The sequence below is a fragment of the Oncorhynchus mykiss genome, chromosome 23, assembly GCF_013265735.2.
Source record: "Oncorhynchus mykiss isolate Arlee chromosome 23, USDA_OmykA_1.1, whole genome shotgun sequence".
Lineage (NCBI taxonomy): Eukaryota > Metazoa > Chordata > Actinopteri > Salmoniformes > Salmonidae > Oncorhynchus > Oncorhynchus mykiss.
The window spans coordinates 25,077,566-25,221,744 of NC_048587.1; the positions used below are offsets into that span (position 1 = coordinate 25,077,566).

The window sequence follows — 144,179 nt, forward strand, 5'->3', positions numbered from 1 at the left end:
TCCAACCCTGGTCCTTGAGTACCCCCTGGAAAAACACACCTCATTCAGCTCATCGAGGGATTGATGATTAGTTGACAAGTTGAATCAGGTGTGCTTGTCCGAGGTACTCGACGACCAGAGTTGGGAAACTCTGAACTAATGGGTTATAGCAACATAGGTTGTAATATGGCTTATTTTACAGGCTTGGCTTGGCTTCCTCATTGATTTTGAAGTAAAACAAATATAAACTACTTTTTATACTCTGGGGTTCTATGGGAAAAACAATCAAAGACAGAATGTTTATTCTCAGTGATGCAACACAGCACTAAGAAAGAGCATCCATGCCAAGGGATTTCAGTTATTCACGAAAAGTGTGCAACACAACCATTATTCACAAAACTTGTGAGACTGCTTTTATGAAAAGAGGAATCAAATTGAGCGGGGAAGTACATGTTATCTCTTCTTGCCTTTCTTTGCTTAGTGAGGAGGATTCAAAATAATCCCTTAAGTAAAGACACATTTTATGCATTTATTTAAAAAATGTTGTTAACTAAGTTAGTCACCTGAAGATACCTAATAAAATGTAAAAATATCTCAATTAGATAATATCCATGTTGTTATTTCAATATATTGGTCAGCAAATTAGGTCATTTTTGGACAAATTAGATGATGAAACAATTAGAACACTGGAATCAGGCAAAACTGTTGGAATGATACAATTCTGTAAGGAGAATTGATTTACAATATACTATAACAATAGAATGGCCCTAGCGGGGATGAGAATGTTCTTCCATTTTTAATAAGGCCTTATTTCCCATGGGGCACCGGGGATTTGGGGTTCAGGAGTGTCCAAGAGGCCACAGATTGTTCACCACAATTTATACCCTCTAATTGCTTGAGGTTCTGTGTGTTACTTTATGAATTTGTCATGGCGGGGAGGGACTTAATTGTCCCATTCTCAAAACCAAAAAACATTTGCATTACCTTAGTTACTTATCTATGGAGCATGTTTTGCGTTGACTATCTGCCATCCAATGTATTTGCCAATTTGTGGAATTTGAAATAGGACTAATGATGTATTTCAGACTTGTTATGAATTCTTGTTCTCATTTTATCCTGGGGTGTCCCCCTCCTTTTTTCCATAGTGGTAATGTTACAGATGTAACATTCATATTTGCAGTGATCCCCTGAGTGCGTGGTCTAACTCCATCGTAATAACCCAAGGCAGTGTCTGTCTGACTCTCACCCATTCTCATTCCTGATTGCAGCTGATGCTCTAACCGCAGCTCCTTTCCTGGAGGCAGTGCTGACGGCTAGCTCAGAGCAGGCACGTGCACACACACACACACACACACACACACACACACACACACACACACACACACACGCACGCATGCACACACACACACACACACACGCACACACACACACACACACACACACACACACACACACACACACACACACACACACACACACACACACACACACACACACACACACACACACACACACACACACACACACACACCACACCACACCCAAGGGATGGTGAGGCCTCTGTTACAGTTCTTCTCACATGAATCAAGAGGAGCAGATAAAAGTGTTCCACAGTGGCCAGTAGCCACTCTCAACCATGGAGCAAGTGATGATGTCCAGGTGTGTGTGTGTGTGTGTGTGTGTGTGTGTGTGTGTGTGTGTGTGTGTGTGTGCGTGTTCACACAATCTTTCATTCTCTACCTTTCTCTATGTTTTCAATAATGTTACTGTTACTCACTAAAGAAACACAGGAATTACTCACCGGATGAATACAAGAGGCACTTTTCAGAGGTTTTGTGAGTTTAAAAAGGTGCTTACTGAAAGTAGCAAAGTTGTTGTTGTGGCGAAGTTGCGTGGAGAGCCCACTTCAGCTCTATAAAACCAAGTGGCTTTCATTGAACTCCAAAGAGTTCTTACTTGCAGGCAAACATGTTATCTCTTTGAAACACCTCACAGTACAGCGTTGTAATGTCATAAGGGGATTTGATCACTTTTACCTGCTCTAAAAGTTTCCTATTTCTGCACAAAGGGAGAGAGCACATCATTGATCAATATAAACGTGGGTGTTTGAAGAGAAGCCGTGAGTTGATCAGTAATCGTTCCTCACACTGGAAAAAGAAAAATCACAGGAATTAAAGTGAAAAGTTAAGTAGGACACTGTCAGGCACTCCCTGGGCTCGAGTCTCAGAAAAACTGCACAGCACAAATGGAAAAAGAACATAGGGAGCTGGTTGGGGAATTTAAAAAAGAATAATTAAAAGCTCAAATCTCTGGATCTTAACTGTGAGAAGAATGGGTTTTTACATCCACCAACAAGATACACTGGGACTGAGGAGTGTGTCTGCCGTAGGCTATTAAAATATTAACCACCGCTGTCTGTCCGAGCTGAGCCTTTTCCTCCTGGTACAGTGCAGTATCCTCGGTGGCACAGGGCTGGGGAGAGAGTGGGTTTGCTCCTGCTCGCTACTGCCCTGTGGGAGCCTGGTTTCCATGAGAAAGTGTTTTAATGTTTTTCAGATGCTTGGCTCACTCAGCTATCCACTGACTGATTCAAAGGTATGCACACAGGGAGCTAGCTAGGTTCTATAGCGATAGCTGTGGGTTTGTTACAGTACTGGGCTTGTGTCACAAGGACAGGAATTCTGAGGAAGTGAACTTATTCCACACCTCTGTTTTGGAAATCTAGCTAAAATAAATTACACATCATTGTTCTGACTTAAGTTCCAACACTGTGTGTTTAGAGCCATTAAAATACATGTACAAGATAGCTAATAGTTATATGTAGTCCTTGGTTTTAATTATTTTACCAAAATAGCCTGCATGATCAAGAGCTTACTACCAACACATCTAATGTAATATAATTGGGATTTTCTAAAGCATTTGGCAGAATGTCACACATGGTGGACTGCATGTCATTTTATTTCAAATGGCTATGTTTTAGAGGCTTTTATTAGCTTTAACAGATAACAGCAATTATTTTCAGTGAGTGTGTGTTTTAGACTCTGCCAAATGCAAGTTGGCAGTTTACAAAAAGACAAATGATTCTCTTTGATACAGACAAAATGCAAGGGAGTATTTTTAGAATAATAGGTTGCCAGCTTTGTTCAGGTTGATGTTTCAATAAAAGCTGAATACACAGAGAGTACTGTATATCGAGCGATAAACTGTAAATGAAACGGTAAACAATAACCGTTCTTTGCCATTAACTGTATGGAATTAAATATATATATATTTGTGTTGGCTACTTAGTGGAAGTTAAAACCAATAATAAAATAGTAATTGGAGCAAAGAATCACCATACAGCAAACTGCCAATCAATAAACGTGCTGAGTATAGGCCTGGTTACAGACTAACATGTGTTTTAGTTGTGCGAATGACCCAGGCCGATAAAATAGCCAGTTGGTCTGACACCATAATCACTTTCTCTGCATGCAGTCACATACATTAGACTGACCCACCTACTTGACCCAACTCCCTTACTTCTCATCTTCTCCTTGTGCTTGTATGGGTAGCCTAGCAGGATGATGTGGCAGTTGAGGATAACAGGGATTGGCTAATCCCTATTCTGGTCTCTCCTTGCCACTCTGGACCACTGAAAGAGAGAGGTAGAGAGAGAGAGAGAGAGATGGAAAGATGGAGATAGGAGATAGAGGAGATGGAGCCAGCTGTCAGATGGAGGAGAGGAGAGTCTTTCATGGTCCTGCGCACACAACAGCTGCCGACGACTCGCCTGCCCAGCTCTGCATTATTAAGCATCTTTTTAGTTGGTTCCAGATGCAGGCCTAGCTGTGTTTACCCAGCCTTTGTGCATTTCTCATTGCCCCCCCCTCCCCTTCTTTTCCTTCGTTCACTCGTCCTCACTTTTTTGGGTTGCTGTGCTGCTTGGCGTAGTCATCCTCATATGGTCATCCTCAAATGGAAAAGCCAAATACATTATCATTCACCTCAGCTCTCTGGACATGAGGGGATTCAGTGCTAAATGGGAGTTGTTGTGGTGGTCCAATGTTGGGCAGGGTGGGGCAGCATATAAAATATGATGACATGAATGTATGTCCATTTTAGGCCTGTAGTTCCCCATAAATGTTCTAGCCTGGGTATAGGCAGTGTTGCGTTTTCCAAGTTAGGTTATTGGATGATTGTCAAAGGGTGTAACTACCTGTGATTACATATCCTTGAATTGCGTAGACAATTCCGACTCACTTGGACACAGTCACACACACAGGCATGCGTGCATGCACAGACACACACACTAACCTTTTGTGAAATCTGGGCTTTGAAGGGCTAATCTGAGCTCCAGCCTCGTCTCCTGTCAAGTTCAAGAGGGTTAACACATCTTTACCTCCAGAACAGCCCTCCTCTTCCCCCTTTCATGTCCACATTTGTTCGCTGGATGTCCAAAAATCTACAGAGGCTCGTCCCGACTCAGTTGGGATTGGTTAGCTGGAGCGCTGGAGGCTTTTCAGTGGCTGGCATCTGTTGTTCCTCATCCCAGAGCTGAGCTGCTGGCAGTGAGTTAATGGCCAAAGCTTGGGACGCAGAGAGAGAACAGTGGCTGATTTCCCTAAAGCCAGCGCACCAATCCCAGCTCACCACCATCTCCAGATGAGCCACCAGCAGCTAGACCATTCCAGCTAATGCTCTGCTTCTCAGAGGAGCTGAGGGCAGATGTTGCTCACTACATTGTTGTCTTCTCCATGGCTTCTCCAAATGTTCAGCTCTGTCTTTTGGTGTTTGTGTTGTTTGAATGGTTTGATTTAAGACGTTCCCCCATGAGAAAAATGAAGTTATTCTAATCTAAATTGCCAGAAAATGCGTACTAATATGGATGAAAAAAGTCATTTTTTAACGAGTACCCGATTGTGTCCATTTCTTTTCAGTGGTGTGTTGATGATACTTCCATGGGTTGTTATTGCTGCCACTGCTGTACACTCCTCCCCATCTCCATAATAGTGAAGGAGGTTGCTACAGTTTATTCAGTATCTTGTGACCCTAGAGAGTAAGGCTAGATATGTTATCACAGAGGAAGAAGTTCATATGAAGCCCAATAAATCAATTCATGCCTTGATGATTAGCTGTCACATAAGCAATTACATTGAGTAAAACATATTCATTTTCGGGAAAGGTACAGCAAAAAGGAGAGTAGAATTGCTTCTAAATGTCTTAAACTTAAGGTGAAAATGTTATGTACTTGTTATTTTCAGTATTCAAATTCATATTGTATTACTGTTCATTCATAATATTTTAGACACGTCTCTCCTGAACTTCAATAGTTTAGTAATAGACTTTTATGAATACAATTGACAGTCACAAAAATATTGCTAACACAACTATGGAAATTACACACTGTTTTTTCTTGTCTTCTTTGGAATTGTATTCTGGTCCTCAGATGAACATAGTCATTACTCATCATTGGTGTGGGGCTTAACTGCTCTGTGCTTTGGTCAAAGAAACATCAAAACTATATTTAGGGCTCAATCTTAATTTCTGAACAAGTTTTTAGTTGTGACCGGCATAGTCAAATCATTCTTACAACATTTTCCTTTCTGACAGCCACAGCATCACACACTTGACAGCTCAGGACCTCGAATCCCAGAATGAATAGCTCCCTGACACATCCTTAATGACAGTCATCTTGATGATAATAAATATATTAGCATATCAGATCACGTCTGTGTCGCAATCATCACCTCCATTTCCTTTTAATTAAACTGCAAAGCTGACGCCACATCTGTTAAAAGGAATGTGAGACTTTTTGAAATCGGTGTGTACCTCAACTTCCCTTGCTTCTTCACTCCTCTCTTACCATGAACAATAGTGGAGAAAATGGCTTTGAAAGTTGCAAGCTTTCTCAATGCTTCTCTGTCTCCTGTCGAGGTCTTTCTTTCTTTTCTCTCTCTCTCCTACTTGAAAGTCAGTGTAATGAGACAGCTGAGTGAGGAGGAAGTCTGACTGTCCAACAGAGCACCAGTTCTCTGCGGAAGAAGTGAAGATTTACTGCAAACGAGACGACGCCATTAAATACATTTTTAGTTAGATTACTGTCATCATACATTACCGCCTTCCTTGTATACATTTGGCCTCGGCCTTTGTGGCGAGGTGCCATTATTTGCCAGATTAGGTTATTAAGCTATTAACACGTCAAGTACAGAAGCAAACAATGAGGGGCCACACTTAAACAAACAGAGGAGAATGGAGGACGTGTCACTGACTTGACATATGAAGGCAGTTAATAGCTACAGCGCCGAGGACTGTGGAGTGAAATTAAACAGACAGCTTTCAAAGGGAAAGAGAGCAAGTACTCTGCAGTGACAGAGCTGCTCCGTTTTCCTGGGGGGTTATTTCCTGCATCGACATGTTTTCTTCACCAAGACAATAAGAAACATATTTCATCTTTGCCTGTATGTTTATTGCAGCATGTATTAAGATTTTATTGGCATCATTATTAAAGTGGGGACAGGTCTCATTTTTAATATGTTGCCAACAGAGCAGTCTATATTTAACCGAACACTAAAATAGGCATTGAAGACACAGACCATAGCGTTCTAACTGGTAAAAAAGGACATTATAGACATCCATGCCATGGGTTTATTTTGATATTACTTGAAGTAAGCACCTGAACTTTTTGTTGTTGGTCTGTTTTCTTTCTTTCTTTTTTCTTTTTTTTATGAAAACATCATGAAATAGACAGAAGTCCCTATGGTCACATGAAGAGACAGTATACATGGACAGCCAAGTCAGCGATTTCCAGTGGAAAATCCTTGGTAACCTATTGAAGCGGTTCAACTTCAGCCAAAATCAGGAACAACAACAGCTACTTGAGCCAGCAACCTAGTTCAGCCAACCCAACAGCTTAGCAGTCTTAACATACAATCCACCACTTATCATCATCGGTATCCAACAGCATGCAGCACACTCGTCCATGAAGAGGCTTGAGTTAAGCTGGTTAAAATAACACAAGACAACACAAGCACAACAGCTTCTGCTCTCCCTTTTGATTCCTGCTTAATTTGAATGGCACAATGGGCTGAATCCTGTTCTGATGCTCGACCAGAGGACCACGGAGCTCTGTCCATCTCCCCTCCACATCATGAGTTGTTGGAGGAGACCGGGGCCCCCTGGTACTGTGTGAGCTTGGCTGATAAAGGCTTATTGCAAGGCCTTCTAGTCAGGCCGGATCCCACTCCCCACAAGGGACATCGGACAGACATTAAGACAGGCTGTCACTAGAAACTGGAGAAAGGGAAGAGAGGGGGGGTCAGAGAGAGAGTTTGCAATGCATATCACACCTTGGATTGATTTACTTTTCTTCTTGTTTTGGAGGGGTATGTTGTTAGATTTTTCTTTTAGGTTCTGACACATGATTGAGGTCCTATTACTGCCACCCTGTTAGTTATTGCGGCAACTGATACTCACAGACTGGTTCTGCCCCTGTGAAACATTTTACCTTGGGCTCATCGAGGATCTGACATGAACTTTGAACCAGAGGAGCACAGCTGTCAAATTGGTCCCCCCGTCTTTCCTTTCACTGATCCCTCACAGGCACTGAGCCCAACCCCCCCCCCCCCACACACACACACACACACACACTGTCTCCAAACTATATGACAAAACACAGAATTTATAGCAATTACTAATTTTTGTGGTTTGTTAACATGCATGTTACGTAGGAGACATACATTGATCCACTTTGGTAGAGAACAGTGGATGTAGTTTCATGAATAACCCCACAACCTGTAAAGTTGGAGGAAGAGAACAAAGGGAGGAGGCGTTACAGATAGCGAGCAAAACATTTTAAGAAAATGTCCTATTTAGCCGACATCTGCAGCTTTTACCATGAATGCAGTCTCTGCTAATGAGGGAACTTTGCCTTTAAATTTCAATCACGCTGTAAAGCAGATTATTCGCTACATGCATTGAATAGAGCCATAACATAAAAGCCCTGTGTTGGTGATGTCAACACATATTCTTTGTAATGATTGTAAATGTTTTGAGAGAGAAAATATTGATCCTTCACATTCAAATCTAAACGTGCATGGTTACTCCACATTTTGTCAGGCCAGTTTGCTACAGCCAAGCTTCCACTGATTCTGAGCACACAACACAGGCAATCATTGTAACTGCAGCACCACCAACTGGCCAAATTACGTCTCTCCATTACGAGCTGACTTTTTCTTCTTATGAGATTCACTAAAAGATTACTCACATGTATCCCATTGTCATTTCTACATTTAAACAGTCTTGATATATGATTTGTGTGATCCTAGAAACAAAAAGAAGGAAAAAAACAAGCAAGGTTTTTTCCCACCTCCAACCATCTCCGTGTGCTTGACTTCATTGCATCCATCATCATGCATCTTTAATGACGTCAGGCCAGGAGCACAGGGTAAAATCACAGTAGTGCCCCGGGGCTAAAACCAGCAAAAATGAGGTTCCTCTTCCCCATCCCACGTGGAGGGAGGCACACACACATACACACACACGGGCCAAGAGGGAGCGAACATCACACCCATCGATCGCTGGGGCTGTAGCCGGCTGGCGGCCACTCGCTGGTTTTGATGGATAAGTTTGGACCCAAAAAACTCTGGGTTGGATCGTGGTTGGCCTCAGCTGAGAAACGGAGGGAGGGAGGGGGGTGACAAACGATAGACGCCTTGATTTATGTGTCCTTCTGCCTGACTGGGGAGAGGACAAGCTCCCACCCAATTTGGTTTCATTGTAAAAGGCCTATAGAGAATTATCCAACAGCCCTGAAAAAGTAAAGAAACTTTACTTTACTCCACCCCCATTCAAAACACAGAGCAAGAGAGTAACATAACGTGCTTTTGTCTATCTAATTACCTACTGCAAGGTATAGTTTGCCTTACAGTTTCTTTTGACATTGTCTCTGTCTTTTCAAAGTTTGCATGATCAGGTATTGCAGTATTTCTATTAGTGAATGGATAGAAGTGCAATTAACTATAATGCAATTTGAAGGACATTCAATACACAGTTAAATTAAATACAGCTCTGATGCTTAACACGTTCTGATAACACAGAGCAAAACAAAAGAAACAAGCAATAAAAGATCTCCCACATTTCCCAGCAAATTCCCAGCCTCTCTCCAGTGAAACTATACGATAGTTAGTGTGGCTTGGAAACATCTTTCATTTGCTGAACCCCCAGCCTTGACCCCAGGGGTCAAAGTCAGTCAGCCCCTTCCTGTCTGTGGCTTTTCCCAGGATCCCCTGCCTGTCGGCGTGTCAGCACCTCTCCTGTCTCCTCACCAACTCAGGATGTTGCTTTTGCCTTCCAAGAGTTTCCTGAAACCCGAGAAAAATAGATCTGTTTCCATGCAGGGGTCAGCTAATGTAAAAAAACAACACCATAAAATTGTACTTTTTGTATTTGTTTTACTTACGTTACAAATGTACGCTGTACTGTACTATGCTCTGACTCGTTCCTATTTGTAGATACAAGGATGCAGAAACCTTTAGGGACCATAGCTGCACAAAAATAACTATTCCTTCATTGGGCGTTTAGAATATCCACCCACCTCCTTTTCAATACAATTCAGAAATAATCTTTGGCATATTTCAGTCGACATTCAAATCAACTGTGGCTCACTATTTTACCTCCAGCTTCATATCTAGACATTATACAATAAGTGCTAATGCTGAAGGCGTTGAACGACTACAGTGAGCATATTCCTACGTACTTTCACCCAACTTTAACTTACTGTACCATACAGTAAACTCGACAGGAATTGCACGAAATCTTGCTGAAATCCATTGCAGATTTTCCATTACTCGCCAGCCAGATAATTAAGCGGAACATTAAAATGAGGTCATGTTCCTAATGATCAGATTAGAGGACAGGATGGACCATTAAGGATGACGCTGCTAAAATAGCATAGAGGGTTTATACAGAGGTGAGTGGAAATGGGGCACATCATTAAACTATGCAGGTGCATCTCCAGGTAGAATGAATGGCGATAACAAGGTCGCATTCGCGGCTATCCGCGTCCTGATTAATTTGTCTCACAATCACTTCAGTACCCTAAACAATGCTCTTCATACCTTCCTAATATAAGTATGCCTCATTCTGGCGATCCCCTCAAATTCATTTAGGGCATAATTCAATTCACAGTAATAAATAAACAATTACTCGCCAAAACATAATGTAGTTTCTCATAACTGTTCTTTTGAAAATCTTTTTTACCCTGGCCTCTATTCCCTTTTTGGAAGAGTGTGAGTATAAATGGAAGGCCTGTCATTTCACATTCATTAAAAGTGAAGCTCCAAAATTAATAATGTAAAAATATGGGTTTAATTAGTCTTTTATTCTGCCCAATGTACTTAAATTAGATAATTCACCCCCTAATGCCCTTTCACGAAATAAAGAATTAGCCTGTGACGTTGGGAGCTTGACAGGTGGGATAAAGTGGAGGAAATTGCTGCGGTTAAACTAAGGATATATCCATTTATAAGTCCTTTGCAGCTTAGTACATTTGACAGGGGGGAGGGGCTCAGGTTTGGATTCCGTGCATGGTATCCTATTTAATGCGTTTCTATCATGTGATGCCATCCCCATGCCATTGCTTTGCGTAGCTCATTTCTACTATGAATTAGACTAATCCAATTTGACTGGATGTTTGGTCCACTGTAAACACTATATTCTGTGAGCATAGCGGATTCATGATGAGTGCACATTGGATAAGTGCTGTTAAAGTGATGTTCAGTTCACGTAACATATTACTTTCTAAAATCAATTTGCAGTTTATTGGTCACGTGCACAGGTTTGCAGATGATATCACAGGTAAAGCAAAAATGTTTGTGTTTCTAGCTCCAACAATTCAGAAATACCTCGCTATACACATGAAAAAAACACACACATAATCCATTTCTTTTTACAAAAAAGTAAATAAATATCAAAAAGAGCAATGCCAGAGACCTGCGTATATACAGTGCATTCGGAAAAGTAGTCCGACCCCTTGACTTTTCCACATTTTGTTACATTCCAGTCTTATTCTAAAATGTATTAAATAAAAAACATTCCTCAACAATCTACACACGTTACCCCATAATGACAAAGCAAAAGCAGGTTTAAAGACATTTTTGTAATAAAAAAAAAAAAAACGGATTTACATAAGTATTCAGACCATTTGCTATGAGACTTGAAACTGAGCTCAGGGGCATCCTGTTTACATTGATCAAATCAAATCACATTGTATTAGTCACATGCGCCAAATACACCAGGTGTAGACTTTACAGTGAAATGCTTACTGACAAGCCTCTAACCAACAATGCAGTTGAAACAAATACGGATGAGAACAAGCGATAAAAGAAACAAATAATTAAAGAGCAGCAGTAAAATAACAATAGTGAGACTATATACAGGGGGGTACAGGTACAGAGTCAATGTGAGGGGGCACCGGTAAGTTGAGGTAATATGTACATGAAGGTAGAGTTATTAAAGTGACTATGCATAGATGATAAAAACAGAGAGATGCAGCGATGTAAAAGATAGGTGGTGTTGGGGGGAGGGGTAATGCAAATAGTCTGGGTAGCCATTTGATTAGTTGAACAACTAATCAACAACTAACTAACAACTTTTGGCTTGGGGGTAGAAGCTGTTTAGAAGCCTCTTGGACCTAGACTTGGCACTCCGGTACCGCTTGACGAGCGGTAGTATATAAAGAACAGTCTATGACTAGGGTGGCTGGAGTCTTTGACAATTTTTTGGGGCCATCCTCTGACACCGACTGGTATAGAGGTCCTGGATGGCAGGAAGCTTGAACCCAGTGATGTACTGGGCCGTTAGCACTACCCTTTGTAGTGCCTTGCGGTCGGAGGCCGAGCAGTTGCCATACCTTGGTGTGCTTGGACTATGTTAGTTTGTTGATGATGTGGACGCCAAGGAACTGCTCCACTGCAGCCCCGTCGATGAGAATGGGGTCGTGCTCGGTCCTCTTTTTCCTGTAGTCCACAACCATCTATTTTGTCTGGATCACACTGAGGGAGAGTTTGTTGTCCTGGCACCACAAGGCCAGGTCTCTGACCTCCTCCCGTTAGGCTGTCTCATCATTGTCGTGATCAGGCCTACCACTGTTGTGTCATCTGCAGACTTAATGATGGTGTTGGAGTCGTGCCTGGCCGTGCAGTCATGTGTGAACAGGGAGTACAGGAGGGGACTGAGCACGCACCCCTGAGGGGACCCTCTGTTGAGGTTCAACATGGAGGATGTGTTGTTACACTTGCCAGTTGGTCAGCGCATGCTCGCAGCACACGTTCTGGTAATCCGTCTGGCCCTGCGGCCTTGTGAATGTTAACCTGTTTCAAGGTCTTACATCGGCTGCGGAGAGCGTGATCACACAGTCTTCCAGAGCAGCTGGTGGTCTCATGCATGTTTCAGTGTTATTTGCCTCGAAGCGAGCATAGTAGTAGTTTAGCTCGTCTGGTAGGCTTGTGTCACTGGACAGCTCTCGACTGATGTGACTGTGACTGATGTGGTGTCCTCCTCCATGCCATCGGAAGAATCCAGTCTGTACTAGCAAAACTTTTTTAGTGATCTAGTCACTGGTGCTTCCTGCTTTCATTTTAGCTTGTAAGCAGGAATCAGGAAGATAGAATTATGGTCAGATTTGCCAAATGGCGGGCGATGGAGAGCTTTGTATGCATCTCTGTGTGTGGAGTAAAGGTGGTCCATAGATTTTTTCCCCCTCTGGTTGCACATTTAACACGCTGATAGAAATTTGGTAAAATGGATTTAAGTTCCCCTTAACTTAAAGTCCCCGGCAACTAGGAGCGTCGCCTCTGGGTGAGCGTTTTCTTGTTTGCTTATGGTGGAATACAGCTCATTCAATGCTGTCTTATTGCCAGCCTTTGACTGTGGTGGTAGGTAGATAGTGTGGTCTACAGATAATCATGAGATACTCTACCTCAGGCGAGCAATAGCTCGAGACTTCCTTAGATATCGTGAACGAGCCATTATTTACAAAAATCCATAGCCCGCCGCCCCTTGTCTTACCAGACGCCGCTGTTCTATCCTGCCAGTGCAGCGTATAACCAGCAAGCTGTATGTTGATAGTGTCGTCGTTCAGCCACGACACTATGAAGCATAAGATATTACACTTCTGAATGACCCGTTGGTAGTTTAATCTTCAACGTAGGTCAGAATGGAAGGAAGTGGGAGTTTATTCGATCACCAACGAATTCATCAGAAGGCCCGCCTCCGGACCCTTTTTCTCCGCCTGTTCCTGAGAAAGCAGTATATCGTTCAAGTTGGGCCACTCAGACCTGCTAAAGGAAAAAAAGGATTCTGTCAGCAACATTATGTACAAAATAAGTTAACAAATCAGTTACAAACAACGCAAATAAACAAACAAAAAAACACAATCGTTTGCCTTCTACTACGGCACAATTTTCATCCTTGAGATGTTTCTTCAATTTGATTGGAGTTCACCTGTGGTACATTCAAATGATTGGACATGATTTAGAAAGGCACACACCTGTCTATGTAAGGTCCCACAGTTGACAATGCATATCAGAGCCAAAACCAAGCCATGTGGTCAAAGGAATTGTCCGTAGAGCTCCGAAACAGGATTGTGTCGAGGCACAGATTCTGGAGAAGGGTACCAAAACATTTCTGCAGCATTGAAGGTCCCCAAGAACACAGTGGCCTCCATCATTATTAAATGGAAGAAGTTTGGAACCACCAAGACTAATCTAGAGCTGGCCCCCCAGCCAAACTGAGCACTCGGGGGAGATGGGCCTTGGTCAGGGAGGTGACCAAGAACCTGATGGTCACTCTGACAGAGCTCCAGAGTTCCTCTGTGGAGATGGGAAAACCTTCCAGAAGGCAACTATCTCTGCAGCAGTCCACCAAACAGGCATTTATGGTAGAGTGGCCAGGCTGAAGCCAATCTTCAGTAAAAGACACATGACAACCCACTTGGAGTTTGCCAAAAGGCACCCAAAGACTCTCAGACCATGAGAAACAAAATTCTCTGGTCTGATGAAACCAAGATTGAAATCTTTGGCCTGAATGCCAAGCATCACATCAGGAGGAAACCTGGCACCATCCCTATGGTGAAGCATGATTGTTGCATCATGCTGTGGGGATGCTTTTCAGGTGCAGGGACTGGGAGACTAGTCACGATCGAGGGAAAGATGAACGGAACAAAGTTCAGAGAGATCCTTGATGAAAACCTGGTCCAGAGCTCTCAGGACCTCCGACTGGGGCGAAGGTTCACCTTCCAAAAGGACAATGACATTTGGCACACAGCCAAGACAACGCAGGAGTGGCTTTGGGACAAGTCTCTGAATGTCCTTGAGTGGCCCAGCCAGAGCCCGGACTTGAACCCGATGGAACATCTCTGAAGAGACCTGAAAATAGCTGTGCAGCAACACTCCCCATCCAACCTGACAGAGCTTGAGTGGATCTGCAGAGATGAATGGGAGAAACTCCCCAAATACAGGTGTGCCGAGGTTGTAGCGTAATACACAAGAAGACTCAATTCTGTAATTGCTGCCAAAGGTGCTTCAACAAAGTACTGAGTAAAGTCTCTGAATTCTTACGTAAACGTGATTTTTCCGTTTTTCATTTTTAATCTAGCCTTAGCCCATATAATATTCTTTAATGAAATCTTTCAGACAATCCATATATGAACCATGGGTTAGATCTATATTTTATCCTTCATCTCTAATATGGGGCATGCTTATCTGCAAGAGAATTAAACAGAGGTAAAACATTTAAGGTCCTGGTTCAAATCAGAGATTGAGGACACATCCTCCCAATCATACAATCCCAGGTCATACAGCAAATGTTGCTCATTGAATGTTCTGAAATGTCTTTATTTGTGATAATGCATTTATCCGATTTTGATAGCTTGGTATCTCTAATGCGGACAATGGGACAATCGTCACTGAGCTCGTAAGCAAAGATTCTATTGGCTGTATACTTTTGAGGTGTGTTTGTCAGAATTATATCCAAAATTGTAGATTTTTCAGGGTGTTTTAAGTTGGGGCGGGTTGGTTTAGTTCTCGGTTGAGTTTTCTCACTATAAGTATCTTTCAGTCTATCTGATTCTGGCATCAACCAATCCAGGTTAAGATCACCCAAAATTAATGTTTAAAATTTAACATAGTTAGACAGCAAGTCAGACAATATGCTAAGAACATTTGGGAGGGGCGAGGGAGGGCGATAAACCCCCACTAACGTTAGTTGGGCATTATTACCAAGGCCCAAATTTAGGACAAGACATTCAAATTGCTTGTGGACATCGGTGGTAATACACACAGCAACATTCAAGTTGTTCTTTATGAATATGGCGACACCCTCACCTCTGCCAGATCTGTCAGATCTAAAAAAATAAAATAATCTAATCTATTTAGAGACACATCAGATTCTGGCACAAACTTTTTTTAATCAAGTCTCAGTAATTATCAAAATGGCCAGAATTACATTAAGATCCATTTTCGAAATCAAACTTCTGACATTTACATGAATCAGTCCAAGGCTCTAAAACAAACATGCTATGTTCAGTAGGTAACCCTCTATATGAAATAGCCATTGGGTTGGCTTGAAATGCAATTGATACAAGACTTCTTAGAACTGTGCCATTTGGCCAATGCCTCGAACAAGGACGTAGATTAATACAACACTCAATGAGGGTTACCGGTTTCGGGTGAGGACTGATATTGTTTCACTTTTTTAGTACCTTTTCAATGTTAGCACTCAGCATCCAAACTCCTCTCCTGTTTGGGTGTAGGCCGCCCCTTTTTATGAACTGTGGTCACTCCCAAAATGGATTGAAATTGTCAATAAAATCCCAGGCTTTTTCAGAGCAGAGTCCTTGACCCTCTCCACTGTGGACCCATCGATATGGACGGGGGCGTGCTCTCTCTGCTGTCTCCTGTAGTCCACGATCAACTCAATCGTTTTGTTGACGTTGTGGGAGAGGTTATCTATCTGGCACCACTCCACCAGGGCTCTCACCTCCTCCCTGTAAGTTGTATCATCATCGTTGGTAATCAGGCCTACCACTGTTGTGTTGTCAGCAATCTTGATGATTGAGTTAGAGACGTGCGTGGCCATGCAGTCATGGGTGAACAGGGAGTACAGGAGGGGGCTGAGCATGCACCATGGTGGGTCCCCCTGTTGAGGATCAGCCTGGAGGAGGTGTTGTTGCCTACTTTCACCACTTGGTGTCGACTTGCCAGGAAGTCCTGGAACCAGTTGCACAGGGAAGGGTTCAAACCCAGGGCCCTGAGCTTAGTGATGAGCTTGGAGGGCACTGTGGTGTTGAAGGCTGAGCTGGAGTCAACGAACTGCATTCTTACATACTGTGGGTATTTCTCTTGTCCAGGTGGGATAGGTCAGTGTGCAGTGCACACATTTACCGCAGTCACAAAATTGTGCATACTGTTTGTCTGGAGAAAGCATAAATGTATGTTTGGATTAACATAGCGTGATTGCAACCTTTACTTTACATTAAGCTATGGGCACAGGTCCTGCCTACATGTTAGACAAATGTTTGAGTTGATAGCATATGATATGGCACCTATGAATGATCTTTTACACTAAGACCATGGCGTTGTTTGTGTGTGGTTGAGCGCGTGACAACGTTGTGCAGAGGAGCAAAGAGCCCAGACAGCCCCTTGCCTTCACTCTCTCTCCCCTCGCATGGGACAGGCACAGCTGTCAGATCAAAATCAATCGCATTAAAGCACGTGCAAGCTAAATATTTCATTCTTGCCTTGGGAACCAATTAAGTGCTACACATGAAGTCGGAGGGACTGGTTGAGCCGGAGTCGTACTGGTGCATACCAGCTGCTCTACAGCCTACAACCCCATGCAAATGTGTCAGTCGGAGCGTTCGGCTTCAATTACCTAGTGATGTTTTAAAAATGCACCAAAGCCAGACTGGCAGGCCGGAATTGGAGGAGATCCACCCCAGGTATGTTGTTTATTTTGTTGTTGTCTGTTCCGCTGGCTGTAACGCATTTGCCCTTATTGCAGATGTGAGACTTTGTCATGAGGAGGGGCCCGGGGCCTTCGAGAAAACACTACAACAGACTGGCAGAGGGAGAGAGAGTAATGTTTACTGTTCATTTTTATTGTTTATTTTACTTTTGTATATTATCTACCTCACATGCATTGGCAATGTTAATACATGTTTCCCATGCCAATAAATCCCCTTGAATTGAGAGAGAGAGAGAGAGAGAGAGAGAGAGAGAGAGAGAGAGACAGAGACAGAGAGAGAGAGAGAGAGAGAGAGAGAGAGTGAAAGTGAGCGAGAGCATTATAGTGACAGAGAGAAAGCAAGAAAGAGAGAGAGAAACAGAGAAGGACAATGAGAAAGTGAGCGAGTGAAAGCAAGAGAAGGAGAGAGGGTATGATTGATAATGGTGCTGACAGAGCCCCTCTGGCCATGCTCTCTGTGGCAGAATGGGGAGACATGGCCTCCCTGCATGAGACTGAGACGTCCCTCTACTCCGTCCCAGCACACACTCCACATCTGGTGGGATCGCCCACGCTAGGTCAGGGGTCAAGGCACCATGGGGCTACCCCAGGACTCACATCCAAGGACTCACACCTCAGGATGCTCAGAAAACACAAGAGCTGCTGGATCTATGCAATAATCTAGATCCACTGTGTTCAGGCCCAATTGTCCTCAATATATTACTCTTTGTACAGACCTCATGCATTCAGAAATCAAGTTATATTTTAGCAGATTAAACACGATGACAAATTTGTGATAAAATCATGCTAAAAGAAAACTAATGGAAACAAATTGTAATAGTCACATGCGCCGAATACAACAGGTATTCACCTTACAGTGAAATCCTTACTTACGGGCCCCTAACCAACAGTGCAGTTTAAAAAATACAGATAAGAATAAGAGAAAAGCAACAAGTAATTAAAGAGCAGCAGTAAAACATAACAATATATACAGGTGGGTGCCGGTCCAGAGTCAATGTTCGGGGGCATCAGTAAATTGAGGTAGTATGTATATGTAGGTAGAGTTAATTAAAGTGACTATGCATAGATGACAACAGAGAGTGGCAGTGGTGTGGAGAGGGGAGGGGGGGACAATGCAAATAGTCTAGGTAGCCATTTGACTAGATGTTCAGGAGTCTTATGGCTTGGGGGTAGAAGCTGTTTAGAAGCCTCTTGGACCTAGATTTGGCTCTCCGGTACTGCTTGCTGTGTGGTAGCAGGGAGAACAGTCTATGACTAGGGTGGCTGGAGTCTGACATTTTTTGGGGGCCTTCCTCTGACACCACCTGGCATAGAGGTCCTGGATGGCAGGAAGATTGCATTACATATAAACAAAGGCTAAGATGTAGATTGCAGGGGTGCTTGCTTGTGGTGCGTTGGTGGGTGGGTGTGCATGTGGCTGTGTGTACATGTGTTAGTTACTGCGTGTGTGCAAGTAGACAGCACTGATGAATTAGACATAAATTATGAAGTAGCTCAGGGACTGATTTGTGATAGCAAGAGCGCTCATCAACAGGGAACACTAATACTTTTGAATGCTATGCTGTTTGATGTTGATCAAGTTCAACTTGCTTGACAGGGCTGAGAAGACTTTGGGGACCATACCAGAGAGCACACTCAGACAGGTGAAAGAAGAGAGGGACAATAACACACACGCGCGCGCACGCACACACACACACACACACACACACACACACACACACACACACACACACACACACACACACACACACACACACACACACACACACACATTCCCTAATGCAAGACAATTTTCAGGTAAACCAGAGAAACAGGTTATTTAACATTGGATCTTGGTTTCTTAATAGTACCTTCTAATAACAGCATGTTATGCTCCATAGACATTTTTTCCGAAAACTTCCTTGAATAATTGCTTAGATGGGAACAACTCTAACTGACTGGTGCCTGTAAGGCTTTGTAACCATGCATAATAGTATTCATGGCATTCTATTCTAATTTAGTTGCAAGGAGGCAGGTCATTTGATGCTGTCACCATTTAACCGGAGAGAGGGTTGGCCTGTCCACACCTCCTTCCTTAGCCCGTCTGGGCTGAGTTAGGGTGGGTTTGTGGAGACTGGAGAGCATGGCCTCATTATGAAGGAGATAAAGACTGTTAAGGCTGTTTGGTCTTGGGCTGGGTCCAGCCCCTATGGTGAAACACACCTGCTCCCCTCTTTAAAGAGCCCTGCTCCAGTTTAGCTCTTGGCCACGGTTGGGTAATGACCTATCCAGGGGGCAGTAGCGCCCGCTTCGTTTAGCCTGTCGTTAAGACCCAGAGTCACCAACATACTGAGGCACAGGGCCAACAAGGCAGCACACCGCATCTCTGCCAAACATCTAACATCCAAACCTATTCTGTTACACTGTAAAACCATGAAACATGTGTACAACTGTAATGTCAACATTTAAAACATAAACATTAGGCATTTAGATTAGCCAATAAGTGTTCTCATCTTAATCACAGGCATTTGGAATGTACAATTACTTGTATTTGTATACAAACTGCACTTACATTACATAAAAAAAACAAATATAGAAAAGTACATCATATAAAATTAGTACACCACTACTACAATACAAAATGTATAATACCACCATACAACAATATTACAATGTACGTGTGTGTGCTAGCACTTGTGTGCGTATGCGTGTTTCTGTATCTTTGTGTGTGTCTCTTCACAGTCCCCGCTGTTCCATAAGATGTGTTTGTATCTGCTTCTTAAATCTGATTCTACTGCTTGCATCAGTTACCTGATGTGGAATAGAGTTCCATGTAGTCATGATAGTCATGTAAACATGATAGTCAGCTTTTTTCCAGTCCATTTCCAATCAGGAGAACACCTATATCTCCTAAGTGTTCAAATGTTAAACACTAGTGTTTACTTTCCCATCATCCTGTTTAGAGTGCATTTAGTCATTAAAAATGGATGTGACTTTCCATTTATTTTATTCAGATCAGTGTTAGGCAGCGGCAGAACTAGGGTTTTCTACGTGGGGTGGCCAGGGGGTGGCCAAGGACACTTCAGGGGGTCCATAGACCATGACAGAAAATTAGTGTGTAACCCTAACCTGGCATCTAAGGAGCATGAATGAATCCTATGATTGCTGAATAGAGGTAGAAGTGATAATTCACTTAACCGGAGTTCTTCAATGTGGCAGATAGTGTGGTCCAAAAGGGTTACTTCACTAGAATACTTTAATTCTCTATCTCTCTCTCTCTCTCTCTCTCTCTCTCTCTCTCTCTCTCTCTCTCTCTCTCAATTCACGGGGATTTATTGGCATGGGAAATTTTGGCATGTATTAACATTGCCAATGCATGTGAGGTAGATAATATACAAAAGTAAAATAAACAATAAAAATGAACAGTAAACATTACTCTCTCTCCCTCTCCCTCTCTCCCTCTCTCCCTGTCTCTCTCTGTCTCTCTCTGTCTCTCTCTGTCTCTCTCTCTCTCTCTCTCTCTCTCTCATACCAGGTATCAAGCAGAAATGGACTTGAAAAATAAAAATCATTTTGGTGCCCATCAATGTTACAAACTTACAGTATGATATTTATGCTCATATATATTATGTTAACTAATAGCAAAGTAAAGTTTGGGAATTGACCTAATCAAGACCAAATCTGTGTGACATGATACCCTTTGGATTTATCATTTTAGAATGTATTAGCTAGTACACAGTGCAGGTTTTTAATCATGACCAGAGGGACCGCCTAAGTGACAAATTATCCTAGGTAGATTTACAACAGCATAATTCTGCGGTTCCGGTGAGAACTGGCAAAATGTTTTACAAAGTCATCTATGTTGAGGGAGCGTGCCCTCCTTGAGTCAACACTGAGAATTCCGAGGTGACTTAACCTGTCATCAACCACTGTTGTCCTAAGGTGGGATTTAATCAGTTTTAAAGCTGAGAAGCTTCTCTCGCAAGAAGCACTGCTGACTGGAACCAAGCTTCCTGCCATCTAGGACCTCTATACCAGGCGGTGTCAGAGGAAGGCCTTAAAAATTGTCAAAGACTCCAGCCTCCCTAGTCATAGACTGTTCTCCCTGCTACCACACGGCTAGCGGTACCGGAGCACCAAGTCTAGGTCCAAGAGGCTTCTAAACAGCTTCGACCCCCAAGCCATAAGACTCCTGAACATCTAGTCAAATGACTATCCAGACTATTCACTTTGCCCCCCTCTCCCCTCTCCCCTCTCCACACCACTGCCACTCTCTGTTATCATCTATGCATAGTCACTTAATTAACTCTACCTACATCTACATACTACCACAAATAACCGCTGCCCCCGCACATTGTCTCTGTACTGGCACCCTCCAGTATATATTGTTATTTTTTTACTGCTGCTCTTTAATTACTTTTATCTCTTATTCTTATCAGTATTTTTTGAAACTGCGTTGTCTCTTAGGGGCTCGTAAGTAAGCATTTTACTGTAACCTGTTGTATTCGGCACATGTGACTAATAACATTTGATTTGATTAGAATTTGACTGTTGTAACAACGTAAATCTTACAAAGTGGAAATAGCTCATGGAATACTTTTTTATAAGGTTCAAGAAACACAACAAAGTCAGGGAGAGTAGACGGTCTGTCCCTTCCACTTTTCTCTCTCCTATCAAGAAGCCGCTTGGTTTGGTGAACCTCATGTTTGAGGTCCTCTAAATCTGACTCAAAGGTCTGGGCAAAGGCAAACAGAGGCTCCTCATTCAAGAATGTTGTACTCTTTGGGTTGAGAGACTGGACCCCTTGCATTATCTCACAATTCTTCTTTGAATAATGCCTCTGCAGCTCAGCTATGAGACTGTCAAGCACAAAGCACTTGGTAAAAGATAGCTCTTTGGAAGCTCTCACCATCACTTTGGTCACAATTTTTCTGTCCTACAGTGTGCATCAACAATGAGTTGTGAAATCTTACACACTGTTTGTACACTTATTTTGCAGTGCTTTGCAATCTCTTAAACCTCTTTCCATAGTTCTCCAAAGTAACCCTCACTTCTGTAGACCAGTAATGTGTCTGTAAGGGCACCTTCTAGATCCACAGCCCTTGCTAGGTCAAGAGAGCTTGATTGAAGCATGTCAGAAAGAAATTTGGCATCACCAAACACTTTACAAAAGGTAACCAAAAGCCCTATGAAATGTAAATCTATCAGAGAAAGAAGGCCCCTTGCCTCCACTGATCTATCACCACTATTTTCAAGCGTGAAATCCTGTAGCAGTCTCAGAACTGCTGGAAGCCTGTCCCTCAGATTACGGCATGCCATGTATCTGCATGCCCGCCGTACATCCGTAAGTCTCTGTTGTTCCCTGGGCTACTGCTGGGGACACAGCTCTTTCTGAACTGCAAGCCACTTTTGATGAACGTACGAGCCAGATACAAAGTTATAACGCTTCTTCTGCAGGAGAGCAAAAAAGTCAACTGACTCAGGCACCGATTTTACAGCATCGACAAGAACCAAAGTCAAACAATGTGCATTACAATGCACATAAAATGCAAATCTTGTGTCACGGTGTGCACTACTGGTTGAAGGTAAGTCAGGTGCAGGAGAGCAGAGATGGGTGATAATAGGCGCACTTTATTCATATCCAATGAAAATAGCAACATACGCCCAAAGTACACGAAATGGTACAAAAACCAACACACGCTGGCCAAACACAGACCCGGTGCTAACCAGCCAAATACGGGCTACACGTAACAAACAAACAATTTCACACAAAGACATGAGGGGGAACAGAGGAATAAATACATGATGTGTGATTGGGAATGAAAACCAGGTGTGCAGGGAACAAGACAAAACAAATGGATAAATGAAAAATGGAGAGGCGATGGCTAGAAAGCCGGTGACATCGACCGCCGAACGCTGCCCGAACAAGGAGAGGAGCCGACATCTTGCACTGTTTTTAATCCGTTTAGACACACCAGAATGCTTTGCGCTCATGACGGATGCAGCATCATAGCCTTGTCCCAGAAAATTATTTCTGTAGTCCAGACCATGTTTTTCAAGGCAATCAATTGCCTGCTGCATCTAATCTTTCAGCTGACTGAAAGTGTAAAACACTTTTGTGGATGGCCCCATATGCAATGGTACCTCACAACTGAAGACATTTGTTCTTTTTCTTTAAATGTTTGGTTTCATCTGCAATTACACTACAAACTTCATTTTCTTTTACTTCTCTTATTATTTCACTTTGTACCATCTCAGCTAAGCCCTGAAGAACTTCGTTCTGGATTTGGTGGCTTGTGTACTTAGCATTGTCACATGCATGCATCCTTTTCTCTATGAGAGGGTCATGCTTTGCTATTTCTTCTAAGATTGTCAAAACATTACCCTTGTTGTGAGAGTCATCAGACTCTCGCTGACATCTCTGCGCTATATTTTGAGTGGCAGTTAATATGAGCACATCTGCAATTGTTTTAAATGTAAGTACAGTTTTCCTCCACTTTCTTGTTCCGGTCTTCATTTATGACATCTAACATTGATGAGTTGCTGTCAATAGCCCTTTTATGCTGATTCCAAACATACATAGCATTGATATGATGCTCTGCCTTCAAATGGAACTAAAACCCAGGATCTTTAAACAGCACCATTTTCCAGTTATAAAAACCTGACTGTGATGTGAAGGCAGATTAAGGTGTATTGAGCAGAGAAAAATGCCTACAGGCGAAACAATAAGTTGAATCTTGATTTACAGAATATTCAAGCAGCCAAGAATTGTCCTTATACTAGGAGCTGTTAAAAGCCCTTTTCCTAGTACCATGCTGAGTTCTGGAAGATGTTTTCAAACACGACTGTACAGGAGGGACCCTCTTCTCTGAATCTTCAAATGTCTGAAATACACTTTATAATAATGTGTCATATCTCTATGTAAATGTATAATTCATTAAGGGATCCACAATATTAGATACTAACAGCAGCTAACTAAAATGTGTAGTTTAAAGTATAGGCCTGGCCTACCATCGGGTCCTTTTGGAACAGCACATCTGGTGCTTGATGCAGTTGGGAGGGGCTCGATGACACCTCCTGGCAGCTCTGGCTCACTGTCCTACTCAGAGTCAGGGGTCTTTGTGTCATCTCTTGATACATCTATTACATCAAAATAACACAATAATCATTAGTGGATAATCACAGTAAAAATGCCACAGCCATCAAAACACGAACACACATGAATCAACAACCAACATTTTAAAGTGGGGCTTAATCTGACAAAATCATCTATTACAAGCTGAAGCAAAACTTAAATTCTGAACTGGGCATGTGACTGACTGCCTGGTAGATGCTCTGACCTGGTGTTGGTAGACTGGGTCGTTGTGAAGTCTGACCACGCTGACTCTGACTAGCCTCAGGTAGGGAGCTGCTCTGGGGTCTGTTTGCACCTGATCTGCCTGTTTGTGCTTCCTTAAAAATAAGTCTGATATCTCTCCCTTTCTTTTCATGTTTATTTGACCCTATGCAAAAATAAGACTGTCTATGGTTACATCTAGGCACCCACATTTTAGACCAATCTCAATCTTAATTACAAATCCCCATTATCATATCTGTAGCTTAAAATCATCTCCCAGCCTACATTACTAGTTAGATCATGGCTAGCCCTACTCTGCAGTAAGTAACTTAGCTAACTATAATTTCTTACACATGTACGATAGGAAACAGGCATTCTTCAAATTGTGGTAATCGTTTGAGTAACGTTAACAGATTGATAATAACAATTGTTTTGTTAATGGATTTGAAGTTAATGGATTTTAAATTGCTGAATGTTAACTTGCTGAACACTGACAGCTGTAGCCTACTAGTTACCCCACATTAGCTAAACATTCGTATACTGTAACTTAAGACACCGCACGGCATATTCGTTTATTACTAGCACAGATGTAAACATAATGTTAGGTTAAATTGGAACCAATCTCTCTTATCTGAGTAACTGTCTGTTAATGGAGCCAAAGGTCTAACGTTAACTTACACAGCGACTCTACTGTTGTAAAAGTTGTTCAGGAAACCTAAACCCGATGCTAAACCTGAAAAAGTACTTCAAATATGATGCTTCGCCGATCATGAAAAGAGTTTGTGGAGCTGTGGAAATATTCTCTCTTCTTCTTCTGTATGTTCTTCTCAATCCTATTCTTCTGTATCTTGCAACCAACGTTAATCTTCTCTCTTCCTCGTCCTCAATTGGAAAAATGTGCCGCCAAACATCAAAATGAATTCTTCTTTCAACAAGAGGTGAAATGAGGTGTCAATCAGCATCAAACTGCCAGTAACAAATTAAATTTTGGGATGGCCAAACAGATGTCAGGGGTGTCCAGTGCCACACCGGACACCCCTCTGGCTCTGCCCCTGGTGTTAGGAATGTCTGTCAACTTACTTACGTTTAAGCACAACTGAACATGACATTTGATTCAAGAAATATTTTCAATCTCAGTGTTGTTATTACTCAACTGTGTTGAGTTAACTCTCTGAGTGAAAAATATGTGCGATGGGCCTCATTATCATTTCTTATCATATCATTTCAGCATACTTTGTTGCTGGTTGACTTTTAGAATAGTTTGTTTTAAAATCTATGTTTCCTCATGCACATTGATTGGTTATTTGATCGTATACTAAACTCGGCAAAAAAAGAAACGTCCTCTCACTGTCAACTGCGTTTATTTTCAGCAAACTTAACATGTGTAAATATTTGTATGAACATAACAAGATTCAACAACTGAGAAATAAACTGAACAAGTTCCACAGACATGTGACTAACAGAAATGGAATAACGTGTCCCTGAACAAAGGGGGGGGGGGGGGGGGGGGGGTGGGGGGTCAAAATCAAAAGTAACAGTCAGTACCTGGTGAGGTCACCAGCTGCATTAGGTGCTGCAGTGCATCTCCTCCTCATGGACTGTACCAGATTTGCCAGATGTTTCTGTGAGATGTTACCCTACTCATCCACCAAGGCACTTGCAAGTTCCCAGACATTTCTGGGGGGGAATGGCCCTAGCCTTCACCCTCAGATCCAACACAGCGCAGACATTCTCAATGGGATTGAGATCCGGGCTCTTCGCTGGCCATGGCAGAACACTTACATTCCTGTCTTGCAAGAAATCATGCACAGAACGAGCAGTATGGCTGGTGGCATTGTCTTACTGGAGGGTCATGTCCACCTCCAAATCGATCCCGCTCCAGAGTACAGGCCTCGGTGTAGTGCTCATTCCTTCGACGATAAACGCGAATCCGACCATCACCCCTGGTGAGACAAAACCGTGACTCGTCAGTGAAGAGCACGGTTGGCTTGTACCCATAGGCGACGATGTTGCCGGTGATGTCTGGTGAGGACCTGCCTTACAACAAGCCTACAAGCTCTCAGTCCAGCCTCTCTCAGCCTATTGTGGACAGTCTGAGCACTGATGGAGGGATTGTGCATTCCTGGTGTAACTCGGGCAGTTGTTGTTGCCATACTGTACCTGTCCCACAGGTGGGATGTTCAGATGTACCGATCCTGTGCAGGTGTTGTTACACATGGTCTGCCACTGCGAGGACGATCAGCTGTCGGTCCTGTCTCCCAGTACCGCTGTCTTAGGTGTCTCACAGTATGAACATTGCAATTTATTGCCCTGGCCACATCTGCAGTCTTCATGCCTCCTTGCAGCATACCTAAGGCATGTTCACGCAGATGAGCAGGGACCATGGGCATCTTTCTTTTGGTGTTTCAGAGTCAGTAGAAAGGCCTCTTTAGTGTCCTAAGTTTTCATAACTGTGACCTTAATTGCCTACCGTCTGTAAGCTGTTTTAGTGTCTTAATGAACGTTCCACAGGTGCATGTTCATTAATTGTTTTGGTTCATTGAACAAGCATGGGAAACAGTGTTTAAACCCTTTACAATGAAGATCTGTGAAGTTATTTAGATTTGAATGAATTATCTTTGAAAGACAGGGTCCTGAAAAGGGAAGTTTATTTTTTTGCTGAGTTTATACAAAAATAAATAACTTACATGTTTTTAACTAATCCAATATGTAAGGGGTTGGACTTTTTCCAATATGTAAGGGGTTGGATATATTGCACCTGATACTGAGATGGTTGTTCCAGTTTCTTATTTATTTAGTATTTTACCATAGCACTCATTCTGAGTGCAGGTTGTGGGTGATAAGATATTCCAGTTGTTGGATATCCTCCCTCTGGCTGGATTCCGATGGGAATTACTAATCAATTCACAAACCAATGTATTGTGACTTGCAGGTCTGATGTGGCCCATGAGCCAGGAATTTCAGACCACAATGTTGAGGACAACTAGGCCATAACTAAATGTCATATGAATGTTTTAATATGTGGTCATGAAGGGTTTAGTTTTAATTGAACCACATTCACTCAAGCAGTCACTTGGTGAAGGCTTCAGGAATACAAGTTATTGAAAGCAACAATTAAGTCACTAACAAACACAGTCATGTGTAGGTGTCTCTCATCTTCACCCGAAAGGCATGCTGGGAAATATGCAAATATGGCTTTACACCCTATAATGTTAAAACAACACCTCCAGTGTTTAGTGTTTAAAACATATTCATGTGTTTAGAAAGTGTTACAGCGAATAAACATGTTCTGGTGTTTGCAATCTAAACACTGTGACAGGTTTCCGTTGAAATTCTAAATTAACACCTTTAAAAATTGTTACAAAAAAGTGTTTAGTTATGAGTTCAGGTCCTAGTCACTTGGTTTTATAGTGTACAGTAGACAGAATATAGGATCTAACTACATTGTATCATGGTGTTTAATATCTGTCTCCTTTTGGAACTAAATCGCTGATTTAGAGATGGCTTGTTAGGTGTGTCTACTCCGATGGTAATTCAAAGAGAAAGACATTGCTAAACGGTATACTATGTGGGTGAGTGCAAGACTAGGAGAACATTCAAGTGCATATCGACACTGTAATTAAAGAACAGAAAGCTGCAGCTTGACACTGCTTGGTTTTCCATTTTCGTTTGGTCTTTGTTGTTCGATGGAAGAAAAAAATATTTCCCAGTTTCCCAGTTATGTTTTCATCAAAGCTTTTCTTTGGCACTTCAGAGCAGAGTCAGTATGGAAATGTGTTGTGCTGCCTGGAAAGCTGTCAAAAAGCTCCCACCTTGGATGAGAGACCGTGGTAATTCAACTGGGCTCCTGTCTTCTGTGTGTTCAGGTCTCCTCATTATTCAGCTTTGCAGGGTAATGGCGTCTTGCTCTGTTTTATCTGTCAGCTCACAGGAAACTATAGTTTTTTAGCCCTGTATATTAGATGCCAACATCAAAGGCAGCTGTCTTGACACAAGAGGGGGAAAAAAAATTATAACAAAAAAAAAGAGGAAACCCTCCCGGTAGGCGAAAATTGAATCTCTTTATGTCTAGGGTGATGTGTGTATTGAGAATAGATTTGTTGGTTGGCATCTATGTGTTTGTTCTGAAGTAAACAGCATGGCTTGTTTGGGTGTAACTGTCAGGTATCTGTGTGTGTCCCGTGTGAAAATGGGTTTGTTCGCAAAGTGGGAAATTCACACTCGCTGTCTGATCAATGGGGATTTAAGTTACCAGTGACAAATGCATAAGTGGAGTCAGGAAAGATGCACCCCTGGAATAACAGCAACAGCAGCCACAAATTCCATGAGCAAGTTTTGGGATCTTTTTTTCTTAGTTTTTACCAACTGAATGCCACAAAAAGTATTTTACAAACAAGAACATGGATTTGGGCCAGTAACTTTGTTTTGAGTTTGATTCATCTTAGAATGGTAAGTTGTTCTCTGAGCCCCCTCACAACTTTTCCCTAGCTATCCCATCCGATCCCTTCCGCTATATGTGTTCATATGGAACCACTGCGCCCTTGGGTGGCCACTGCTACAGCTGCAGTGGTATTAGCAAGGTGTATGCGAGCGTGTGTGTGTGTGTGTGTGTGTGTGTGTGTGTGTGTGTGTGTGTGTGTGTGTGTGTGTGTGTGTGTGTGTGTGTGTGTGTGTGTGTGTGTGCGTGTGTGTGTGTGTGAGGGAGGGAGGGCTCTTCAGAAGATGGGTAGAGCAAATTAAAACTCACCGCAGGAAACGTGCGCTCTTGGCACTCTTCATCCCTAGCAGCTGCACACACCCCAACCATCATCTGCCATTTTGACACATCCACAGGGCGTAGCAGGGGTGCCAACTTGACACCCCACAGCTCCTAGAGTCTCCAGGCCCCTGCCTCCAGCCAAACAGGTGTGTGACATCATGCCACTGGTTCCTCTTTGGGGCCAGGGGAACAGGCACAGTGACTGGAGAAGAAAGGTGGGAGGTGGAGGGAACAAAAGGAGGTTAGGCCTTTACCTGACAAGCTCATTGATAACGTTTGGGTGCAGAGCCCTTAAGTTGGTGGCAAATTGCCTATGAATTCCCATGCAGATTGCTGGCCAGAGTCCGGTGCTGGGCGCTAAATGGACTCATTAGTTATGATTTTTTTTAGTTAGTAGAGAGTTTCACACTCCATAACAGAGCATGTTACTGTAAATCCAGAGACGTTATCAATCTGTGAAGGGTTATTGACGTCCAACTGTTGTTTCAAATCTGAACATTACAACATTGTAAATTTATTCAATTGGAGATAGTGATATAATTCAAACACAAAAAAAAATATTTGTCTCTCTTAAATGATTGAATCAAGAACTTATGCAAAAGAAAATAAGTCAAAAAATTTGGACACACCTACTCATTCAAGGGTTTTTCTTTATTTCTTTACTTATTTGAGCTGTTCCTGCCATAATATGGACTTGGTCTTTTACCAACAAGGGCAATCTTCTGTATACTACCCCTACCTTGTCACAACACAACTGCTTCTCTCAAATTCCACAATCTTACTTTTAACAAGGCACACCTGTTAATTGAAATGCATTCCAGGTGACTACCTTATGAAGCTGGTTGAGAGATTGCCAAGAGTGTGCAAAGCTGTCATAAAGGCAAAGGGTGGCTACTTGGAAGAATCACAAATATAAAATATCAAATATAAAAATGTTTTTATTTTTTAAACACTTTTTGGGTTATACATGGTTCCATATGTGTTATTTTATAGTTTTGATATCTTCTCTATTATTATAAAATGTAGAAAATAGTCTAAATAAATAAAATAATTATTTGAATGAGTAGGTATGTCCAAACTTTTGACTGGCACTGTACATATTTAGAATGTATCTTCCAGATACACTTCTCTGCTTTCCATACTTCAGTAAAATCCCAAGTGACAGATAGCGTAGCAGAGGATAGGGAGGCTGTGAGTAGCCTGGGGGGTTCCTGAAGGCACCCGTCTGGGACCTGTTCATAATCACTGGACAGACATAGTGACGCACAGACAAACACAGTCAGGGTTGTGCTACAGTGGTTCAGCCTCTCTCCCCCGGCTTCCCCAGCCCGAGTCAGCACCCCAAGGCTACCTGTTATGGTGATCCCCTGGTCTGGTCTCTCATCCTGGTCAAGAATCTCACATGTTGTCAGTTGTCTCCAGCGCATGTTGAATAAGACCAGGATGTTGATGAGATGAAGGGGACAGAGGAAAGGGTTGGAGGGGAGAAGGCAGTGGCATAGGGTGTGAGGTTGGGGAGGGCTCTCTCATCACACTGAGAGGGAAGAGTTTGTTGTCAAGAATCCACAAGAACCAAACTATGAAGGTAGAATATAACTCACATAGACCTACCGTTGGACCAAATGGAAAGATACAGTATATTGAAGCTAACAATGATGATTACATTCACAGATTCTATACTCTATCTGTTAATGTCTCATATTGATGATTCAATTGTATTAAAAAACATTATAAGGAAATACAAATGGTTGGATTTAGAAATGTGACAACATTGATGCCTTTATCAAGACTTTAATATGAATGTGTTTATAATAAAGTATGGCACATCAGTGACTGATTTCTGTTTGTTGGTCTAAGCATGTACAGTAGCATCCATTTTTGTGTTTCTGTGAGTCCACAGACAGCTTTTCTCTTGGCTTCACCTAAGGGTTTTTCTCCTCTTGTTGCTGTTCAACAACACTTTCCATCCTGATGAGCTGCTACTGGAGATGCAGTAACCTTTTTTTAAATGTTTTATTTATTTAACTAGGCAAGCCAGTTAAGAACTAATTCGGCCTAGGAACAGTGGGTTAACTGCCTTGTTCAGGGGCAGAATGACAGATTTGTACCTTGTCAGCTCGGGCATTAGATCTTGCAACCTTTCGGTTGCTAGTTCAATGCTCTAACCACTAAGCTACGCTGCCGCCCCCAACCTATGGGCAAGGAAGTATATTATGTCTATCTGGATATTCATATATAGCTGGCTAGCTGTGAAAGCTGAAGACAAACACTGGCTATTTCCAAATCTGCTATTTGTTCAGTGGTCCGTGGTTCACTAAGATATCTGGAAGCGGGGAGCAGGTGAGTCCCATGCTGTCACCAGTGGTGTAAAGTACTTAAGTAAAAATACTTTAAAGTACTACTTAAGTCGATTTTTGTGGTGTCTGTACTTTATTTTACTATTTATAATTTTGTCTACTTTTACTTTTACCTCACTACATTCCTAAATAAAGTAATGTACTTTTTACTCCATCAATTTTCCCTGACACCCAAAAGCACTCTTTACATTTTGAGTGCTTTGCAAGACAGGAAAATGGTCCAATTCTCTCACTTATCAATAGAACGTCCCTGGTTAACCCTATTGCTTCTGATCTGGCGGACTCATAGCACACATGCTTTGTTTGTTAATTATGTTTGAATGTTGGAGAGTGCCCCTGGCTATCCATAAATAAAAAAAACAAGAAAATGGTGCTGTCTGGTTGACTTAATATAAGGAATGTTAAATGATTTATATTTAAATGTACTTTTGATACTTAAGAATATTTCAAATCAAATACTTTTAGACTTTTACTCAAGTAGAATTTTACTGGTGTCTTTTAACTTTTACTTGAGTCATTTTCTATTAAAATATATTTACTTTTACTCAAGTATGACGATTGGGTACTTTTTCTACTACTGGCTGTCACCAGTTTGGTTTGGTTAAGGTTCTGAGCCAGCTGGCCTGATCAGATCATGGGAACCAATGCAGCCTTGAGATATGCTGCATGCCTATGTGTGTGTAAACAAATGTGAATCGAAGTAATGCATGTCCATGAAAGAAGTTTGAGTTACTCATGCAAGGAGTTGTACATCCTTGTCTCTGTGAATTCATTTGTTTATATTCTGTCTTACTTGCTTTATCTGAGAGAGCTTACCTGGGGAAAAAGAGGTGTGGGGGGTGTGGAATATTATGTGGGGTGGGCTTACCACCAGAGACGTCCACTGACCTACAGTCTTAGGGCTGTTGGACTGGAACCAGGGCCTTGTTCTGACAAAGCAAGCTTTGCGTGAGCTGTGACGGATGGCGCCGGTCCATTTGAGAGCCCCTAAGCAGGTGTGTCTCGTTCACATCTGCAGGGGAGCACAGTGAACCGAGACAAAATGGCAGACGCACTGGGCCCCATCCGCTACCTGTGCACTGAGACACACTAATGATTATGGATGCAAGCATATTAACGGTCACATCTGTAAGGGAGCACAACATCCAGCACACTGGGACTGAGTCAGCACTTTCAACTCCCCACTGGAAAATAGGCATACTGGTGTCAATGTGGAAAATGGTGCCTCTGTCTCCCTCGTAGGGCATAAGATAACTTGACCATTGTTCTAGCTTTCAGTATGTGTCGACAGGAGATATTCTTCCTCTATGCTATAGAGTTCAGAAGTTTGCCAGTTTAACTTGACTATCCACTTCAACTAGATTTCCCCAAGAAGGGCAGACATTCAGGACCTTGAGGCAAAACAAGAAACACAAAATGATCTAATGAATTCATCAGCTTGAAAACAGCTTTAAATATTCATTCTAAGAGTATAGGTAATAAATTAGTTATTACTCATTGACTCATTATTTAAAAATGCATAATGTCATTTGCATAGTTTTTTTTCCAGATAGGAAATAATAATGGGTATAGTTGTCTTGTAGTGTCTTTCATGACGGATGAAGCTCGTGTCTTTTTGTTCCCCCATCCTCCCTCTCTCCTACTTGCTTCTCATTAAAGTTTTAAAGGAGGCTGTTTTAATTGTCAATCCTTTGACAGGTTGATAAAAGCAACTTGACAATTAAGTTCATGGGTGCCGTTATGCATATTAACGAGGTCTTATTTGGTTTTCTATTGTTATTGCAAGGAGCACTCCTGGTGGAGATAAATGTCAACCATTAACTTTTTCTCTGCTAGGAACTAAGCGTAATTAAGCCTGCTATTGTAAGACTGCCAGTGGAGACTCTAGAGAGGACAACTTTCAGCATTCACTCTATCAATGAGTAATACCAATTCTATAACACTACAGTAACAATATTACACCAAGTCTTCTACGATATACTGTAACTGTAACAGTCTCTGGCACTATACTGTTCACTGATATGGCAATCACCTAGCTTCCCTTCCAAGTCAACTCTAATGTAGGTAAAAAGACGTCAACTTCCGATGAGTCGGTTTCTTATGACTGTTGACAATATTTCTGTCAAATGTCTATATAAGACTAGCAAGAACATTGGGTAAAGGGAAAGGCGGCAGGGGTGAGAGAAAGTAGGCAAGAGAGAGATGTGACCGAGAGAAGAGGTGATAGAATATGAAGAGTGGGCAAGAGAGTTGGAGAAACATAGGGTGCAGCCAGATTACCCAGCACACCTTGCACCACTCTGCAGGGCCCACACACTCACATCAAAGCGGTACCCCATCTGCCCGAGGCACAGTCAGCCCCCTGTCCATCCCCCATGTCACTCCTCACATCCTCCTGTTCATGTTGAATAATTGACAGATCTGTTTTACATGCTCAGCATTTGCTAGGACATGGCATTGTGACTCCGAATGGGGCATGACTCCACCAGGGCACTGGGTTGGCTGACTTCATTACAATGGAGGCCTACTAATACTCTATGGGGCTGAATTCAATCAAACTTGCACTGGTAAAATATTGTTGTTACCACGGTGTAAAAGCACCTCCTAAGAGGAAGAGTAATGAAAAATATATATATATTTTGATTACGATTACAATTATTTGTTTAGTCATGAAGTGCCTGCAGGTTTAATCAAAATAAAAAAAACATTTGGATTATGATTACAATTCTTGATTTACTTATGATTTGATTTGATTGAAAAAAATAAGTCACAGGTTGCTGGTTCAACGATAACAAGTATCTCATGTGTACTTATTACTGATTGTGCTGAAAGTTTTTTGGCTGTCTCACAACAAAGACAGAATGTCCATGCATCGAAAACGACAATGTCTCCCCCACGATCTGAAGGGGATGGGTGTGTTTGTGCCAGAAAAATCTCTGAAGTCATATAAGTCAATAACCAGTCTGTCAAGCCAGGTCTCTTTCAGGGTCTCTTAATACCAGTTACAGTAGGAGGTTTAGTGGAGACCCCCTGACTTTGGTGCAGCAATAGTTTCAACAACTGGAATGCAACTTTGGATAAATTGTGTTTGGTGGTTTGATAAAAGGGTGGTTTGATGGGTGATAAAAGTGATTGTCATCATTTTATTTGAGAGGGAATTCAACTAAAATCCAAACATTGTTGTTATTACTGTAATACCAAATAGGCGTGGTTGCAATCTGTGAATATGGACGTTAGGATTGGGATAGACAACAGCGTACACAGTACTAGATCTGTTTTATCTCAAGACAACGAGGGAAACCCTGACTCTGTTCATTTTGATCCTTGACCTCTGAAGTGTGTTGCCACCACCCTGAGGGCTTGGCTCGACCCAACCTTTCCCACAGCCCCCTGGGAATGATAATCTCAGTGTGGGCGTTTACAACGGACGCCAGACACAACACTATTAGCCACAACCCTACTGCTGCTCATTAGGACCCCGGTCGATAAGAGGTGACCACCGAGATCGCCAGCACTGCAGAACCACCAACCAGCTATATCACTCTTCAGAGTTATTATTATAAACAGGAGTGGCTGAGACTTAGGGCTGTCTTCCTCTCCTTATGGCTGTAAAAGGGGAAGGTTGGCCTGAGTAAATGAATGACTGTAGCTACCTTAATTATAACATATACTACTTTAGTCTGCAAAAGAGTATTGTCTGCAATAAAAATGGAAGTAATAAGTGGGTGTTCTGGTCTCCTGTCTTCTTTATGGGGTTGGTATGACACATCGCTAAGAAAAGAGATACCTAGGCTGGGGTTTAATCACATCGCACTTTGTGGGAAACGCGTCATTTCAAGGTAGTTTTCGATTGAGCCGACATATCCAGTCTTTACCTTGCATGGGGTCTCGGCAAACGCGGGAACATTGCTTTTAAAAGCAGCATTGTCGACAAAGGATTGAATCACGGCCCTAGTGAGAGGTAGAGTAGAGTCTAACAATCACAGAGAAGATATTTTAGGGTTGATGAACCTCATATCCCATGGACAAAGTGTTTGTAAAATTGACATTGGAAATGTGTTTTTCATGATGTCAGTATTATTGTTACAATGGCAGTCATTTGTGAACCTACAATGGCAACGTCAAATTCTCTGAGAGACCAGATCACAACGTGTAAGAAAAAAATGAACTACCTAGTTGCTTTATAAAATAGTGATTATAGGATCTGTTTTGTATCAAAAGAGCAAAATAACTTGCCACTCATTTCTCTATTTCTTTGCTTTAAATGAGAGTTGTGGACCTATAACTCACAGGAAATAGAAGATAAAAGAAGCTGATCCTGCATGTGTATTCAGCTGAGAGGTGAATCATATCGAGGCAAAATGTGAAACTAAGAAAAAGGGGAGATGTATTGATTTTTGGTGGAGCCAGGGAAAGAAAAGAGAGGGAATAAAGAAGTGCTCTTTGGCCGATGTGTCCAAATGATGTCCAGTGGGAGCTGCTTAATGGTGGGGGAGGGGTGAAGGGGGTGAGGTGGGGATGACGGGGGCAGGTGCCTACCCTGACTAAGGCATGGAACTGCCCTTAGGCTAGGGCTAATAGTATTGGCTGAGCTTACTATAAGCAGCTCTCTCCTAATGGCCAACTATGAGTGTGCCACAGGACAGACAGGTATTGATTGGTTCAAATGCTCTCTGGTTGACAACAGCAAAAAGTGAAATCCTTTCAGGCATTTATAAACTCCCAGCAAATTTTGTCACCCAGCAAGGTAATTAAAAACGCGCGCTTAGAGTAGATGCACTCATTAAAAGTGCATATAATCTTTCATCTCTCACACGCACACATAAAAAAACACACGCATGCACACACACTCTCTCTATCCTCAATTCATTTGCCTTGTTTAGAGTGAATGACCTCTACTTTTTAACACTGACATCCTAGGTGGCCTACCATCATTGAAGAACTTAAATTTTTCGTCTGTGAGAGCCTTGAGGAAAAATCACTCTAATGCAAATGATTCAGAAGGAAATTGTGTTTTTTGTTTTGATGAATGTGTATTAATTTTGTACTCAGTTATGGATTGAACCATAATGTAGAGGGTTGGCATACTGTATCTCTTTGAAAAACGAGCAGCATGCAGGTAAGCCTATATTTTACATGGAACAATACCATATATGTTAGCTTTGTTGCCATGTTTTCATGCCTTTCATGCCTTATGTCCCCCCCCCCCCCCCCTCCCCAAATGCTGTATACAAGATTTTCTCTTATTCACAAGAGGCACTTTCCAGACTGCTTGAGGCATCTGCTTTTGATTGCATAATTCTCCAGAGAAGAACAACACAAAACAAAAATACTGACTGAATGCAGACCTATAATATACCGAACAAATAACAAACCAGCTCTACTCTTCGTATCCACGGTTCCTAAAGAGAAGGAATTGGAAAATAAATTCTTACTTGATACCTTAGCTCATTCTAAAGGCACTGGAGAATGACGATGAGAGGGGATACAACCTTTTTTCCTGACTGAGACGCATGTAGGCCATAGCCCAGACTGTCTATGTTGCCTGATGGGATCAAACACCGTGCCAGTGGGACAAAGGGCTCCACTACTAGCTCATCTTCCTAATGTCACAATCAAGAGAATTAAGGTGATCAAAATATTGGGAATAGTTTTGTTTTTGGGGAACAAAGGCAACCCCTTTGTCTTAATGAGACAAAATGTTTTCATGGGTGATTAAATGCAAAATAAAACTGATAAAATATAAATATCCATGTTTTGAGACTAGCATGGTTTCATCTGAACTTTCTCTACATTGTGCTGGGAGTTGATGTTCCTTTAATACTGAGTGAACGTGGGCACAATCAGACTGTGTGTTGTATGACTGGAACTCCCTCAAATTATGTGACAAAAAAAACAAAATTCCAAAATTCAAGGAAAGGACCGCTACATTCTAATGATAGAGCTGCTCTCAAAACAGTAGCTTTTTATATTTCCATTAAATGCTCTTTGTCTGGCTGTTTGTGGCGTACAGTGGAGTGCGCTACATTGCTACTTTCTTCTCTACAGGGGCCCTGGGCTCCCCAAGCAATAGGAGTAAATTAGAGTGCACCTGTTCCAGCTCCAAGATAAGCCATCTCCAGGGGCTTTGCTCTGAGTAAAATGAAGTGAGTGAAGAATAAACAGAATATCACAGCATTACCCCACCAAGGTGAAGTTGCTGCCACTCTGGGGAACTGGTTCGTTTTGCACAACACCCAGTGAAATATCCTCCATAAAGCCCAATGGTAGACTGGAGGAACGGCCTTGTTCCCAGAGCACAGAGAACAGAGTTATGTTTAGTGCTCTGAGCAAGGCAGTCTGTTTTTCTATCTATTGGTAAGCTGAAGTTCTATCCTCTAGTACAGTGGTAAAGGAATGGGTCATTTCAAACATGTTGGGACAGAATCAACAAAGAACATCTGTAATGGTCAAATATGCAATAGCTCACATCTCACATCTTTCTGTACTAATATAAAATATATTCAAATGTATTTCATTAGCTGTGCAAAGTCTAACTAAGAAATGTGCCAGTGGATCTCCCCTTTCTTCTCAGCAGCCTAGCTGCATGAGTTACATCTGGCACTCCTTTCTTACAAGAAATAAAAGCTAGAACCCCAGTGTGATATCTGAAGGCCACTGGCCAGAGATGGCTAGTATGCAAAAACATGCTGTTGGTCCACACATAAGGGAATGGATAATTAGAGGCTAGAATTTAAATCATCACTGCATTGTATGTTTGATTTTCTCCATATCCCACAACATATAACCCCCCCCCCATTAGCCTCCCATTCGCATCTCACCCCAGCACTGTTCACCTATAACACATTATCATTATTGTGGCTAATTGCATGCCTTGCCTTGAAGTCGGGATGGAGACTCGTGATCTGGGGTTGAAACGTGGACATGGATCCTGTCCTCCCTCACAGCTTGCCATATACTGCTAATTGCTGTGTGACGATGGGCTAAAACCTACTAAGTGGACATGGCATAGAAAAGTCTAGGGAGGAAGGCTTATGGTATGGGTCCAGTGTTAGATGTTGTGGGTGATGGGGAGTGGTGTACCCAAATGATCATGTAAGTACTTTTACTGTTATGAACCGCCTCTAACAGTACAGCGACTTTATCTCAACTCTGGTCCAAAGTCTCAAATTTAAATCAGAAGTTTAAAGAGTTTAAAGAGAGGGCAACAGAAGAAGGATATCTCTCAAAAGTATGAGGTCACAAGAAAATAAAAATGTTTCATTCAGAAAACATATCTTTGCTATTGATGAGTTCGTGTAAACAATGCTATCCCCCTTAATTCAGATGAGAACAGTTCTATAGTACATTATTAACTTATAACCTCCGATGAGTCACAGCTCCCAATGGGCATTAGGAACAGGAAATGAAAAGCTGCACAGTGGTGACAAAGCCTCAACCACCTCGTCTGCTGTTGTGATCTCATACCATCTGTAGGAACTCTGGCTCGACAGTAGAACTGGTTTCTTAAAACTCATTATTCTATTTGTCCAAAAGAGATTTCAAAATCAAACAAAAAATGTATGATATTATTATTTATACATCACAATCCTCTTGGATAAATGATTTACACATTCTGTATGATTCATGATTGATCTATGTGCAAACGAAACAGCTAACATTCAGCGCTAACTGTTGTAAGAAACTAGCTGCTAAGATAACATTTCCAAAATGCGAACACTGGCCTTTAGCAGTGTCTTACTGGGGTACTTTGAGACATGTGTCGTTCCACAAAATGAATATCTTTTGCATCCCTTTGATATTGTAAGTAAAAAATGTGCACCAATATTGAATGTTAAAAGCCTGTTATGTTAAATTAGTTTCCCTTTATTATAGACCACATGGAACATTAAATAAAGCCCTAGTTATTTGGTTGCTTTAACAAAATCATTTCTGAAGATTATTGTTTATTTCATAAAAAAAAAAAAACATATCTTTGCCAATGATGAGTTCATATGAATGATGCTATCCCCCTTCATTTTAAGTATAAAAAAAAACCTGGCCCTCATTTTAACTCTACGGGATGGGTGTCCCTAAACAAGGACAATTGCTGCTAACGTGCGCTAATGTGACTAGAATGACATTGTATACAACAGACAACTTTCTGGGAAAAATACATTTCTTAAATGGGCAGAAAGCCTAAATTCTTGTTAATCTAACTGCAGTGTCCAATTAACAGTAGCTATTGCAGTGAAAAAATGCCATGCTATTGTTTGAAGAGAGTGCACAACAACAACAACAAAAACTTTTATCACAGCAACTGGTTTGATACATTCACCTCTCAAGTTAAATAATGTACTTACATTCAGTAATCTTACTCTGATGTGTCATCCTGAGGGCCCCTGGAGATAAAATGCAGCATAGGTTTGTTTGATAAAACAATGTGCAAATGTAGCAACTGGGCTCTACAGTTTGACCCCACTGCTGTATTTGGTTCCACACCCACCCCGCCCGGCCAACTAGATGTATGAAATGTAGTGTATATACTAATGATTCATCATGTATGACATTCCTGAGAGTATGTAAACTTTCATTTTTTATTACCATAGCATTTTGTATGTTCTCTATAGTTTTGTTCTTTAAAATGTATCAATTGACCAATTCGTCACATTTGGGCAAACTCCTGGTAGACTTTGAAACAAAATATTGTGCAGTAATGTAATTCTTCACTGGATCAGTCTGAAACTTGCACACACACTGCTGCCATCTGGTGGCCAAAATCTAAATTACACCTAGACTCCTATCTGAAAGTATGGCCTCTCTCCTGCATTTCAAAGATGGTAAAAAAATATATAAAATAAATATATGTATTATCTTTAACCAGGTCGAATGTGTTATATTCTCCTACATTAATTTCACATTTCCAAAAACTTCAACACGTTTCCTTTCAAATGGAATCAAGAATATGCATATCCTTACTTCGGGTCCTGAGCTACAAGCAGTTAGATTTAGATATGTCATTTTAGACTAAAATTTAAAAAAAGGGTACGATCCTTTAAGCTCAACACTGTTATGTGAACTGAAAAATGTAATATGGTGAAAAATATGCTTTAAGAAACATTGAACATATAATAGTCAAGTCTGATTCTGGGGTTTTATGGTGGAAAACTGAGTGGGTCGAGCATAACTCGTTAACCCTTTTACTTATAGATAGACAGGAAAAACGTTTTTTTTTAAACAATTAAAATGTTTGGTGAAGCTTGCATCTGATTACACCACCATGTCGTACACAACAAGCTTCAGTTACCCTTTTCATTGGGGGATTTATGGCTAATTTAAGATTAAATCATCACCCCTGTAACTTTATTTGTCACTTAATAGGCACTTAATATAGTCATTTTTTATTTAACCTCTTGAGATTGGGAAACATTTTTCTTTATTAAGTTGAACATGTGCTCTTAATGACAGAATGTTAAAATTAGGTGAAATAAAACGTTTTTTTTTTCACCAAGTTATACTAGTTATACCCAAAAAGGACTCATTTCATGGAACGACACACATATCCATCAAAGCACAGCTGTATTCATTAATATTTCATACTTACCTCTTCTCACAGTGCTTTAACACTATTCTTTGATCAAAGGATATAACTTGGTTCTCAACAGGAAGGTTCCCTGCCAGCATACAGTAGATAATGTATACTGTAGAAAATTCCTCCTATAGCAAATACCTGTTCTTACAGTAACTCAGAAATGACAATGTTTATTTACAGTATGTGTTAATGAGATAGACATGCTTACACTTTCACTATGTACTTTTGTTCATCCTAGAAAATATTTTTGTGAAAACAGCAGCATGTGCCACTCACCTGGATTTTAAGACCAGTGTAACCCAGCCTCGGCAATTAAAATATATTATTCTTAAATGTTTTCACCAACATGTGACATGCATGTTTTAGGTTGAAGTGACAGCTGGTTGATTCAATTCTTTGTTTGATTTTGAGAAATGTTAAATTTATATGATTGAAATGCTTGATGAGGTATGGACTAGATTCATAAGCAGACAGCTCAAGAGTGTCACCATGTGGGGAAATATGGATATGGCAAAACATTCAAATGTAATATGTGATGTATTATGAGACCAGCATCATCCATTAGGCAATTTTAGTTTTGGTACAATACACTAAATTGGTGCTTTGTTGCTCACAGTCCAAAGTTTAACAATAACATAATCACTACAAAACATATAAAAATGATTGGATATGTCAAATAATATAGATCAAATAGGCTAATGATTGCCTTAGACCACCACATAACCTTGTCATCCCAAGTTCCTTGATGGATACCCTTACTATGAGACACTCAAATCACTTTAAGTTCCCTCTGAAGTATTTGATGGCCTCCCTTGCATTTAAACTCTCTCTGAAGACTAACTTTGCTTCTCTCTATAGCCTGCGGGAACATTGTACTACCCACATGAAACTTCAATTGATATTCCATCTCACGGTTACCTCATGGGATATTCACCAAGCTGTTAATAATAAGAGACGTTATAATAAGTCACCTACTAGGGCATACAACTTCATCATACACTCAATCTTAACTGGTCTAACTGATGAATGTTTGAAACAAGCATTTTTTTATTTCTCTTCAATGCAAGTGTACAGACCAATTGTTATAGATAATAATCTCTAAACTGATACTGAAATTATGAAAACAAAGTAGGATGCTTGTTGGATGTACTCTTTGACAGATATAAAATGAAATGCTTTGCCCTTGGATGGATGGGTTTTGAGACATTTTTCCTGAAGCTATTATCAAAATAAGTATTGTTTTGAAGCTTACTCAATGGGATAAAGAATCAAAATGTATTGCTCTTCATAATAGTATTCCCTCCGAGCGAGGACAAGTAACAATGGGCTATTCTACCTTCCTGTCCTTTCCCTCTCAATGTGCCAATGGATGTGACCTCCATCTTTAACAATAGCCAACCAATAACACAAGCACTTGGCTTTCTGCCACCACCACTAAGGCCCTATAAGGTTGCTTTTTATCTCTGTTGTTATATTTAAAGATGACATCCTAGCCTGCCGGCCTCTACTATTGTCTCCACCATGATTGTTTGCCACTGTTGTTAAGCTCCAGTTGCAGGTCTTGGATGAAAAGGTCACCACTCAATTGGAAAACAGTCATTAGAATGCAGTGGGTACTATTCACCCGTGTGCATGGGGGAGAGAATGCAACAGAGCTGGTTAATCAAAAGTTAATTATAAAATTTTCATGCAGATGAGGGCAACATTGAAATGAATCCCAACACTACAATCATTACCAAAAATAAATAAATATATAATTCCAAAATGCTATAAAATGTTCAGGGACTAAGAGGCTGTAAACAATATGAGGTTTAATTTCAGGTAAACAAAGTGAATATCCACCAGGGGGTCTGGAAATGAGAGAGTGAGGTTAAATCAAATTTGGAAACATAGATACCGGCAAATTTTGTTTTGTATTAAAAGATGTGCAATTAACTAGGTCCTTGGTGAGGCCATCTGGAAAAGAAAGGGGGGATTTAAGAAGGTGTACGTACTGGTTACAATTGGAACAACATTAAATGAATGTGTGGGTAGACCTAAACATATTTTAACCAAATATATACCCTCATCCTGTCTCATGAACCAATTATGTGTTACTTGGATGAAAAAGTATGAAAAACTGCACTGATTGAATAAAAAATATATATTAGCTAAAAGTATGTTGTCTCCCTGTCAAAACAATTCTATACTGAGAAAAATGTTGTTTCTTAAATGGTTCTTCCTCAGCTCTTAAGGTTCCTTGGACAACGTATGCCCAACAAACAACTTTTGAGTTCTTAACATTCTTAACATTCTTAGATCTACAGTATGTAAGCCTGCAGATGTGTCCCTTTCATATCAAACAGCAAATGGGACAATATTACCTAGTGTTCATTTTTCAGTATTACATTTCTAGTGTTGATGCAAGAGTTAAAGTAACACTGTAAAAAGTTAAATTAGCACCCAGTGGTGTAAAATAATCCCATTGTTGGTGTTAATAACCAGAGTTGAAACAAAACCACACCCATCATTATCATATTTCCCACTATGCTCTATTGCAGCTTGATCTACCAAATAATCATCTTCCACAACAACTTCTCCCACATGTCGTGGGCACCTCTGTCATATTGGTCCGACATCTTGGCAATAAAGAGATGGTGTTTGTAGCTCTTATTTGGATCGTTTTTTCTGCAAGCGCCACACACATTGACTGCAGATTGTAAGGGTGTAGTCTTTCTTATTCTCGGTGAAGCCATTAGCTAGCTAGTTAGCTAGCTAGATATGTCCTTTGCTACGTAATTAGCTAGCTGGAAGATAGGGCATGTCGTTTTTTTCTCTCCCTCGAGGCCAGGGGGAATAGTTTCTACTATATAGCACAGTCACAAATTCAGAATTGCCTAAATCATGAAAATAAAACATTTTAAAAAATCCTGAAAACAAAAATGTGCTTTTTGGTCTTAATTTAAGGTTAGGGTTAGGCATAAGGTTAGCAGTGTGGTTAAGGTTAGGGTTAAGGTTAGGTTTGAAATCTAATTTTAAGAAGATAGATTTTAGAAATGGGTGGGATTTTGCCATGATTAGGACTTTGTGACTGTGTTAACTAGTGACAACCGGGGGGGATGTTTTTCTAGCAAAGGAGCCTGATGACAAATACTTTACTCAGTAAGGTCACTCCAATAGAATAATATGGTCACTCCTACTAAGGCAAACTTTGAATGGTTTATATCCCAGGCTTATACATATGTGCTGTGTACACAATAGCCTGGGGACAATGTTACACCAAGAAACATTTAGCTTGATGAAAGCCTCCAACATAAGGAAATTGAATGTGGCATTCTTCTGGAACCAAGTTACAGGTTCTTCAGTACACAAACACACACACAACAATGTAACAAACCATAGCGTGCGGTGCTGGGCCCAGTCAGGTCTTTGTCACATTCACCCACTCCCCCACTGAAAGATCAGCAACAAAATGTTGGATCATTGTAACAGGTTGTAATCAAGCCCTGGTCTCCAGCATGGCAACAGAAGAGGAATATCTGGTGCGGTAGTCTCAGGTAGGACTACTCCAAATCATCTTCGCTCTGACACATACACACACAAACCAATGCAAACGTTGCATGTCCATCAACCCATCTAAACACCCTACAGTAACCTATGGATTATGAGAGAACCTTCATAAAAGAACAGAACGTTTATAAACTATGTATTGACACATTATGTAGTGTCCTGTAATATTCAGCCTGAATATAACATGGATTATTTTGAGATTGTTTTGTCACTGCATAAACACTATACCCCATATTGTCAAAGTAGAATTATGTTTTTTCGAAAGGTATACAAATTAATAAAACATGAAAAGCGGAAATGTCTTGAGTCAATAACTATTCAAACCTTTTGTTTTGGCAAACCTAAATAAATGAAAGAGTAAAGATTTGCTTAACAAGTCACATAATATGTTGCATTAACTCACCTTGTGTGTAATAATAAGGTTTAATGTGATTGTTGAAAGACTACCTCATCTCTGTACACCAAACATACAATTATCTGTAAGGTCCCTCAGTCGAGCAGTGAATTTCAAACACAGGTTCAAATACAAAAGACCAGGGAGGTTTTCCAATGCCTCGCAAAGAAGGGCACATATTGGTAGATGGGTAAAAAAATATTTTTGACATTGAATGTCCCTTTGAGCATGGTGAAGATATTAATTGCACTTTGAATGGTGTATCAATACACCCAGACACTACAAAGATATAGGCGTCCTTTCTAACTCAGTTACCGGAGAGGAAGGAAACTGCCAATAATGACTTTAAAACAGTTACAGAGTTTGATGTCTGTGATAGGAGAAAACTCAGAACTCAGGACAGAACAAGAACATTGTAGTTACTCCACAATACTAACCTAATTGGCATAGTGAAAAGAAGGAAGCCTGTACAGAATACAAATATTCCAAAACATGAATCTTGTTTGCAACAAGGCACTAAAGCAATACTGCAAAAATAAATGTGACAAAGCAATTCACTTTTTGTCCTGATTACAAAGTGTTATGTTTGGGGCAAATCCAACACAGGACATTAAAGTACCAAACTCGATATATTCAGAAATATCAAATATATTTTGATTTGTTTAACACTTTTTGGTTATTACATGAATCCATATGTGTTATTTCTTAGTTTTGATGTCTTCACTATTATTCTACAACGTAAAGAAAAACCCTTGAATGAGTATGTGTTCTAAAACATTCGACCGGTAGTATAAATCAATCAGTGGTTCCAACCTTAAAAGTAACAACAAAGAAAGTTAGCAAGTTGTTAGAAAATACCTTTGTCAAACCTTCTGGATAAGGGTATTTCTGCACCAGAAATACTCTCGATTCATATGTGACTCACCAACTTGCAACATTTTAAATTATGTTTTTTACATTGGATAAAAGTAAAGACTCAGAGCTACAAAATGGTATATCATACACTGAATTTTTGAGGAACAATGGGAAATAAATTATTTTTTGAAAGCTGATAAATCAGTACACACATTTTTGAGAAAATGGCATTTGAATGTTTTGGTATCTAGTGAATAGCAATTATTTGTCAACACCCATTCAGCATCGTTCACACCCTCTCAAGCTTTAGCCCCACCCATCTCGTTTCGCTCTCGGAGAGTTCAGAGTGCAGACTTGATGCTCTGGCCAATGATTTGTTTACCTCTGGATAACATGAAAACAGCATAACAAGCTCTGCTGCCAACAATTACATTATGTTTTTTTTGCCATTGTTTACCAACACTGGCCATATTCAATGGGTGTTGTACACTTTAGCTTAAGACATGTAGCTAGCTCGATCAGTAAACAATTAACCTAGCTAGGTAAACAACATGTAAGATCACACACGTTAGCTAACAAGCCAGCCAGCTTACGTTAGCTAATTAAACAACAATGAACATAGTGCCAAATCATGTCGTTACTACCCTGCATGAATCTTCTGGGAGCTAACCAACAAGGTTTAATGTTAGCTAGTAATCTGGAGACAGGTGTTTTCTTCATCTCTTTAGCTATCATACTCTAATTCCGCTGATTTCAAAACTCGATCCTCCAGGAAATGGAGAGCAACACATATGCAGCTCCACTACATGATACATTTTTTTTAAAAGTCACGTTTGACAGGATTACAACACTGACATGCTCAAATTGACAGAAGCCCTCTATATGGCAGACCAATCCAAACTCCTCACTCTGCATATCCAGCCCACTCATTATGTCAGCCAATCATGGCTAGTGGGAAGGTTGCTTACTTTTTCTGTGGTTTAACTACCAAGGCTTGTATGTTAACAGTTGTGTAAGTATTCACAGATGGCATACAAGTTTGTTATTAAGGCACATGAAAGTTCACATGTTCCAAAAAATAAATAAATAAATGGTTCTCCTGTGAAGTGGTGACTTGCGACATACCCCTACTTTCCTGAAACGGGTCAATATTATTATCGTCCACTTTCATTTACAAATCTCATGACGTGACTATGAGATGTGGCTATATCTAGGTGGATTTTTATTTAATTGAGACTGCTAGCTATCTACATGTTGTATTGGTATAGCTAGCTAGCTAGCTCATGCTGCTAATATTAGCTAGCTATCTAACGTTATCTTGCTAGCAATTGCTGTGAAGTAACCAAAATTATTTGAAATAACGATTGAGGTAGTTATGTAATCTACCTCAATGCTTAACTACTGCAAACGCATTTAAATTATAATAAATAAAGGTTATCTTACTCATTCGCTGTCCAGTATTACCACAAGTATCCATTTGATTTGCAAATTCCATTACATGTGTTGTTGCTGTGATACAGAAACACTTCTAACCAAACAGTGCATGCTCACTGAATTAAACGGTAACTACACTCAAAAATCAACGTTCCTTAGATTTTTTTCCATACCTCAAAAGTGGTACCTTGATTCGGTTTAAGCATTGTTGTGAAGACAAAAAATCACATTGTGCAGTTTTTCTATTAAAAAGTGTGAAAATAACTTGGGGAAGCCAGAAAAAACTGTGAGAAATCCGAAACCTGGGAAAACAAAACCCAGAGAACTGAATTTGGGAAAATGATACAGAATTAGCTAAAAAAAAAATACAAACAGATTTTAAAAAGGCCCTAGCGGATGCCATCCTGCAGCACAGCAAGTTGAGGTCAGCTCCAATACTGACTATGCACCCTAGAGAGAAAGAGGTTGGGCCATCCAATAACTGTTTTTGAGTAATATAATATATGCCATATAATATGTACACTTTTATCCAAAGATACTTATAGACATGTGTGGATTCATTTTTACGTATTGGTGGTCCTGGGAATCTAACCCACTATCCTGGAATTACAATACTCTACCAAGATGCATGATAAATGCTTTGTGAAGCCTCAATTGAATATTATTTTATAAAGCTTTTATTAAGCGGTGCTTATGCCACCCTTTATAATGCACAGGTTTATGCCATAGTAGATTATTTGACATTGGTGGTTATGTCACACAGTTATGCCACATTTATGAACTCTTTATTGAGCATGACATATGGTTATAGATGATTTGTGACAGATTTATGTTGTGTTCATGAAGGCTTTATGAAGCCTTTATTAACTGCACATAATATAAAGCAGGACCAAAATATGTATTGTATTGTCTTAAAAAATTACATTTTAATGACAACATATTCACTTAGGATCTCACTTGGTGCAGCCCACAGGAGTGAAAATGAATGAATGCAACAACCATGTATCTGTCACTAGCAAGCACAGTCATGAGTGGTACTGGTAACTATACAATTCACTCTAAGGGGACACAGAAAAATATGCAAATAAGCTTAAAATCCTACTGCAGGCCTATTCAATTCCGGTCAATACATTTTTGTTTTTTAAATTTTTGTATGATTCTTCATAGAACCATCCCATTTATGGTTCTTCAGAGACGCTGAATGGTTCCCTATGGCATCGCTTTCAAGAACCGTATTTGGTTCCAACTTGCATTTTATTTGAACCTCTACGGGATCGGTGTCGCTAAACCGGGACGGTTGTTGCTAATGTGCGTTAATGTGACTAGAATGACATTGTAAGTAACAACAAACTTTCCAGGACATAGACATGTCTTTCATGGACATAAATCTTACATTCTTGTTAATCTAACTACCCTGTCCAATTTACAGTAGCTATTACAGTGAAAAAATACCATGCTATTGTTTGAGAGTGCACAACAACAAAACACTTTTATCCCGGCAACTGGTTTGATACACTCACCTCTGAAGGTAAATAATATACTTACATTCAGTAATCTTGCTCTGATTTGTAATCTTGACGGTCCCAGAGATAAAAGGTATTGTAGCATAGTTTTGTTTGATAAAATCAATTTTTATATTCAAATGTAGGAAATGTATGTTTGAACCCCTGCTGTCTCTGAATAAAGAAAAAACATTGACTGATTAGGGGTGTCCAAACTTTTGACTGGTACTGTATATCTTTGTTGCAATAGTTGGAGCAAGTTCTCAAGTAAAAAAAAAAGAGTACTTTTTTGAATTAAAATAGTTAAGTCTTTCCTTATCCAAGAAAATGATTGCATTATGCAAATTGTAACCATGAATATTAAACGAACGATGTTAGGTATCACAAATGAAGAACCATTGTTCAGAAAGTGCAATGGAAAGTGGTTTAATTTCTTTCTAATTCTATGTGCTTTAAAAATGTTCACCTTTTCCCTAAAGTACCGGCGGGTTTGGGTTCATTGGTGGGCATTACAACCACACGCTAACAATGAATGGTCTCCCTCGTGTTGGCACTGTTCATGAATCATGGGCCCCTAATGCACTGCGCGATTAGTGAGGTACCATGTCTGTTGGGTTTTGCCAGATTATGAGTTCTATTTAAAACAAATGCCCCCTGCAGATTCCTTTCCTTGCCTGATATGAAATGAAAATGTGTATAACTAACACCAATTTATTGAACGACATTACAGTTTTACACAGTCTTTTAGTGATGTCTATGATCCTGGCAAAACTATTCGAAAAATGTCAACCCTCTTGACATTTCAGAATTCTTTTTAACAAAAATAAAATGCAAGTATTCAACAGGTGACACACTCACATACATTTGAGGTCAAATAAATGTCCTGTTTCAAAAGGCAAATGGTCTTGTGGTTTTTATGGATGAAATTATAAACGACTGACAAGCAATACGATCTAGTTATAAAAGGGACATAGACCACTGTTTCAACTCTAATGACACCATTGGATTTGAATACATTTACTTAATCACCAGCTGTTGTCATGCTAAGGTTGTTGAATTACAAGTTGATCATGCTTGTCGGTCATGGAAAACAAATATACGATCATTTTCAATTGATGGTTTATCAACTCCACCTCAATCTTATGATGGGTCACTAATTGATGAATCCAAAATGGGATAGGACACTGCAGATACTGTATTGTAAGGACATACAAAGAGACATATCTTTCAATCACTCTTTATTACAATTTTACAGGAGGTTAGTGTTTCATACTTCAAGTAAATGACATCAATCTAAATGTGATCTTAGTTGGAAATGGACAGAACTGTTCTTGAATGCTCCATCATCGCTGTCTTCTTGCTTTTTGTGAAGAATTATCTCACAGTTCTTTATTTATGTGGCATTCGTTTCTTCGACATCTAGGGAAACAAAGTGTCAATGTCCGAAGTCTACTTTATGTTGCATAATACTGTGTCTACAGTATATTACAATGATGCATCAGAAATTAGCAACATTGTCTCCATACATTTATAAGTACCACTTCAGGAAAGCTTTCCGTTTGTCAGCCAAAACTCTCATCTTAACATTTCTTTCAGATACTTTGGCATATCTTTTTACAACATATTACAAGGAGACATCAATTCAATATCTTTAGACGAAACAAGGGCTTTACCATTAGAAATACAATGAATACACTATCTAACCTAAAATATGAATATGAATACTTACTACATCATATGGTCTCAGTCTCTCTGGGATATGGGCACCTGTCTCCTCAGGAAGAGCCATTACACCACCTGTGTCCATCATCTTGATAGCAATATGTAAGAGGAATTTGTAATGTTATTACCCATATACTCGATATGCAACACCCTCAAAGAACTTCTTAAACTTTGCCTATGTACTCTTGAAAATACTGCTTCTTGAACAAATATCTCACTCCAAAAATAACGGCCATTTCTGAGATACTGGATCTTGCAAGCCTGGCACGACAATCATACCATGCTCAAAATCGATTTGGTCACTCGTTTTGCCCATTCTGATGTTCAATCGAACAGTAACGGAATACCTTGTTGCTTGTCTGCCTGCATTATATAGCAAACCACGGCCACGTGACTCACTGTCTGTTGGAGCGATACATTTTTGTGAACGGGGAACTGACCCATGAGTGTATATATATATATATATACACATATACACATGTTCACAGGTTTTCAAGGCACAGTAGATTTACTTAAAGGACAATTACATGTATGTTCAGGTAGACATAGTTACTTACATACAGGTAAACATAGGGTAAATAGTACTTGCCCTGATGGTGGCCTCCAGCTCCCCAACACTTCTCTTTCCTCCAGGTAGCCACCCATACGACCAATGCTGAGAGAAAGTGACCTGAGCTATCAACGCCAACATCACCACCTGCACAAACGTTTTGCTGCTAAGATCCATGGAAGCTGGAAAAAAAAGGCAGTAAAATACAAGCTACATTTGATAGTCCAAAGTATTTTATCGTAAATCAAATATAGTTTGGGATTGTCTTGCAATGGTTACCTATTCAACATGCACTTAGTAGATATTATCAACACATAAATCAGTTAACAATTTTAAATGTACTTGAAAGCATATGAATGAATCACATACTGTCCGTTCGGTCTATTCCTTCTTACAGTGTGGTGGGAATAATCACGGGCCCTTTTTATAAGGGTCGTTAGAAATGGAACAGTCTGTGTCATTAGGATTATAATCCCTTCTCCACAGGTGTGACACACTAAGTGCCTAATGGACACGAAACGTCACCAACGGGACCTGCTTAGTGCATAAGCTTCAAACTGAATTTAATGGAAACAAACAAATTCGTAATGTGTTAAGAGTTGACGTCAGTGTAGATATTATAAATATGTAATGTTTGTAAATTAAATAATATATGTCTCAATAAAAAAGTTACTTTGATACAAGTGGCAGCTGGTGGGAGGAGCTATAGGAGGACAGTCTCATTGTAATGGCTGGTGGGAGGAGCTATAGGAGGACAGGCTCATTGTAATGGCTGGTGGGAGGAGCTATAGGAGGACAGGCTCATTGTAATGGCTGGTGGGAGGAGCTATAGGAGGACAGGCTCATTGTAATGGCTGAATGGAATGAAAGAAACGGAGTCAAACATGTGGTTTCCATATGTTTGATGTGTTAGATACCGTTCCATTTATTCTATTCCAATCATTACAATGAGCCTATCCTCCTATAGCTCCTCCCACCAGCCTCCACTGTTTGATAAACAATGTTTTGTATCTTTTACAAATATTCAGAAATGAATGGCAAATTAGTTTATTTTCATTGCATTTATTGCACTCAGAATATAAAAATGTAAACTTTATACAGACTTATGATTGGGGCGGCAGGTAACCTAGTGGTTAGAGCTTTGGACTAGTAACCGGAAGGTTGCAAGATCAAATCCCCAAGCTGACAAAAATATGTTGTTCTTCCCCTGAACAAGGCAGTTAACCCACTGTTCCTAGGCTGTCATTGAAAATAAGAATTTATTCTTAACTGACTTGCCTAGTTAAATTAAGGTAAAAAAAATAAGAGGCTGTACAGGAACAAGATGCTTGTGCAATACAGCAACCACTAGCCTTAATTTCATACTCAGTACATAAGACTGATTCTAAATGAAGACACAATCCTTATATCTTTACCTAATACAGTTTGCCATTTAGCTTACAGTACATACAGGTGGTCCTGAGAATCGAACCCACTTATATACTGGCGTTGCAAGTGCCATCCTCTACCAACAGAGCTGCAGATAACCACTCCTTAGAGGTTATGAATGCATAAATGTACCTTTGGTATGAAAAGGATAGCCTAACAACACTTAATAACCAGGTAACCAAGTAATTCAAATTTGTGTTAAATTACATTTATATACTGTGTATATATTTCACAGTAAATGACAGTACATTGAAATTCCAGAAACTAGCATCCTGAAATTTGCTATTGTCAATAACCAGGTGGCAGGTAGCCGAACGTGTTGCCTAGCGGTTGGGCTAGTAACTGAAAAACCACTGGTTTGAAATCCCTGAGGCAACTAGGTGACAAAACTGTCAAAGTGCCCTTGAGCAACACACTTCACTATAATTGCACCGTAAGTTGCTCTGTATAAGAGTGTCTGCTAAATGATACTAATAATCAAGTTAATTAGTGATTGATATGAGGGCACTATGACTGAACACTCCTTATCAAGAGGAAATTGATGCCTGTTTCTAAATTGTACTTTTCAAGTTGAGAACTCTATAAACAGAATAAATAATGTATTTTTGGTATTATAATAATTTCCCTTAACACCAATCATGTTTATTACAGAGATGAAGGCTGTTTTATTAACTATATGGAAACAGTAAAATGTATATTTTGTTGGAATCTATCTTCTTAATTTATCTATGTCTACTTGAAGTTGAAGTCACTTGTTGACAATTGTTTCTTGATCAGAAAGGTTTTCCAATCTTTGTATGGCACTGCTTCATGCAAACGCTGAAATGTTAGGTCCAATATACTGTAGTTATTTTGAAAAGCATACAAATGCTATATATTCTACCTTTAAAAAGTTAGTACAACTGTATGTACAGTACCAGTCAAAAGTTTGGAGACACCTACTCATTCCAGGGTGTTTCTTTATTTGTGCTATGTTCTACATTGTAGAATAATAGTGAAGACATCAACACTATTAAATAACACACATAGAATCATGTAGTAACCAAAAAAGTGTTAAATAAACAAATCAAAATATATTATATATTTGAGATTTCCAAGAGTGTGCAAAGCTGTCATCAAGGCAAAGGGTGGTTGTAGAATCTCAAATATATTTTGATTTGATGGTTACGACATGATTCCATGTGTTATTTTATAGTTTTGATGTCTTCACTATTATTCTACAATGTAGAAAATAGCACAAATAAAGAAAGAAAAAAACAATACTGTTGATAAAAATAAACATCATACACAGCAAATATTAAATGGCACTTAAGTCACTTGTAAGGTCAGTAATACAATGACAAACTATTATGGCAGGTTGTGTATCTTCACAACAGCTGTTTTTTTTTTGTCCAATCTGTGGACTTCCACAGTATGTGCCACAGCTATGGTACAGACCACAGGCAACGAAAGGCAATCTTGTGGTAATGTTTTTAACATACTCAAAATGTACATTAAATTCTACATTATATAAATAGATACAGATTATATGCATAAGTTAATCAATATACACTGAGTGTACAAAACATTAAGGACACCTGCACTTTCCATGACATAGACTGACCAGGTGCACCTCAATATCAGGAAGCTGGTCCTTAATGTTTTATACACTCAGCGTATATACATAATGTTAACATAATAAACAATTCATTCCCATTTTTGATCACATGGTCTTAGGTTTTCAATTCAAAACGTTTGACATCCAAATACTCAGGACACAAAACTAGTTGAAAAGTCCATGACTAAATAGACATAATATTTCATTTTCTTTTGGGCTGTTTTGAACGAGCTAACAAAAAAACAGACAGAGATACAAACAAATATATTACAATATTGAACAATAAGTTTAAGTACTGTGTTTAAGTGCAAAGCGTAAAAAGAGCGATCTAACAAAATGGTATATGCCTGTCGGAAAAATACATGGGTATATGTAGCAGATATTGTCATTTGAAGTTGGCATAGTCTGAGAAAATGTCAACAAAATCTTGAACCACTCTGTAGCAGAAGTCATATTGTTCCTGAAACAACAAACAAAACACACAACACAAACATAAATCACTGAAATACATCATTGTCATTCTATTGAGGATCGTTTGAATATGTCATCTTTATCTTTGAATGAATTTAGGCTACCATCATGCATTAAATCTCTATGATAGAAATTGTATCCAAACATTGCAAACAATGTGTTGATGCTACAATATGTAATACCTACCACAGTCTGAACCATGTGTGGTCTCTTCATGCGTAAACTCTTGACTGTCTGAAACACGTCCAGTAGGCCCTCGGCTTTCACCCGCTCCAGAATATTACTCAGGGCGATGAATGTCCCAGTCCGACCCGCACCAGCACTGAGAAATAAACCCAGGACAGAATCGTCATCATCGACTAACTACCATTAGAGGGTATTGAAATGATGTGCTTAGAACTGAATGTGAATCAAAGGAGTATACTACATTACATAAACCCTCAGGGTTCTACATGTTCACTGTCGTGCTGTTTGGGCTGCATTGAGCGCCAAAGCAATGCACTGATTTCACAACATTCAGGTAAGTTACACTACACGACTAAAAGTATGTGGACACCGCTTCGCCGAAGAGCTCATTCCAAAATCATGGGCATTAATATGGAATTGGTCACCCCATTGCTGCTATAACAGTCTCAACTCTTCTGTGAAGGCTTTCCACTAGATGTTGGAACATTGCTGCGGGGACTTGCTTCCCGTTCAGCCACAAGAGCATTAGTGAGGTCGGGCACTGATGTTGGGCGATTAAGCCTGGCTCGCAGTCGGAGTTCCAATACAACTCAAAGGTGTTCCATGGGGTTGAGGTTAGGGCTCATCGCAGGATCATTCAAGTTCTTCCACAGCGAGCGACAAACCATTTCTGCATGGACCTCACTTTGTGCATGGGGACAATGGCATGCTGAAACAGGAAAGGGCCTTTCCCAAACTGTTGCCAAGATCTAAGGGGCCAAGTCCGAACCATGAAAAACAGCCCCAGACCATTATTCCTCATCCACCAAACTTTACAGTTGGAAAGGTGGCATCCTTTGACGGTGCCACGTTGAAAGCCATTCTGCTGCCAATGTATGTCTATGGAGCTTGCATGGCGGGATGCTTGATTTTATATACCTGTCAGTAACGGGTGTGGTTGCAATAGCCAAATCCACTAATTTAAAGAGGTGTCCACATACACTATATATACAAAAGTATCTTGTTAGAGGTTGATAAGAGATATCTCTAACAGTAGAGCTCCTAGATCTACACCTTCCTAGTCTCCCATTTCCCTAGCCATAGGGCTATACTGCAAACCTAACAGCTTACAGTGGTGTCCTTTCCCATTTGTATTGAAAACAATTAGTTGGAGAAAAGGTGACCTTTGACTAATAGTACTAATAATCAGCCTCCCTTAAAGAGACACTAATCCAAACGGTAGCACTAATAAATCTGCTATCTCTCACTCTCTTTGGATTGAGTCCGTGCTTACGATGCTGGTGAGAGCGAGAGAGGAGAGAGGGCGATTGTAATGGGCAAGCACCCATTCCCAATGGATGAGAAAAAAAATTAAAAAGCCCCTCTTTAGACAGGCCCTGATGAAGGAATACGAGAGAGTGATGACACCATTTCCTGTCGTTAGCTCATTCTATCAGATTAATCAAAGCGCGAGTCGTAGGAGATTTCACTTTGAGAGGTTTTAATTGACTGTGAATCAGTGGATTGGATCAATCCCAGTGGGCCGTGCTGCATGATAAGTACTTCACCTGGAGCTACGTATGTTCTGATCAGAGCTTTCACAGCAGTCTTTCACACAAGTAGTAATAAAGAGTTGGCCTGTAGAACAGTCTACAAAGGCTAAATGTACCATTTATTGAAACTGACATGACCAAAATGGAAAAAAAGTAATCTATATTCTTTAAAACATAATTTTGTGTTTGGTATCATCCTAATGTCTTTTTTACCCCCTAGATTCGATTGACGCAGTACCTACCAAAAAAATTGAAGTTACATAAAATATATATATATCCCCATCAAAATCAGTCAGTTTAAGCTAGAGATATAGCTATTTTTTTTTTGTTGCATTGGATGTGTCTCAATCCACCGCATCTGCCAGTGCACTTCACATCTTTGGTGAAAAGTAGTAGAGCTAGCACAAAAACGTCTGTAACATCCAAATGGTTTGACCTACAAACTATTATGACCACTCTATGCTCTACGACCCCTGAAGGTAACCTGTACCAGTTTTAAAAAACAAATGAAATATGATGGTAGTTTTGTGTCTACCCCAAAAAGGGGATACATATGTGTAAATAAAAAAGAAATACATATATTTCATGATTTTTTTTTTATATCTCCTAGATATACTGTAGGACAGATACTTTTAAACCTTGTTTTTTCATTATTTATTTTTTTACTGTCCTTTTTGCTATTTATGAATGCGTTATTCAATGCGTTTCTATGGGCTTTAATAGCAAAGGCCAAAATCAATATTTTCTCAAATAATTTTGGGATATTTTTTTTTACACCTAAAGGAGTCCTAAAATTCTAAATCCAATAGCTAAATGATCCATAGAATAACCATCTGAAAAAACAACAACATGTCACCTTTGCACCCCCCAGCCCCCCCACACCCCTCAACGTCTTGCGCTCTACAGAATTAAAAGGGCATTAGTAATGAGGCTACCAGATTTGGTGTGTGTTTACAGTACATGTACCTTACCTGCAATGTACTATGATAGGGTGGTTTCCAGACTGTTGTTGCTGTCTCTGCACTGAAGCAATGATGTCGATCATTCCCTTTCCCTCTGCCGGTATTCCGATCTCAGGCCAGCCGTGGAAATGAAAGTGTCGGACATGCCTTGACTGTTTTTCCTGGCGATGGGAAACATATGTGATTCATCATTACATACATTCGTATACCTGGTAACAATAAAGGTAAACCTAACATGAACTTAAACTAATTCACTTCAAGATAAGACACACATTTAGATAACAGAATGCCATTGATTAGGGGACCAAACTCAGTGATTCTCCAGGACAAAAATAAAGATCAAATAATATATTTAAAATACATCCATATTGGATAGCTCGCGTGCTTGTTTATGTAAAGGAAACGTACTGGTCCATATGTGAGCACCATGTCCTTCAGAGTGAAAGTGTCACATAGGGCATCCCCCTTCAGCTCCAAAGTGTAGTCTTCAAATGTCGCAGTGCCCTCTGCTGGCCAGTACTGGAAACATTTGTCCTGAGAGAAAGTGACACATAAATGTCAGGCAGGGGTGTCAAACATAAAGCCCACAGGTGGGAAAAACAACCTACATCTATATTGAAATGACTAATAATAAATCGAAACTGTGTAGAAATTATAATGGTTGAAAATAAAATATAATGAAAATGGATCAACATTTATAGTCTCTCTGTTCAGCTTAATAAAAATTCCCAAAATTAAAGCTACAGAGTCAGGCCACATTGAAAATACAGAAAAACGATGGATAGAAATGTCTTTGCTAATTTTGACAACAAGGCATGTTTGAGCGGACTTACAGACCACTAAAGTGGTCCCACGGGGCAAAATGTATTTGACACCCTGATGATGTAAGGCAATTCTACTTGGACATTTCTGTAGAAGACTATAGAACATTTTAACCTCCCAAAAATTCAAAGATAAATAAATATGTTGTGTATCACTATTAGAGGCAGCTAACTAGCAATGTGCATGCCCAGCCCACCTGAGGAGCTCTATTTCCTGTATATGAGGGGTGCAAAATCGACTTGTCACTTATATCTTGTTGGATTGATTGCTTTCATTTTACACTGTTGGCTCTTTCCCACTCTTGCTTGTGCCATTTTTTCCCCCATTAACGTTAAGACCTCGGAAACATTTGAAATGACCTGTTAAACACATTCTAGTAATGGCTGAAATGGGCTCAATGGAATACAATGGTGTTGGAATACAATGAAAAAGTAAACATTTAATAAAGTTGACATTTTTACAAATGAGATGTGCTGAAATTAAAGCAATTATGAATGAATATGAATATGAACACTCGGATTATAGTGATACTGATCTCTCAAACAATGTAAAGCAGGGATGTCCAACCTTTTCTAGCATGAGAGCTACTTCAAAAAGTATATATATGCTACAAAAAATATGTATAATTCAAGCTTTTAAATAGGCACATTATTCTCTTCTCCTCTCCCCTGCAACTCTTCCCCAGGTCCTTAACGCACAAAAGAAAGTAGTGCACTATATTTTATAAACAACTGTAAGAGGGGGCCCTATAAAATAATTTTAAAATATATTTTCCCAAATTGTGTCTCCATTTTTTATTTTTCACTCTTAAAATTACAATTGTTCATAGAGAAACAACAAAATTGGATGTTCTGAGTCCATGTCAAATCTTAAATCACAGCGACATGTTGGAGACCCCTGATGTAAAGTATGCATAGATAGGTGTAATCTACAGCCAAGCATTTTGTTTTTAAATCGTGGGGGTATCCTTCTCTACACACTTAAATTATGCAAGGGAATGTGACAACAACATTCATTCATAATTAATGAGGCAGCATAGACAGTGAAGGTTAGCACTGCGGTAGGCCTAAACAGAGGAAGTCTTTGGTGGTTGCAGCCATGTTATATAATGTGTGCAAATACACCCAGTATATACAAATGAGGCACATATAATTAATAAAAAAAATACCCGATATACTAAGAAAATGTACATTAGGAAAAAAAGGTGACAATTTACTGAGTGAACTCCATTCATTATGTATGTGCCAGTACAATGTGTTATGTGCTATAATTCCATTAATATAAGATTTTAAAAACGCAAGAAGTTCAGAGGATCGTCATCCATTGTCCAACTGCAGCATTCATCAGAATTGTATTTTAAACCTTTTAACCATTTTGTCGACTGTTGCTAAAATAACCGCTGTTATTTACTGATTAGGCTGTAGTTAGCTCTTGCCACAGTGGGATCCGTACCTGTTCCCTCTCCTTGAGTTCAGTGAGCATGACAATAGAGTGACACCTGTACTCCCACACCATCCTCCAGAAGTCCTCCACCGTGTGGGACAGAGGACCTTGGGTAGCAATGAAGTAGTCCTTCTGTCTGTAGCCCTGGAAAAAAAAAACACTGTTCAGGGCATCATATACGTAAATACATAAACGGCTCTGGAGAAAGTTAAATGAGCTTCTAAATACTTACATCAATAAATGATGCATTGATGTAGTCCGTGAACTCTTGGCCCCTTTTCATTGACAATATAACCCGGTTGAAGTCATCTGTGGTAAAGCAAAAACCTTAACAACTCATTTATTTCCAACAATAGTTCAACTACTTGTGTCATTTGTGTCATTTAACTACAGTATATTAATTCCAAAAACTAAGACAACTTCAAAGGGTTAACTTGGCAAAGTTTTTAGGCCTAAAATGAATTCATATCAAGCATCAATACAGCACTAAGAGTTTGATGGTGGTAGCGTTGTAATGTAATATGGAACAGTTAAGAGTGTCAGAGCGTCCTTACATGGAATGATCTGAAGCACACGGTTCTTCTTCATGTTGGCAGGAAGGTTTCCGGTCCTCATGTTCTCCTTCATTATGCGTACATTGGTCAGTTTCTGAGGAGAGGACATGGAGTGAAATTAGGACTACTTAAGAGAGATGGCTATCCTCATTTGAATGTGGCTATAAATGTGAGACAATTTAGGAAAGCAGATATACAGTAAGTGTTTGACTGGCCCTTACCCTGAACTCTTCTTCTAGGCCCAGCCTTTCGAGGGGTGCTCTGGTATTGTGGAGCTTCTGCAGATGGCCTTCCAGAGAGGACACATCCAGCTCTGTGTCACCATATAGATAATACTCCAACAGAGCCTGATAGATGAATGAGTACTGCATCTGAAATACAGACAGAGTGGTGAGAGATGGGGTGAAAGAGTCATCTTTGCATGTTTGTACTGCAGGAAGACATTGACATGTCAGGAAACACTTACATCAGTCTGGACGAGTTGAGAGCGCTGCTCCCGTATTCTGGTCACAAACCCAAAGACATCCAGCCTCTGCTCTACATGCATCATGTCAATCATGGCGTCTATGACGATAAATGTTCCAGTCCTTCCTACACCAGCACTGAGGAAAGACAAGAGACGACAGAATAGTGAACCTTACATTGTCATAGAACTCTGAGGTAAGTTAGATGATTCAATTGAAATATAATGCACTGTATTTCCGTGGCTCAGTTAGCAACAGGAATCTTGATTGTGGTATGGCCTAAAATGTGCTAAATTGCAACATGTCCAAAATAAATATTCTAAAAAGCCACATGTCTTACAAGCCAACAACATCCACAGTGTTTGAAGGGCCAGTCACACAGAGAGCAGTCTGAGATACCAGCATACGGTGATGGAAACCAATCAATGAAGCCCATTCAGGAAGCAAAGCCCCAGTGCCAACACCTGATTCAACAGTTGTTCCTGCAAGTGTCTAACTTCGGTGGTGTAGTCAGAGGCAACATGCCCATAGGGGGAAGGTGCCCCCTCAGATTTGTTCTGTTTAAAAAAAATACTTATGTATACAGTACCATTCAAAATGTTGGACACATCTACTCATTCAAGGATTTTTACTATTTTCATTTTTTTTTCAACAGGACAATGACCAAACACACCTCCAGGCTGAGTAAGGGCTATTTGACAAAAAAGGAGAGCGATGGAGTGCTGCATCAGTTAACCTGGCCTCCACAATCACCTGACCTCAACCCAATTGAGATGGCTTGGGATGCGTTGGACAGCAGAGTGAAGTAAAAGCAGCCAACAAGTGCTCAGCATATGTGCAAACTCCTTCAAGGCTGTTGGAAAAGCATTCCTCATGAAGCTGGTTGAGAGAATGCCAAGAGTGTGCAAAACTGTCATCGAGGCAAAGGGTGGCTACTTCGAAGAATCTCAAATATAACACATATTTTAATATGTTTTACACTTTTTTGGTTACTACATTATTCCATGTGTGGTATTTTCATTGTTTAAGTCTTCACTATTATTCGACAAAGTAGAAAATCTTTCAAAGATAATTCGTAAAAGTCCAAATAACTTCACAGATCTTCATTGTAAAGGGTTTAAACACTGTTTCCCATGCTTGTTCAACGAACCATAAACAATTAATGAACATGCACCTGTGGAACGGTCGTTAAGACACTAACATCTTACAGACGGTAGGCAATAAAGGTCACAGTTATGAAAACTTATGGCACTAAAGAGGCCTTTCTACTTACTCTGAAAAACACCAAACGAAAGATGCCCAGGGTCCCTGCTCATCTGCGTGAACGAGCCTTAGATATGCTGCAAGGAGGTATGAGGACTGTGTGGCCAGGGCAATAAATTGCAATGTCAATACTGTGAGACACCTAAGACAGCGGTACTGGGAGACAGGACGGACAGTTGATAATCCTCACAGTGGCAGACCATGTGTAACAACACCTGCACAGCATCGGTACATTCGAAAATCACACCTGCCGGACAGGTACAGGATGGCAACAACAACTGTCCGAGTTACACCAGGAACGTACAATCCCTCCATCAGTGCTCAGACTATCCGCAATAGGATGAGAGAGGCTGGACTGAGGGCTTGTAGGCCTGTTGTAAGGCAGATCCTCACCAGACATCACCGGCAACAACGTCGCCTATGGGCACAAACCCACCGTCGGTGGACAAGACAGGACTGGCAAAAAGAGCTCTTCACTGACGAGTCGCATTTTTGTCTCACCAGGGATGATGGTCGGATTCACGTTTATCGTCAAAGGAATGAGCGTTACACTGAGGCCTGTACTCTGGAGAGGGATCGATTTGGAGGTGGAGGGCCCGTCATGGTATGGGGCGGTGTGTCACGGCATCATCGGACTGAGCTTGTTGTATTTGCAGGTAATCTCAACGCTGTGAATTACAGGGAAGACATCTTCCTCCTTACTGTGGTACCCTTCCTGCAGGCACATCCTGCGCGGTTCAGCACTCAGCGGTCCCGTTCTGTGAGCTTGTGTGGCCTAACACTCCATGGCTGAGTCATTGTTGCGTCTAGACATTTCCACTTTACAATAACAGCACTTACTGTTGACCGGGACAGCTGTAGCAGGGCAGAAATTTGACGAACTGACGAACTTGTTTGAAAGCTAGCATCCTATGATGGTGCCATGTTGAAAGTCAGAGCTCTTCAGTACGGACCATTCTACGTCCAATGTCTGTATGGCGGTGTGCTAGTTTTTATACACCTGTAAGCAACAAGTGTGGCTGTAATAGCAGAATCCACTAATTTATAGTGGTGTCAACATATTTTTGGCCATGTATAATTTTAGCCCCCCCAAAAAAATATATATAGACACAGTTGAAGTTGGAAGTTTACATACACTTAGGTTGGAATAATTAAAACTCATTTTCAACCGCTCCACAATTTTCATGTTAACAAACTATAGTTTTGGCAAGTCGGTTAGGACATCTACTTTGCGCATGACACAAGTAATTTTTCCAACAATTGTTTAAAGACAGATTATTTCACTTATAATTCACTGTATCACAATTCCAGTGGGTGAGAAGTTTACATACACTAAGTTGATTGTGCCTTTTAACAGCTTGGAAAATTCCAGAAAATTAAGTCATGGCTTTAGAAACTTCTGATAGGCTAATTGACATAATTTGAGTCAATTGGAGGTGTACCTGTGGATGTATTTCAAGGCCTACCTTAAAACTCAGTGCCTCTTTGCTTGACATCATGGGAAAATCTAAAGAAATCAGCCAAGACCTCAGACCTCAGTCTGGTATATCATTGGGAGCAATTTCCAAACACATGAAGGTACCATGTTCATCTGTACAAACAATAGTACGCAAGTATAAACACCATGGGACCACACAGCCGTCATACCGCTCAGGAAGGAGACGCGTTCTGTATCCTAGAGATGAACGTACTTTGGTGCGAAAAGTGCAAATCAATCCCAGAGCAACAGCAAAGGACCTTGTGAAAATGCTGGAGGAAACAGGTACAAAAGTATCCATATCCACAGTAAAACGAGTCCTATAATCGACATAACCTGAAAGGCCGCTCAGCAAGGAAGAAGCCACTGCTCCAAAACCGCCAAAAAAAGCCAGACTACGGTTTGCAACTGCACATGGGTACAAAGATCGTATTTTTTGGGAGAAATGTCCTCTGGTCTGATGAAACAAAAATAGAACTGTTTGGCCATAATGACGATCATTATGTTTGGAGGAAAAAGGGTGAGGCTTGCAAGCCGAAGAACACCATCCCAACCGTGAAGCACAGGGGTGGCAGCATCATGTTGTGGGGGTGCTTTGCTGCAGGAGGGACTGGTGCACTTCACAAAATAGATGGCATCATGAGGAAATAAAATGATGTGGATATATTGAAGCAACATCAAGACATCAGTCAGGAAGTTAATGCTTGGTCACAAATGGGTCTTCCAAATGGACAATGACCCCAAGCACACTTCCAAAGTTGTGGAAAAATGGCTTAAGGACAACAATGTCAAGGTATTGGAGTGACCATCACAAAGCCCTGACCTCAATCCCATAGAAAATATGTGGGCAGAACTGAAAATATTTTGTGCGAGCAAGGAGGCCAACAAACCTGACTCAGTTACACCAGCTCTGTCAGGAGGAATGGGCCAAAATTCACCCACCTTAATGTGGGAAGCTTGTGGAAGGCTACCCGAAAGGTTTGACCCAAGTTAAACAATTTTAAGGCAATGCTTCCAAATACTAACTGAGTGTATGTAAACTTCTGACCCACTGGGAATGTGATGAAATAAATAAAAGTTGAAATAAATCATTATCACTATTATTCTGACATTTCATATTCTTAAAATAAAGTGGTGATCCTAACTGACCTAAGACAGGGATTTTTTACTAGGTTTAAATGTCAGGAATTGTGAATAACTGAGTTTAAATGTATTTTGCTAATGTGTATGTAAACTTCTGACTTCAACGTTATATAGAAATATTACTAGCCAACCAGCAATGTTATGAAGTTGGCTTTATCTAGCTCAGATAGGTTCCCAATCCACCAACTGCATAACTAGCTACCAAGAAGTAATTTCAGGCTATCAAGTTAGAGTAGCTAGCTTGTCTAACTATCTTAGCTGGCATGCCTGCTGGCAATGTGGGTAGACCTTAAAAAAACAAGCAAATCTAAATGTACTGTGTAAGAATCACATTCCTTTCAATCTTTTACCCAGAGTTAATCAAAAATATACATTGAATAAAGCAAAATGATTATCGCTCTAGATTGCAGGAAAATGCTGTTTCAGGTGTTTAAATAATGCAAAATTCTCCAAATGACTCCCCGCCATCCTCACGTACCGTGTGCCCCCTTAGATCGGTCATGATGCCCTTTTGTAAAGTAGTTTCATATGACATGACACAGGCATTGAAATTCCAGCCATACCAGTACTAAATAAAGGGAAGATGATTGGCATACTTTTTTAGTAAACGATTTTACATTATAATCTTGTTAACTTATACAAATCATACCATTTATATTAACCACTATAGCCTTCATTTAGTACAACCTGTAGATATGAATTTCCAGTTACAATCCCCAGTCTCCTCCCCTGGTTCAGTACCTGCAGTGCACCACGATGGGTCCTGCATAAGACGGGTTGACCGTCTTCACCTTCTTGAGGAACTTGAGCATGCCAATGGGGGAGAAGGGTACCCCAAAGTCAGGCCAGTTGGTGAAGTGGAGCTGGGTGACCAGGCAGGGAGCCCTGGGGCCATCACTCCCCTGCTGTTGACAACAGGAAAACACATCAATCATTTCGATAATAAACTGCAAATTGTCACACTCTGATCTATTTCACCTGTCTTGTGCTTGTCTCCACCCCCTTCCAGGTGTCGCTCATTTTCCCCATTATCCCCTGTGCATTTATACCTGTGATCTCTGTTTGTCTGTTGCCAGTTCGTCTTGTCTCGTCAAGCCTACCAGCGTGGTTTTTCCCGTACTCCTGTTCTCTCTAGTCCCTGTTTTCTAGATCTTCCGGTTTTGACCATTCTACCTGCCCTGACCCTGCCTGCCATTCTGTACATTACTGACTCTGCCCTGGATTACTGACCTCTGCCTGTCCTTGACCTGTCGTTTGCCAGCACCCTCATTTGTAATAAACATCTATGATTCAAACTGTCTGCATCTGGGTCTTATCCTGAGTCCTGATAGTAAATACCTGGTCACAGTCTCACACAGCATCATGTTTTATAAGTACGCAGGGTTGTCATGTAGGCACATACAATGACACTTACATATTGTACACAGAACTTGCGCATGGTGTAGTCCACCAGTACAGTAAAGTCCTCTGCTGCCACCCTCATATTCCCATACATCCAACAGCCCTGGTCTGGCCAGTACTGGTAACACTTGTCCTGAAGAGAGGTGAAATGGACATTCAGCAAAGCAAAAATTACAAAATAGACACTACTTGAATAGTTTCACCAATGTGAATGGCAGAGACTTTCATGGGGATTAATATTACTGACCAGGTGATAGAGTTGACAGAAGTGATAGTCTGTCAGTCAATAAGTTAATCACTCTGATGTTGTAGACCATTAATGAGACTCTCAGACTAATTATAATCAAGCCTTGGGATGACTTTATCAACAAATTGTTAAGTGCCACTAAACCCTTTGTTTTGTTATTTATTGATCAGCCCCTTGAGGTTCAATGGAATGTGATGCCAAGTCATTTGGGGTGACATATTGTATGGATTGGGAATGTTAGGAAAGGGTCAAACGCATAACCTTGAGGTGTGAGAAGACAAGAAGGGGCCTAGCAAAGGCCCTTTAGAACATCTAAGGATGTTGAACTGTCAAATCATTCCACACGAGATCCAATTCGCAAATCTGAAGACATTATTTACTGGTTGTATAAGCAGATAAGGGATCAGCCAAAGTGAGAGACCTCTTTTCTCTCTTTCAGGTTAGTGAGCATCACTATAGTAGCAGTCTTCTGTTCCCAAACCATCCGCCAAAAGTCTGCCACAGTGTCGTGCATTGGGCCTATGGAAAAGAGAGAGTGACACGCTTAACACAGACGTAAGAAGACATACTGTTGATATACAGTAGGCCTAGTGTGCTGGAAAATGGCATATACTTACATAAAAGAGTTCATTGAAAAAAATGAATCCACTAGTAGTACAGTATTTTTACAATAAACATTTTTACAATAAATATTATTTTACAATAATGTTGCACATAGCTTATTTACCTTGAGCTGCAATGAATTTGTTCTTCTCTTTATAACCCTGGTGAAAAATAAAATGTGTTTTGGCAAGTTACAGTAGTTATTAGACCGTAATGAGAAAGGAAGTAACACTGGATGCATTGAAATTATTTATAATAGGATGGAATTAAATACATAGTAAATATAACTCACATCTATGTATGAGGCATTTATGTAGTCCGTACAAGAATAACCATCGATTTGAGTTAACAACACTCTAGAATGGTCATCTGTTGAAAATGTCAAAAGAGACAAAATTGTACTAGGAAAATAGGTAACCTGTTTAGAATTATTTCATTACATGTTATCATTTTATTTGTATCTCTCTTAAGTGGGTTTAATGATTGCAAAATGTATTCCTATAACAATTCCATCACTCACATGGTAGGATGTTTGGATATCTGTTCTTGTCCCTGTTGATCACCCTGCTAGCCTCCTCAAAGGAGCTGTGCTGGTAGCCACAGGGCAGTGACTACACAGACACAACACAAACACAGGGGGTCAAACTATGAAGCCATTAATGTAACCCTCATACATGCAGCATAGTATGTAACAACTATAAACTCTACATGACATTATTAGCATTAACAAATGAAGGTATCACACTACTGTGACTACTATGTGTTGTATGAAAAGGAACCCACATTGAACTCCTCTCTGAAAAGCTTGCAGTCGTCTGCCGAGCATATCCGGAACTGGTCTTCTAGCGAGTCCAGGGGGATGGGGAAGTAACGCTTGGATGGAGATGGGGAGCGTGGGAGGAGGACCACTGTCTGCTCTCCTGTGTAAAAAAAATAAAATACATGTAAACATCAATGTTTTTACATTCAGTACAATAATTGTGATATAACTGAAATAATAGTTCTGCAATTCTCTTTTGTAAAGTAGATGACCTAATAAATGTGATGAGGTGAACATAAGGAGGGTGACATCATACAGGGATTCATAAAAACAACTGACTGACTCTTCAACTCTCACTCACACTTGCTAAACATTGTACTTTACATGTGGAGGTTACATTATAACTTACACCTCACCATCGCAGGACAGAACATCCCTCCCTCCCCCTTACACTGAACCCAAACCGGCTGCGTGCGTGCGCCATCGTGCATAAATGTATTTTGTCAAACGCGATCACGACACACAGGTTCAAATATCAAAACTCTGAACCAATTATATGAATTTGGGGATAGGTCGAAAAGCATTAAACATTTATGGCAATTTAGCTAGCTAGCTAGCTAGCTTGCACTTGCTAGCTAATTTGTCCAATTTAGCTAGCTTGCTGTTGCTAGTTAATTTGTCCTGGGATATAAACATTGAGTTGTTATTTTACCTGAAATGCACAAGGTCCTCTACTCCTCCAATTAATCCACACATAGAATGGTAAACCGAGTCGTTTCTAGTCATCTCTCCTTCCAGGCCTTTTCTTCTCTTGACTTTATATTACGATTGGCAACTTTCATAAATTACGTGCATTACCGCCACCGACCTATTTTGTCTTTCAATCCCCCACGTGGGTATAACCAATGAGGAGATGGCACGTGGGTACCTGCTTCTATAAACCAATGAGGACAGGGGAAAGACAGGACTTGCAGCGCAATCTATTTTAGCTCTTGGCAACGCAGACGCTCGTTGGCGTGCGCGAGCAGTGTTGGTGCAATAATTTAATAATATAGATTAAAAAATATATATTGCGACGCGAGCTGTGTAGTCAGCCTGTCACCCAGTTTCCAATCTGGGTTTAAAGCTAGATTCCTCCCTGACATTTGACCCGCCACATCAGACACCTTTGTAAAGCATCATTCTATCACCTCAAGCACATTTCCAAACTCTGTCCCACCCTCACTCAGTCTGATACAGAAAATATTGTCTATGCCTTTATCTCCACGAGGCTGGTTTACTGCAACACACTCTTCATTGGGATCCCAGGCAGGAGTCTCCAGAAGCTCCAATACATCCTGAACAGAGCTGCCAGAGTGTGGAAACGCCACCACATCATCCCCATCCTGGCATCTCTACAATGGCTCCCAGTCTCATTCCAGATTGAATTCAAAAACCCTCCTGCTGATTTTCCAGTGTATTCATGGCAATGCCCCTCCTTATCTCAAATAACTGCCCTCCGTTAACCCCACCCGCACCCTCAGCTAGACTGCCCCAGCCTCTGGAATGCCCTTCCGGGCCACCTGAAGGCACCACAGACTCTGGGCTCCATTAAAATGGGCCTAAATACCTTTCTCTTTAGGAAGACTTTCTGCTGATAGCTTGCTTTTTTTATATATATATATATATATATATTTTAAATAATTATTACATAAAACACAAGGAGTGGGTAACATCAAAGTATTAGAACTTGAAGGACAAACAATACAGCATCAAGACACTATCAAACATCTATCAGTCTTTCCGCAACAGAACCATCCTTGTGTGTGAGGGTGCGTGTGCGTGATAGTGATATAAAATATGTCATAGTTTCCTTTTTCATGATCACAATCTTGTGAAACCCGAACACTCCAAGGCCCCCCCACAGTTCACCAATAGCTGTCCCTGAACCATTCGAGACTCCTCCCACAGTCCCCCCCCCCCCCGAAGAAAAAAAATTGATAAATTACTAATTGAAGTAACGAGAAAAAAGGAAAAGACAGAAGAAAACAGAAAACAATGCAAGAAAAACAACTATAATAACAATACATTTAAAACAAAGGACATCAAGGACAACTGAAATCACAACAGCAGTGCCTACTTGATATGTTTGTGTGCATGTCTGGCACTTTTACATGTATATGTGTGTGTTCTTGTATGTGTTTATTTGAATGAGAGTGTGTGTATATGAAAGTTTACAAACACCTGCATGGCATCAGCCTCAGGCAAACCAGCATTAATTGTAAAAACATTGCCACTTAGTGTCATTCAAATGTACTTTTATTAAGTTTTATTTGGACTTTTTCCCCCTTTATCTTTTGACCATCATTCTCTCTCCCACACAGCAACTCCACTCCCACTCTCACTCCCACAATTCCACATACCTTCCCTCAGCCCATCCCATCTATCTCTGCTGGCCACCCATTTCGTCTTTCTACGCAACACACATCTTTCAACTATGCTATGTATGTATAACGTACAATTTCAATCTATCTAATCGAATAGAATCTACAAATTGCATGTTGAAGATAAATACTTTTACTAATAGTATTAGTATATTAGTAATTGACTGACCCGTTCTCTCCAGATCTCCTAACAGTACTATTTCTAGGGTCAATTTTAGATCAATGCTATGCATTTTCAGCCATTCCTGAACCTGAGACCAGAAAAAGGCTACCTAAGGGCAATACCAAAATAAATGGTCTATTGATTCTGTATCCTCACAACAAAATCTGCAGAGCTTCGATGATTTTATGCCTCAAATATTCAACATTTTGTTGGTGGCAAGAATTCTATATAATAATTTTAGCTTAAAAGCACGATGTCTTGAATCTTGCGTTGTTTTATATATCAACTCGTACACCCTGTACCATGGAATCAGAACATCAAAAATCTCTTCCCAACTCTTTTGCAATCTGTATGGCACAGTTGTCAACATCCTGGTCCTCAAATGAAACTGGTATACTTTCCTATTTATGCTATTTTTATTCCTCCGCCAGTTTTGATCCTTCATATTGGGCAGACAGACCAGCTCCCTACCTCCTCCCGCCTCCTTCATTTTTGGGGCAAAGCTGGAATCAATTGGTTGTACTCTTGGATTGAGCAGACCTTCCCATACAGTTCTGATAACTCCATGAAGGACATAACTCTACCATTACAACATAATTTAAGAACAAAATACCCTTTTCAAACATAAATACAGGTATTTTATCAACGAGCACATTTGAGTTCAGCCATAATATTTGTTCTATCTTTTCAGGGGGATGAAATTGAAGCCAGATCTGCAATGCTTGTTTGAAAAAGACAGATACTTTGAAAAAAGTATCATTTTCAATTAATCGAAAATGAGACATGGCAATCTGCACAAAGGCCATTTTTAAACAATGGATGAGCTTTTCTTATTAATCTACTTGAGAACCATTTAGGATTCAAATAAAACTTTTGAATGAGTGAAGCTTTTAGAGAGAGGTTTAGTGCTTTTATATTTAATAATCTCAACCCACCGAATTCATATTCATTATATAGATAGGCTCATTTTATTTTGTCTGGTTTAGCGTCCCAGATAAAGCTAAATATTTTTTGCTCATATGATTTGAAAAACAAATCAACAGGAGTAGGCAGCGCCATAAGTAAGTGAATAAACTGAGATATGACTAAGGAGTTAATTCGGGGAATTTTTCCATAAATAGACAGGTATTTACCTCTCCATGGTTGCAGGATCTTGTCTATTTTTTACAAGTTTTCTATTGAAATTCATTGTGGAGAGCTTATTTATATCTTTTGTGATATGAATCCCGAGTATGTCTACTTCACCATCAGTCCATTTTATAGGTAAGCTGCAAGGTAATGTAAAAGTTGTATTTTTTAAGGATCCAATACGTAATATTGTACACTAATCATAATTAGGTTTTCGTCCAGAGAGTACAGAAAATTTACCTAGATCTTTAATGAGACATTGCAGGGATCTAGCTTGCGGACTTAACATAAAACTTCAGTCATTGGCATACATGGACACCTTAGTTTTTAAGCCTTGGATTTCTAATCCTCTAATGTTGTTCTTGGATCTGATTTTAATAGCTAGTATTTCGATGGCCATAACAATATGGTGACAGCGGACACCCTTGTTTAACTCCTCTTGACAATTCAAAACTCTGAGAAGTAGCTGTTGTTTACTATTTTACACCTTGGGTTGCTATATTATTTTATATTTTATAAGAGAATCACCGAAATTGAAAAAAATCCAGGCATTTTTAAATAAAATCCAGTCTTACTTTATCAAATGCCATTTCAAAATCCGCTATAAATACCATTCCTGGCTTCTCATATGTTTCATAATATTTCTAGTAGTTGTCGTATATTATCTCCAATGTATCGCCCATGTAAAGTATATGTCTGATCAGGATGAACAATACCTTGTAAAACCCTTTTAATTCTGAGTGCTATGCATTTAATAGTATTTTTGCATCACAACATTGAAGTGTAAGGGTCCTTCAGATGTTTTAGATAGACCGGGTCTTTATATATGCCATCTGTGTCTTGTTTTAATAATAGAGAAATCAGACCTACCTGACAGACTACCATTTCTATAGGAGTAGTTAAAACAATCTAACAATGGAGCTTTTAGTATATAAAAAATACTTGATATACCTCTACTGGTATGCCATCAAGCCCTGGGGTTTTTCCAGACTGAAAGGATTTTATAGCCTCAAAAAGTTATTCCTCTGTAATTTGGCCTTCGCACTGATCTTTCGATACATTTGTTCATTTTCCATTTTTTATATTATTTGGAAAGAATTCCTTACCGTAATCCTCATTCAGTGGGAGAGGATGAGACGGAAAAGAGAACATCTACCTAAAATAATTAGCTTCCTCTTAAAATATAATTTTGAGAATCATAGATGACTCAGTCTTCAGTAACGAGTTTCTGCAAATTATTTTCTGTTAGCGTTCCTGTATTGGAGATTCAGGAAGAAGTTTGTTCATCTTTCTCCACATTCCATCTAGTTTGCTATATTTTTGTAATAGATTACATTAGATCGTTCTTGAATAAGTTCCTCAAGTTATTTTTCCTCTAACTTATTTTGTATCTATGTAGTATCGTTTTTATTGCTATGTACCTGTACTATTAGTTCATGGATTTCCCTTGTTAGTCTTGTTTCTTTAGCCAGAAACTGCTTTTATTAATTGATGAATATTGAATTGAATGACCCCTGAAGATACATTTAAAGGTATCCCAAACAATAAGGGGATTTGCTGAACCTATATTATACTGGAAAAATTCAGTTATAAATTATTTTGTCTCAGTTAAAAATAAGTTGTCCTCCAGTAAACTTTGATTACATTTCCAAAAATCCCTGTTCACGTGGAAAATCTATAAGAGTTATGTGAAGGCCAATTAAATGATGATCCGATCACATTCTGTCTCCTATTAAAACTTTTTAAATCTTTGATGCAAGAGCGAAAGAGACAAGAAAGTAGTCAAGACGACAAGCTGGATTTAAGTCTCCTCCATGTATATCTCACTAGGTCGGGGTTTATTAGTCTCCAAATATCCACTATTTCTAATGTGTCCATAATATTTGTGATTTCCTTAAGGGCCCGGAGATGATAGTTTGTAGAGTGATTACCTTTACGGTTCATTGAGGTACTTAACAATGTGTTATAGTTGCCTGTAAGTTCAATAAATTGGTATACATTTTTTCGAAGAAGTGTGGATCATCCGGATTTGGACCATATAGAGTAATGAGACAAATCTCTTTTTTGTCCACATATTCAAAGGGATCCACCTTCTTTGCGAATCATTCCTGATTATTTGGACATTCAGATCGACATTTCTGTTCATTAATATCATCACACCCTTTGAGTTCCTTTCTCCATGACAGAAAATTATTTCACCACCACATTCCTTTTTCCACGCAACTTCATCTAAGGATGAAGAGTGAGTTTCCTGTAAGCAGTATATGTCACGCCCTGGTCTTAGTATTTTGTGTTTTCTTTATTATTTTGGTCAGGCCAGGGTGTGACATGGGTTAATTATGTGGTGTGTTTTGTCTTGGGGTTTTTGTAGGTATTGGGATTGTGGTATAGTGGGGTTGTCTAGAAAAGTCTATGGTTGCCCGAAGTGGTTCTCAATCAGAGGCAGGTGTTTATCGTTGTCTCTGATTGGGAACCATATTTAGGCAGCCATATTCTTTGAGTGTTTCGTGGGTGAGTGTTCCTGTCTCTGTGTTTGTTTGCACCAGATAAGGCTGTTTAGGGTTTCACGGTTATTGTTTTTGTATGGTTCGTCATTATCTTTATTAAAGATGAATCGAAATAACCACGCTGCATTTTGGTCCGCCTCTCCTTCATCGGAAGAAAGCCGTAACAGTATATCTTATATTCCTTTTCTTATAGCCATGTAAAGACTGATCTTCTTTTTTTATAATCTGCCAAATCATTACAATTATAACTAGCTATACTTATTTCACCCCTTACCATAACTAGATAATATTCTCGGGCTAAATTGACCATAATTAGTGCTTGTAAAGTTACTGACATCAGATGTATTATGAAGGTCAAAACTAGAGCTTTCAAATGTCTGATATTTAGAATTCAAGAAGTAGGTTCTAGCGATATTTGTTTTATTCCCTTGCCTGTGAGCCAATGCCACAGATGTTAGAAAATTGAGACAAATTATGTCTAACAAATCTGAGTAGGTTGATGTGTATGATATTGGCTATGATATAATGAGTGTGTATGATGTCTGTACAAGAGTAAGACTAATGTGTTATGTCCAAATAAATAATAACTCTGCCAATTTGCATGTTTGAGTGTCTATGTGTGTAACATGTAGTGCGTCTAGCCTTAATATTAATCATTGTAATCCATATCGTATCACATTCACATTCATAGTTTCATCATAATTACCTTTAACATAATTGAAGAACACATCCCAGCATTTCCATAGCAATTGACATTTCACATGATCATGAAAGAGACCTTGCATTACTCTAGAGACGGCTTCAGCACAATATGTTATTATTCCCCAATGCCCCTATTTTGATATCTTCCCCTTGCTTGTTGTAAACATATATAAACTTGTGGACAAATACATGAAGATTAAATTATAAAACAATTTGACAATACACTCCTTAGTGTACTTGTTGTCGCATCAGCTGTGTTCTGTGTCAGTTGACCTGTTTATTTGGTTTCTTTAATATTGTATTTTATGCACTTTGAGAGTGTATAATAAAGTGCTTTACAAATGTAATACATTATAATTATTAATTACAAAGTTAGAAAGTTACAATGAATTTTGCTTCAACTGCATGTGGTAAGGTAGACAGTGAATCTTTTTATAATTTTCTACCATTTTAGACGTGTTAATTCATCTTGACAGATCTCAATAGCAGAATATGCCTTCAGTAAGATATCGCTACAGAATAGACCTGACTTTTTGTTTTGATTGTGACGACTTATCTAGAGAACAGAAGTATTGAAATTCAAGAAGAACTATGTACACACAACCTAAGGCTTGCATCATATCCCACAACACATACTCAATGGTTCAAATTAAATATTGTATACATAATTAGGGCTGTGGCGGTCATGAAATTATGTCAGCCGGTTATTGTCATGCAAAAGCCTGCCAGGCTCATGGTAATTGGCCGTTAATTAACAAACACGTTAAGCATCTCCAGGCCACCAGCATAGAAGCCGCTGATGCGTGCCTTTGGAATATATTCTTTCCAAATGCACTGTATTCAGACTCCTTGACCTTTCCACATTTTGTTACGTTACAGCCTTGTTCTAAAATTGATTTAATAATTTCCCCCCTCAATCTACAACTAACATTTTTTTTTTTTTGCAAATGTATTCAAATTTACATAAGTATTCAGACCCTTTGCTATGAGACTCGAAATTGAGCTCAGGTGCATCCTGTTTTTATTGATCATCCTCGATGTTTCTACAACTTGATTGGAGTCCACCTGTGGTAAATCCAAATGATTGGACCTGATTTGGAAAGGCACACACCTGTCTATATACAGTGCATTCTGAAAGTATTTAGATCCTTTGACTTTTTCCACATTTTGTCACGTTACAGCCTTATTCAAAAATTGATTCAACTGTATATTTTTCCTCATGAAAGCCTGCTTGGAGTTTGTCTACAGGCTTCTAAAGGACTCTTAGACCATGAGAAACCAGATTCTCTGGTCTGATGAAACCAAGATTGAACCTATTGGCCTGAATGCCATGCGTCATGTCTGGAGTAAACTTGGCACCATCTCTATGGTGAGATATGGTGGTCACACCATCATGCTGTGAGGATGTTTTTCAGCGGCAGAGACTGGGAGACTAGTCAGGATCGAGGGAAAGATTAACGGCGCAAAGTACAGAGAGATCATTGATGAAAAGCTGCTCCAGAGCGCTCAGGACCTCAGACTGGGGCAAAGTTTCACCTTCCAACAGGACAATGACCCTAAGCACACAGCCAAGACAATGCAGGAGTGGCTTTGGGACAAGTATCCTTGAGTGGCCCATCTTGAGCCCAGACTTGAACCCGATCGAACATCTCTGGAGAGACCTGAAAATAGCTGTGTAGCGAAGCTCCCCATGCAACCTGACAGAGCTTGAGAGGATTTGTAGAGAAGAATGGGAGAAACTCTCCAAATACAGGTGTGCCAATGTAGTAGCATCATACACAAGAAGCCTTGAGGCTGTAATCACTGCCAAAGGTGCTTCAACAAAGTAATGACTAAGGTGTCTGAATTCTTATGTTAATGTGATATTTGCATATGCTCTAATATGCATTTTTTATTTTTATTTTTTATTTCACCTTTATTTAACCAGGTAGGCTAGTTGAGAACAAGTTCTCATTTGCAACTGCGACCTGGCCAAGATAAGGCATAGCAGTGTGAACAGACAACACAGAGTTACACATGGAGTAAACAATTAACAAGTCAATAACACAGTAGAAAAAAGGGGAGTCTATATATACATTGTGTGCAAAAGGCATGAGAAGGTAGGCAAATAATTACAATTATGCAGATTAACACTGGAGTGATAAATGATCAGATGGTTATGTACAGGTAGAGATATTGGTGTGCAAAAGAGCAGAAAAATAAATAAATAAAAACAGTATGGGGATGAGGTAGGTGAAAATGGGTGGGCTATTTACCAATAGACTATGTACAGCTGCAGCGATCGGTTAGCTGCTCAGATAGCAGATGTTTGAAGTTGGTGAGGGAGATAAAAGTCTCCAACTTCAGCGATTTTTGCAATTCGTTCCAGTCACAGGCAGCAGAGAACTGGAACGAAAGGCGGCCAAATGAGGTGTTGGCTTTAGGGATGATCAGTGAGATACACCTGCTGGAGCGCGTGCTACGGATGGGTGTTGCCATCGTAACCAGTGAACTGAGATAAGGCGGAGCTTTACCTAGCATGGACTTGTAGATGACCTGGAGCCAGGGTCTGGCGACGAATATGTAGCGAGGGCCAGCCGACTAGAGCATACAAGTCGCAGTGGTGGGTGGTATAAGGTGCTTTAGTGACAAAACGGATGGCACTGTGATAAACTGCATCCAGTTTGCTGAGTAGAGTGTTGGAAGCAATTTTGTAGATGACATCGCCGAAGTCGAGGATCGGTAGGATAGTCAGTTTTACTAGGGTAAGTTTGGCGGCGTGAGTGAAGGAGGCTTTGTTGCGGAATAGAAAGCCGACTCTTGATTTGACTTTCGATTGGAGATGTTTGATATGGGTCTGGAAGGAGAGTTTAGAGTCTAGCCAGACACCTAGGTACTTATAGATGTCCACATATTCAAGGTCGGAACCATCCAGGGTGGTGATGCTGGTCAGGCGTGCGGGTGCAGGCAGCGAACGGTTGAAAAGCATGCATTTGGTTTTACTAGCGTTTAAGAGCAGTTGGAGGCCACGGAAGGAGTGCTGTATGGCATTGAAGCTCGTTTGGAGGTTAGATAGCACAGTGTCCAAGGACGGGCCGGAAGTATATAGAATGGTGTCGTCTGCGTAGAGGTGGATCAGGGAATCGCCCGCAGCATGAGAAACATCATTGATATATACAGAGAAAAGAGTCGGCCCGAGAATTGAACCCTGTGGCACCCCCATAGAGACTGCCAGAGGACCGGACAGCATGCCCTCCGATTTGACACACTGAACTCTGTCTGCAAAGTAATTGGTGAACCAGGCAAGGCAGTCATCCGAAAAACCGAGGCTACTGAGTCTGCCGATAAGAATACAGTGATTGACAGAGTCGAAAGCCTTGGCAAGGTCTATGAAGACGGCTGCACAGTACTGTCTTTTATCGATGGCGGTTATGATATCGTTTTGTACCTTGAGCGTGGCTGAGGTACACCCGTGACCGGCATAGGTGCCGACCGGCTCAAAATCGGTCTTATGTAGCAAAATTTGAAATGTAGTCTTTTACATTGGATAAAAGTAGAGACTCTGTAGCCAATGGTATATCATACACTACAGTGGATAAACAATGGGAAAGTATTTTTGCTTTGAGAGTTGATAAACTTGTAATCTCACTTTTGAGAAAATGGCCTTTGAATGTTTCGGTACTACTATTGGAGAGCCCTTTGTCTACACCCATTCAGCATCGTTCACACTCTATTAAGCTTTATCCCCACCCATCTCTTTAAGGGTGGATCTGAATGTACTAACAACAGCAGTCAAGCAACCAAGCTAACTTGCTAGCTACTTCCAGACATTTAAGTGAGAGAGAACAGATCACTGAACATTACTCGCCCTAGCAGAGATGGTTAGGCCGGTATGTTATCCAGAGCATTGGTGACTGCAACTGTGCTGTCAGATTGTCCGTTTGTAAATTCAGAGCGTTTCGTGATCAGAGCGCACACCGGATGCTCTGGCCGATGAGTAGGGTTGATCCGAACGTTCTGACTTCACAACAGCAGTCAAGCACCCAAGCTAACTGACTAACATTGACTAATTCCAAACACATAATGACAGAACACCCCACTCTGACCATTTTACTCACCCTGGCAGAGCTGGTGATGTTGTTTTCATGTTATCCAGAGCGTTGGTGACTGTAACTATGCTGCTAGCAACAATTGAACTACGCTTTTCTGCAGACGTTTACTGACACCGGCCATATTCAACGGGTGTTGAGCGTGAGTAAATTGATTGCTATTCTGCTCTCTCTGGCACACTCAGACAAGAGTGCTCTAAAATGCATAGTGGAGTCTTTGGTTAAGACATGTAGCTAGCTAGGTAAAAAATGAACCATAATCACAACTCATGACATTACTACCCTGCATGAGTGTGCAGGTGGCGAACCAACCAGGTTCAGTGTTAGCTAGCTAACATCATGCTATAGCTAGCCAAGCAAATGGGTCTTTGTCAAAATTTAAAACGTGTAATATCTAAAAATGTATAGTTAGCTAATGCACTGTAACGTACAATTGACCTTATTTTAGAGCCAAAAATGTAATATTTTCAGGTCAACTGTAATATGAATACCACTGTAAAGCACAATGTCTCCCCTTTCCAGCAAAATCAATGATGAGACCTTCATGCTGCTCGTCTCTGCATAACTGAAGAAGGCAATGAGCTCCGTCGGGTCTTTAAAAAAATGGTGGGTGGGGAAGCGAAACCTACTTTGTGACAAGGAACGGGGAGATGAGCCAATGTTGGGAAACAGCTTTTTCATCCGATCTGTCCAACATCACCTCTAAAATGTAAATAAAACACTATAAAGAGTTTATATAATGTGTCATTGCATACCTATTTGAAGGTTTGAATTGGGTTTTTAGGGCGGTGCTAAAGTTATCTTCAGAAGTAAACAGAGGCTGCCGCGGCTTTTGAGAGTAATGATGGCTTGCTGTGATGAAGCAAAAAATGTATGCATTCAGTTGACACAGAATTAGTTGCATTATGCGTGCTGTACGTTACGTCATGACACGTCACAATTTAACGTACGGTGTCAGAGGGGTTTTCTCCAATACTACCGGACCATTACCATGTCAACCAATGCTTGAATAGAAACGTAGTTCACACCCCAGATTTTGATGCCAACACAGTTGCTACAGTCCCATTAGTTTTCATTGCAGCCTCGTTTGAATGCCGCGGTTGCACACATTTGTACGGAATGGGGTTAGTCAACAGTGGCTAGCTAGACTATCTTACCCATATACATCATTCATGGTTGGACGCGTCTCCTGTCGGATGCCATGGTTGCCCTTAGTTTGAAGATGTAATTCGGAAACATGTGTTTTCTCCATCTCCTTAGCTATCATACTCGAAGTCCACTGATTTCAAAACTCAGTCCTCCAGAAAGTAGAGAGCAACACTTAAGCAGTTTTAATACATAATTAAAGGAGCGTTAGACAGGATTACCTAGACATACTGACCAGCTCAAATAGACAGAAGTGTGCTATATAGCAGACCAATCCAAACTTCTCTCGGCATGTCCAGCCCACTCATCATCTCAGCCAATCATGGCTAGTGGGAAGGTTGCTGGCTTTTTCTATGGCTAAACCAACTAGGCTCGTAATTTAACAATTTAATTCGTAATTACAGATGGCACACAAGTTTGTTAATAAGGCACAGGAAAGTGCATATGTTCAAGAAGGCATTTCTGCCAAAAAACACATGTTGACAAATAAAAAAGTTTACGTTTAAACGGCTCTCCTGTGAAGTTGTGACCCGCGACATACGCCTAGTTTCCTAAAACAGGTCACATATGGAAGTTTTGAATTAATCATCCATCACTTTCGAAAGCGCTGTCCAGTTTGTTGTGTTAGGCTTTGAAACATCCACAACGACCATGTTTTACAATCAGTTTCAACCTGTTGTTGAATTTCTTTCTTCAAATTGATCATCACAGTGAGTAGAATTTTAAAAGCACATACTCTTTTGATGATAAGTGTATGATGTGATTTTCAATTGCATTTACGTTGATGTCAGATGACAATACAGCCCTGAGCCCTGAGTACCAGGCCATTAGAACCTGATGATCGTTAACGAGTTGGGTACTACTAACGAACGCATGGCTAGAGTGCATAAGAGGAGATTACTGTGAGTCAACGGTCAAGTGGAATTTTACTGTGGTCAAAACTCATGACTGCTGGTGTGGCGGTAATACAGTTATCGCAACAGTCCTATTCATAAGATGTATGTGGAAAAGTGATGTTGTGAGACGTACCTTGATCTTCCAAGAAGCCATTTGGAATCTTCTTATCAACTGAGGTGACAAGAGCCTTCCTGTGGTTTCTAAACCTAACCAGAGATTGTGACAGAGAAGAGGAAAAGGAAACAAAAGAGGAAAGAACTAAAATGTTATCCGACCATAACCGATGAAAGAGAATATTTCAGCTCAACAAGTCAGAAGAAATAGAAACCCACCATCTGTACTGAAAGCTGTTCTTTCTCATGAGAAGCACAGAGTATCCTCACCTCTGAGAGAGGAGTTGACAGAGTGAGTGAGTGAGTGAGTGAGTGAGTGAGTGAGTGAGTGAGTGAGTGAGTGAGTGAGTGAGTGAGTGAGTGAGACAGAGAGAGCATGGTATAATATGACCTAGCTAGGCATTTGTTTTCTGTTTTACTGGAAGAGCAGTTGTTGGAACACTTTCCACCCACACACACACACACACACACACACACAGTGGGGGTGGGCTGGGCTGATGATAAAGGAAAGGATGGGGGTGAGGTGAAGCCACCCAGTGTTGTTTGTTACCTTAGGAAGTATACTGTCGGGAGAACGATGATGATGAGAAGAAGAGAGACGACCAGCATGTAGGAAAGTACATGGGCACCCTGGGGGGTGGGGTTTTCTGGGAAACAAAGATAAATATATTATTTTGTATACTACACATACAAGTGTTGTCAATATTTTCACATCTATATGCACCCATTTAAATAGATAATTGCACTGGGCATGTCTAACAATTGTTTAAATTTAGGATTGAGTTAATGTATGCTGATTGTCCTGGGCCTCGTTTCCCAGAGCCTTCATAGCGTTAAGCTCATCGCTAGAACCATCTTTAGTGGCCGAGTCGTTTCCCAAAACCATAGTTACTAAAGATGCACTTTAGTATGCACCGAATGCACCGCATGTGCACCGCATGCACCGAATGGACGGGAGATTCCGGCAGCGCCGGACAGGCGGGAGACTCCGGCAGCGCCGGAGTGAAGGGCGATTCCGGCATCGCCGGCATGACAGGCGGCTCTGGCAGATACTGGCTGACTGACGGCTCTGGCAGCTCCTGGCTGACTGACGGCTCTGGCAGCTCCTGGCTGACTGACGGCTCAGGACAGACTGCCGGCTCTGGCAGCTCAGGAGAGACTGGCGGCTCTGGCAGCTCAGGACAGACTGGCGGCCCTGGCAGCTCAGGACAGACTGGCGGCTCAGGACAGACGGGAGACTCTGGCGGCTCAGGACAGACGGGAGACTCTGGCGGCTCAGGACAGACGGGGAGACTCTGGCGGCTCAGGACAGACGGGGAGACTCTGGCGGCTCAGGACAGACGGGAGACTCTGGCGGCTCAGGACAGACGGGAGACTCTGGCGGCTCAGGACAGACGGGAGACTCTGGCGGCTCAGGACAGACGGGAGACTCTGGCGGCTCAGGACAGACGGGAGACTCTGGCGGCTCAGGACAGACTGGCGGCTCAGGACAGACGGGAGACTCTGGCGGTGCTGGAGAGGAGGAAGGCTCTGGCAGCGCTGGACAGGCGGGAGTACCTGTAGGGAGAAAACAGAGAGACAGCCTGGTGCGGGGGGCTTCCATCGGAGTGCTGGTACGTGGAGGTGGCACCGGACAGACCGGACCATGAAGCTGCACTGGAGCTCTTGAGCACCGAGCCTGCCCAACCTTACCTGGCTGAATGCTCCCCGTAGCCAGGCCAGTGCGGCGAGGTGGAATAACCCGCACTGGGCTGTGCTGGCGAACTGGGGTACACCATGCGTAAGGCTGGTGCCATGTATGCCGGCCCGAGGAGACGCACTGGAGACCAGACACGCTGAGCCGGCTTCATGGCACCTGGCTCGATGACCACTCTAGCCCGGCCGATACGAGGTGCTGCACTGTACCACACCGGGCTATGCATGTGCACGGGGGACACCTTGCGCTCCACCGCATAACACGGTGCCTGCCCGGTCCCTCTCTCTCTCCGGTAAACCCAGGAAGTTGGCACAGGTCTCATTTCTGGCTTCGCCACACTCCCCAATACATTTTTGGGGCTGCCTCTCGGGCTTCCAGCCGCTCTGCCGTGCTGCCTCCTCATACCGCCGCCTCTCTGCTTTCTCTGCCTCCAGCTCAGCCTTGGGGCGACGATATTCTCCAGCCTGTGCCCATGGTCCCTTGCCGTCCAGAATCTCCTCCCATGTCCAGGAGTCCTGTGTTTTTAGCCACTGCTGCTGCTGCCCATTACCACGCCGCTTGGTCCTTGGTTGGTGGGTGTTTCTGTAACGATCGTCTTCGGGAGAAAGAGAGAAGGACCAAAGCGCAGCGTGGTAAGTGTTCATAATTTTAATTAAAGGAAGCACTGAACACTGAATCAATACAAAAATAACAAAATGAACGAACGAAAGAAAACAGTCCTGTCTGGTGACATACACACATAACACAAAGACAGAAAATAAACACCCACAAAACCCAGGTGGAAAAAGGCTACCTAAGTATGATTCTCAATCAGAGTCAACTAACGACACCTGCCTCTGATTGAGAACCATACTAGGCCGAACACAAAAACCAACATAGAAAAACAAACATAGACTGCCCACCCTAACTCACGCCCTGACCATACAAAAACAAAGACAAAACAAAGGAACTAAGGTCAGAACGTGACACCGCTGTTCTGTAGGGACACTGCGATGGACATTTGGAGACTGTGCGCGATGCAGGGCAGGTGTTCAAAAGGCATATGTCTTGCAGCTGCAATCATGTTCCGTGCACTGTCTGTGCAAACTGTGGTAACTTTGTTTTCAATGTTCCACTGCTTTGCTAGATCCATGAAATGCCGAGCGCACGTTTCAGCATAGTGACTGTCTTCTGTCTTCATTATGGCCATAGCATGTGAATGCAGTTTCCAGTTTTTATTGATGTGGTGCGCAGTAACCCCAAGGTAGTTATGGATACAGACAGAAGTCCAGTGGTCTCCTGTGAGAGCAACAGCCATTGCATATTTCAACTCCTCCGCTTTCGTAGCCCTCTCGCTTTCATACAGCTTGTGTATTTTTGTAACGACGATGGCTCGAGGGTAACTCATACGTTGAGTCGTCCGATCCTATCCAAATAATATCCCTCAAGCCTTCGTCCTACACAGTGTTAGCTCACTGCTCGTAGACTTGTCCATAGGCCTCCAGCGCGCACACTCTTCTAGTCCTCTATTTCTACTATTAGCGTTACTTGTATTGCTGGCGTCAACAGGATATTTTGCTTGTAAATGATAACGAAGATTCGATGTTCAGTACCAGTCAAATATTTGGACACACCTACTCATTCCAGGTTTTAACTTTATTGTTTATATTTTCTACATTGCAGAACAATAGTGAAGACATCAAAACTATGAAATAACACATATGGAACCATGTCGTAACCAAAAAAGTGTTAAACAAATCAAAATATAATTTATATTTGAGATTCCACCCTTTGCATTCATGACAGCTTTAAACACTATTGGCATTTGTTCAATCAGCTTAATGAGGTAGTCAACTGGAATGCATTTCAATTAACAGGTGTACCTTGTTAAAAGTTAATTTGTGGAATTTCTTTCCTTCTTAAAAACCTCTTGCTCCTACCTGAGACGCAGATGTCTCATCTAGACACCTGGAAATGCAAATGCGCTACGCTAAATGCTAAATGTACTCGTTAAAACTCAAACGTTCATTAAAACACACATGCAGGGTATTGAATTAAAGCTACACTCGTTGTGAATCTAGCCAACAAGTCAGATTTTTAAAATGCTTTTCGGCGAAAGCATGAGAAGCTATTATCTGATAGCATGCAACACCCCAATATACATGAAGGGGACGTAAACAAAATAATTAGCGTAGCCGGCGCTACACAAAACGCAGAAATAAAATATAAAACATTCATTACTTTTGATGATATTCTTTGTTGGCACTCCTATATGTTCCATAAACATCACAATTGGCTCTTTTTCCCGATTAAATCCGTCCATGTATGCCCAAAATATCCATTTGTATAGCCTGTCTGTTTCAGGAAAAAGCTCCCTTCCAAAACGCAACGTCATTTTTAAAAATTATATAAGTTGCCTATATTCTTTGACAAAACACTTCAACCTACTTTTGTAACCCAACTTTAGGTATTTGTAAACGTTAATAAGCGATCAAATTGATCACTGTGCGATCTGTATTCAATAGCAGCTACTCAAGAAAACGATGTCCTTTGTCTCTCTTCCAAAATCGATTGCTGTATGCTGGACGGAATGAAGGATCTATTTGTCATTACACAAAGGATTTTTGTCAATGAAAATGACGTTTTTGGCTACATCGTGTGGAAGTTGTAGGAACTGCAAGCTCCCTGCTATATATTTTTGCTTGCAATAAACAGTTCAGAGACTGGCGGATTAATACTTTTCTGTGGTTTTTGTGACCAGGTTTTTCTTGGGATTTCGCTTGCTGTTCACGTTCTGTTATAGTCACAGACGTTATTTAACCAGTTTTAGAAACGTCAGAGTGTTTTCTATCCACACATACTAATAATATGCATATACTATATTCCTGGCATGAGTAGCAGGACGCTGAAATGTTGCGCGATTTTTAACAGAATGTTCGAAAAAGGAGGGGGTAGACTGAAGAGGTTTTAATGTGTTTGAGCCAATCAATCAGTTGTGTTGTGAAAAGGTAGGGGTGGTATACCGAAGATAGCCCTATTTGGTTAAAGACCAAGTCCATATTATGGCAAGAAGAGCTCAAATAAGAAAAGAGAAACGACAATCCATCATTACTTTAAGACATGGAAATCAGTCAATGAAAAAATCAAGAACTTTGAAAGTTTCTTCAAGTGCAGTCGCAAAAGACATCAAGCACTATAATGAAACTGCCTCTCATGATGAACACCACAGGAAAGGAAGACCCAGAGTTACCTCTGCTGCAGAGGATAAGTTCATTATAGTTAATATTCAACCCTACAAATTTGTTTGATATAGAAAGAACGGGTTTTCGGAAGGTTTTTGAACTTATGTTTATTAAATTATGACATATTAATTGTATTCCACCAATGAGGCCACTAGATGGCGATTTGGTCAATTGACTGCAGGAAGGGCTAGATGTACTCTAATATCAATAACATGCATGTCAATATTTTGGCTCAAAGTAGAGGAGAGATTGACTGTATCACTACTTGTCTTTGTGAGAGGTATTGATGTGTTGAAAGCACTGAACTGTCTGTACGAACTGGGAACACACTCAGACACCCACATTCTTATAAAAAAGGGTACCAAAAGGGTTCTTAGGCTGTCCCCATATGAGAACCCTTTTTGGTTCCAGGTAGAACCCTTTTGGGTCACAGTCCCCAAGTCCAGAACAGACTCTGAGAAATGCACAGTACTACATAGAGCCATGACTACATGTAACTCTCTTCCACATCAAGTAACTCTCAAGCGAGCAGTAAAATAAGAAAAAAACAGACAAAACAACACCTCACAGCACAATGCGGACACACACACAAAGCCTTGGCAGCAGCTAATGGGGATCCTAATAAATACTAAAATGATAGGTTCAGCATTTAGAATAAGCCGCATCTATATCTGCAGCCATAAGTGGTAATATATCTCTAGGAGCTGATCTGTCGTTAGTATTTTGGGATGATTATAATGCTAAGGTACTGATCCGAGAGCAGCTCTGCTTTTCTTTCGATCCTATCAGTATCGTTAGATGTTCTAACATTGCACTTAACGAACGTTCTCTCTACGTGCTTGTTTGGGAAACACTCCTAAAAGGTTGACTAGTGAATAACGATGCATCTGGTAAGATCATCGAAATGCTTAAGTTACATCGCAACTGGGAAACAAGGCCCTGTTTGATTCCCTATTCTTATGAAAGTTACTTACCTGTAGTCTGGTTCTCATGAGAGGAGTTATTCAAGGTTATTATAGTTGCAGTCAGAAACAACACCATTGTGACTGTGGAGATAAAACAGAACATGAGTGAATACATAATGCTGTAAAAAAAATAAAAATAATCCACTGACTAAATTCCACTAGAGGGAGCCCACGATACAAACAAATTCTGGCCTGACGATGTCAGTGTTGTCAGTGTAAATAAGAGGATGATGCCCTCTGTCTGTCTGATTCTGTAACTCCTTATAGCCTATCAGTTTCCTGTCCTGTCCGAGCATATCCACATAGCAGCAATGTGCATCTCCTCTGACCTCATATCCCTAAAATACACATATCAATGTCCAAACAGGCAGCATTATCTCATAGACAACAGAAACCAGATCCCCTGTAGTCCTAGACAGACTGGCGCAAAGCTAAACATAAGCTCAAGAGATGTACATCTCACATAGCAATGAGCAGCGCTTGGATAGGAGGGAGTGAGAAACAGTGAAAACCGAATGAGAAATATCCTTTTCTAGGAACAATCACTTTGAAGGAAGAGGAATCTCCTGTTACCATTGAGTCACTCTATGAAGCCGGAAGGCACTACAAGGATACATAGGCTGTATTAAACCAGAGTACAGTTATTGTTAAGAGTTTTATCCATGTGCAGACTTCAGAGCACCACTTTATTCTCTGTTTTAGTCAAAGCTGTATGGCATATATATATATATAATCATTAATACTGCCATTGTTAATAATTTTCTCTCTCTCTCGCTCTCTCTCTCTCTCTCTCATTATATTTGCTTTATTGGCATGACGTAACAGTGTACATATTGCCAAAGCTTACTTTGGAGAATTACAATATTAACATAATTAATAATACTAATCAATGTTGTCAAAGGGACAACAGTAACAACAATAACCAAGGGTCAAAATAACCATACATTAAACAATAACAATAAGCATAGAGGACATGTTCAGGTTGGTTGGTCTGTCAGACACTGTCCCTCATTTTATGACAGGCAGAAATGTAGTGCGCTGCCAACCCACAGCTTTCTGCATCCTCCCCCAACAGTGTCTAACCATCTCAATGGCAAGGCTGTGATCACTGAGCCTGTACTTTGTCAAGGTTTTTATGGTCAAATAGTTTGCCACGGTGTACTGTCGATTTAGGGCTTGATAGCACTGGATTTAGCTTTGTGCTTGTGTTTCCCAATAAGTACTGTAGTTTTGTTTTGACTGTGTTATACTTTGTTTTGATCTAATGGATTGGATGTTCTGGTCCTGAGGCTTCAGTGTGTTAGTAGAACAGGTTTGTCAACTCAGGCCCAGGACCAGCTGGATGTGGGGACTATTTTCTTTGCTCAGCTCTTGGCATTGCAGGGCTTGGTAATGACATCAAATAAAACTTTATTTGCCACATGCGCCGAATATAACAAGTTTAAACTTTACCGTGAAACGCTTACTTACAAGCCCTTAACCAACAGTTCAAGAGGGAGAAAATATTTACCAAGTAGACTAAAATAAAAAGTGATAATAAACAGTATGACTATGCATAGGTAACAAACAAACAGCGAGTAGCAGCAGTGTACAAGGGAGGGTCAATGTAAATTGTCCGGTATGAGAGGGGGTCACTGTATTTTAGATGTTTCCAAAACTGAATTGCTCTTTTTTGAGCTTTTATTATTAGTGGATTTTGGCCTAATTCTGCCCTGCATGCATTGTTTGTAGTTTTCCTCTGGACATGTAAGAGAATCTTACAGAACTGCATGCAGGTTTTCAATAGGGTGTTTGTCGCATTGGGTGAAATATTGTTTTGCAAGTGGACCCCACACCTCGCTGCCATGAAGTGCAATTAGTTCAATAACACATTCAATTAGTTTTAGCCAAATATTTATAGGTATTTCAATTCGAATTAGATTTTTAATGGTGTAGAATTCCCTGCATGCTTTCTCTCAGTTCATTCACCTCGCTCTCTCTCTCTCGCTCTATCTATCTACAGTACCAGTCAAAAGTTTGGACACACCTACTCATTCCATTTGTATTATTTTCTACATTGTAGAATAATAGTGAAGGAATCAAAACTATGAAATGGAATCATGTAGTAACGAAGAAAGTATAAAAAATATATTTTATATTTGAGATTCCTCAAAGTAGCCACGCTTTGCCTTGATGACAACTTTGCACACTCTTGGCATTTTCTCAACCAGCTTCATGAGGTAGTCACCTGGAATGCATTTCAAAACTTCTTAATTAATGTGTGGAATGTCTTTCCTTCTTAATGCATTTGAGCCAATCAGTTGTGTTGTGACAAGGTAGGGGTGGTATACAGAAGATAGCCCTATTTGGTAAAAGACCAAGTCCATATTATGGCCAGAACAGCTCAAATAAACAAAGAGAAACAACAATCCATCATTACTTTAAGACATGAAGGGCAGTCAATGTGGAAAATGTCAATAATTCTTCAAGTTTCTTCAAGTGCAGTCGTAAAAACCATCAAGCGCTATAATGAAACTGGCTCTTTTGAGGACTGCCACAGGAAAGGAAGACCCAGAGTTACCTCTGCTGCAGAGGATAAGTTCGTTAGAGTTAACAGCCTCAGTAATTGCAGCCCAAATACAGTGGCAAGAAAAAGTATGTGAACCCTTTAGAATTACTTGGATTTCTGCATAAATTAAGTCTAAGTCACAACAATATACAAACACATCCTGCTTAAACTAATTACAAACAAACAATTATAATTTTTCATGTCTTTATTGAACACACTGTGTAAACATTCACAGTGCAGGTCGGGAAAAGTATGTGAACCCCTGAATTTAATAACAGGTTGACCCTCCTTTGGTAGCAATAACCTCAACCAAACGTTTTCTGTAGTTGCGGATCAGACCTTCACAATGATCAGGAGGAATTTGACCATTCTTCTTTACAAAACTGTTTCAGTTCCACAATATTCTTGGGATGTCTGATGTGAACCTCTCTCTTGAGGTCATGCCACAGCATCTCAATCGGGTTGAGGTCAGGACTGACTGGGCCACTCCAGAAGGCATATTTTCTTCTGTTCAAGCCATTCTGTTGTTGATTTACTTCTGTCTTTTGGATTGTTGTCCTGTAGCATCACATAACTTCTGCAGAGCTTCAATTGGCAGACAGATAGCCTTACATTCTCCTGCAAAATGTCTTGATAAACTTGGGAATACATTTTTCCATCGATGATAGCAAGCTGTCCCAGCCCTGAGGCAGCAAAGCAGCCCCAAACCATGATGCTCTCTCCACCATAGTTTACAGTTGAGATGAGGTTTTGATTTTGGTGTGCTGTGCCTTTTTTTCTCCACACACAGTGTGTGTGTTCCTTACAAACAACACAACTTTAGTTTCATTTGTCCAAAGAATATTTTGCCAGTAGCGCTGTGGAACATCCAGGTGCTATTTTGCGAACTTCAGACGTGCAGCAATGTTTTTTTGGACAGCCATGGCTTCTTCCATGATGTCCTCCCATATACGCCATTCTTGTTTAGTGTTTTACAGATTGTAGACTCGTCAACAGAGATGCTAGCATCTTCCAGAGATTTCTGTAAGTCTTTAGCTGACGCACTAGGATTCTTCTTAAACTCATTGAGCCTTCTGTGTTGTGCTCTTGCAGTCATCTTTGCAGGACGGCCACTCCTAGGGAGATTAGCAACAGTGCTGAAATTTCTCAATTTATAGACAATTTGTCTTACCATGGACTGACTTTTAGAGATACTTTTGTAACCCTTCCCAGCTTTATGCAAGGCAACAATTCTTAATCTTAGGTCTTCTCTTTTGTTCGAGGCATGATTCATCAGGCAATGCTTCTTGTAAATAGCAAACTCAAAAATGTTGAGTGTTTTTTTAACCAGTTGCATCTCTAGGGGCGCTATTTCATTTTTGGATAAAAAACGTTCCCGTTTTAAGCACGATATTTTGTCACGAAAAGATGCTCGACTATGCATATTCTTGACAGTTGTCGAAAGAAAACACTCTGAAGTTTCAGAATCTGCAAAGATTTTGTCTGTAAGTGCCCCAGAACTCATTCTACAGGCGAAACCAAGATGATGCATCACCCAGGAATTAGCAGAATTTCTGAAGCTCTGTTTTCCATTCTCTCCTTATATGGCTGTGATTGCGCAACGAATGAGCCTACACTTTCTGTCGTTCGCCCAAGGTCTTAGCAGCATTGTGACGTATTTGTAGGCATATCATTGGAAGATTGACCATAAGAGACTACATTTTCCAAGTGTCCGCCTGGTGTCCTGCGTCGAATTCGGTGCGCAATTGCCAGCTGCTTCTACTTTACCATTTGATTCAGGGGAGAAAGCATGTGTCCAAGAACGATGTATCAATGAAGAGATATGTGAAAAACACCTTGATGATTGATTCTAAACAACGTTTGCCATGTTTTCAGTCGATATTATGGAGTTAATTTGGAAAAAAGTTTGCGTTTTGAGGACTGAATTTATGGATTTTTTTTGGTAGCCAAATGTGATGTATAAAACGGAGCTATTTCTAATACACAAGGAATCTTTTTGGAAAAACTGAGCATCTGCTATCTAACTGAGAGTATCCTCATTGAAAACATCAGAAGTTCTTCAAAGGTAAATGATTTTATTTGAAGGCTTTTATGTTTTTGTTAATGTTGCGTGCTGGATGCTAACGCTAATGCTAACGCTAAATGCTAACGCGAAATGCTAACTCTAGCTAGCTACTTTTACACAAATGATTGTTTTCCTATGGTTGAGAAGCATATTTTGAAAATCTGAGATGACAGTGTTGTTTACAACAGGCTAAGCTTGAGAGATGGCATATTTATTTCATTTCATTTGCGATTTTCATAAATAGTTAACGTTGTGTTATGCTAATGAGCTTGCTGATAGATTTACACAATCCTGGATACAGGGGTTTTTTCATAGCTAAACGTGACGCAGAAAACGGAGCGATTTGTCCTAAACAAATAATCTTTCAGGAAAAACTGAACATTTGCTATCTGAGAGTCTCCTCATTGAAAACATCTGAAGTTCTTCAAAGGTAAATTATTTTTTTGAATGCTTTTCTGTTTTTTTGTGTAAATGTTGCCAGCTGAATGCTAATGCTAAATGCTACGTTAGCCATCAATACTGTTACACAAATGCTTGTTTTGCAATGGTTGAGAAGCATATTTTGAAAATCTGAGATGACAGTGTTGTTAACAAAAGGCTAAGCTTGAGAGCTAGCATATTTATTTCATTTCATTTGCGATTTTCATGAATAGTTAACGTTGCGTTATGGTAATGAGCTTGAGTCTGTATTCACGAACCCGGATCCGGGATGGGGAGATCAGAAAGGTTAAAGTAATGATGGACTGTCTTTTCTCTTTGCTTATTTGAGCTGTTCTTGACATAATATGGACTTGGTCTTTTAATAAATAAGGCTATCTTCTGAATACCACCCCTACCTTGTCACAACACGATTGGCTCAAACACATTAAGAAGGAAAGAAATTCCACAAATGAACTTTTAACAAGGCACAGCTGTTAATTGAAATGTATTCCAGGTGAATACCTCAGGAAGCTGGAAGCTGGTTGAGAGAATGCCAAGAGTGTGCAAAGCTGTCATCAAGGCAAAGGGTGGCTACTTTGAAGAATATACAATATAAAATATATTTTGATTTGTTTAACACTTTTTTGGTTACTTCATGATTCCATATGTGTTATTTCATAGTTGATGTCTTCATGTCTTTTATTATTCTACAGTTTAGAAAATAGTAAAAATAAAGAAAAACCCTTGAATGAGCAGGTGCATCCAAACTTTTGACTGGTACTGTATGTGTGTCAAATGAAGTGAAAGTAACTGTTTAAATGTGATGAATCCCCTCTGATCTAGTTTGACCATCAGCAACACTGATAGGTGGGTAAATATTAATTCCAGCCATAACCCTGAGTGGAAAATCCTAATGTTCATTGTTACTTTACTTCAGTAAGCCCTGAAAGCTATTTTATGTCTGTGCACACACACACACACACACACACACACACAACTGAATGACGCTTTCATCCGATGAAGAGTATGCATTTTAATTCCTAATTCCTACTTGCCAAAATATCCACTCTGACATGTGGATAAAGAAAAACGTTACGGTATATAACCTGACAAGAACCCAGATGAACCCAGCTAAAGGGCACACAGTAATGAATGGATAAAAAAATGTATGGTTTATACATTATTAAAACCTATCTCACGGGTTCCAATGTCAGAGGACAATGTATACTGTATCCGCGAGCATTGAAATATGTTTTGTGTATGTTCTTGACCAATGGACATGGTGCAAACATACATGGACTGCAAAATTGTATCCAAGCATAAAAAAGGCATCGAAAATACAGCAATCCATTACAGCCCTTGAAATCTTTCCTTGTCTCCAATTTCAAAGAGATTTCATCAGATTGGCTAGACTAGTGGCTCCCGAGTGGCGCAGAGGTCTAAGACACTGCATCTCAGTGGAAGAGGCGTCACTGCAGTACCTGGTTTTAATCCAGGCTGCATCACATCCGGCGGTGATTGGGAGACCTATAGGGCAGTGCACAATTGGCCCGGGCTAGGCAGTCATTGTAAATAAGAATTTGTTCATTCCTGACATGCCTAGTGAAATAAAAACATTTAAAATAATGTATCCTTTGTCTTATGAAACAAAGATAAAACATTAATCTTCATGTGGCAACCCAATCCACATCCATTTAACTTCAGATTTCTCCATGAATCAATAAAACCTAAAAGCATTTTTTTTTTACAAGGAGAGAAAAAAGAAAGACAGTGGAAAGCAACACCCAAACACATTCAGCAGCATGGTTGTCTGGCTGGAGCAGTCAGTGGAAGTGCAAAACAAATATATGTCAGAAGAGCGTGTGAACAGAGGAGGAGAGGATGCGAAGAGATGAGAGGCTGGAATAGATACATGTCTGGGCCCTGGGTAAAGCATTAGCAGCCATAATGGGAAACTTCCCTATCAGACAAACAGCAACAGTACTAGAGGGAAGGATGGCTTCACTGGTAAGAAGCAGGCCATGCTACAGACAAATATCACAATCACCACTATATGCTTTATGGCATCAATTGTCAAAGGAATGGCTAGTTTACACAGACTGATGTTTCCTTTGTTGTGGGATGATGGAAGGTTGAATATTTGAATATAGTTCAAAAGCATGATACTGTATTGAGCCTCTGTTATGGGATTTGCTTTCAGCCAACATGCACTAAGTTTAACCATACACACAAGTCGTCACAGTATCATATGCACTGACATTGAAGCTGTACCATAATCTTGTTTTTGTAATCTCCTATATCACTGTGTCGGAAGAATGGTCAATGGTCAACAAAGTAAATTCAAGAATTGATTTGAAATCCTAATTGAAAACAAGGGGCCCTTTGCATTAATAGATGGCATTTAGATTGATTCCCTAAATTGATTGAGTTTAAATGAAATTGACTCAGGGTTTACTCACAGTTCCAAGCAGAGCTGACAGGATTCAGGAGTTGTTCCAATAGTCCATAGCAACCTGAAAGTCTGATTCTCTTCCTGACTGGGCCCTTGGGGTTCTGTACCCATAACACAGTCCACATTCACATAGTCTCAGAGGAGCAGGGTCTGGTGGGACTGGCCGGGGAAGTATTGGTTGTGATCAGGACACACTTTGTTCCTGTAGCTAAGGTCCAGTGGGCTGGGTTTCAGGGGACTTCCAAGTTTCAAGTCATTACACGGTTTAAAAGTCGTCTCGAGCTCAGTGATCTCCATAAACACATACCACCTGAAGAAAGAGAAGACAAGAGAAAAGGTTGGACCATGGTTGCTGCTATTAAAGTGGCTATAGAAAACCTTATTGCCTCCTTACTATGGTGACACCCCCAGATATAGTACATTCAAAATAGCTTTAAAAAGTCCAGGGAATTCAATGAATACAGTCATGACCTGGACTCCACTGGACTCCACTGTTTGCTTGTTAGTCAAAATACATGTTTCTCTTGCTCATTGTTTGGGCCTGACTCAGAGGAAAAGTCTTCATAAAAGAGATGAACAAACTAATAAAGCTACTTCCTGTGTACACCAGGAGTGGGTGTCTGATTGAGTGAACTGTACCGTAGGGAGAGATTGTACTATGCTAGACTGTGTGGGTGAGAGGAGGGAGGGTCGAGGATAGAGAGAGGAAAAGAGAGAGAAAGAAAGAGAAGGGGTGTAGTGTTCACAGTCACGAGTGAGTGTGTGTGTGTGCATGTGTGTGTTATTCTGTTCCTTTGTCTGCACTGAGACAAACCCCTTTGTTCTAGCCCACACAGTGTGGCAAAGCAAAATATGAAAATTTCAAGAGCTATTAAATCGTTAAGCATGCAATCTAATCCCACCCACGGCAGAATTTCAGAACAGAGTGAGGAATAGACAATCAGTTATTCTATCTCTCAACAATAGAAACATTGAATACTTAAAATGTTTTACATGACAGCCAAGCCAAACACATATAAAATGCTGTTTTTATTATGGCATCTACACGAAACACACCCAGGTCTGTACATATTTGGAATTGACAGTATTTCATTCCAATGTGCTCTAAACAACTAAGTATTGCTACACATTGTTGCATTTTGGAATCTGAGCGCCCAAAACAAAGCATTGACTGTGGCGTTACTCTATGGCTCTAGCAGTGTACGAAGGAAAAAGCATGGCTCTGAGTGCCTACTCACCCCCTCTCACTCTCCCAGCCCCAGAGTTCCTCTACCCACAAGTGGAAACACAAAGCCAGATTGTTAGCACCCGGCCACAGAGACAGAGCAGAGGTGAGTCAGTGAGCTTAGCTGGAGAACCCGTCTCATACAGAGCTGTGATGGGAAAATGGGGCCTCTAGGAAAAATTGTGCAATGTCAGTTCTCTACTGATTCAAAATAATGGACGAGAACCTGGGACAGATAAGGAGCATCTATTGGGTTACATGATAATGATCACATTCTAAAACTGCTGACACAGATTATACAAACAGTTACTTATCCCTGTTGATAGTTCATGACTTTCACTGTTCATTGGCTTACTTTAGCGAAGCACGATATATGGGTCAGCATATCGGAAATGGACGATAGTAACTAAAATTACAACATTGGCATCGGTGTCTAGTTTAAAGCCGATGTGCAAAACCGATGTCAAACTGACGTGCATACCTACAGTTGAAGTCGGAAGTTAACATACACCTTAGCCAAATACATTTTAACTCAGTTTCACAATTCCTGCCATTTAATCAAAGTAAAAATTCCCTGTCTTAGGTCAATTAGGATCACCACTTTATTTTAAGAATGTGCAATGTCAGAATAATAGTAGAGAGAATGATTTATTTCAACCTTTTATTTCTTTCATCACATTCCCAGTGGGTCAGAAGTTTACATACACTCAATTAGTACTTGGTAGCATTGCCTTTAAATTGTTTATCTTGGGTCAAACGTTTCGGGTAGCCTTCCACAAGCTTCCCACAATAAGTTGGGTGAATTTTGGCCCATTCCTCCTGACAGAGCTGGTGTAACTGATTCAGGTTTGTAGGCCTCCTTGCTCGCACACACTTTTTCAGTTCCACACAAATATTTTCTATAGGATTGAGGTCAGGGCTTTGTGATGTCCATGTCCAATACCTTGACTTTGTTGTCCTTAAGCCATTTTGCCAAAACCTTGGAAGTATGCTTGGGGTCATTGTCCCAAATGGGAAGACCCATTTGCGACCAAATATTAACTTTCTGACTGATGTCTTGAGATCTTGCTTCAATATATCTACATAATTTTCCTCCCTCATGATGCCATCTATTTTGTGAAGCGCACCAGTCCCTCCTGCAGCAAGCACCCCCACAACATGATGCTGCCACCACCGTGCTTCACGGATGGGATGGTGTTCTTCGGCTTGCAATACTCCCCCTTTTTCCTCCAAACATAATGATGGTCATTATGGCCAAACAGTTCTATTTTTGTTTCATCAGACCAGAGGACATTTCTCCAAAAAGTATGCTCTTTGTGCGCATGTGTAGTTGCAAACCGTAGTCTGGCTTTTTTATGGCGGTTTTGGAGCAGTTGCTTCTTCCTTGCTGAGCAGCGTTTCAAGTTATGTCGATATAGTCACTAGTCATCGAACGTTAGGACTTTCGACTAGAAAAGCCAGAATACAGCGTGAGCTGATTGTGGCAACTTGGTATGAACTTTGACGATTATTCACAAAATAAGAATTGATACCTCCTAGACGTTGAGCTATCAGCTGCAGCTGAAAACGTACGTGGCCTAGGAAAGGACAGACAATCTCCTAATAAAGACAAGGTACTTTAACGTATCCACTCTATAACACTATGATCAGAAAGATTCTTCAGAAGATTCTTCACAGGACAATGGCGATCTCTGCTGGGTAACCAGTCTTCCATCTTCGACCCATCTATCCCACCTTGCTCAGTGTAAATATATCTTGCATTTTCGTTTTCTGAATGGGTGGATATTAGAAGGCATAATATTCTGTATTTACGGTAGCATAGCTTCTCAAGGTCCGATAGAGACCCAATCCCTTTGTCCCTCAGTCTTCCCACTCTTTCATTCCAACCCCATTCCTTTGTGTAACCAGCCGTCATATCGGGTTAGCACTAGGGGCTTTTCATGAAGTGATTAGTAATCGATGTATGATCTTTCCTGTGTATATATGTAATTCTGTGTGATTATTTAGGTATTTAGTAAATAAATAATTAAGCCAATTTGTGTATTGCTGATTCAACTTATTAGCTAGGGTTCGTGCAGATAACTGCATATGAATGAGTGATGGTACAGAACGGCATAGGCAAGATGCAGTAGATGGTATCGAGTACAGTATATTCATATGAGATGAGTAATGTAGGGTATGTAAACATATAAAAGTGGCATTGTTTAAAGTGGCTAGTGATACATGTATTACATAAAGATGGCAAGATGCAGTAAATGGTATAGAGTACAGTATATACATTTGAGATGAGTAATGTAGGGTATGTATACATTATATTAAGTGGCATTGTTAAAGTGGCTAGAGATACAATTTTGACATACATTTTTCCATTATTAAAGTGTTGGGAGTTGAGTCAGTATGTTGGCAGCAGCCACTCAATGTTAGTGGTGGCTGTTTTACAGGCTGATGGCCTTGAGATAGAAGCTGTTTTCAGTCTCTCGGTCCCTGCTTTGATGCACCTGTACTGACCTCGCCTTCTGGATGATAGCGGGGTGAACAGGCAGTGGCTCGGGTGGTTGATGTCCTTGATGATCTTTATGGCCTTCCTGTGACATCGGGTGGTGTAGGTGTCCTGGAGGGCAGGTAGTTTGCCCCCGGTGATGCGTTGTGCAGACCTCACTACCCTCTGGAGAGCCTTACGGTTGTAGGCGGAGCAGTTGCCGTACCAGGCGGTAATACAGCCCGCCAGGATGCTCTCAATTGTGATTCTGTAAAAGTTTGTGAGTAATTTTTCTGAGACAAATTTCTTCAGCCTCCTGAGGTTGAAGAGGCGCTGCTGCGCCTTCTTCACCACGCTGTCTGTGTGGGTGGACCAATTCATTTTGTCCGTGATGTGTACGCCGAGGAACTTAAAACTTACTACCCTCTCCACTACTGTCCTGTCAATGTGGATAGATGGGGTACTCCCTCTGCTGTTTCCTGAAGTCCACGATCAGCTCCTTTGTTTAGTTGACGTTGAGTGTGAGGTTATTTTCCTGACACCACACTCCGAGGGCCCTCACCTCCTCCCTGTAGGCCGTCTCATCGTTGTTGGTAATCAAGCCTAACCCTGTAGTGTCGTCTGCAAACTTGATGATTGAGTTGGAGGCGTGCATTACCATGCAGTCGGGGGTGAACAGGGAGTAAAGGAGAGGGCTCAGAACACACCCGTGTGGGGCCCCAGTGTTGAGGATCAGCGAGGTGGGGATGTTGTTTCCTACCCTCACCACCTGGGGGCGGCCCGTCAGGAAGTCCAGTACCCAGTTGCACAGGGCGGGGTCGAGACCCAGGGTCTCGAGCTTGATGACGAGATTGGAGGGTACTATGGTGTTAAATGCTGAGCTGCAGTCGATGAACAGCAGTGTGGTTGGGTTAAGGCAGTGTGGTTGCGATTGCGTCGTCTGTGGACCTATTGGGGCGGTAGGCAAATTGGAATGGGTCTAGCGTGTCAGGTAGGGTGGAGGTGATATGGTCTTTGACTAGTCTCTTAAAGCATTTCATGATGACGGAAGTGAGTGCTACGGGGTGGTAGTCGTTAAGCTCAGTTACCTTAGCTTTCTTGGGAACAGGAACAATGGTTGCCCTGTTGAAGCATGTGGGAACAGCAGACTGGGATAAGGATTGATTGAATATGTCCGTAAATACACCAGGCAGCAGGTCTGCACATGCTCTGAGGACGCGGTAGGGGATGCCGCCTGGGCCTGCAGCCTTGCGAGGGTTAACACGTTTAAATGTTTTACTCACGGCGACTGCAGTGAAGGAGAGTCCGCAGGTTTTGGTAGCGGGCCGTGTCAGTGGCACTGTATTGTCATCAAAGCGAGCAAAGAAGTTGTTTAGTCTGTCTGGGAGCAAGACATCCTGGTCCACGACGGGGCTGGATTCCTTTTTGTAATCCTTGATAGACTGTAGACCCTGCCACATACCTCTTGTGTTTGAGCTGTTGAATTGCGACTCTACTTTGTCTCTATACTGATGCTTAGCTTGTTTGATTGCCTTGCAGAGGGAATAGTTACACTGTTTGTATTCGGTCATGTTTCCGGTCACCTTGCCCTGATTAAAAGCAGTGGTTCGCCCTTTCAGTTTGGCGCGAATTCTGCCATCAATCCACGGTTTCTGGTTTAAGTAGGTTTTAATAGTTGATGTGGGTACGACATCACTGATGCACTTGCTAATAAACACGCTCACCGAATCAGCGTATTCGTCAATGTTGTTGTTTGACGCAATGCGGAGCATATCCCAATCCACGTAATCGAAGCAATCTTGAAGCGTGGAATCCGATTGGTCGGAACAGCTTTGAACAGACCTGAGCGCGGGGGCTTCCTGTTTTAGTCTCTGTCTATAGGCTGGAAGCAACAAAATGGAGTCGTGGTCAGCTTTTCCGAAAGGATGGCGGGGGAGGGCCTTATATGCGTTGCGGAAGTTAGAATAACAATGATCCAGGGTTTTACCAGCCCTGGTAGCACAATCGATATGCTGATAGAATATAGGGAGTCTTGTTTTCAGCTACAATGAATGCAGCCTCAGGATCTGTGGTTTACAGTTAACATAGAGTCAAATAAAGTTTGTTTAGGGCCATCGATGTGTCTGCTTGGGGTGGAATATATGTTGCTGTGATTATAATCGAAGAGAGTTTTCTTGGTAGGTAATGCGGTCGACATTTGATTGTGAGGAAGTCAGGTGAACAGAAGGACTTGAGTTCCTGTATGTTGTTATGATCACACCACCTCTCGTTAATCATTAGGCATACCCGCCCCCTCTTCTTACCAGAAAGATGCTAGTTTCTGTCGGTGCGATGCATGAAGAAACCAGCTGGCTGTACCGACTCCGATAGCGTGTCTCAAGTGAGCCATGTTTCCGTGAAGCAAAGAACGTTACAGTCTCTTATGTCTCTCCGGAATGCTACCCTTGCTCGGATTTCATCAACCTTGTTGTCAAGAGACTGGACATTAGCGAGTAGTATGCTCGGGAGCGGTGCGCGATGTGCCCGTCTCCGGAGCCTGACCAGAAGACCGCTTCGTCTGCCCCTTTTAAGGCATCGTTGTTTTGTTTCGCTGGCTGGGATCCGATCCATTGTCCTGGGTGGTGGGCAAAACAGAGGATTCGCTTAGGGAAAGTCGTATTCCTGGTCGTAATGATGGTGAGTTGACGTTGCTCTTATATCCAGTAGTTCCTCCCGACCGTATGTAATAAAACCTAAGTTTACCTGGGGTACCAATGTAAGAAATAACACGTAAAAAAAACTAAATACTGCATAGTTTCCTAGGAACACGAAGCGAGGCGGCCATCTCTGTCGGCACCGGAAGAATATGAGACTGAATAACGTGACGATTAATAATTGGCTGCTATTGATAGTAAAGATCTTCAGATCTTTAAGAGAGTGGATTCGGGAGATAACCAACCTATATATATATATGAATGTTTCCGTGGTGCCCCAAGTTATTAATGGCTTAATTGTTGCATGGTTTAATTAAATCACGTAATCAATTAAACGTTAGGTAATTGATTTGATAAAATAGCATGTCATATCATTTAATCATAGTCAGAGACACGACAACTGCGTCTGCAGCAGGCGTGATACCCTCTATCATGGCATTGAAATGCCTGCTCAACAAAACTGCCGACACACACCGTGGGGTTAAATCATACAACCTTTCTTGAGGCTGTGAACAAGCGATTCGGTGGTATTCTCTCTGAGCCTCTTTACTGTGTCGCCACCATGCTCACTGCTAGGTACAAGGACCGCTACTTCGATGCAGACAAGAAAAAGGGTTTACGTGAAGAGTTACATATTGTACACTACACAGCTGGACAAGATGGAAACGGACATGGTGACAGTGCGCATTGAGGAAGAGAGGCCAAGGACAGACAGAGCTGAAACTTCAATGGTTGACATGTATGATGAAATCCTGGTTGAGACTGAACAAATGAACAACGAAACAGCACAGCAAGTAAGTGAAAGAAATAGGTTTTGATTACGTTTTACTGGTAATGGGGACATACGTAAATGCCAACAAAATAACTTTTTGGTCAGTGTGGTTTGGTGTGTATGTGGTGTGTGTAACCTTTATTTAACAAGGCAAGACAGTTAAGAACAAATTATTATTTACAATGATGGCCAAACTCGGACGACGCTGGGCCAATTGTGCACTGCCCTACGGGACTCCCAATCAGGGCCGGATGTGATACAGCCCGGATTTGAACCAGGGACTGTAGTGATGCCTCTTGCACTGAGATGTGTGTGTGTGTGTTAACTATTTAACTGTACTAGAATGCTTAAAAGGCCACAAAAATTTTAAATATCCGTTATCGTAATCATTTTTGGGGGGGCAAGGAAAATATTCGATATCGGTATTGGACAAAGATGTCATATCGGTGCATCCCTAGTTTACTTGATTTGATTGAGTCAAATTAAGCACATATTGACCCACGCAACATATGGAAGCTGTTTACCATCTATTAGTGTATGCCAACATACAAATTACTTTATATTTTCAAAAGGGTTTTAAGTGGATTGACCCTGAATGCATCTAGGTGCACTGTTTCGCAGCAACAAAAATATACAAACTAATAAATCCACATGTTCCTAATGTAATACAAAAAATTGGCCGAAGTATACATTTCACTAATTGAAGCAGTGTTCATTAAACCCATATTGTAGCTAGACCAGTTTACTGATGAGACTACAACATACATGTCTGAGAGAAAAAAAGCGACACTATCACAAATCACAAGGTCATAATCTATTCCCTGATGATTTAGTAGACACAGTACAACATTTTGTGACTATTGTGTCCGTCTGTTTCTATACCATGACAAACCATGAAAACGTTTTCTTATGGTATGGCTCAGCCAAGGACAGCGAGAGCATACATAATCTTCCTGGACCCCCCATGGAGAATGGGAGTTGTTTTTGTGATGGCAACACAATGATCTAAAGAGCATTGCCTAATGACAAATGAGTGATTTGTCAAGTACAACAGCACTGAACGTCACAAAATATAGTAAAGTTATTTCAATTGCACTCCGCACTTGTAATCCAAGAATGTGAAAAAACTAAATTGTAGATGAACAATTGCACAATAACAAGCAAGGCTAAACATGATAAAACCCACCCCACATATGCTTTCTCTAATTCTCTCTTTCTTTCTCTCTCTCGGAGGACCTGAGCCCTAGGACCATGCCCCAGGACTACCTGACATGATGACTCCTTGATGTCCCCAGTCCACCTGACCGTGCTGCTGCTCCAGTTTCAACTGTTCTGCCTTATTATTATTTGACCATGCTGGTCATTTATGAACATTTGAACATCTTGGCCATGTTCTGTTATAATCTCCACCTGGTTGGAGCCTGGTTCCTCTCTAGGTTTCTTCCTAGGTTTTGGCCTTTCTAGGGAGTTTTTCCTAGCCACCGTGCTTCTACACCTGCATTGCTTGCTGTTTGGGGTTTTAGGCTGGGTTTCTGTACAGCACTTTGAGATATCAGCTGATGGGCTGATATAAATAAATTTGATTTGATAAAACATTGCCCTCAATCCTTGATCACCATGTTGTGCACAGTAGCCTGCAAGAGCCCAGCAGATATAGTAACAGGAACCCCACACTGACCAAGGACCGTCACTGATGGCACAGCCCCACCCCCTGACCAGGTCGTGCACAAACAAATCACATTAGAGAAGCTGTCAGTCAAATATGAATCATAGTGTATCCAGACAGAAATGGCCCTGTGAATAATGTATGGAGCTGGAAAGATAATGCTGCTTTAGCTTTCTACTGGACATTTACTAACGTTACGTCACTATGATATTATTTACAGACGAGGAAGGGAATGAAGTAAAGCATTACTTGCAATTAAAAAATATGTGAATATCAATAACCAACTATTATCTGGGGCTAGATCAGTCACATTGCCCTAACATGGAATATCGCTAAGCATACACTATGTCAGGAGTTTTTCAGGAAAATAATAAACCAAATGGAGCTAAGCACAAGCAAACCTGGTAAGTCTGCTTTCCAACAGACACTGGGAGATGAATTCACCTTTCAGCTGGGCAATAACAATAAACAATAAAACACAAGGCCAAACCTACACTGGATTTGCTTACCAAGAAGACTGATTGTTCCTGAGTGGCCAAGATACAGTTTTGACTTAAATCTGCTAGAAAATCTATGGCAAGACTTGAATATGGTTGTCTAGCAATGATCAACAACCAATTTGACAGAGCTTGAAGCATTTTGAAAATAATAATAAGCAGATAATGTACAATCCAAGTGTGCAAAGCTTTTGGATAGTTAAAGAGAAAGACCCACAGCTGTAGTCACTGCCAAAGGTGATTATAAAATGTATGTTAGAATCATTACAGTGGGAATTCTTACAGTGCATTCGGAAATAATTCAGACCACATGACTATTTCCACATTTTGTTACATTACAGCCTTATTTTAAAATGGATTAAATAAATGTTTTTCCTCATCTACACACAATACCCTATAATCACCAAGCGAAAACAGTTTTTTAGACATATCAGCAAATGTATTCAAAATTATTTACATAACTATTTTCAGACCATTTGCTATGATACTCAAAATTGAGCTCAGGTGCATCCTGTTTCCATTGATCATCCTTGAGATGTTTCTACAACTTGATTGGAGTCCACCTGTCTATATAAGGTCCCACAGTTGACAGTGCATGGCAGAGCAAAAACCAAGCCATGAGGTTAAAGAAATTGTCAGTAGAGCTCCAAGACAGCATTGTGTCGAGGCATTGTCTCTTCCTAGAGCTGGCCGCCTGGCCAAACTGAGCAATCAGGGAAGAAGGGACTTGGTCAGGGAGGTTACCAAGAACCCAATGGTCACTCTGAAAGAGTTAATCTGAAGATGGGAGAACCTTGCCAGAAGGATAACCATCTTTGCAGCACTCCACCAATCAGGTCTTTATGGTAGAGTGGCCAGACGGAAACCACTTCTCAGTAAAATGGCAAATGACAGCTAGCTTGGAATTTGCAAAAAGGCACCTAAAGGACTCTCAGACCATGATAAACAAGATTCTCTGGTCTGAGGAAACCAAGATTGAGCTCTTTGGCCTGAATGCCAAGCGTCACGTCTGGAGGAAACCAGACACCGCTGATCACCTAGCCAATACCATCCTTACGGTGAAGCATGGTTGTTGCAGCATCATGCTGTGGGGATGTATTTCAGCGGCAGGGACTGGGAGACTAGTCAGGATTGAGGGAAAGATGGAGCAAAGTACAGGAGAAATCATTCATGAAAACCTGCTCAGGACCTCAGACTGGGGCAAAGGTTCACCTTCCAACAGGACAACAACCCTAAGCACACAGCCAAGACAACGCAGGAGTGGCTTCGGGACAACTCTCTGAATGTCTTTGAGTGGCCCAGCCAGAGCCCAAACATGTCTGTAGAGACCTGAAAATAGCTGTGGAGCAAAGCTCCTCATCCAACCTGACAGAGCTTGAGAGGATCTGCAGAGACGAATTGGAGAAACTACCCAAATACAGTTGTGCCAGGATTGTAGAGTCATACCCAAGAAGACTAGAGGCTGTAATCGCTGCCAAAGGTGCTTCAACAAAGTACAGAGTAAAGAGTCTAAATACTTATGTACATATGATAGAAGTTTGCAAAAAATAATTAAAACCTGTTTTATCCTTTGACATTATGGGGTATTGTGTGTAGATTGAGGACTTTTTGTATGTGTGTGTGTGTGTGTGTGTGTGTGTGTGTGTGTGTGTGTGTGTGTCTATACACACATTCTCAACCTGATGCAGGACTCCATCACTCTCCTTAATTCAAAAAGCCCTTACACAGCCCGGAGGTGTGTTGGGTCATTGTCCTGTTGAAAAACAAAGGATAGTCCCACTATGTGCAAACCAGATGTGATGGCGTATCACATTACAGGGAAAGGTTTTACAGTGTAAAGTAGACACATGCTATAGGCCAGAATAATTACTCAATTTGCCCATTGACTAAGAGAGAGGACATATGCCAGTCATTAAGATTGTATGTGTGAAGTCATCGTGTAGTACTCCTCTGTGACTTGATCATTCATTCATACTTACTTACAAACACACATCATCAAGTAGTGCATAAGCCATGCATAGTCTACACATAGCAGCCAAAACATTGGTTGGAAAATATTTCAAAATAATGTGACATTTTAAACGCCGGTGTTGGAATTACAAATGCATTGTAGGCTTCTTAGTTAATGACAAAATATTATGTTGTATTTTAAGGGAAGTGTCTTGCTAGTTGCTCCACTACGAGGCGTCTTTAAGCAGAAAGAGTTAATAAAAGGGCTGTTCCACGTGCATGTAGATATATTTCTGGGATGCAGGATAGGAAATCAAGCTATAGGTTCACAGAGAACAGCTGATCTTATGGTAAGGTGTTTAACATTCCTTGTCACTAACATCTGTAGTTGTGGTTTCTAGACATACTGAACACGGATGTGTGGGGACGTTTGATGAGGTTTTGCCAAGTGGATGTGTGGAGATGTGCCATTGAAATGCTAATGCTAGATACATATTCATCACAGATATTGCATTTCATGTCATAAACGACTGTGATCGATTTAGAGTGTGGATGGACGAGCAAAGCAAACCTCAACCAATGACTCCAGAGATCCCCACCCTTGAGTTTTAGGGGACCAAAAATTACACTTCTAGGCCACAGCCAAGGCGGGACCAGGAACCGGCAAACATAATCATTACAATTACAACTCAATGTATCCTCCTACAACGTGGGGTCCAACTTTATCAGAACTCTTCACGTGTTCATCATGCTGAAAAATAAACATTACAGTTATTCCACAATGATGGGAAATACATGGTAAGTAGTGTCATAATTATTTTACAATTTAGTAAATTTGCATACGCTCTTACACAGAGTGACTTACAGTAGTGAGTGCATACATTTTTCGTACTGGCCCTGCGTGCGAATCAAACAACTCTGGCGTTGTAAGTGCCATGCTCTACCAACTGGGCCACACGGGAATCATAAAACATACTGTACTTTACAGTTTCAGTTTCTAGGATGCCATTCAAGAACTACGCAGCACCGTCATCTTTTCAAATGTTTCAAATTAGCTTCTCACAGCCGGGTTTCATGAACTGCTTAAGTTACGTTTTAAAGAAACAGCTCTTTGTGTTAGCTTGCAGACGGGCACAGTAAAGTGAAAAGACACTTCCTTCTTCTCCCTCAACATTTACTCCATTTACCACTGGCATTCCCTATAAATGAACATCCTCTCCACTGAGTCAGATCAGGACACATCAAGTTGTTTAATGATATCTGATGTACAACTGATGTCCTTTTGATGACCTTGCGCTTTGTGATGCTGCTATAAACAGTCTATTACAGTAATCTTATAGCAAGGCCCAATGATGATAACAGAGACAGAGGTTTTGCAAGGCAGTGCACTATAACTGACACATCCCAGTCCCACATCCCACAATCCATATAAGGAGCATGGGCAATTCCATTCCCACACAGTTCATCATTATGATTACACGGAAACGTTGTTGTGTATTTTTTTGGAAAGCCAACCTCCTCCCACAGCTTTCCCTACAGGGAAGTGAAAGGCAGGCATAACTCATCAACTTAGTTTGCTCCAGTGTGACTAATGCATTGTAACATGCAAACTCAGGTTGATACTTCAATGTGTCATGTTTCCTCTCCTCCAGGGACAGATTTAGCCTATGCATATGCACACAAGTGCATACAAGGTCTCTCTGCCTCTTCTCTCTCTCCATTTTACTTTCTCTCACTCCAACAGGCCTCTTAGTAACAGAATACTTCTTAAGCATCCTACTTCAAGGACACAAGGCAGACTAAATAAAATATGTAACAGCATTCTAGTGCCTCTTAACTTCATCCCAATTGTAATTACCCAGCTGCTCACAAACAGATGTATAGTAGCAATAAGCTCAGATGCACCCTTCAATCTTAGATTTAGTAGAACACACACCAGGGTGGTTTGCAATTGTCAGTCAGGGTGGTTTGCAATTATGGTCTGCAATATATGCCAAATGAGCCAAGTAGGAGCATACTACCAGGGGTTGAAACATAAACCATGTGGATTGTATCAGCACATATGGGTATACAGGGCAGTTCAAAATAAACTACATTTTCTATGAGATTTAATATATTTTTATATAAGCCAGACACTTTAACACAATACTATGCAACTCAATCCTTGTAAAGATTTTAATGAACGAAAGACAAAATCTTGCAGCATACTCCAAGCAGAATAGGAATAATGAAAGATGGGCAATGTAGCCTTTGTGTTTATTTCTTACGATTTGCAAACAAAGTGAAGTGAACACGGCTTCCCAGTGTCCTCCCTATTGATGGAATGGTAAACAGTTCACAGCCAATTCCCACTTCAGATTAGCAGGAAAATGGCTGAATTGACCTCTATCTAGACTCATTCTCCTCAGAGATGGACAATTCATCCATATCCACTCCCTCTCATCTAATCTCTCCCTCCTCTTTTCATCCATCCCATGTCCAACTGCATACCTGATGGGGACTGTAAAGGCTGCAGGATTAGATTTCACAGCTGTAATATAATTGTGCTTCTATGGCAACCATTGAATTATTCCTCAGGCAGATGGCAATCTGAATCTTTTCAGCAAACAATGTCAGAGCACGGAAATGGATCTTGACATTCATATAACAACCATGGACAACCATGGGCGTGTTCTGTATGTGTTCAAGTGTATGAACCTAGTGAACAGAAACAGCAGTGATACCATTACTCTCAAGATAATAAAAACAAGTGATTCATTCAACTACACATTTATTTAACATATTCTGTGGTGTCAAATTGGTGCTGATAAAGAAAAGGAGATGAAGAGATACTCATGCATGGATTTAGCCAATGGGTCAGCATTACTGAATGTAGTCACTGGTTACTTGAGTCAAGATGAGGAAGTACATAAGCTTAGTACATAGGTTCAGTCAATGCTAAACCATTTTGAGTGAACTTAAACCAATAGTAACTCAAGATTCTAATAATCTGAACTAGGACTTCTGCTAAATTATTTAAATTAGCCCTTCCTTCCTCTTCCTTGTAAGAGTAGACACAGTATATTGAATGCTGTGGAGATACAAAACCCTTTGGTAAAATGTTTTGTCCAATCAAAAGCATAAAGAGTAATGTTGTTACTCCATGGGAATAGTACGTATTTGTAAAGGTCCACGTTACACACAAAATACACATACAGTATAAACTATGCCATTTCTTTGAAATGTCTGTCTTTAACCGAATTGCAATTAAGCAAAAGCCAAACCTGCAAAACACTGTTATTGAAGTGATTACCTTACTACAATCAGAACATGGAAAAAAGTAATCATGAAATGAATCATCTCCATTTGAGCAACACGTATCTAATCCCATCCAACATATCTCCAGGTGTGGAAAAAAGACAATATATTATTCATCGACTTCTGGATTAAGCATCTGTTTATCAGTCTAAAATGATCTAGCTTTTTTTTCGTCATTTGATCAGGGATAGAACTGAAGGACATTACAGCACTAATATTGTGAATGAATAACATCTATAATTAATGCGTGAGAATACTGATTAATTTCAATGCTCGGCCTATGTCACATATTTGACCAATTACTGCCAAATGTACCTTAGAGTCTATTTGCTGTTATACAGGCTAATAGGGTTTCGTCACAATAAACAGAGAAAGTGGGGCAAAAAAGTATTTAGTCAGCCACCAATTGTGAAAGTTCTCCCACTTAAAAAGATGAGAGAGGCCTGTAATTTTCATCATAGGTACACTTCAACTATGACAGACGAAATGAGAAAAAAAATCCAGAAAATCACATTGTAGGATTTTTTATGAATTTATTTGCAAATTATGGTGGAAAATAAGTATTTGGTCACCTACAAACAAGCAAAATTTCTGGCTCTCACAGACCTGTAACTTCTTCTTTAAGAGGCTCCTCTGTCCTCCACTCGTTAACTGTAATTAATGGCACCTGTTTGAACTTGTTATCAGTATAAAAGACACCTGTCCACAACCTCAAACAGTCACACTCCAAACTCCACTATGGCCAAGACCAAAGAGCTGTCAAAGGACACCAGAAAAAAATTGTAGACCTGCACCAGGCTGGGAAGACTGAATCTGCAATAGGTAAGCAGCTTGGTTTGAAGAAATCAACTGTGGGAGCAATTATTAGGAAATAGAAGACATACAAGACCACTGATAATCTCCCTCGATCTGGGGCTCCACGCAAGTTCTCACCCTGTGGGTTCAAAATGATCACAAGACCGGTGAGCAAAAATCCCAAAACCACACGGGGGGAACATGTGAATGACCTGCAGAGAGCTGGGACCAAAGTAACAAAGCCTACCATCAGTAACACACTACACCGCCAGCGGCTCAAATCCTGTAGTGCCAGACATGTCCCTCTGCTTAAGCCAGTACATGTCCAGGCCCGTCTGAAGTTTGCTAGAGAGCATTTGGATGATGCAGAAGAAGATTGGGAGAATGTCATATAGTCAGATGAAACCAAAAATAGAATGTTTTGGTAAAAACTCAACTCGTCGTGTTTGGAGGACAAAGAATGCTGAGTTGCATCCAAAGAACACCATACCTACTGTGAAGCATGGGGGTGGAAACATCATGCTTTGGGGCTGTTTTTCTGCAAAGGGACCAGGACGACTGATCCGTGTAAAGGAAAGAATGAATGGGGCCATGTATCGTGAGATTTTGAGTGAAAACCTCCTTCCATCAGCAAGGGCATTGAAGATGAAACGTGGCTGGGTCTTTCAGCATGACAATGATCCCAAACACACCGCCTGGGCAACGAAGGAGTGGCTTTGTAAGAAGCATTTCAAGGTCCTGGAGTGGCCTAGCCAGTCTTCAGATCTCAACCCCATAGAAAATATTTGGAGGTGGTTGAAAGTCTGTGTTGCCCAGCATCAGCCCCAAAACATCACTGCTCTAGAGGAGATCTGCATGGAGGAATGGGCCAAAATACCAGCAACAGTGTGTGAAAACCTTGTGAAGACTTACAGAAAACGTTTGACCTCTGTCATTGCCAACAAAGGGTATATAACAAGTATTGATAAACTTTTGTTATTGACCAAATACTTATTTTCCACCATAATTTGCAAATAAATTCATTAAAAATCCTACAATGAGATTTTCTGGATTTTATTTCTAATTTTGTCTGTCATAGTTGAAGTGTACCTATGATGAAAATTACAGGCCTCTCTCATCTTGTTTAAGTGGGAGAACTTGCACAATGGGTGGCTGACTAAATACTTTTTTGCACCACTGTATCCTTTCAATGGTGTGCCTTTGTTAAGATTATCTGATTTTAGAAAGGAATGTAAACAAATCACAGCACACATTCAATCAATCCAGTCCCCAAGAATCCTGTCTGAAAGGTTAAATGCAGGCTCCTGTTATGAACATCAATATTACCTAAATGAAGAGCACACATAAATGTATTTATACAATGGGTGGGTCTAAACCTTGGACACTGATTGGTTAAAAGCTATGAAGTTGAAATGCCTTTTTACTCTGTTGCCTCTCACTGCGCAATCCAATGTCTCATCAGCCCAGGCAGGGAAGTTATAGACTTGATCTACACTAATAAAAAGCATCTAGACATTATCTCACATTTCCTTAAGACTAACATGTAGTTTTCAACAGCAGAGATTTGTATAAACCTTGCTGTCTATCTCTCTGACATTTGCAACATTGTTTCAATATTCAGATTCGATCTCCAACTGTCCCATAGTAAGAACGTGTATGGTTCGGGATTCGGGCCGAGAGAGAGCCAGGCAGCTTTTCTCAGCCAGTCGAAATCATGAATCAGCTGGCATCATTTTTATGGATGTATACAAAGAAATGTCAATTGAAAAAATGTCAAACGAAACGAAGTGCAGCTAGTTTGCAGTGTTTCCAGCTTCAGTTGGAAGTTATTGCGTTAGCTGTGTTGTTGGCTAGCTCCCCTAAATAACAGTGTCCTAAAGAGAGAGCACATTTTCTATGCCAGGCGAAATCGTACCTCATTAGGTAATTGTTACGGATGTCTCCAAATAAATGTCACTAGCAAACAGCTTAAACAAATGCAGCTACTGTTGTTATTATGTCTGCACTGTTGGACTTGACTGTAAATTAGCCGTAGTTGGCTAGCTACAAAGGTTTGCGAAAGTATTTACCCCCCTTGGCATTTTTCCTATTTTGTTGCCTTACAACCTGGAATTAAAATAGATTTTTGTGGGGTTTGTATAATTTGATTTACACAACATGCCTACCACTTTGAAGATGCAAAATATTTTTTGTGAGATTTTTGCCCATTCTTCAAGGCAAAACTGCTCCAGCTCCTTCAAGTTGGATGGGTTCCGCTGGTGTACAGGAATCTTTAAGTCATACCACAGATACTCAATTGGATTGAGGTCTGGGCTTTGACTAGGCCATTCAAAGACATTTAAATGTTTCCCCTTAAACCACTCAAGTGTTGCTTTAGCAGTATGCTTTGGGTCATTGTCCTGCTGGAAGGTGAACCCTCCGTCCCAGTCTCAAATCTCTGGAAGACTGAAACAGGTTTCCCCTCAAGAATGTCCCTATATTTAGTGCCATCCATCATTTCTTCAAATCTGACCAGTTTCCCAGTCCCTGCCAATGAAAAACATCCCCACAGCATGATGCTGCCACCACCATGCTTCACTGTGGGGATGATGATCTCGGGGTGATGGGAGGTGTTGGGTTTGCACCAGACATAGCGTTTTCCTTGATGGCCAAAAAGCTAAATTTTAGTCTCATTTGATCAGAGTACCTACTTCCATTTGTTTGGGGAGTCTCCAACATGCCTTTTGGAGAACACCAAATATGTTTGCTATTTTTTTCTTTAAGTAATGCCTTTTTTCTGGCCACTCTTCAGTAAAGCCCAGCTCTGTGGAGTGTACGGCTTAAAGTGGTCCTAAGGATAGATACTCCAATCTCCGCTGTGGAGCTTTGCAGCTCCCTCAGGGTTATCTTTGGTCTCTTTGTTGCCTCTCTGATTAATGCCCTCCTTGCCTGGCCCTCTCTTGGTAGGTTTGTTGTGGTGCCATATTCTTTCCTTTTCTTAATAATGGATTTAATGGTGCTCCATGGGATGTTCAACATTTCTGTTATTTGTTTTATAACTCAACCCTTATCTGTGCTTCTCCACAAGTTTGTCCCTGACCTGTTTGGAGAGCTTCTTGGTCTTCATGGTGCCACTTGCTTGGTGGTTCCCCTTGCTTAGTGGTGTTGCAGACTCTGGGGCCTTTCAGAACAGGTGTATATATACTGAGATCATGTGACAGATCATGTGACACTTAGATTGGACACAGGTGGACTTTATGAACTAATTATGTGACTTCTGAAGGAAATTGGTTGCACCAGATCTTATTTGGGAGCTTCATTACAAAGGGGGTGAATACATATGCACGCAGCACTTTTCTGTTTAAAAAAAATAAAAAATAACAAGTTATTTTTCCCCATTTCACATCACCAATTTGGACTATTTTGTGTATGTCCATTACTTGAAATCCAAATAAAAATCGATTTAAATTACAGGTTGTAATAGAACAAAGTGGGAAAAACGCCAAGGGGGATGAATACTTTTGCAAGGAACTGTAGCAATAGCAAGCAAGGGATAAGAACGTTGCCAGCCAGTATGGCAATGGAACATTTAGAATGAACGACTGAGTCATGTTCATACACACAGAACAAAAAGACTGAACGACTGGGTCGGTCTCTGGCAACCGAACCAATGGAATGAACGACCACCCGGATTGGGTAGCAACCCTACATTTGTGTCGGGACTATATTTTGTGGAAGGATGAAATAGTCCCATAGTAAATACAGAAAAGAACATGTAGGGGTTGGGAGTCGGCAGGAGAAATACAGGCAGGCAGCTTTTATCAGCCAGTCGAAATCCTGAATCAGCATAGTTTTTATGGCTATATACAAAGAAATGTCAATAGAAAACAGGTAAAACGAAACGAAATGAAGCTAGTTTGCAGTCTACCCAGCTTCGGTTTGACGTGAGTGAATTAGCTGTGGTGTTGGCTAGCTCCTCTGAAGAACAGTGTCCTGAGGAGAGCACATTTTCTATGCCAGGTGAAATATCGCATCATTAGCTAATTGTTATGAATGTCTCCAATTAAATGTCACTAGAAATACATTTCTCCAAATAACCATTGCAATAGAACATTTATTACGAAACGTTTGGGTCACGTCCATAGCTATAGAACAAAAATACTTAACGACCAGCCTGGCTTGGGTAGCAACCCTAGATTTGTGTCGGGGATATATCTTGTGGAAGGATTAAATGGCATGAATAAATTCAGCAAAATAACGTTTTTTAATGAAAATATGTCAATCATTATGTTAATATAACCCGTTGTATAAAAGTGATAATGCCCTCGAAGGTGGTGTTTGGAGGATATATTGGCATGGTTTGCCAGCCCTTGTAGAAACCCATGTCAATAGATAACATATCTACTGCACCCCTACCAATTACAATATCGAGCAATTTCTTAGATACACAGCTAGAATATCTACTTTTAAAAGATGCACATGTCTCTATCATTGAAGGTGGTCAAGGGTGAACCACAGTTGTGACATTAGGCAACCTGCTGCTGTATTTGGGTAGCCTACAAATAAATATCCAATGTGTATCTGCTCCTCGCCCCTGCCTAATTCCGTCTAAACCTGGTGGGCTAACCTCAACACCCTGTCCTTAGTGACGGTGTAAGATACTGCAGGTGAATATGAGCTTCTGAAGGCTCAGAAAAGTGCATTTTAAACAGGGTTAGATCCACAGTGATCAAACGTTATCAATGAATGCATTCGTGAACATTCTTGGTGGTCGCAAGAGGAACGGGTTTGCTCTACGTACTGTAGTGTAGACGTCGCCACCCTCGTATCATGCCAATTTAAGGAACTCGAATTATTCATGTTGCATTCAAAGCTAGCACACAATATGCCTGCTGCATGGACAATATGAGAATAGATGTTTTGACATCTGCCATATATAAATGCGCTAGGCCTATTCACAGTGCTCGTTGACACGGCTTGAATTGTAAAACATGATTGGTTGGGTAGGCTATATTGGTTCGGTCTACATTAGAGAGCTATCTCAGAACTGTTTTTTTGTTTGTTCACTAGGCTCAGGCTGCCATATGAATAGAAGTGGCATCATCAAAGCAGATACATTCTTACCGTAGAGATGTAGGAAATGTGATCTCGCAGCGTCTTGATGAATTATATGGTTTATTGGCTGAGAAAAAAAACTGTGTTTTTATTCGCTGGTGTTAATGAGAAGTGGATATGAAAACGAAGACTATCTTCCTTGCCGCAAACCTCTTACGAAAATATTAATCTTGCTGCCCGGCCAATGATGCTGTTGTACAAAAGTCGCTATGAGCGAAGTAGGCCTGGTCCGTCCCACGGGGCGCATATTCTACATGAATCTACATCAGGCAGGTAGGAGTGAGCATTACTGCAGAGCGGCGCATCATCTACATCCCTCAATTCGTAATGATGATAGCTGCTGAACGTTCCATGATATTAATTTTCTCTGATTCTCTGTTTTTCCTGTAAACACGCCTACGTATTGAAATTAAAGTGACATCGCACAAGTAGGATACTAGCATAAGTGTAATAGGTCTAATATATATATAATAAACAGGGACTTGACACATAGCACATAAAGTGAAGAGAATTAAAGTCAGATGATTTCCTGGTAGCCTAAAATGTTGTTTTTGTTTTATGTTTAGGCCGTTCTAAGGTGTTTAGCCTACTACAATGACTAATTCCTGAACATAGGCTACACACTTAATTATTAGTCTACACCGTTTTATTGAAAGGTTGATTAACGTTCGTATCTTGTTCGAGAATCACACAATAACTACGGTAGGCTATCAACAGAGCCATCTGTTGGTAAGAGAGAGCAAACAGCCAACAACACACACAAACAATGGATAGCCAACAGTGTCTCGGGGCCTAGGGAGGTGAATAGTGATGCGTATTCCGTTCAGTGAGCGGTTTGGCTCCCAAACGGCTCTATAAAATAAAATATGTTTTGTATTGTTTCAAGTCAGTTTGCGATAGTTTGACTATGATTGGCGATAAAGCAATTGTAATTATATTATTAAATTAAATCATACTTAACCACAATGTATTTAAAAATGCATTGGTTTGTTATGAAAAATAATGCTATTAAACATTTGCATTTAGAGTATAACTTTTGAATGTATATAAACAAAGGGCATGTAAATCTAACCATTCAAAACGAACACAATCTGAACAGCATAATATAATATTGCACCATATCAGAAAAAAAAACTTGCAAAACTGCAGCATCCCACTTAAAACATTGAACTGGTCCATCTTTTCTCTCTCTTCTTTATTGCCATGTTATAACCAGCAGCACACAGCAATGCTGACCATATTTTGCTTTTATGAGAGATTTGCATTCAGAAATGCAAGCTGCCTCACTTTCGAGGGGCTGATGCAGTTTCTTCTCCCAGTAATTATTTGTTCCGTTTTAGAGAAGAACCTCTCAGAGGGAACGGATGTGGCCACTATGCAGAGTCTCCCTGTAATGACTTTAGTAAGCCGTGGGTAGACAGAGGCCTTGTTCTTCCACTAGCTCAGATCCTGCTGAGGGATTCCTTCGTGCTGCATCCCCAGTTACTCTCTCGTCAAACAGCATCTGCTCTCTTCTTTCTGTTGCCCTGGTGTCTGAGCCAGCTGACCGCTGGGGCTCTCCCTCCCTGCTGCGTAGGTTATTCTTTGAAGAGCCTCATCAATTGCTCTGGCAACACTGAAAGCTAACTTCTTAAACCTGGGGTCAAGTGCAGCGGTTTCTGATAGCACGTGATTATGTTCCATTCTGTGGAACTTTCTGTCTATTGATGAACATAGGGTCTCCATCAACTCTGTCACATGTCCTGTGCTTACATTTGCTTCTCTCTGGTGGCTAGCTGTGATTTGCTGCAGACCATTGCACAGGAGTACCATTTTTGAGTCTGTCACATAGCTGAAAATAGAGAACAGTAACTTATTAGTTCAGGTTAGTTCTTGTCTACTGATACTACATTCTCATCTACTGCTCATATACATATAATACTGGATTAAATAATGATGTAGTAATAACTGCTTACTGTACCTCTCTCCACTGATCTCCAAAGTGACCTGCTCAAAGGGTTCCAGGACTCTGCATACCTCCTCCACCACCTCCCATTCCTCTTGGGTCAGAACATCATCAGGTGCATTGACAATGGCCAGGGTAGAGATGATGGCATCCTTTGACTCAAGAAACCGCTTAAACATATAACATGTTGAATTCCACCTTGTAGTGCAGTCTTGTTTAGGCCTCAGCTCAGGCATCCCCATCTGGCATTGTGTAGACTTTAGTTTTTCAGCACCTTCTGTGCTCCTGTGGAAGTATTCCACAGCTGCTTTCACTTTGTCCACAGTGGACTTCATCACCTTCAGAGCATCTCATACAATCAGGTTGATTGTGTGGGCAAGACATGGATGATGGGTTAATTTAAAAATGTTAATGGCTTTGGTTATGTTAGCTGCATTGTCGCTAACACAGCAGACCACTTTTCTATCTACATGCCATTATCTGGCCACTCTCAACAGTTCCTCTGCCATGTTCTCTGAGGTGTGTTTGTCACTGAACTCAAAGCAGTCTAGAAGACAGTTAGACATTGAAAAATCTTCAATGAAGTGTCATGTAACCGACATGTAAGAAGTGATTACTCTTGATGACCAGCAGCCAGTTGTAAGGAAAACTGCAGTAGCTTTTTGGACTCTTTCCCGCACTGAAGCCTTTGTGGTCTCATACAGTTGTGGAATAAGTGATTTTGAAAGGTTATTCCTGCTTGGAATTGTGTACATTGGATTTAGACTATTGCCATAATTTCTAAAACCTCTGTCCTCCACGATCGAAAATGCCTGGAAATTGGTGGCAATCGTTTTAGCCAATGCAATATCAATTTGGCCTTGTTTTGCTACAGACATAGACTTTGGCATACACTCGTCCATAGAAGACTGCCTTGCTGTGGGTCGCGGAGTAGGTCTACCTGACCGAGTGGATATGCTGGCTCCACCGCTATCACTAGCAGGCCCACTAGTTTATCAAAGCTCCGCTACAGCTAGCTTCATAGTTGGGTGCACAGTTTGCGTATACCGGTGTAGGTTGTGCATAGAACTGGCTTTATATGAGATTTTGTTTTGGCAAATTCTACACTGTGCTCTAATATTGTCTACATTATGAAAATGCATCCAAATGCTTCTGTGCTTCCGACTCATTTTCCAGCTGTTGTTTTCACAGCTGTCCTTCCTCTCTCCTCGGCTGCTAAGTGTGTGACTGTGAGTGAGTTGGCTCGACCCTTCCTCACGCATCTTTGGTTCATTGGTTGACACTGCGTGTCTGATTGACAGGAACAACAGGTGAGGCTGTGTTAGTCTGAGCAGACAGTCAGAATGAATGTGTATGCGCTTGAGCATTTAGGCCGATATTATTATGATTTTGTTTTTATTCTTTGAATTAGTTCATTCTATTAATTTCAATCTTTTGATTATTCATATCTTATTTTTTAAATAGATTTGGCTCTTCTGATATGCGAGCCGGATCCCAACCTACAAGAGCCCAACATTTACCTACAAGAGCCAGCTCTTAGAGCCAACTCGTTAGCGAACGACCCATCACTAGATGGCGTAGCAGTCAGATGTCTTTGTCCTGTCGTGTCCCTTGTATATATCGTTTTTTACATATTTTTCTTTGCATATCTTATATCTTGCATATCTTAAATATTTTGCTAAACCTCAGCATCTAAATACTCTCCTGCAACCCACCTCACCCAATGTAGCGTGGATCTGCTTTTTTTTCTAAAGTATCTATATTTACAGTGCCTTGCGAAAGTATTCGGCCCCCTTGAACTTTGCGACCTTTTGCCACATTTCGGGCTTCAAACATAAAGATATAAAACTGTATTTTTTTGTGAAGAATCAACAACAAGTGGGACACAATCATGAAGTGGAACGACATTTATTGGATATTTTAACAAATCAAAAACTGAAAAATTGGGCGTGCAAAATTATTCAGCCCCCTTAAGTTAATACTTTGTAGCGCCACCTTTTGCTGCGATTACAGCTGTAAGTCGCTTGGGGTATGTCTCTATCAGTTTTGCACATCGAGAGACTGACATTTTTTCCCATTCCTCCTTGCAAAACAGCTCGAGCTCAGTGAGGTTGGATGGAGAGCATTTGTGAACAGCAGTTTTCAGTTCTTTCCACAGATTCTCGATTGGATTCAGGTCTGGACTTTGACTTGGCCATTCTAACACCTGGATATGTTTATTTTTGAACCATTCCATTGTAGATTTTGCTTTATGTTTTGGATCAATGTCTTGTTGGAAGACAAATCTCCGTCCCAGTCTCAGGTCTTTTGCAGACTCCATCAGGTTTTCTTCCAGAATGGTCCTGTATTTGGCTCCATCCATCTTCCCATCAATTTTAACCATCTTCCCTGTCCCTGCTGAAGAAAAGCAGGCCCAAACCATGATGCTGCCACCACCATGTTGGACAGTGGGGATGGTGCGTTCAGGGTGATGAGCTGTGTTGCTTTAAAACTTTAACTTTAAACAACACTTTTTATGGATATCTTTAAGAAATGTCTTTCTTCTTGCCACTCTTCCATAAAGGCCAGATTTGTGCAATATACGACTGATTGTTGTCCTATGGACAGAGTCTCCCACCTCAGCTGTAGATCTCTGCAGTTCATCCAGAGTGATCATGGGCCTCTTGGCTGCATCTCTGATCAGTCTTTTCCTTGTATGAGCTGAAAGTTTAGAGGGACGGCCAGGTCTTGGTAGATTTGCAGTGGTCTGATACTCCTTCCATTTCAATATTATCGCTTGCACAGTGCTCCTTGGGATGTTTAAAGCTTGGGAAATCTTTTTGTATCCAAATCCGGCTTTAAACTTCTTCACAACAGTATCTCGGACCTGCCTGGTGTGTTCCTTGTTCTTCATGATGCTCTCTGCGCTTTTAACGGACCTCTGAGACTATCACAGTGCAGGTGCATTTATACGGAGACTTGATTACACACAGGTGGATTGTATTTATCATCATTAGTCATTTAGGTCAACATTGGATCATTCAGAGATCCTCACTGAACTTCTGGAGAGAGTTTGCTGCACTGAAAGTAAAAGGGCTGAATAATTTTGCACGCTCAATTCTTCAGTTTTTGAAATGTTAAAAAAGTTTTAAATATCCATTAAATGTTGTTCCACTTCATGATTGTGTCCCACTTGTTGTTGATTCTTCACAAAAAAATACAGTTTTATATCTTTATGTTTGAAGCCTGAAATGTGGCAAGAGGTCGCAAAGTTCAAGGGGGCCGAATACTTTCGCAAGGCACTGTACTTCGGATTTAGAATCCCTCAACTGAAGCTAGCCAGCTAAATACCAGCTATCAGTCAGCAAACCATTGCCAGCGGTCATCAGCTAACCTTCAGCTCGAATAGCTCTCGCCAGTTCTAACCAGAGCATAACGGACCTATTATTTGTATCCCCGGATTCCCACCGCAAACTGAACATTTTCATCTGGATCTTCACAACTAGTTAACCGCAACCCCGGATGACTACTCCTGGCTAGCATTTCCATCCACTTAGCTTGAAGCTAGCCCGGCCAGAGCTCCTGTGCTACCACTAAAGCGTACTCCTGGGCTACAATATCCAAACCCCTTCTACAGCCGGTACGGAGCATGGAACCCCTGCAGATCTGGAATAATCTGCCCAAGGACTCCAACAGGCCCCTCAGGCGCGACACCTGCTGAAGGCCCATTATGCTAGCCAGCTAGGCCTGCTAGCTACCTAGAGCTACTTGGAACCCTACTACTTCCACGACCGGTCTATCAACGTCACCGCATGAAGAGGGAAAAACAGATGTAACCCCATCACGAAGTCCTCCAAAGGCTAATTTTCTAGCCCCTGCTATCTGCTTGCTTGCTAACCCGGCCTGCTAACTGCTAGCCTGCCCTGGTCTACTAACTGCTAGCTTGTTTAGCCCCGGTCTGCTAACTGATAGCCTGTTTAGCCCCGGCCTACTAACTGTTAACTTGTTAGCACAGGCCTGCTAACTGTCTGAATCGCCGTGTCCCCAGCCAGCCCAACCACTCACTGGACCCATATTTATTTTCAATCTCTTTTCGATTTTTTATTTGATTTTACCTTCCGGTAACCTGCCTCACCCAGTGTGATACGGAATCGCAATTATTTTTAATTTGAGAATACATTCAAGAACCTCCAGAAGCTAACCAGCTAATTAGATACAATCTGTTTAGTCTTTGTTAGCCACTGCTAGCGGCTTTTACCTTCTGCACAGCCAGCCCTGTTTTTAGCCTGTATAATACTTGCCAGTCTACCAGTATCGAACTGTCTCTCCATAACAACGCCGGATTCCTGCCGTAATCCCTGGACCACTACTTCTGATCTTCACAGCTAGCTTGCACCCAGTACCGAAGCTATCCCTGAGGCCCACCTCCCGGCCTACTCAGCTGTTCACCCGAACCCCACTCATACACGGCTAGAGCCCAATACTCCACCGGATCCTTGCTGTAAACTCTGGACCTTGACTAACGCCACTGCCACGAAGCTAGCACCAGTTAGCCGTGAGCCAGGCACATCTCCCTGCTAGCAAACTAAATTCTACAATACCTCTTTCGCCATCTGGCTTGGATTCTCTGTCGACACAGCCCCCCGCCGCACCAACACGACTGGTCTGCCGACGAATACTCCATCCGCTGTGCCTTCAACCGGCCTCCGTCTGAGCAGACCCCCCCCTACCACCCCCGGGCTACTAACTTTAAACGCTGTGTCGCCCGCATGATAGCGTAGTGGCGGCTTCCCTGTTCCATCTACTGCTGCCCCCTGGACACTATGATCACTTGGCTACATAGCTGATGCCTGCTGGACTGACCATTAATCACGGTACTCCATTCTGTTTATTTATGTTTTATCTGTCGGCCCCAGCCGTGAACTCAGGCTCTGTGTGTAGTTAATCCGACCCCCTCTGCCTAGTCATCGCCATTTTACCTGCTGTTGTTGTGTTAGCTGACTAGCTGTTGTTGTCTCACCTGTTGTTTTAGCAAACTCTCCCAATCAAGACCTGCGATTACTTTATGACTTGCTGTATGTCTCTCTCAAATATCAATATGCCTTGTATACTGTTGTTCAGGTTAGTTATCATTGTTTTAGTTTTCAATGGAGCCCCTAGTTCCACTCCTCACACCTCTGATACCTCCTTTGTCCCACCTCCAACACATGCGGTGACCTCACCCATTATAACCAGCATGTCCAGATATACAACCTCTCTTATCATCACCCAGTGCCTGGGCTTACCTCCACTGTACCCGCACCCCACCATACCCCTGTCTGCACATGTGCACTGAATATATTCTACCACGCCCATAAATCTGCTCCTTTTATTTCTTGGCTTAGGAAGGCCACCAAAAATTTGGAGATTTCCATACCCAACTATAACACTTTCCGTCAAGATAGAACTGCCAAAGGGGGAGGAGTTGCAATCTACTGCAGAGATACCCTGCAAAGTTCTGTCATACTTCCCAGGTCTATGCCCAAACAATTCTAACAGTTTGAAATTAATCTCTCCAGATATAAGTCTCTCACTGTTGCCGCCTGCTACCAAACCCCCTCAGCTCCCAGCTGTGCCCTGGACAACATCTGTGAATTGATCGCCCCCCATCTAGCTTCAGAGTTTGTTCTGTTAGGTGACCTAAACTGGGATATGCTTAACACCCCAGCAGTCCTACAATCTAAGCTAGATGCCCTCAATCTCACCCAAATCATCAAGGAACCCACCAGGTACAACCCTAAATCCGTAAACAATGGCACCCTAATTGACATTATCCTGACCAACTTGCCCTCCAAATACACCTCTGCTGTCTTCAATTAGGATCTCAGCTATCACTGCCTTATTGCCTGTATCCGCTACGGGTCCGCGGTCAAACGACCACCCCTTATCACTGTCAAACGCTCCCTAAAACACTTCTGCGAGCAGGCCTTTATAATCGACCTGGCCCGGGTATCCTGGAAGGATATTGACCTCATCCCGTCAGTTGAGGATGCCTGGTCATTCTTTAAAAGTAACTTCCTCACCATCTTAGATAAGCATGCTCCGTTCAAAAAATGCAGAACTAAGAACAGATATAGCCCTTGGTTCACTCCAGATCTGACTGCCCTGGACCAGCACAAAAACATCCTGTGGCGGACTGCAATAGCATCGAATAGTCCCCGCAATATGCAACTGTTCAGGGAAGTCAGGAACCAATACACGCAGTCAGTCAGGAAAGCAAAGGCCAACTTTTTCAAGCAGAAATGTGCATCCTGTAGCTCTAACTACAAAAAGCTCTGGGACACTGTAATATCCATGGAGAACAAGAGCACCTCCTCCCAGCTGCCCACTGCACTGAGGCTAGGTAACACAGTCACCACGATAAATCCGTGATAATCGAAAACTTCAACAAGCATTTCTCAACGGATGGCCATGCCTTCCTCCTGACTACTCCAACCTCAGTCAACAGCTCCGCCCCCCCCGCCGCAGCTACTTGCCCACGCCTCCCCAGCTTCTCCTTTACCCAAATCCAGATAGCAGATGTTCTGAAAGAGCTGCAAAACCTGGACCCATACAAATCAGCTGGGCTGGACCCTCTATTTCTGAAACTGTCCGCCGCCATTGTCACAACCCCTATTACCAGCCTGTTCAACCTCTCCTTCGTATTATCTGAGATCCCCCAAGGATTGGAAAGCTGCCGCGGTCATCCCCCTCTTCAAAGGGGGAGACACCCTGGACCCAAACTGTTACAGACCTATATCCATCCTGCCCTGCCTATCTAAGGTCTTCGAAAGCCAAGTCAACAAACAGATCACTGACCATCTCGAATCCCACCGTACCTTCTCCGCTGTGCAGTCCGGTTTCCGAGCCGGTCACGGGTGCACCTCAGCCACGCTCAAGGTACTAAACGATATCATAACCGCCATCGATAAAAGACAGTACTGTGCAGCCGTCTTCATCGACCTTGCCAAGGCTTTCGACTCTGTCAATCACCATATTCTTATCGGCAGACTCAGTAGCCTCGGTTTTTCTAATGACTGCCTTGCCTGGTTCACCAACTACTTTGCAGACAGAGTTCAGTGTGTCAAATCGGAGGGCATGTTGTCCGGTCCTCTGGCAGTCTCTATTCTCGGGCCGACACTTTTCTCTGTATATATCAATGATGTTGCTCTTGCTGTGGACGATTCCCTGATCCACCTCTACGCAGACGACACCATTCTGTATACTTCTGTCCCTTCCTTGAACACTGTGCTATCTAACCTCCAAACTAGCTTCAATGCCATACAACACTCCTTCCGTGGCCTCCAACTGCTCTCAAACGCTAGTAAAGCCAAATGCATGCTTTTCAACCGTTCGCTGCCTGCACCCGCACGCCCGACTAGCATCACCACCCTGGATGGTTCCAACCTAGAATATGTGGACATCTATAAGTACCTAGGTGTCTGGCTAGACTGCAAACTCTCCTTCCAGACTCATATCAAACATCTACAATCCAAAATCAAATCTAGAGTCGGCTTTCTATTTCGCAACAAAGCCTCCTTCACTCACGCCGCAAAACTTACCCTAATAAAACTGACTATCCAACCGATCCTCAACTTCGACGATGTCATCTACAAAATAGCTTCCTATACTCTACTCAGCAAACTGGATGCAGTTTATCACAGTGCCATCCGTTTTGTTACTAAAGCAACTTATACCACCCACCACTGCGACCTGTATGCTCTAGTCGGCTGGCCCTCGCTACATGTTCGTCGCCAGACCCACTGGCTCCAGGTCATCTACACGTCTATGCAAGGTAAAGCTCCGCCTTATCTCAGTTCACTGGTCACGATGGCAACACCCACTCGTAGCACGCGCTCCAGCAGGTGTATCTCACTGATCATCCCTAAAGCCAAAACCTCATTTGGCCGCCTTTCCTTCCAGTTCTCTGCTGCCTGCGACTGGAACGAATTGCAAAAATCTCTGAAGTTGGAGACTTTTATCTCCCTCACCAACTTTAAACATCTGCTATCTGAGCAGCTAACCGATCACTGCAGCTGTACATAGTCCATCGGTATATAGCCCACCCAATTTACCTACCTCATCCCCATACTGTTTTTATTTAATTTACTTTTCTGCTCTTTTGCACACCAGTATCTCTACCTGCACATGTTCATCTGATCATTTATCACTCCAGTGTTAATCTGCTAAATTGTAATTATTCACTCCTATGGCCTATTTATTGCCTACCTCCTCATGCCTTTTGCACTCAATGTATATAGATTATTTTTTTCTACTATGTTATTGACTTGTTTATTGTTTACTCCATGTGTAACTCTGTGTTGTTGTCTGTTCACACTTCTATGCTTTATCTTGGCCAGGTTGCAGTTGCAAATGAGAACTTGTTCTCAACTATCCTACCTGGTTAAATAAAGGTGAAATAAAAAATAAATAAAATAAAATTCTTACTGTAGGTCAGCAGCACAGGTGCCGGATTTATTGAATAATGGGTTAGGGAGCTATCATTGGCGACAGCATTCATGTGCTCAAGACCAAGGATAAATTAAGAAAAAAAGGTGCAAAATACACTGGCCCAAACTTGACATGGCTAACGTAGCAAAACACAGCAGCACACACATTTACATTCTCCTTCTTCTCATCCCAAAGACTGAAACCAACCGATTCAAATACCCTCTGTTTCAGGAAGCTCACTCTAGTGGAATATAGGCCTACTATTGCCATATGTAAACAGGTTGCATCAGGTAAGTAGATTTTAGGGCAGTGTTAATTTTGCCAACAAAACTAGCACAGTTGGGACCAAGTCACTATTATTCGAGTAACAAACAAGTCTCACGTCACAAGGTCCAAGGCTCAAGACAAGTCCCAAGTAGAACGGGTTGAGTGAAGTTCAACTTGTGCATTTAAAGAGCTAGTCGAGTCAAGCCAAGTTTTTAGGTCATGTCTCAAGTCAATTAAAACAATTAATCGATACAGGCAATGACTTGTTCAATTTACAAATCTGTGTCTATTTATTGAGGCTACCAATCAGCCATCTCCATTATTTTGTCTACAACACATTTTGCTTATGTTAATCTCAACAACAAAATCCAAATGCAAGCTTCATAAGTAAATTATCAATTTCAAGCAATTTTGACATACCAAAATATGCTAGTAATTGTTGCTTGTTGCCCCATTTGCATTTGACCTTGCAAAGTAAACGGTTAATATTCTTGATCACCAAATTTTTTTTGCAGTTGCACAATCATTTATGGCAATCCTCTCTCGCTGCAATTTGACGTTTGGCCTGCAACCGATTTTATAGCTGTAAGGCAAATCAGCAATCTGTTTGATGGCTCAGTGGTTTCCAAACGTTTTAACAGGCAACCCCAAAATAGTAGTGGTTCAAAGCATGCGAGCCACACGCACGCATGCAATCTCTGCGCAAATAAACGGTGATGCATTTTCAAAACACAAGATGCAGAAATAAACATTGTTTTACACCTGAATTTTGAGCTGAAAAGTAATTAATATTAGCATTCAATATCAACTAGGGATATCATGTCACACTGTCACTTCTCTGTAGACCAGAGCAAGCAGTGTCATAGGCCTACCTACCTGTATGCACAACCTAGACGTCTATGAGTATGATACTGAATGTTACATTTGGTATGGTTACATAATACAGAAGGTAACTTAATGCAAAAACGAAATAACGCAAATGTCTAGCAACCCAAAGGTTGCTTGTTCAAATCTGATCATGGACAACTTGAGCATTTGAACTTATTAGAAATTTTTCAAAACTTTACTTATTTTTAGCTACTTTGCAATTATTTAGCATGTTAGCTAAGCCTAACCCTAACCTTAATATTTTTAGCTAACCCTTCCCCTAAACCTGAACTTAACCCTTTAACCATAACTCTTAACCCTAACGTTAACTTGAACCCCTAGCCTATCTAACATTAGCCAGCTAACTAATGTAAGTCTTAGCCACTTAGTCACCTAGCTAACATTATCCCACATTTTTTTAATTCATAACGTATCACACAAATTGTAATTCGCAACATAATATGCAAATAAATGACGGACTTCCACAAATGTATTGAAATCATACGAATAGTAACATATCATACTAAATAGACTGCCCTCGGATTTACATACAGAAAAATATGAAATGCTCTGAGATCAGGTTGTATATATACTTCAGTGGTGGTACTGCATGTCTAAAGATAGCTGTAACATCGCACTACCTTCAATAATTATGAGATGAAGACGTAACATATTAATTAATTACGACATGTGTGAGGAATAAAAAAGCTACAGACTGTTCATGCTTTCCATCCAATCCTGCAACCTCCACTGCAGACTATGTAACCATACCAACATTTGAGTGTTACGGATTTACTTTCTCAAAAACAGGTTATAGGCTACTTGTGCACCACCAAGACAGTAGGCGAAATTAAGAGGTGAAAATAGACCAAATTATTAGGGTGAGGCACATGGGCTACTAATATCTTACTACCCAACATACACTTAGTATTACTTTCTTAGCTACAGTATACGTATCTCCCTGGCATATTACATCATTTATACAGCAGCATACAGGCATTTTTGGACCTTGTTGTGCTGTGTTCACTTGAACAGGAAGGTGGCGCTGTGGGCCTTCATGCGCAAATTCTGTCATTAAACTTTGTCATCAAAGTCTGGCATTCTCTGGATTTTTGGTGCTTTCAAGACAACTGGGAACTCAGGGAAAAAAAAGGTTGAATCATGATGATATCAGAGTGATCTTCAGGTCATAGCTCTAGAAAGAGGCCAGAGTTTGTTTGGATGAAAGTTCAAAACGTATTTTCCCAGTCGTAGCTCATTTTCTCCCGAGATCCCAGTTGTCTTGAACTCACAAAAGTCAGATTTTTCTGAGTTAACAGTTCTTTTGAGCAAGGCACAAATCATGCTTCATTGACAGCATGGCCATTGTTGAATGTTTATAATTTTAAACTAGGAAAAGAGTAAGGCCAGGCACCATAGGCTAATATTGTAACTTACCAGTTGAAAGTATACATAAATAAAATATATTATTGTATTAAAAGTTGTATTTATTTTAAAATAAAAATATGCAAATGAGTTAAACCCTCCTTAAATATGAGCTAATTTCCATATTACTAGAATCTGTTTTTCAACACATTGCTTCAAGGCAGAATTGTTTATATATATGTTTTATTGTGATAAGACACTCAATGGTCAGACTTTTACAGATTATTTTATCAAAATATTGTTATTTCATGGAATTATTTAAACACTATTCACATGTATGACGGATGCATATTGTGCATATATTTATGCATAAAATGACACTTAAAATCAAAACGACACAAGATGTAAAAAAAAAACCTCTGTAAAAGTCTGACAATTATACCTAAGAACCTGTGTGTGGAATAATGTGAATGTACGTCTATGTCATTTGAAGACTGAGAAAAATAAATTGGCGCACGGGGAACATGTCATTTTGAGAAAATTGCAGATAAAGATAAGCTAATGCAATTAAAATGTACTTTCCATAAATATGACAATTTATGTCACATTAATTCAACTATCACTTCTAAACTGACAAATAAACATACAATATCCCTTTTACAAATACATTTTCACATTTAATACATTTGTTTCAAGCAATAGAGCATATGCTTTGAATACTGGTCTGTTGGGCAAATATGCAGTTTTGGGCAAATTCTCATATCACTTTGCTCAATTTGTCACATACAAGGACTTTGTATGGCTGTTGAAATGTACAGAACATTAATCAGCAATTCTTGCCCCATATGTAAGGCCCTCTTTGAGTTGCTGGTGCCGCTTTACTTTCTTGACCGTGTCAAGGGACCTGGGCCTATGCTTGGCACGCTACGTACATTGAAGCAGCATCAGCTCTCTCAACTCACAGAATCCCTGGTTGGTGGGGTCTATGGTCATTTTCAGTCCAGTGTTTAGACGCCGACAGGGATGGCCACCTCGCTTCTCGTTCCTAGGAAACTATGCAGTATTTAGTTTTTTTTATATGTTATTTCTTACAATGTTACTCCAGAAAATCGTGGGTTTTATTACATACAGTCGGGAGGAACTATTGGATATAAGAGCAACGTCAACTCACCAACATTACGACCAGGAATACGACTTTCCCTAAGCAGATCCTCTGTTTGGCCTACCACCCAGGACAATGGATCAGATCCCAGCCGGTGACCCAAAACAACGGCGCCGTAGAAGGGGCAGATGGAGCGGTCTTCTGGTCAGGCTCCGTAGACGCGCACCGCTCCTGAGCATACTACTCGCCAATGTCTAGTCTCTTGACAACAAGGTAGATGAAATCCGAGCAAGGGTAGCATTCCAGAGAGATATCAGAGACTGTAATGTTCTTTGCTTCACGGAAACATGGCTCACTCGAGACACGCTATCGGAGTCGGTACAGCCACCTGGTTTCTTCACACATCGCGCCGACAGAAACAAGCATCTCTCTGGTAAGAAGAAGGGCGGTGGTGTATGCCTTATGGTTAACGAGACGTGGTGTGATCATAACAACATACAGGAACTCAAGTCCTTTTGTTCAACTGACTTAGAATTCCTCACAATCAAATGCCGACCGCATTATCTACCAAGTGAATTCTCTTCGATCATAATCACAGTCATGTATATTCCCCCCCAAGCAGACACATCGATGGCCCTGAAAGAACTGAATTCGACTCTATGTAAACTGGAAACCACATATCCTGAGGCTGCATTTATTGTAGCTGGGGATTTAAACAAGGCTAATCTGAAAACAAGGCTCCCTCTCTCTATCAGCATATCGATTGTGCTACCAGGGCTGGCAAAATCCTAGACCATTGTTATTCTAACTTCAGTGATGCATATAAGGCCCTCCCCACCCTCCCTTTGGAAAAGCTGACCACGACTCCATTTTGTTGCTCCCAGCCTATAGACAGAAACTAAAACAGGAAGCTCCCGTGCTCAGGTCTGTTCAACGCTGGTCCGACCAATCGGATTCCACGCTTCAAGATTGCTTCGATCACGTGGACTGGGATATGTTCCGCATTGCGGCGAACAACAACATTGACGAATACGCTGATTCAGTGAGCAAGTTTATTAGCAAGTGCATCGGTGATGTTGTACCCACAGCGTCTATTAAAACATTCCCCAACCAGAATCCGTTGATTGATGTCAGCATTCGCGCAAAACTGAAAGCCCGACCCATTGCTTTTAATCAGAGCAAGCTTACCGGAAACATGACCGAATACAAACAGTGTAGCTATTCCCTTCGCAAGGCAATCAAACAAGCTAAACATCAGTATAGAGACAAAGTAGAGTCGCAATTCAACGGCTCAGACATGAGAGGTATGTGGCAGGGTCTACAGTCAATCACGGACTAAAAAATAAATACCAGCCCCATCGCGGACCAGGATGTCTTGCTCCCAGACAGACTAAACAACTTTTTTGCTCGCTTTGAGGACAAATACACAACATGTAATTGGTGTAATTGGAACCAGGTGTGATGGAAGACAAGACAAAACCAATGGAAAATGAAAAGTGGATGGGTGATGGCTAGAAGGTCGGTGACTTCGAACGCCACCCGAGCAAGGAGAGGGACCAACTTCGGTGGAAGTCGTGACAGCGGCAAGAACGACATTTATGGTAGGTGTGGTTGACAGAGTTGGGATAAAATGATACAAAAAGTATTTACATACATTATTGACAATTTGTTTGTACATTTTATGAAAGTATGGAAGTTATAGTTGCAAAATATCCCCAAATCTGAAAATTGACAAAAAATCCATTTTTTTTGCCTGTGGTGCCTGCCCTTAATCTTACACTTTGGACCTTTGCAGTGCTTGCAGTTAGACACACTGATTACTTCCAAACCATGCATTGTTGAATTTGCAATTTCCAACTTGTTGTGTAATGTTTATGTCCAATGGGCGATGAGCACCAATACGTTTTATCTATAATTTATACTTATTATTTATCTTCATATGACAAGGATTAAAAAGGATTTGCCAGTAGATTGTTGACTTGATTCATGATTATGACTGCGAGCTTTTTTAAGATTTTGAAAGTATGATGTTGACATGATCAGTCCAATCAAAGCTACTGTAGATATAATATGATTTGACGTAGTGTCCCCATGAGTGGCAGAACATTGAGCCAATCACAGTGCAATGCTCAGTATTTTCTGCTGACTTGCCCCACCACCACAGAAAGCCAGCTTTATTAACTCAATTATATATTTTTGACATTGTTTGCAAACTGATATGTGACACGTATTATTGCCAAAATAGCATGCAAAACAGGAAAGCCCCCCAAACATGTGGGCCTCAAAAGCCCCACCTGCCTTGAATGACGGGTAGCCACTGGCTAGAATGGATATGGCTGAGACATGATGTTGCCAAATCACAATCTGCTCAAACGAGTAGAGAGTAGAGAACTGAGCAACATGTAATCAACCAAACATTAGTTTATACACACGTTGCAAAACAACCAACACATTGTTTTCAGTGTGGGGCATAACGTGTAGCCTACACTCTTTAATAGTTAATAGCAATGTGAAAGTTTGTATGTAGGGAAACAGAGCTGTACAGTCATATGATGATGGTCGTTTTATGATAAAAACGTTTATCACACACGGGCACATACACTTTATTTATGTAGGCTACGTATCAAAGGCAGACCCGGTATGCTGAGAACTCGATCAGTTGGAATAAGGCGATTTAAGCACTTATTTCAAAGAGCACTCCATAATCCACAGACCACTGGGCAGAGCTAGGCATGTTGGACTGGGGCACGTTTTCATACAAAGAAAAAAACTCTAATTTTACAATGGGTCCGCCGTGATTCTGTGTAGCCTAATTATGCTAATATATTTGAGACAATTGTATTGCTGTTCATTTATTCTTTGACTTAATAAGTAAAATATCTTTGGGTAGTAAAAATGGAAACAACAACGAGTCCCAGACAGTTCGCAATAGAACATACCAAAGGGGGGCATCGTTTACCAGGCTAAATCAATTATTGGGATCATCTGGTTACCACCAGTGTTTGGAATATATTGATTGAGTTGACAAAACAGTCCAGGGACCCCTTTTCACGCAGAGATTTATTTGTCAAAGTCCACAGTGTGTCTGTGTAAACTATGCGATTATATTGGAGACAGGTTTATAGCAGGGAATGTCATCTACTGTTATAGTATTTCAAAGTAGCAGCCATATTGTTAAGGGAATATGTTTTACTTGTGTTTAATAAATTAAAATATTACACTCTGAAACCATAACTTCGAAACCGTATGATTGTATGAAATTGATTTGAATCAAAACTGATTAGAATCGTTAGATTATTATAATGCATGTATGAAAGTGATTAGAATCGTTCGATTATTATAATCCTGTGTGTGGTTATAGTCGGTAGAATAATATTATACCCTGTAGTGTAGTTCTTAGTCAGAATGAATGTTTTGGGGAATTAATGTTTTGGGGATAACAGACTATCTGAGTCAGATTCTGTGCCGACCTTGACTGGGACACTGAGAACTTCCCAGGTCTCTCCCTATCTTGGGGGAAGGAGGGGAGAAGCTATTCTCACGGAACCCAATCTCTGTCGGCTGGGTAGATACCTGATGTTTTGTGTGGTATGTATGTGTGTCGCTATAAAATGAAGGTCTTTGTACTGTGCAAGTCAGAACGTTCCCATGAATAAACATTTGACTGTGGTAGACTGGGCCTCCGTCAGTGTCTTACAAATCCTGATATAGCAGACTGAGCAATTACAATTGAATTGGTTAATGAACAGGAGAACATAATTCTCCTATCACATATCAGCCAGGGAAACTATTTGTTCTCACTTTCATAGACCATTCAGATTTTTTCTGCCTGACTTTGTTGGTCTTTAACTGAATTGTTAGGATTTTCTTATGATCAAACAAAATGACTTATTTTTGCTCAAATAGATATATAAATGTATTAATTGTGTTTTCTTTTAAAAGACGGGCATGGCTGAGAATAGAACATTCAGTTTTCTGCCTGAGTGTGGCGCTATTTACCGTAATTTTCTGAATTATCTTGTGACCAGAACAAAACGATTTATGTCAATAAACTAAAAAATGATGTTTCTTTATTAAAAAGATGGGCCTGGCTGACATGGGTGTTTTTCCACCTTACTTTCACTGTGGTTATCCATGGTTGTTTGTTATTTAACAGGTAACAAGAAAGGAAAACAAAATCATTGAAATAAATGGTATTTCTTTGAAAAGTAGGATATTGAATACTACCTGAATTGACTCAGAAAAGTAAAATAGGTAGGCCTACAGTATCACAGCCGGGTCAAACAGGTGTGTGTGTGTGTTAGTCAGATTATCCAATGTTCACAGCAACACTATTGATTATTCTCTACTCCCAGTGCATGTGGTGTACTATGTGTTACGGTGCGTGAATGAGGACCCAAAAGCGAATTAACGTAAACAGAACTTCTTTAATAACAAAACATAGGTAGGCTCAGATGGACCGGCAGATTCCGACAGGACAGGACAAGGTTGCAGCAAACATGACGATAGTCTGGTTCAGGCATAAAAAACACAAACAAGAATCCGACAAAGACAGGAACAAAAACAGAGAGAGATAGAGGACTAATCAGAGGGAAAAAGGGAACAAGTGGGAAAAGGGGTGACGAGGTAGTTAGGAGGAGACAAGGAACAGCTGGGGGAAAGAGGGGGAGAAAAGGTAACCTAATAACGACCAGCAGAGGGAGACAGGGTGAAGGGAAAGGACAGAAACAAGACACAACATGACAATACATGACAGTACCCCCCCACTCACCGAGCGCCTCCTGGCGCACTCGAGGAGGAAACCTGGCGGCAACGGAGGAAATCATCGATCAGCGCACGGTCCAGCACGTCCCGAGAGGGAACCCAACTCCTCTCCTCAGGACCGTACCCCTCCCAATCTACTAGGTACTGATGACCACGGCCCCGAGGATGCATGTCCAAAATCCTACGGACCCTGTAGATGGGTGCGCCCTCGACAAGGATGGGGGGGGGGGGAGACGAGCGGGGGCGCGAAGAACGGGCTTGACACAGGAGACATGGAAGACCGGGTGGACGCGACGAAGATATCGCGGAAGAAGAAGTCGCACTGCGACAGGATTAATGATCCGAGAAATACGGAACGGACCAATGAACCGCGGGGTCAACTTGCGAGAAGCGGTCTTAAGGGGAAGGTTCTGAGTGGAGAGCCAAACTCTCTGACCGCGACAATACCTAGGACTCTTAGTTCTACGCTTATTAGCAGCACTCACAGTCTGCGCCCTATAACGGCAAAGTGCAGACCTGACCCTCTTCCAGGTGCGCTCGCAACGTTGGACAAAAGCCTGAGCGGAGGGGACGCTGGACTCGGCGAACTGAGATGAGAACAGCGGAGGCTGGTACCCGAGGCTACTCTGAAAAGGAGATAGCCCGGTCGCAGACGAAGGAAGCGAGTTGTGGGCGTATTCTGCCCAGGGGAGCTGTTCTGACCAAGACGCAGGGTTGCGAAAAGAAAGACTGCGTAAGATGCGACCAATAGTCTGATTGGCCCGTTCTGCTTGACCGTTAGACTGGGGGTGAAAGCCGGAAGAGAGACTGACGGAAGCCCCAATCAAACGGCAAAACTCCCTCCAAAATTGAGACGTGAATTGCGGACCTCTGTCCGAAACGACGTCTGACGGAAGGCCATGAATTCTGAAAACATTCTCGATGATGATTTGTGCCGTCTCTTTAGCAGAAGGAAGCTTAGCAAGGGGAATAAAATGAGCCGCCTTAGAGAACCTGTCGACAACCGTAAGAATAACAGTCTTCCCCGCTGACGAAGGCAGTCCGGTGACAAAATCTAAGGCGATGTGAGACCACGGTCGAGAGGGAATGGGAAGCGGCCTGAGACGGCCGGCAGGAGGGGAGTTACCGGACTTAGTCTGCGCGCAGACCGAACAAGCAGCCACGAAGCGACGCGTGTCATGCTCCCGGGTGGGCCACCAAAAACGCTGGCGAATGGAAGCAAGCGTACCCCGAACGCCAGGATGGCCGGCTAACTTGGCAGAGTGAGCCCACTGAAGAACGGCCAGACGAGTAGGAACGGGAACGAAAAGAAGGTTCCTAGGACAAGCGCGCGGCGACGGAGTTTGAGTGAGTGCTTGCTTCACCTGCCTCTCAATTCCCCAGACAGTCAACCCGACAACACGCCCCTCAGGGAGAATCCCCTCGGGGTCAGTGGAGGCTACTGAAGAACTGAAGAGACGAGATAAAGCATCAGGCTTGGTGTTCTTAGAGCCCGGACGATAAGAAATCACGAACTCGAAACGAGCGAAAAACAGCGCCCAGCGCGCCTGATGCGCATTAAGTCGTTTGGCAGAACGGATGTACTCAAGGTTCCTATGGTCAGTCCAAACGACAAAAGGAACGGTCGCCCCCTCCAACCACTGTCGCCATTCGCCTAGGACTAAGCGGATGGCGAGCAGTTCGCGGTTTCCCACATCATAGTTACGTTCTGACGGCGACAGGCGATGAGAAAAATACGCGCAAGGGTGGACCTTGTCGTCAGAGAGGGAGCGCTGAGAAAGAATGGCTCCCACGCCCACCTCTGACGCGTCAACCTCGACAACGAACTGTCTAGTGACGTCAGGTGTAACAAGGATAGGTGCGGATGTAAAACGATTCTTGAGGAGATCAAAAGCTCCCTGGGCGGAAACGGACCACTTAAAGCACGTCTTGACAGAAGTAAGGGCTGTGAGAGGAGCTGCCACCTGACCGAAATTACGGATGAAACGACGATAGAAGTTCGCGAAGCCGAGAAAGCGCTGCAGCTCGACGCGTGACTTAGGGACGGGCCAATCAATGACAGCTTGGACCTTAGCGGGATCCATCTTAATGCCTTCAGCGGAAATAACAGAACCGAGAAATGTGACGGAGGAGGCATGAAAAGAGCACTTCTCAGCCTTCACAAAAAGACAGTTCTCTAAAAGGCGCTGGAGGACACGTCGAACGTGCTGAACATGAATCTGGAGTGACGGTGAAAAAAATCAGGATATCGTCAAGGTAAACGAAAACAAAGATGTTCAGCATGTCTCTCAGGACATCATTGACTAATGCCTGAAAGACAGCTGGAGCGTTAGCGAGGCCGAAAGGAAGAACCCGGTATTCAAAGTGCCCTAACGGAGTGTTAAACGCCGTCTTCCACTCGTCCCCCTCCCTGATGCGCACGAGATGGTAAGCGTTACGAAGGTCCAACTTAGTGAAAAACCTGGCTCCCTGCAGGATCTCGAAGGCTGAAGACATAAGAGGAAGCGGATAACGATTCTTCACTGTTATGTCATTCAGCCCTCGATAATCTATGCAGGGGCGCAGGGACCCGTCCTTCTTCTTAACAAAAAAAAACCCCGCTCCGGCGGGAGAGGAGGAGGGGACTATGGTACCGGCGGCAAGAGCTACAGACAAATAATCTTCGAGAGCCTTACGTTCGGGAGCCGACAGAGAGTATAGTCTACCCCGGGGGGGAGTGGTTCCCGGAAGGAGATCAATACTACAATCATACGACCGGTGTGGGGGAAGAGAGGTGGCCCTGGACCGACTGAACACCGTGCGCAGATCGTGATATTCCTCCGGCACCCCTGTCAAATCGCCAGGCTCCTCCTGTGAAGAAGAGACAGAGGAAACAGGAGGGATAGCAGACATTAAACATTTCACATGACAAGAGACGTTCCAGGAGAGGATAGAATTACTAGACCAATTAATGGAAGGATTATGACAAACTAGCCAGGGATGGCCCAAAACAACAGGTGTAAAAGGTGAACGAAAAATTAAAAAAGAAATGGTTTCGCTATGATTACCAGAAACAGTGAGGGTTAAAGGTAGCGTCTCACGCTGAATCCTGGGGAGAGGACTACCATCCAGGGCGAACAAGGCCATGGACTCCCTTAACTGTCTGAGAGGAATGTCATGTTCCCGAGCCCAGGTCTCGTCCATAAAACAGCCCTCCGCCCCAGAGTCTATTAAGGCACTGCAGGAAGCTGACGAACCGGTCCAGCGTAGATGGACCGACAAGGTAGTGCAGGATCTTGAAGGAGAGACAGGAGTAGTAGCGCTCACCAGTAGCCCTCCGCTTACTGATGAGCTCTGGCTTTTACTGGACATGAAGTGACAAAATGACCAGCAGAACCGCAATAGAGACAGAGGCGGTTGGTGATTCTCCGTTCCCTCTCCTTAGTCGAGATGCGGATACCTCCCAGCTGCATAGGCTCCGCACCCGAGCCGGCAGAGGAAGATGGTAGTGATGCGGAGAGGGGGGCAACGGAGAACGCGAGCTCCTTTCCACGAGCTCGGTGACGAAGATCAACCCGTCGCTCAATGCGAATAGCGAGTTCAATCAAGGAATCCACGCTGGAAGGAACCTCCCGGGAGAGAATCTCATCCTTTACCTCTGCGCGGAGACCCTCCAGAAAACGAGCGAGCAAAGCCGGCTCGTTCCAGCCACTGGAGGCAGCAAGAGTGCGAAACTCAATAGAGTAGTCTGTTATGGATCGATTACCTTGACATAGGGAAGACAGGGCCCTGGAAGCCTCCTCCCCAAAAACAGATCGATCAAAAACCCGTATCATCTCCTCCTTAAAGTCCTGATACTGGTTAGTACACTCAGCCCTTGCCTCCCAGATTGCCGTGCCCCACTCACGAGCCCGTCCAGTAAGGAGAGATATGACGTAGGCGACACGAGCAGTGCTCCTGGAGTAAGTGTTGGGCTGGAGAGAAAACACAATATCACACTGGGTGAGGAACGAGCGGCATTCAGTGGGCTCCCCAGAGTAACACGGCGGGTTATTAATTCTGGGCTCCGGAGATTCGAAAGCCCTGGAAGTGGCCGGTGGATCGAGGCGGAGATGGTGAACCTGTTCTGTGAGGTTGGAGACTTGGGTGGCCAGGGTCTCAACGGCATGTCGAGCAGCAGACAATTCCTGCTCGTGTCTGCCTAGCATCGCTCCCTGGATCTCGACGGCTGAGTGGAGAGGATCCGAAGTCGCTGGGTCCATTCTTGGTCGGATTCTTCTGTTACGGTGCGTGAATGAGGACCCAAAAGCGAATTAACGTAAACAGAACTTCTTTAATAACAAAACATAGGTAGGCTCAGATGGACCGGCAGATTCCGACAGGACAGGACAAGGTTGCAGCAAACATGACGATAGTCTGGTTCAGGCATAAAAAACACAAACAAGAATCCGACAAAGACAGGAACAAAAACAGAGAGAGATATAGAGGACTAATCAGAGGGAAAAAGGGAACAGGTGGGAAAAGGGGTGACGAGGTAGTTAGGAGGAGACAAGGAACAGCTGGGGGAAAGAGGGGGAGAAAAGGTAACCTAATAACGACCAGCAGAGGGAGACAGGGTGAAGGGAAAGGACAGAAACAAGACACAACATGACAATACATGACACTATGGTCTTAGCCATGCTCTCACTAACCATTATTTGTTTTATCTTTCGCTGTCTCTCTTTCCGGAGGCCTGAGGCTCTTGGACCACGACTGAGGACACCCTGGCCTGACACCTGGACGTACCTGGCCCAATCCCACCAGGGCCCCCTCTACCTGCTACCTGTCTGCTACTTTAAAGTGCATAGTTAACCTATACAGCTCTGGATCCATCGTCTTACCTAACGTTCCTACTACAACAACTTGTGTCAACTATTTTCTCTTTTATAGAATACCCTTTATTACTAATGACTCAAAGGTGTGTGACCATTAACTTTGGCTGCATATCCATTGTCCTTCTCACAAAGGGTGGCTATAGCTAGTTTTCCATCAAATTGGTGACAGATTTCCATGTGAATATTGTAATATCTGCATAAAAACAATATGCGAGTTTCCTTTAGGAGCATTTGCCACTGGACAACGTAAACATGAAGATTTTAAATAATTGGACATTTGAGAAATTTACCAGACATCTATATGCATTCAGATCCGACCTGGTGCAGCAAGCGCCATCAATAAATGAGGGATATTGGCCAAATGAGCCATATTTACATTTCCAAACAGCCTATAACAACTTACAAAAACATTATTAATTGGGTCTCGATGTGTAGCATATGCAATTTTTTTATAGTCTTTTTATTTTAGGGGGGGGGGGGGGGGCTACTTTCCTAAAACAATAATTGCCCATCTCACGGTTCAGCTGTCGGAGATGTGAGCACTAAATGCATCAGGGCATTGCATGAATAGGCTAAAGGCTTAGGTGTCCACTTTATGATATACAGTGCTTTTGGAAACTATTCAGACACTTGAACATTTTCCACTTTGTTACGTTACAGCCTTATTCTAAAATTTAATATTATTTTTTTTTCCCCCTCAGCAATCTACACATAATACGGTCCCACAGTTGACAGTGCAAGTCAGAGCAAAAATCAAGCCATAAGGTTGAAGGAATTGTCCCTAGAGCTCCGAGACAGGATTGTGTTAAGGCACAGATCTGGGGAAGGGTAACAAACATTGTCTGCCGCATTGAATGTCCCCAAGAGCACAGTGGCCTCCATTTTTGAATGGAAGATGTTTGGAACCACCAAGACTCTCCTAGAGCTGGCAGCCCGGCCAAACTGAGCAATCGGAGAAGGGCCTTGGTGACCTAGAACCAGATGGTCACTCTGACAGAGCTCTAGAGTTCCTCTGTGGAGATGAGAGATGGGAGAATCAGGCCTTTATGGCAGAGTGACAAGGCGGAAGCCACTCCTCAGTAAAAGGCACATGACAGCACACTTGGAGTTTGTCAAAAGGCATCTAAAGACTCTCAGACCATGAGAAACAAGATTCTCTGGTCTGATGAAACCAAGATTGAACTCTTTGGCCTAAATGTCAAGTGTCACGTCTGGAGGAAACCTGGCACCATCCCTATGGTGAAACATGGTGGTGGCAGCATCATGCTCTGGGAGACTAGTCAGGAACGAGGCAAAGATGAACAGACCAAAGTACAGCGAGACCCTTGATGAAAACCTGCTCCGGTGCGCTCAATACCTCAGACTGGGGGAGAAGGTTCACCTTCAAACAGGACAATAACCCTAAGCACACAGCCAAGACAACGCAGGAGTGTCTTTGGGAAACGTCTCTGAATGTCATTGAGTGCCCCAGCCAGAGCCCGGACCTGAACCCGATCGAAGATCTCTGGAGAGACCTGAAAATAGCTATTTAGCATTGCTCCCCATCCAACCTGACAGAGCTTGAGAGGACCTGCAGAGAAGAATGGGAGAAACTCGCCAAGTACAGGTGTGCCAAGCTTGTAGCGTCATACCCACTAGGTATCGCTCAATCCCTTTCCAGAAAACTCGAGGCTGTAATTGCTGTGAAAGGTACTTCAACAAAGTACTAAATAAAGGGTCTGCATACTTATGTAAATGTAATGTTTATAAATTTGCAAAATTTGCAAACACCATGATCTGTCCCTTATTCGCATAAAAACAATGAATGGAAACGTGGTTTATTTGAACAAAATAAGTAGTTTTGTTATGGTCACAAGGAAATCCTACCAATTCTGGTAAAGAGCGTCACAGTCAGGCAGAAAAATCTTAATGTTCTATCATAAAGTGAGAACAATTAGTTTCCCTTGCTGGTATGCTGCTACTTAGAAATACTATAACAGTAAATTAATAGATGACATTCACTGCTATAAACCTGTCTCCAATATAATCGCATAGTTTACACAGACCCACTGTGAACCAAATAAATATATGTGTGAAAAGGCATCCAGTGGTCTGTTTTGTCAACTCACTCAATGTATTCCAATATATTGGCATAATTAGTATACACTGAACCACGGCGGACCCATTGTAAAATTAGAGGCTTTTCTTCATATTAAAACGTGTCCAGTCCATTATGCCAAGGTCTGCCCACTGGGGCGTGGCTTACGGAGCACTCTTTGAAATAAGTGCTCCTATGGCCTTATTCCAAGAGATTAAGTTATATCACCACACCGGCACCAGGATAAATTAACGAAGGGGGCAGTTGAAATCGTCAGGGTGCAACATTTTCTGGGGTCCTTCCATTGGAATTATATTGAATTCTGCTTATACAGTGGGGCAAAAAAGTATTTAGTCAGCCACCAATTGTGCAAGTTCTCCCACTTAAAAAGATGAGAGAGGCCTGTAATTTTCATCATAGGTACACTTCAACTATGACAGACAAAATTAGATAAAAAAAAAATAAGTATTTGGTCACCTACAAACAAGCAAGATTTCTGGCTCTCACAGACCTGTAACTTCTTCTTTAAGAGGCTCCTCTGTCCTCCACTCGTTACCTGTATTAATGGCACCTGTTTGAACTTGTTATCAGTATAAAAGACACCTGTCCACAACCTCAAACAGTCACACTCCAAACTCCACTATGGCCAAGACCAAAGAGCTGTCAAAGGACACCAGAAAAAAATTGTAGACCTGCAGAGAGCTGGGACCAAAGTAAACAAAGCCTACCATCAGTAACACACAATGCCGCCAGGGACTCAAATCCTGCAGTGCCAGACGTGTCTCCCTGCTTAAGCTAGTACATGTCCAGGCCCGTCTGAAGTTTGCTAGAGAGCATTTGGATGATCCAGAAGAAGATTGGGAGAATGTCATATGGTCAGATGAAACCAAAATAGAACATTTTGCTAAAAACTCAACTCGTCGTGTTTGGAGGACAAAGAATGCTGAGTTGCATCCAAAGAACATGTTAGTAAAATTATGATTAAATGACTGAACAAATCATTTTAAATGGAACTGTAACTAAGTAAACTTATACTCTGTTTTAGTATATCTGATTAACAATATGAGTTCATAAGATGTGATTGTGAGACACAGACAAGGAGTAATTAAAGTTAATGAACACCATTCCAACTAGGAAGAAAGAAGTGGACTGTGTAAACAGATAAGGTCGTTAACCTATGGTTGAACCGACGCAACTTAGCTCTGGGGTGTTTAAGATAAGACAGTGAGTGCATTCCTAGGTTTTTTGTTAATTAGAACTGTCAGCTAAAGGGTGATCGATAATTTTGAGGAGTCAAAAGTTACCTGGGAGTGTGTTAATAAGTTAGAATGAACTTTTCACCTCACTTTGTCCCTGTCGAGAGGAGGGGTTTCTGTTAAACAATGAAATGACGTCATGTTTTGTATATAAACTGTTGCTCGTGGTGAAGTGGCAGCGCGCTCCGATAATAAATTCTGTTACCAATTATTGAAATGACTGGTCTCCGTCTATTTTATGCAAACAATAATCTTACAAATTCTCATAAAATAGATTAAGGGTTTTCAATCAATGAAAACACATTGACATAATTAAATTACATTAGCAGAACACCATACCTACTGTGAAGCATGGGGGTGGAAACATCATGCTTTGTGGCTGTTTTTCTGCAAAGGGACCAGGACGACTGATCCGTGTAAAGGAAAGAATGAATGGGGCCATGTAGTGAGATTTTGAGTGAAAACCTCCTTTCATCAGCAAGGGCATTGAAGATGAAACGTGGCTGGGTCTTTCAGCATGACAATGATCCCAAACACACCGTCCGGGCAACGAAGGAGTGGCTTCGTAAGAAGCATTTCAAGGTCCTGGAGTGGCCTAGCCAGTCTCCAGATCTCAACCCCATAGAAAATCTTTGGAGGGAGTTGAAAGTCCGTGTTGCCCAGCAACAGCCCCAAAACTGCTCTAAAGGAGATATGCATGGAGGAATGGGCCAAAATACCAGCAACAGTGTGTGAAAACCTTGTGAAGACTTACAGAAATCGTTTGACCTCTGTCATTGCCAACAAAGGGTATATAACAAAGTATTGAGATAAACTTTTGTTATTGACCAAATACTTATTTTCCACCATAATTTGCAAATAAATTCATTTAAAATCCTACAATGTGATTTTCAGGATTTTTTTTTCTTTTCGTTTTGTCTGTCATAGTTGAAGTGTACCTATGATGAAAATTACAGGCCTCTCTCATCTTTTTAAGTGGGAGAACTTGCAAAATTGGTGGCTGACTAAATACTTTTTTGCCCCACTGTATAATCAAGCTAAACGACCATAAACATAACGTTTAAATGCAGAGAATCCGACATTGAGAGATTAGGTCTCTTCTGCTCTGTATCAGCACATTGGACAGTGATGAAAAAAACTACAAGATAGATAGGCCAATTCACCTATTACAAACATCCTATGTGAATCCAGCCATACACAGCTATCTTATCAAAATAATGCAGACTAAATGCTGAAAGTCGTAGCTTAGTTATTCATGCATGCAACAAAAAATACTGAATAGCAGTTTGGCTTAGAATACCGACACAACAGCGAATGCAAACAAATGTGAACAGAGCAAAACAGCGAAGTAGTATAAACCTAATAAACAAAATATCAGATTGTTAAAGAACTGACCTACGCCTTGACCTCTTTCTCCCCTCTCTCTCCAGAAGAAATCATGCCACTAGTGACGTCTGGCCGCCCGACAACCTGCCCGCTTGATCCCATCCTCTCCTCCCTTTTCCAGACCATCTCTGGAGACCTCCCATGTCTCGCTTCCCTCATCAACTCATCCCTGACCACCGGCTGCATCCGCTCTTACTTCAAACTGGCCCGAGTCAGTCCCCTCCTCAAGAAACCAACACAACTCATCTGACATCAAAAACTATAGACCTCCATGATCTTTCTTTCTTTTCTATCCAAAACAATTGAGCGTGCTGTTTCTGATAAACTCTCTTGTTATCTCTCACAACAATAATGTTGACCCTAACCAGTCAGGCTTCAAGAAGGGTCACTCAACTGAGAATGCTCTTCTCTGTGTCACAGAGGCTCTCCGCACTGCCAAAGCTGACTCTCTCTCGCCTCTGTTCTCATCCTCCTAGATCTATCCACTGCCTTCAACACTGTGAACCATCACATCCTCCTTTCTACCCTCTCAGGGCTGGCCGTCTCAGGCTCTGCACACTCTTGGATTGCATTTAGGCCCTATCCTCTTCTCTCTATACATCAAGTCACTCGGGTTCGTCATATCCTCACATATTCTCTCTTATCATTGCTATGCCTTCTGACACCCAGGTGGTGACATGCATCTCAGAGTTTCTGGCAGATATCTCAGCTTGGATGTCGACCCATCACCTCAAGCTCAACAAGACGGAGCTGCTCTTCCTCCCGGGGAAGTTCTGCACGCTCAAATACCTCTCCATCACAGTTGACAACTCCACAGTGTCGCCCTCCCAGAGTGCAAAGAACATTGGCGTGACCCTGGACTACACCCTATTGTTCTCTGCAAACATCAAAGCAGTGACTCGCTCCTGCAGATTCATGCTCTACAACATCTGTAGAGTACGGCCCTACCTCACACAGGAAGTAGCTCAGGTCCTAATCCAGGCATCTCCCATCTGGACTACAGCAACACGCTGTTGGCTGGGCTCCCCGCTTGTGCCATCAAACCCCTGCCACTTATTCAGCCCAGTCCAAGCTTTTCTCTGTCTTGGCACCCCAATAGTGGAACCAGCTTCCCCCCTGAAGCTAGAACAACAGAGTCCCTGCCAATCTTCCGAAAGCACCTGAAACCCTACCTCTTCAAAGAGTATCTTAAATAATCCTCTTTCTCACCTCACCCCCCCCTAATTACTAATAACTATTTTATTAATGAAAAGTGTACATACTATGCCTGTGATATGTGGTTCTCCAACCTAGCTATCTTAAGATGAATGCTCTGAATGCCAAAAATGTAAATGCAAAATAAAGGCATGACACAATCTAGATTTAGGATAGTTACATTAACAATAAACAAAAGGCAAGTGGAGATCTAAATAACCAAAACATAGCCACCTACAATGAGATGTAGCCATGTACATCTGTCTTGCCAAATAAATACGCCTATACAGGCCCGCTTCAAATATGGAAAAT

The 144,179-nt window shown here is 41.4% G+C and overlaps 2 protein-coding genes across 2 annotated transcripts; both read right to left on the bottom strand.

Annotated features, from left to right (window-relative positions):
• Positions 1 to 50,045: 50,045 nt before the first annotated feature.
• On the bottom strand, positions 50,046 to 51,386 carry gnrh1 (gonadotropin-releasing hormone 1 (luteinizing-releasing hormone)). Its single transcript, NM_001124281.1, is given in 3 exon segments — positions 50,046 to 50,135; positions 50,446 to 50,526; positions 51,028 to 51,386. Coding segments are annotated over 3 exon segments (249 nt in total). The 5' UTR covers positions 51,166 to 51,386; the 3' UTR covers positions 50,046 to 50,105.
• Positions 51,387 to 53,690: 2,304 nt separating this feature from the next.
• LOC110502487 (receptor-type tyrosine-protein phosphatase epsilon) lies at positions 53,691 to 114,760 on the bottom strand. The gene is made up of 21 exons (XM_021580534.2): positions 114,353 to 114,760; positions 93,883 to 94,185; positions 86,400 to 86,471; positions 81,059 to 81,155; positions 80,528 to 80,601; positions 67,365 to 67,501; positions 67,102 to 67,192; positions 66,874 to 66,950; positions 66,706 to 66,742; positions 66,400 to 66,497; positions 65,745 to 65,864; positions 65,072 to 65,235; positions 60,450 to 60,585; positions 60,205 to 60,354; positions 59,984 to 60,077; positions 59,662 to 59,738; positions 59,439 to 59,573; positions 57,573 to 57,698; positions 57,174 to 57,325; positions 54,671 to 54,806; positions 53,691 to 54,473 (listed from the first exon to the last, which is right to left on the bottom strand). The coding sequence occupies exons 2-21, from the start codon at positions 93,998 to 94,000 to the stop codon at positions 54,399 to 54,401; spliced, it is 2,166 nt and encodes a 721-aa protein (XP_021436209.1). The 5' UTR covers positions 94,001 to 94,185; positions 114,353 to 114,760; the 3' UTR covers positions 53,691 to 54,398.
• Between the last annotated feature and the right edge of the window lie 29,419 nt (positions 114,761 to 144,179).

Excerpts from the sequence above, each read along its gene's own strand:
- LOC110502487 (XM_021580534.2), bottom strand. The coding sequence starts at position 94,000 with ATGTGGACTGTGTTATGGGTACAGAACCCCAAGGGCCCAGTCAGGAAG. Across the intron at positions 80,602-81,058 it reads CCGACAGTATACTTCCTAAG|GTTTAGAAACCACAGGAAGG; the intron begins GTAACAAACAAC and ends ATCTCTGGTTAG. Across the intron at positions 59,739-59,983 it reads TGTGCTTCAGATCATTCCAT|ATGACTTCAACCGGGTTATA; the intron begins GTAAGGACGCTC and ends GCTTTACCACAG.